Source organism: Patagioenas fasciata, chromosome 1, assembly GCF_037038585.1.
Source record: "Patagioenas fasciata isolate bPatFas1 chromosome 1, bPatFas1.hap1, whole genome shotgun sequence".
Lineage (NCBI taxonomy): Eukaryota > Metazoa > Chordata > Aves > Columbiformes > Columbidae > Patagioenas > Patagioenas fasciata.
This window is the reverse complement of record NC_092520.1, coordinates 47,193,930-47,338,108: the sequence shown is the minus strand read 5'-3', so window position 1 is coordinate 47,338,108 and position 144,179 is coordinate 47,193,930. Positions and strand designations below refer to the sequence as shown.

The following is a 144,179-nucleotide window of genomic DNA, read 5'->3' as shown; positions in this document are numbered from 1 at the left end:
GCCTTTAAAGAATAATGAAGATGTAATATAGCGTCTAAGAGTTTGGTTGTTTGTCGTAACTGGAGCTCCTATGCCTTGCCTAGGCATATGCTTGGGACTGCCATTAAATTCAGTGTGTGTGGTGGGAGCCTGTTGAAGGTACAAGGGTGTCCTGTCCATACAGAATCAGCTGCAGGACTGGAGACATGGACAATATCTGACATTTATTTGCAAAGGAAATAACTTTCTTGCCCTGAAAAACGCACACCCAAAGTTAAAAACATTTGTGATTTTTTACGTTGTTGTGTTACACCAATTTGTGAGTTAACTTCTTCCGCAGAGTTTGCAGACTCCTTCAACGGCAGTGCTGTTCCCAGTGAAGCACGCAGCGAGTAGTTAATCATTAATTCTTCATGGTTCATATTTGCTGTCTGCTTTACTGCATATAGTTTGATATAGTTCCTTCCAGTAGACTTAATGCTGTCATTAGGAGTCACATGCTGGATCTTTATCTGAACTATTATCACAGTCCAGACATACCATTACAGCCTTCTTTGTAAGCCAAAGTTATGGAGTTCAGAAAGGCTTAAAACTGAATAAATACTACGGTTTTTATGGTAATGGAACAGCTGCAGTGGCAGACTGACACATACACACACCCGGACTGAGCCTGTCTAGTTGCTGTAAACAGGTGCACCTAGAGGCTAAAGCTCTATTTTTTTTATCCACAACACTAATTTCATTGTCAAAGTCTAGCTTGACAATTGTGTGTGTGTTAGGATAATGTAAAGGAATCCAGACACATGTGGCAAACAAAATTCCTGGTTCTTGCAAATGGGATGAATTTTTAAATCGAAAGTGCAGTTATCATAAAACAGCCGTCCACTTGCAAAAAAAAAAAAAATCTTTTGTTATTACTGGAAATCATAAACTGTATTATATAGGGAGCCTGCCCTCAGAATAATAAAAATCACCACAAAATGGTGTGAATTATGGTACATAGTGTTTGTTCTAGGTACATTCTACAAAGATACAAACTTTTATTTTAAAATCCCAGACATTGTCTGGGATCAGATTCATATGTGCTTTGGAAGAACTCGTTTCTCACTGTGTTAAAGTGCACAAGTGGGAAGGCAGAGGCATTTGAAAACTTCAGCTGAAGTGCTTCAGATCAGATCAGTAGGCCTGTGGCTAACCTGTTCAACCACACTAAAAACACTTTCCTCCTCCTCGCTGTGCATTAGTCTGCTTATTTCTTGGAAGATAATCTCGAAGATTAGGATCAACAGTAAATAATTGCATTCAGCGTTACCATTTGCTGACACCTTCCACAGGGGATGCAGTGAATTTAACTTAACGTTGGATGAGTCATCTCTCACGCAAACGTTTTCTTCCTTCCAGCCACTTTTGGAGGGTCTGCTTAACAGGATGTGATGCCCCAAAAAGCCCAAGTGAAATCTGAATAGGTTACTGTGGAACCACCAAAAGCTCTTTGCATCAGTACAACACCTTCTATAGGCTAATAAACCCAGATGAGAAGCAAACGATACGAGCCTGAGTAGAGTCCTATGTTAATGCAGCTGTAATGCTTCCCATGACCCAGCAAGATTATCCAGGGCAGCTTCCAGTATCTCTGCATGACACTGAACTGTGCCATGCCAGCACACTCTCACCCATCGGCTTTTAAAAGGGCAGGTTTCCCTTGTTTCAGGTAATGAAGGGCTTTTCCTCATCCATGTGGAAAATCCTATGGACTAGAACAGAGATTAAGTCAATAAAGATGTATAGAAATAGTCTGTAGAAATTAATTTAGAATTAGATCCCTTCTGAAAGTATGTTATCCATCCAATAAAATTCAACACAGTATTACATCTCCGCTTTGTAAATTGATGAGTTGATTGAAAGGTGAATATTGTCTTTAAATTCCATATGGTTTTCCTCTGATGACTTGAAACAGTGCAGAAATAGTAATGTTTTTTTAGGTTTCATATTCTCCCAGTCAAACACTGAACCCAGAGTTTCCAGAGATAGTTTTTGTCACCCCTCTTTTATAGAGTATTTCTTGGCTTTAAAATTGACAGCTGTGATCTGAGCATTTATGGAGATGTCACAATCAGGCTTCCTCTGCTTGATATTTGGAAAAGTCATCTTAACTTGCCTTCAAGAAATTAAACTTTCCAGACAATTTCCACATAGCAGGACAAGTTATGGACTTGTAATGTCTCAAAATTGATTTAGAGATATCTCTAAGAGAATGCTCTTAATAATCTTCAACCAGAGGAGTTTTGCATAAAGTCTACTGGAGGGTGGCCAGCTGGGTTTGAACTTCCTTGTATATAAGTCTAAAAAGTTCCACACATTTTTCAGACACTAGTCTATCACACAGTGGTCTGCTCTCAGATTTGATAAAAGTTAGTTACCACATGTGCTCAGTATATGATCCAAAACAGGAAGCACAGCATCCGACGAAGTAGATGACAAAATGCCAGCAATGGATATCTGGAATACGCGTTCCTCAAAAATAAAAGATATTTTGCCATTGGGCAATAGTTCACAGAAATCAGCTGCAACTGTCTCCTTTCACTTGATGCTCTGCAATTCAGATATTTGAATTGTTCTGAGAGCCTTCTCCACACCCTGTGAAATTACTGAAGAAAATGATAGTGATTAATCTCTTCTTCTGCCAGTTTGCCAGTGAATGAAGAACATAATTTCCCTTTAACACTTCTTTAGTGTGCACTGCAGATTCACAAATTCAGTACAGACTGTAATTTGGGTTTATTTCAGACAAATTTTTAAAACGCATATGCTTATTTATCAATCTTTAAATGTTTTAGCTTTCCCCATAGCTCCTATCTCACAAGCCAAGATTACAATTTTGTGGTTTCTTCTGAGACTGACAAGGCCCAGCAGTTTTTGATGTTTTTCTGATGTCTTAAGTGGACGGCTCGATCCCTTGCTCTCTCCCTTTTAGGAGCTAACATTCTGATTAATATCATACAAGGGTCCTCTGGAAACACTTGGCCCTCCTGTGACTTTACTTCATCAGTGTTGTAAAAGATTCATCTGGTACTTTCCATTCTTGGTCTTGACAATATGATCTACATTAATACATTAATGTGTATACATTATATGCAATTTTTGTTTATACATAGCTACTGCCTAGATGTAATAGGAACAAAATCCCAGACTTTCAAGTGACAAGGAAAGTGAGGGGTTCAACTGTGGTTTTTGGAGATCCCAAGAGCCAGCTTGGGCTGTTTGCAAAGAGCAGGGTCCACACCAATCTGGAGTGCCTGAATGTATCTATTTTTAGTGTTTATTGTTCTCTGGTTGATTGGGGGGTTTTTTGTTTTGTTGTCGTTGGGGATTTTTGATTGTTTGTGGAGTTTTGGGGGGATTTTTGGTGAGGTTTTGGGGGAGGGGTTTGTTTGGTTTTTAATACAGAGGAATGTGACCATGTTCAATTCCTTCTTTTATTTTATCAACATTTTTCCCTTCGGTATTCTCTTGTCTCAATATTGCATTTTGGTAAGTATCAGTTGCTAGTTTTCTGTTATTTCTGGCACTTCACTTATTTTGATCCACTTTTCCCTACTTCTTTGACAACCCTTCTCCAGATCTTTTGTGTCCAAGTCTGTTAAGCGTGCAGACAACTATGATAATATAGCAATGGGAAAAGCAAGTTCAATATAGGACGACGCACATGCCCCAGTTCTTCTACAGATCAAGGTGTCCCTCACAGATTCTGGAATCATCAAACTGGCAGCAACATAAGCCTGGTCAAGGGAAAAGCAAACTCCTCACCGAAGGAGAGACTACATCGTACATTAAGATTCAGTTTTGAAGCAGGCTTTTTCAAATTGTTTTATTATTTTTCCCCGTTCTCTGCCTGCAAGATGAAGAAAAGAATAAGAAAATTTAAAGTAATTAAGCAGAACTACCAGAAAAGTTCCTGCCAATTTCCAGACTCTGGGTTTTCATCCCTATTTAATAAGTCAAACAGGCTCTGCTCAGAGGTTCAGCTACCAGCTTTAAATGATTACCCCAGAAACAGGGAACATTTGAAATAAATGGAACAGCTGTCTGTATCGCCTCAGCTATAAAAGAGACTGTATTTCAATAAAGAAACACAAATAATGAAGTATTTTCTTCAGCTCTGGTAGGAGGCAGTTGGGAGTTTTTCCCTTTCAGCCTGCTGGTTCCCCCTGGAGCTTAGAGAGCACCTGTTCTGAGGAGCTTCTGGGGCTAAATGGCTGGAAGGTGGATTTCCTTCTGAAACTGAACCAAAAGGCAGGGAGGATGCCAGTAAGGGAAGGCTCACTATTGTTGTTGTTTCAATTGTTTGAGGGCTTTTTTTGCTTCAAATAGAAGGGTGATTTCAGACAAATATTATGTGCTTGCTTAAGGCTTGTGATTTTTCTTTTTTTTTTTTTTTATTGTGATTTGTCATCATGCTTGTATTTTTTATATCTGTTTTTAAAAAGGACGGTCGAATAGTTTTTCTTCTATCAGACAGGGAGTAAGGAACAAACCTGAAGAGGGTTTTTTCCCTGACCCTCCTTTACACTGAGTTGTTTTGTATCATCTGACTTGTGACAATGCCTAGACCAATGCAAACACCTGTTTTCTGGGGAACTAAATATTACCATATAGCAGTTAGCTTTGCAGCCTGACACAGAGATGCATTGTCATTATTTTGACTTAAATTAAGCTTTCGCATTCGTAAGAAGAAATGTTTGGATTATTTATAGGCTGGCAGGAAGGATTAGAGAAAAAAAACTTTCTATCTCCTTTTTTTGGTTTCAGCTTTCTGCTTACCACTGACACAGAGAAAGCACGATACACCATAGCCTCTGCTGTAAATATAACAAGTGAAACTGGGACGTCCTCTGCTTCCATCCTCACTGAGTAAGGTGCAACCCAGCGTACAATTGACATCAGAGATGCACCTCTGGGAGCAGAGAGACTCCAATGAGGTTTGTGACTATGAGGTTTATGCAGTTCATTATGAATTTCCAAGATTGACTCCAAGATCATTATGAAATTCCAGATCCTGGGTGAGGAAGAACAGATGGCTATACTGTTTTAACAAAAAAAAAAAAAAACTTCTGGGTTTCCATCAAAAAAAAAAAAAAACACAAAAAAAACTCTTTCAAAACACGCAAGATTGTTTCATTAAAAAATAAAACTCATTTTCAAAACATATTAAAAGCGTTAACACAGTGCCTGCTGCCAGAAGAGCCCCACTGCAGTGCTGTTGAAGGAAGGAGGACAGCATCGTTATTTATGAGCGTCTGCACTCTCTCAGCCTTTCATGAAACCCTAATTTTATCTGGCAGCTCTTAAGAATCTCTGAGAAACTGGGTCCTCTGTTACCAATGCATCCATCTAAGTTCTGCACCTAAAGAGACATGGACACTTTTTCATAAATAAAGAAGTCCAAACTTTCTGACAGTACTATCACACTGTTGTTTTAGACCCTAAACCTTGAAGTTTTTCTCTCTGGGCAAACACCAACAAGAGCCCCTTTTTGCTCAACTTCCAACTGTAGCTTTGACAATAATTTTACTGAGAAAAGGATAAGGCCTCACTCATCTATTTTCACTGGAGGAAAAACAAGACAAAACAAAACAAACAAAACCCCTTTATTACTCTTTGACAGGAGTAGAGTTAAGCCTGAGGGGGTTATTTTTCTCCCATTAACTTTTTCTAACCTCATCCCTCCCTCATTTTCTTTCTCTGATTTACTCCCGAACACTTCATGCATATGTGTGCATGTGCCTGTGTGTCTGTGTGTGTAAGTGTACATGCACACTTATCCCTTGTATGGAAAAGAATCTATCTGTTCAGATAATTTGCTGATGTTTGCAACATGATACAGATAGTCCTTTTGACTTCAGCGTGAATAAACAGCCTTACCCCATAAAACAGGCCTTTTTCTCTCCCAAGAGCTTGTTCCAAGATTGCGGAATCCAGGCTAGCAAAGAACATCTGCAACAGTTAGTGGAAACCCTAAGAATTCTTGTGAATAAATAGATTGGAAACTAAGTTGGAAATTTCTCAGTGAGATATAAATTTTAAAAAATGAAATGTAGTTGAAGTACCCAGTTTCCCTGGGAGAATACAAGTCTAGCCAACCCAAGTCTAAATACATGTGGTAGTGATCAATGTATGCTGTTTCCAGTTTATCATCAAAAACAATCATAGCAAAATTATTGTCACTCAAATTTAGCTTCTAATACAGAAAAGTTACACTTTTTATCATAAATTTGATGGCAAACCTCCTTTATAATAAAGACATTAGAAAAAGATGGAACAATGCATTTTTTAAAACTTCCTCTCTATTTTTTTCCCTATTGCCGGATATAACCAAAATCCTAGATGAACACTACATATATATATATATATCAGTAAAAGCCACCAATTATGAGCAATAGAGATCAGGTAGATTTAAGGGCTGTAATTCAAGGTTTACATTAGTCTGCTTTTGAAAATATTCATGGTGGTAACTCTCTCCAGATCAGAATCAGTGAAAAACCTCTTTTCAAAGGCTGAGATCTCTTAACAATTTAGGCTTTCACTTTTATACTCCCTTTTTTCTTAGACGTGCCTTCTTCATTTCAGTTGCATGCTCACTCTCCCAGCTATTAACTTAACTCAGTCCCCTAGAGACCGTCTTCTGTTTTTTTGATGCTTACCACTGGCAGAGCATTATAAAGCAAAACATTTGGGTTATACAGATTATAAACTAATAGACAGAAGTTACCGGCTTCGTGGGAAATACTTCACTCTTATTAAAAAAAAAAAAAAAAAGAGGCAATATTTTTTGGCTTGATTTAGTATAGCTTTGGTACGTAGAATAAATTGTTTGCAGCTGGCTTAGCCATGCACATGCTCTGGGGGTGAGGAACACATGCGTGTTATCAATCCGTTATTTGTGCTGCAGTTCGTTACCACTTACGTGCTGGACAGCGACATCACTGTCTACCCAACATCTGAGGGTATGACATTAATGGCAAGAGATATCAAGCTGTTGGGAAGAAAGCAAAAGCTAGACTGTGGTCGGATTAACATTTGATTGCCTAAACAGTACAGCTTTGAAAGCATGGGAAAATCTGCCTAGTGAGCAAGCTGGATTTTTTTAAAAAACATAAAGCCTGCCAAGCTCTCAAACCTAAAGGGGGAAAAAAAAAAAAGGGCTTGTGGAGAACTTTAATTAAAGTAAATGAAGAAATCTCCCCTCCTTCTCCTGAAAAGAACTTAAATATGTATTTTAACTTTATGCTCATGCTGGCTCTTTTTCCCTACTCAAAAGAAAAGGTTAAAGGTTAAGCAAGAATTTTTCACAAAAGTTTTCAAGTCTTCAAGTCCCTATTTCCCCTTTTTTTGCTTATTATGGTGAGGAGGAAAAAACCTGTTCGAGTGAATACTGGCCCAAATTGTTCTCCAAGACCTAGTGTTTCTCATAAACATGCACATGTACCAAGTTCAATCTACTTTGGAGGCAATATGAAGTTTTCTCCTGCTCATTGCTGTATGGCTACAGACTGCTGAAGTGACTGTACTAAGGATGCCCTCTACTGAGTAAAAAAGGATAGAAGTCTAAATACAAGAGCTACAGAGGATCTTCACTAGCTAGTACAAGTAGTAGAAGACTGATTGTTTAGAGACATACAGAACACTGAGCTTTATTTCATTTTTCAGTTTGAGAACAGTTCTGACGAGACTGTGCACAGACTTGACCAGAGAATTATAGCTTACAGCTATATCAGTAAATTAAACTGGACAGGGGAATGTTACCGAACAATTTGTCTTGATCATCTGCACTGTTCAAATGCTAGAAGGGTCTCCACACTACTTTGCCCAACACCAGTTGGCAACTTCTCAAACAATTTCTGATCATGATTTGGCATCTGGCACAAATCAGTGTCTGTCCTGAGTAGGATGGAGTTGGTCACCTTGTTTTTGATGGCCAAGGCAGTTTAATACTATGGAAACACATTGCTCTGTTCTAGCTGGCATCTTGTCATCTATCAGTATAGGTGTAGCCTTAGAAAACAGGGATACAGGGAGCCTGATAAGATCATGTGCTTCTTGCAGTGGGGTAGATCATGCATGATAAATGCTTATTTCTCCTGATGGATGTTTGTCCATCCAGTTCTCAAAAACTTCCAGAGATAGAGATCCCATAATATCCGTTGGCTGCTCGTTTAATTGATACCCATACTTGTTTTTCTTCAAATCTAACCTAAATATACTTTACAGCAATATTAGACAGCTATAAATTTCCTAATACAGTGGATTAATGAAAGAATATCTTTCCTTTCTCTTTGCAACTACCATTTGATTATTTGGGGTGACAATAAATGGTATCAATCTTTTTTTCTTAAGATTAAAAATACTCAATTATTTGAGTGTGTCTTGTGGGTCATGGTTTGCAGATCATATATATATATATATGAGACGTTTAAGTCAACACATTGACAAGTAAGAGAGTATGAGAAAATTCAGTCAGTAAACTGACTCCCGCCTCTATTGTCAATGTAAAGATATACACAGCTCCCAAGGTTGAGTCATCTGATCCAGAACCAGCTAACAGAGGTACGATGAGTATGTTCTGAAGATACCTGTTTCCTTCCACTGACAATAGAATTAGTCAAGGTTTACCAACTCATACTGAAATGTCTTACAGAGAAGCGCCAAAACAAGAGCTGGAGAAGGAAGAGTGATCTATCATGGTTGTTTGTGAACATTTGCCAAGAAGTCTGTCAGCAAATCCTGACGCTTGAAAACTGTAACACCTGCGACATGTTCCTTTAATAGCTACCACAGGCCCAAACAGAACTGAATGGCTTCCTGACAATATGAATAATTTTGTTCTTGCTCATTTGCTTTCATGATCAATAGTTCTAGTGCAGTCAGCTAGCACATGGGCTGCAGACATTTATGGGAAAGCAGTAAATGCTCTGCATGCTGGGCAAGTGGATCTGATGACCACAGTATTTGTGTTCAGAGGAGTCTCCTGAGGGTAAAACAAACATTCTGTCTGAATGTGGTCTATATGATCTTACTACTATGCACAGGATGACATATATAGTGTATGGCACTACCAACCATTTATGAATGAACCCTTAGAAGTGACAGGCTTCATTTGAGCCCATTCTTAGAGGAGTATCCAAAATACATCCTCTGACATGTAATCATCCTCTTAGCTATGAATAAGGGACAGATATAACTAGTTTTGGCCATTGTAAGAGATCTCTTCCTGGACCCTGAATATCTTCTACAGTACTAACGAAAACATTTTTAATGGAAAACAAAGCATTTGGGTTTTTTGCCAGAAGGAATGCAATATTGGGAAAATTATTTTTCAAATTATGTTATCCACATGCATTATTTACCATGTTTTCTCCACCCTATCAAAAAGAAGGCCTGTTTTATTGCCAGTTTCTGTGTCAAAAGGAGTAGCCTACTCCTTCCTTTAATGTGGTAGGAGGGAGCCCACCAACGTTTTTTCACTCACACAATCTGGGCACCCTCCTGAATCCCCTCCCTTTTCAAGGGTCTTTGAGGTTTTCCCATGTCTTTTGATCCCAGAAGAGATGGAGCCAGACAGGCAAATGCTTCCCATCACTTGATGGCCTAGCCATTGTTATCTGAAATTCTTTGAAGCCCCGAACCTGAAGCTCTTATCTGTGCCATTGTCTCACCTTTCCTGTTAAGTTCTGCAGCCTTTCCTTTTACAGTTTCTTTTGACTTTACTGAGCATTCAGAGAGGCACCAGTACAAGAGAAAACAGAATTACACAGAGCCCCTGAAATATTGCACAGACAGTTTTCTAGCATTGCCACATAGGCAATTTCAGGACATGGAAAATCAGTGAGGTTTTTTTACATGCTTCAAGGGAGTCTGCCCACAACATCAGGAGAAAGTGATTTCTTGGTGACTATGACAAATGACTCAGGGTGCATTCTGGATGGCACTCCCTCATTTCATCCTCTTTTGATTGGAATGCGCATCTGGTAGCTGCAACACAGTGGTGTGAGACTGCAGGTCCACAGAGTCTGAGGCCTCCTCCCAGTACTGTCTCTGGTGACAAGGAGCCCTTAGATAAAGTTCAATCATTTTGAATTCTTTTTGTGGAGAGATATTCTGCAATCTAAATGCTGTATGTATAAAAACTGAAATTAAATCAATGTTGTGTTCTGACTTTGTGTGGATTTTCCTATATTGACATTCTGACCATGTGACAGAAATCTTTAGAGTTGCTTGAATAAAGTTAGTTACCTGGTGAGGCAGCAAGGAAGTGTCAAGATTTGGGTAGATATCTTGCACAGATTAGTCTCAGACTATTTTAAGTGGTGAGACCAGTGTCTCTTGCACACTCCTAGAATTAATGGAGAAAGAGGCTCTTCAAAAATGGTCTAGAAATCTTCTCTCTCTAACGTAACATTTTGCTGTAATGATAATAAAATAAATACAGGTAGGACAATATTTGCAGGCAGAGGTAGTATCTGTTATTTGATCAAATGATGTAAGTGGAAGAATTAAACGAGCCATTAGGAATAGAAACCTTTCTTCGGGTCAGAAAGAGAAGCAACAAAATCTTTGACATGTGGAATTGGAATTGAATAGTATATCCTTTGTTAAAAAATTTCCAAGGTCTATTAATACAAGTTTATGGTATGCAAAGGAGGGAGTTATCAAAACAAATTTTAATGAAAGGGAAGGCATCCTTAAGACAGAAAATCTAGTATCAGATAAAAGACGAAGGAGTGGTCATAATTGCTGATTTTTTTTTATTTTGTCCCAATAACTTCCAATTGTTTCTCAACACCTTAACATAATAATTAAAAAAAAAAAAAAAGGGCTTCTTACTATTCTTTTGTTGTACCAGCATTTTCCTAGTGAAAGCTGCAATCTCAGCTTTTTCTGGTTAGGACTGGAACATACACAGAGAAATAACAGTCATCTCAGAAAATAACTGAATGAATATTCATATTTTTGTTCAGTAGAATAACAAAAAAGACCAGAGAATAGGAAAGTGAGAATGGTTCCAAAAGAATGCAATAATCAAACTAAGATGTTTTTGCAAAACAGCCAAGCAAGCCTTTTTTGAAAGAAGATTTTTGGATCAATATAAAATAATTCAATTCCCAATGAAAGGTATTTATTATCTTCCTATCTGCTTTTTAACTTTTTTGTCTTTTTCTTGTTGTTTTGTGGTGGTGTTGTTTTTTTGTTGTGTTTTTTTGTTTGTTTGTTTGTTTTTAATTTAGGTCACCATTCTAAATGAAAATATCACTTCAAAATGAAAAGCCAAAAAGATTAATTCTAAATATGTTAAAAAATCCATTGGCAGTCCCCCGGTAGATTGATAGACTTGTACCACAGTCCAACATGATAACTATTATAGTCTGATTGTTTATCTTCTTTACATTTTATCTGTTTTAATCTCATATCAACGTATTTTACCATCTCTGTGAGATAGAAATGAGCTTTTATCCTCTGTTTCTGGAAACCTTTGCCTTAAAAAAGTCATGGTTTATGTGTAGATCTCTTTGAAATTATAGCCATGCATATAACTTGTTAAAAGTCTTTCAACTGAACTCTTTTTGGATGAAGACAGGTGATTAATCAAAAGTGAAACAATTCTCAGAAATGGGATGAGGCTGACAAGGTTGTGAAGAAGCACACGTGGGTTTCAGAATCTGCTGATTCTGAGAGTTTCCATCCAAAAAATTGAGTTTGTTCCTGTCATTTTGTTTGTCTTCCTGATAGGCTACCAGGCGGATTGTTGGAGAGCTGAGCCTAAGGGCTACTGGCTATTCATCAGCTCATATGGTAGGCAAATAAATTACATTGTTAAATAAATTATTCCCACAGAGTGATACCTATGACTACCACCACATGGTACAAATAGTCTTCTGGAAAAGACCGTGTCTACTTGTCATATGTCCCTAAGTTACTTCTAAGCCCCTTGAGTCTGCCTATGTCCCTGAAACACATCATGCTAAACACATGCTGACCAATAAGCCAGGACAATTTCTGGCGCTTAAGAGAAAATCTAGGATTACAATGCAGTGCATTATTTTGCAAAACTGTCCAAATGCCAGCAGAACATTCAATGCTTAGACAAGGAAGAGGGCAACAGAAGCATTACCTTAAATGACCTTTCTTATCTGGAGTATTTGTTTATGTCACAGCAAAACATGAGTAGATCATGAAAGCAAGTGGAATATCATTAATTTCAAGCTGGACAAGTGCATAGGCTAATACAAAGGGACAACAACACAAGCATTGTAAGAAAAGTCCAAGATGAAGAAATAAAACAGAGGAAACCCATGCATCTTTTGAAGGTGGGTTTTTATCCATAAAGAGAATTTATACAGTATATGTGAATACTGCATTTGGAAAGCAACACCATTCATTATGCTAAGAGAGGAGACTCTCACCTGTTCAACGTTAAAAATAAAGTAAAAGCCAAACATCATATGGTCAAACCTGAGTTTCTAGACTAGCCACTGTGAAGTTCCCTTTGTGCAAAATCAGAAGATTAATTTCTCTACAAATCAGACAGTGAGTAAAGGAGACCAAAAAAAAAAAAAAGAATCACTTTAGAGAGAAAAGATAGAGAGATAGATAGATAGATAGATAAATTGACTTACATAGACACAGAATTACAAATAGATGTAGAAAAAGAGAATAGGGTCTCTGCAAAGTAATTTTTTGAGAGATACCTTTGACATCAAATATTTTTCTACCTTTGGAGACATAACAGCATGTTTGCCTATATTAAACATAATTTTTTGGAAAAATAAGCCACCATCTGGCTTGTATTTGGTAACAAGTTTTGGAAGGAGACAGAGATATTCTTTAAAACATAATTAACATTTTGTAATTAACAAAATAGTCCATCAAATAAGAACAGCATTGGGGAAAGAAAATGGACTACAGGAAGATCAGGACCATCATGGCCTGCTTGACTGGTCGGAGAATGAATAGATGCAAGAGCGTGGCCATTACAATGCAAAGTTGGGAATGAGATACTACAAAAAGATTACTGAAAAGGAACAAAATCTAGTGCAGGAACCTCAATCCCTACTTGTCCACAGGTGCCTCCACAGGGTGTGATGAGTGCAGTTCCCAGGCAGTAAGACAGACAAAAGTGCAAGTCAGTAGTTTGTGCTTGTCCTACTAAATACTAAGCACTCGAAGACACAAATAGTTTTGTTTATGGTCTTACGTTATAAAAATGTATGTGACTTTACCTGATAAGGCCACAGGTAGCTGAAACTGCCATGGAAGTTTAAAGGGACACATAAAAAAAATCCCCCAAATAAAGACAGAAATATTGTTTTTCAGTCATACATGTGTGATTCAGAAATTTAGTACCTTAAAAATGTTAATGGCACAATAGACATCACTGAACAAAACTGCACTAGACCAGATTTTGCAGTCAGAGCATGCACCTATCAATCAGAAAATGAGAAAAACAGAAGAAAGAAAATATTTTCCTAACCTCAAATAAAAACAGTTGGAGGCAGCCCCGCTGAAAGCAATTGGCTCTACCTCTGCCACTAGACAAAAAAAGCACAGGAACTGATCTCTGATTTTTAAGCCACATGTCAAGGACTTGTATCCATGATGCTCATCTTGTGTCTTGTCAAATGGCGTGGCCATCAAGTAGCTGCTGGCCTTGATCTTCTCTGCCCACTGTGTTACTCCTTTAGCCCTGAGTCATGATGACTATTCTGAGTGCTTATTGTAGATTGAAGTGTCTAACTACTGAGGGCATTCTCACAATCACCAAAGTGGGGTGTTTACAGGATGATTTCAAGGGCATGTGGTGCATGTCCTGGGATGTGGTAGGAGGACACAGGAGTGTTTCTTTGTGTACAAAACCAGGTGGAATACTATGGCACATCTGTGGAGAGCAGAGGGTGCCAGACATTGTGCAGCCTTATCAGTAACATCTTTAGAACACCCTCTGGAGAGAACTATCACCCAAAACATGTAGGAGAATTGACTGGTAGAAAGAGTAGTGGATGTTGTTTACCTCAACTTCAGTAAGGCTTTTATACTGTATCTCTGAATATTCACATGCTTGACCAGTTGTCAATACTGGGGCAAATAACGCTCAGTCTCCTCATTAATGACCTCATATTGAGACAGAGCTCATCCTCAAAAAGTTTACAGCCTAAAAAAAAAAAGAAAAAATGGTGTGAAAGACACATCAAATGGGTATGCTACCATTCAGAGGGACTTTGACAGGCTGAAGAACTGCTCAGAAAATAATCTTATGAAGTTCTATAAAGGGAAATGGCCATGACACTTGACAAGACACAAGGTGAGCACCATGGATGCAAGTAAGTCATACATTGGGAGAGGATTAATCCCAGGCAACAGTACACAACAACTGTCTGGAAAGAAACTTTATTGAGTACCTCAGGGTCTTCATGGAGATCAAATTGACTATAAGCCAGCAACATGTGGAGCCAACACCAGTGGAGACAAAGAGTTTCCTGGGCTGCATCAGAAAGCATTGCCAGAAGGTTGAGTGAGGTGATCCTTCCTCCCTGCTCAGCACTGGTAAGGTTGCATCTGCAGTACTGTGTCCAGTTCTGGACTCACCAGTACAAGAAAGGTATGGACATGCTTGAGCTAGTCCAGCAAAGAGCCATGGAGATGATTAGGAATAGAAGCCTCTTTCATATGAATTCCTTCTGAGAGAGCTGGGATTCTTCAGCCTGGAGAAGAGAAACCTTGGAGTTGAGGGGGGAACTATATTATCAATGTGTATAAAAATATACATTGATATACTGATAAAGAAGAGGCAGAGTCTTCTCAATTGTGCCCAGTTATAACACAAGTGACAATGGGTACAGCTTAAAACACTTGACATTCCATCTGAAAGAAAAACAAAACAAAACAGAATGAAACTTTTTGCTGTCAAACACTGGAGCAAGTGGGCCAGAGAGGTTGTGGAGTTTCCTTGGAGGTATTCAGAACCTGACTGGACATGGTCCTGGACAACCTGCTCTAGGTAACCTACTTGAGCAGAGGGGGGGATGTTGACTAGATGATCTCAAGAGGTCCCTTCCAACCTAAACCACTCCATGATTCTGTGACACTTTGAAATGACCCAAAACCAGACAGAGAGTGAGCTAGCAGGTAGCTGTGTGGACAGTCAGGGGTTCAATAGAGGGTTCAGTGCTGCTTCTTAGCAATGTATGTGAACTAATTTTACAAATAACCTTTCTCCTTACTGAAGAAAGGAGGGACATAATTGTCAGTGAGCTAATTGCTCAGCAAGGCACCTAAAGAAAGCAGCTCCAACAAGTTCAGACAACTGTTCCCTCAGACATGACATAACTTGAACTAACTCAATTACAACTACCTAGGAAAGATTAAGACTGATGGGAAAACCATGCTACAGCACACAGCACATCAAGCCACATCTAAATGGCAGATGGATGTTTGCTCTAATGTTTCTTGGTCCTGCCATGGGACCTGCTGGACCTCACAGTAACTTTGCCACTGCTTGGGTAGGTTTCTCTTGCAAAATCTGTCTGTGGGAGATATAACCTACTTTGTGATTGTCTCTGACACTTTCCTTTCTATGAGGGTGATGGGAGGATAAAGCCATGCTAGGCAATGAGACCTGTACTATAGAAGCATCTGCTAAACCCTCCACATTCAGAAATCAAGAGTCCACGAGCAAACCGACCTGTAAGTCCTCCTTTTCACTCCATTTATCCACTCGTCTTCCATCTGCATTTCCCAATAAAGGATGATGAAAGTCCTCTGTTAACCTGGCTATTTGGTTTTTGCTTCCCATCCAGCCAGCAAATGTGTGCAAAGTCAAAAATCAGACATCCAGGAGGTGGCATTTTGTCCCAGAGGGGATCCAGAAGGGAAACTCTGGTTGTATATAAGTTTATTGAACTCTTAGTGACAATTTCTATTTTTGCGTTTCACTAGGTATAGCAACTGTGAGGGAATAGGCATTTATAACACAGTAGGTTCATCATTTCCACTGCTGGCAGAACAGCTTGCAAACCGTTTTCATTCAGGTGTGACCAATTCACTTTCACAGAACTTAAATGGTTCATTACTCTCCAGCTAGTGACTCTGAATTTTATTGATATGGCTGAACACTGTACTATTTAAACATGGACTATCTCTGACTAAATATGCAGTTAAAGCTTTCATACTGACTATTTTTTTTTAATGGGAACTGAATTGGAAGTTCCCAGGTTTCTTCTTATGACCCAAGATTCACAAACACAGTTTTTTCTTTTTTCTTCTTTTTTCCAGATCACAAAGTTTTCAGTGGTCTTAGAAGAAAAATAGAAATATCTTAATGAAAATACTAGGTAATACCTGTTATTTTGCCAGTCAAGGACTCACACTGTGGAGTTATTACACTGAGCAAGTTGAAAACACGCTTAAGAAGAGAAGTAATCTCTAATTATATTTGCCCATGCTGCTTGTAAGCAGACAATTAGTCTGATATTTCAAAGAGGTTAGAGAAATTAAAAAAAAAAAATGATCAAGGTAAACTTTCACACCTATTTTGATTTTTGTTTTTAAAATGAAATAATGGAAATTACAGCTCTTATAATTCTGAAGGAAGTTTTCTGGAAATAGGCGTGCAATTAGGTTGGATGAAACAGACCTTAGTTGCAAAGAAGAAAACTGATTTAAGCCTCCAAAATATAGCGGAGGATATTCATGAAGAGTTCACTGAATTCCGTGGTCTTAGCCCATCAGCATCAGAGTTAATCAATGCTACTACTATTTATTTTTTCAGTTATCATAGCATAGGACAGCAAATGCTCTATGTATTTTAGAGAGCAAGCACAACTAGGTAGTTATTAACCAGTGTTATTGTGTCTAAATCTGAGTCAAAGATAAACAAATGTGTTAGAAAATTCCATGTTGGAGCTGCTAGCATGTAGACTTTAGTATCAAGTGTAATAACCAATCTGTAACAGGAGAAACCATGAGTATGTATATTTTTAGAGCTATAGGAATGTTTTGAGTTCAGCCTGACTGGACTATATGAAAAATACTCTCAGAAAGGATGTTATTCAAGTTATTTATGAACTCATGGTGTTAATGATTTATTTTAGTCAGGCAGGTGAGATGCTGTATTTCAGGGCATAACAAACGAAATACTTAGTTTATGACACATTTTGTTCTCTTTCCAGCAAAGCTGCCTGGCTCTAAGAAATACTAAATTCTGCTTTTGAGAATTACATTTGTGAGTCTAATTTTTTGGGGGGTAAAGAAAGAAAATGAAAGGAAAGTTAAGTAAAAATCCTCATGACCATCTCTATTTTGTTTTTAATGTAAAAATATTATTCCTCACATCTCTGATTAGGAAAATATGTTTTGCACCTACTAACCAAAGTGAAAAAAAAGGCAAAGGGAACAGTTGGAAATTACATTTCTTGGTATGAATAATAAAATCAGAATACAGTCTTGTGTGAATAGTAAATGTTGAACAGGAAATTTTGAAGGCTCATTTCTGTTTTTTTGTATTAAACAATAAAAACAAATGAAATGTGGGTTTGTCGTTCTTAATTTATCTGATTTTCAGACAGTGCCTGAAAACCTGGTGCAAGACAGTGCAAGAATACCTGGTGAACACAGTAATCACAGTCAGCATTTTCTCACTGAGTTTCAAAGAATTTTGCAAACTAAATGCACCTCCCAGGTAGCATTTTCTGTTTCTTTGCTCACGGTTGAGAAATGTGAGTCAAAGCACTTCAGGTTGGGGTAGGGATTCAAAGTACTGCTTTAGTAAGCTGGAAAGCACTTTTTTCAGTTTTTTCTAACGTATTAAATAAGAAAAGCAGACATACAGTATAGAAGGAATGAAAAGCGTTATGATAAACAACAGTGAAGTGTATGGCATGCCCTGTACTTTAACATTGTTGTTGACACAGGACAATATAGGGGCTTGCAAAACCATTGATGAGAATTAATGCTAAAATTAATGTATATAATGTAAACCATTCTTAGTACAGGCTTAGAAACCACCTTCAGCAGTAGCTCTGTTTCTTGTATAACAGGAGTATGAGGGAAGCAGCCACTTTGTACTTGGGTCGTAGCTGCAAATTCATGAACAGGTCAAACAAAATATAAAATCTATCTATAGGGACTTATGGAACTTGATCAAGAACTTTACAATTTAGTCCTATTTGTTTTAGAAGAGGAAGGGTATTTCCTGATTCAAGAAAAATGGAAGTTGAAGGGAACATAATCCAATTTTCTTCCCAGCATGTCGTCACTCAACATTCTCTGAGAAGTCTTGATAACTCTCCAAGAAATCCATTTACTGCACATTTAGCTTCTGAACAAGATGATGGGTGATGGTAACTGGAGGAGTGGATGGGCCACCATCTGTGCCTGCTTAAGTGACAGAGGCACAGCCACTCTCACTGTATCAGATGACAAGGTTAGCCCCGAAATCATTTTGTGACGTGCTGGTAAAATCAGTGGCAGGCAGTTAATCTATGCCACGGTATTTCCTGGGAAAAGAGGGAAGCTGTAGGGTCACAAAGCCAGCAAGGACTGGATGACATGTGGCAGGGGGTGGCAGAGGAGCTAATCAAGTCCTGAAGGACCTTAATCTTCCGCATCCTCACCCCAGATACAGCAGCATCAGAAACAGTGGCTATTAATTTATGAGAGAGAGATCAATTGAGCAAATATTTTCATATATCCATGGGAAAGAGAAAACTGGGAAAAGACCTTTGATACCTTGCAATGCAGCTATTTTATTTTTTTTAATCTTCTGCTCTTTACTGGTATTTTCCCTTGGATGTTATTTCCGTTTTGGGGTATTCACCCCTTTGTGTACCCCTCCTCTCTGCCCCAAACATTACATCAAGGTCTCTAACAGATCCAAAAGACAGATTCAGAGGTACCAAGGGATATGTTAAATAAGTGTAGCCAAACTGCCCTATGAACCTTTGCAATTATGTGTTATATAATTGTTAGTTATACCCTCTTTGACACAAGGATTTGTAACTCTTAATTAACATAGTATTTTAATTTTCTGTCCTATAATCTTAGATGCAGGACAAGAACTACAAGGACTATGGATTTTAAAAATAAGTAATTGTTGATGTCTAAAGTTTTCAGTGAATGCATTATTTCCTTATCACATAAAGTCATTGCCCAGGAATATTGTGATTGAATTTGGAAGACCTGAAGCCTGTGTTCATCTGTGACTATTTCCCTTTCATCCTCTCTCCCTGCTACAGAATTAGTGGTTTGGGTCAGTTCTGAAGGTGTCACTTATCATTTTGAGTATCTTTGTGGGCTTCAGCCCTGCATGATGAGTGGCCCAGCCTATTCTCTAATTTGCTTTATGTGTTCATCCACTAATATCAAAGAAGCCTCAGTCACATTCACATCCCAGTTTGGTTTAGGTCTCAATGCTGTATCGTGACCAACATTTGGTGTTTGACGTAGATTTCCACTGTTTACCCTGGGAAATACTAATGAAATGCACAATTTTCTGACTAAGTTTTTGGTTTGTTTTGTTTTCTTTTTTTTTTTTTTTTTTTTTTTCTCATAAAGAGATAAAATGGATTAATCCAGTTGTGTGGTGCAAATGGAAAGGCCAATTCCTACAGTTCCTTCATCATTGTTGAAGTTTTGTGAATGTGTTGTTATTTAAGTGGTTTATTCTTTTAACACACAAATACATCACACATTTATTAATGGTTTGTCTGGTTTATGATAACAACACAGGCACAATGATTATCTTACTGTTGATATCAGCTACAGTAAATTCAATGGAATTGTGTTGCAGTTTGAGAGTATTTAAATCTTGAATGATATTTGTCACTTTTTAAAAATGTATTTATTCGTCTTTCTTGTGAATGAACCCTAGAATAGTGGGTTTTTTTTTTCAAAATTTATATTAATGTTCTTTATATCTCGCAAATAAAGGTAAACATTTATTTTCCATCGGGTAAGTCATAGACAGTAGGAAAGCCTGTAACTGTTCTTCCTGTGATGTTTTCTCTACTCAAACACCTACTGTTATAAAACTTTAGGAAAACATAAATTTCCCATAAAAATTCAACAAAATTGTGGAACAAAGCTGTGCTAGATCATACAAGAATTCCAGTTTTCTCAGTCCTATTGAAAATAGCTATAAAGCACATTTCCATTAATTTGTTAAAAGGCAAATATGATTTGTTCTCTCATGCTCTATTTGTAGTCGAACATTGCTAACAAAGCTGCTGGACACTGCTAACAAGTCGGCATGAAAGGTGTTTGCACACATTTTACCCTGTTGTTTTGAAAAGCTTTCCCTTTCAGAATATGCTTTAGAAGAGATTTTTAATATGTATAATTTAATAATAATTAGAAATTGATTGTTCCACAGAAGTATTTCTGTCAGTTGTCAAATTAATCACAAATAACTTTCCATATTGTTCTGCCACATTTCAGTAACTAAGTGGTTTGGAGCCGGAAAGTCATTCCAAAATTTTTTTCTTTTTTGTCTTTGTCCAAGGAACTGAATAAGGAATGGATTTCCACAGCCAGACCAGATGCAACCTTGAGCTGATCTCCTTCATTCTGGGGCTTATCCTTGCAAAGCCAAGTTGTGCACATCCAGGCATGGAGTGTAAGAGAAGGGAAGGAAACAGCTTGTCACCCTCCCTTTCCTTCTTCCAAACATGGTGCCACACTATTTATATGCATACCAAAACTCAACCAGACAGAGAAGTCTAGCATATGTGGACTAAGGCTTCTGCAGATCAGTGTAGTAGTTATTTAAACTCAGTCTTTCGTAAAGAAAAGTGTGATGTTCTCCATCTTGCACCTAGTACAGATCTGACATGATAGATCAACGATGAAAATGGTGAACGGAAAAATAGGATGGAGGGTTCGCTACAGTTCTTGCCATCTGGTGACATCTCATTGAAGGCACGAGATAAGAAACAAGAGAGATTATTGTGAACTTTCTTTATCCCGTAGTGTTGGGAGGATGTTTACTTCCACTTACCTGGTGGCTACAGATCAGAAACGTCTCATAATATGCCTCGAAGCAAACACACCTTTTTATGATGTTTTTGTCACCTCACCGTGGATTTATGTGCAGTCTCCATGGAGCCTGAGAAGCAAACGGATGTGAACAGTCTTGACCAACAGGTGAGCTAAACAAAGAAGATGCCAAAGCAGGAAGACAGCATTCCTCCCTATACAAATATACACACACCAAGGAACAGAGGAGAGAGGGGGGGCTGTGAAAGTCATGATGGAGAGTAGCAACTGGTTAAAGTTAAAAAAGAATAAACAAAGGGAATGAACAAGACTGCAAATGAGAAAAAGGGAAAGAGAGAAGAGAAGGGAAGGGAAGGAAAAAAGGTAACATTTCTGTTTTGGGAACTTTCTTCAGTACATTTTCTGTGCAGCTTTATAAACGTTGCAAAACTGGAGGGGAAAGGATCGACACCTACTACTCTGACCCCTGCTCCAAAAGCAATTTTTCTTGTTTATCAGCTGATAATCTAATGCAGAAGGGGTGCACACTGCAGTTAGCTGTGTCCAGGTAGGCTCCATTAAGAGCTCTAAGGGCTCCACATACTCTTTGGATGAAAGAAAGATGCTAAATGGCATTTCTGTTCTGTTGTCAGTTTTCTGTCAGTGTGCTAACCACCCAGCATCTCCCTTCTTCTGTCAACGTGCTAGACACTCAGCTAATCAGCAACACATGGGCAGTGTCATTATGTCAAATGAAAGTAATCATTGGTTTGATGAAATCACATTTTTCTATTCCTTTCTTTTTTTCCCAAGGGTCTTGGGCAGTATTTGAGTGTCTGTCCTCCTCAGATTGAACCCAAACTGCTTTAGATGACAGACAGACACCCATTTCCTAGCAACAGCAATCTGAGCATTTGCAGGTGAATAAAACCAGGAACCAAAGGAGCTTTCAACTAGGTAGTGAAGCTTAGTGGTTTCGTGAATTTAGATTCCTACAGGATTAACCAAAACTGGAAATTGAGTAGCTTTTAGGAACCTAAATCACAGCATAAGCAGAATTTTACAGATTAGATCTCTCTCAATATATTTATCATCTCATATTTTAAACAAAATGATTCAACCACCTACAGCAGCGGCCTGATTTCATTGTTCTTCCATCTTCTGTATCTCCTTAACAGTCTTCACCAGCTTTTGAGCTTAGAAACACCAATGAAAATGTCTAAATAAATATTCTACAGCTGCATATAGACACCAAAGTTAGATAGTTTGGGCCTACAACACCCTGTTAAAATGTAGCAAGTAAAATTATATTCCTTTTCCCATAATCGTGAACCAGCGATTATTCAAAGTCACATTTTGAATAGAGTTACTGTGAAACATTACTTCAGAACTAGACAACAACATTCACCTTATTTGACACATTTTAGTGCTGTTGCAATAGCTGATAACACGCAAGAGAGGGAGGGAGGGGACGAGGGGGAGAAAGACATGCCAGGGAATGAGCAGCAAGTGCTTGCACAAACCTTTCTTTCAGTTCAAGTATGTAAAGTGAGATAAATAGTCAAACTGCAGACATACTGTACACAGCAGGAGCCAAAAGCTGCTCCCTGGATTGGCAGTTTCAGAAGCCATCAGCACCGGATCCCCTCAGCAATTACCAGCTCGGAAATGTCCTTCCATTGATTGTGATGGACGTAAACCAGCTGCGTCTCAATAGCCAGAGAAGAGAGGGAGGAAGAGCCAGAATGCATGACACAAACGGCACCGAACAGTGGGACCAGCTGCAGCCTGCGGGTCACACTTCCATGTCAACAAAAAAATGTTATTTAATATTTGCCAAACACTGAAGTAATTCATCACAAGGTATAAGTGGATCTATAACGTCTGAGATCGCCCATTGAAGATTTAACTGGGCATATCACATTTCCAGTGCAGCAAGTGAAATGGGAAACAAAATAGCCTGAACCTCATACGTAAGGAGCTTATTCATTCTCTGCAGTAGCAGGGTTCCCATGCTGGTCAGTCTCAGCCGTGTAGGTCAGGAAACCCTCATGACAGAATATTTGTATTCATAAAGGACAGTGCTAAACAGGACAGTGACAACCTGTCAGAATTCAGCTGACGTGAGAGCCTGATGAAATGCATGCAGATGCCTTCATCTAATCTAGAGCCTGTATAGGACAAAATTACTGTGAATCACCAACCAAGAGAGGAAGAGCTTGATTATCATTTAAACACAGAGATAAACTGGCAACCGACAGTTTGCTGCTGGAGGGTGCCTCTAAAAATATCTGCTTTGCCCTGCAGATGTTCTTCAAATGGACACCAGGTTTCTTGCCTGTACGAGGGGCAGAGTCACAGCAAGTTGCCTACAATCACCTGCTCTACCTGCTTCACATCACGTCAAGTTTCTACAGTAGAACAAAGAAAGACTTTTAAAATATATAATTCAGAGGGAAGTCCCATGAGAACTTTATAGAGAGGAGAAATTATGCCACATATCCCAAAGCAGAGATAGAAATAAAAAAAGGCTGGAAATGGTTGTAATTTTTGCTTTATTGCATTTTAGCACATCTAACTCATTCTGTAGCTGTTTCAGTTTTATCTAAAAAGCTACTAAATATCAATTCAATTCAAAGAGTCAATCACCAATGGTTACAACTGACATTTCTGCTCCCTGACCTCTGTCTGCATCCCAGTTGGACTCCAGTACTGCTTGACATTGCCTCAGGTCGAGGGCAATGCTTAGGTAGTGACTATGAACCAAGACAGTTCTGACAGGGACAGCACTTCTGTCCCTTGTATTGTCCGTTTGGAAATGCCATTTCCTGCTGCAGGTATGAAGAGGCAGTAAGCTAGAAAGTTATATACTTTCCCATAGTTATTATGCTATAACTAACCCATAGAGATCTCCTACAATATAGTGTTTCACAGGATTTCCTCAATAATTGTTTTAGGACCTATCCAGGGCTGTTATGCAAAAGCAGTAAGTATGCCTCTAGAGAACTGAGTAATTGTAAGAGGTTTTAAATGACACAATTAAGTGTTTAAAATAATAAAACATAGTAATGACACTGAGTGATGAGAAAGTACAACAAGCAGTGTTCTCCTTCTTGCCACAACACTTTTCCTGGGACACCGCAGCAGTTATTATATGGGCTTTCTGGAGAAGCTTTCATAAAGCACAGCACTCAATTCCTCTTTTTCTTATTTTTGGTAGGTACCTTTGAGACACACATTTTCTGCTGCAACAAACACTAGACTCAAGCTTGTGCACAACCTTCTTCACTCACTGAGGGTGCAGGGGTTTTCTGCAGACCCAGCTCTCATTCAAGGCTGGGCTCCAATGAGTTTTTTTTACCCAGCTACCTGCCTTCTAATTCCTCCCATTCCACTTCTCTGTGCCATCTTCCACTCCTACTATCTTTCTGCAAAATTTCCTTCCCACCTACTAACCCTCATCTTTTCTACCTCAGCTTACTAGTTCCCCATTCCGTTTACCATCACTGAAGCATAACATCCCTTTCTTTAATCCTTTTTTTCCTAAATGTTCAATTTTTACTTGAACAGCCACGATGTAAATGAGACTTTAAAAGATTTTGAGATTCTCCAAGACACTGGAACTTTGACCTTGACAATTTTTTCATAGATGTATACTTCACAAGGTAGTGAATTCCACAGGTCATCATTCACAAGTCTTTAATTAACACACAAAATTAACAAACAGTATTATTTCACACAGTCAGTGTGGATTCTGAGGCTCCACTTTATACTTTCATTTCCCTCCCATCATTCCCCCATGCCAAAGTCAACAGTATTTTTGCTTGAAGCACTAAAGATGCATGACCCCACTTTTCTCCATGGGAACACTGATTAAATGCAGCACTTACATACCACAGCACCAGATCTTCCGTCAGGTTGCAGGGTGGGGTTCATGTGCCCTATTACAGGTATGTAAAACCTACATGGACAAGTCTGAATTCAGTAGACAGGATGAGGCATAACAAAAGTCAATATATAAACAAAACTTCCCATCTGACTCCAAAATATACTTTTTTTCCCACAAAGTTTCTTCAATAAATTTTAAAATTATCCACTTCTACTGAGATGACAGTTCAGTGCTGACAGTTTGAAAATCTGGTACAGCTTTTTCCTCTGTACAGATCCAGTCAGCACTGCTGGAAAAGCATTGCCAGAACCATTTGCTTAGAATGAAGATGGAGAAGGATGTGCCTGTTCTGATTTTCTTTTTCATTCTTTTTTATTTTTAAGAGCTCTCTCATTTTTCCAAGAGAAGTACCAAGGCTTGTCAATACACATCCATCTGAAACTGAAACCCAAACACCCAAGAACTGATGGACACACAACCAGCAACATTTCAAGTTCCCTTCTGATAAAATTCCATATTTCAACAGATTTTTTTAACAGTTAGTTTTGCACCGGAGTAAAGGAGAAGTGATGAGGAACATTCCCTGCTGTATTGTCAAATGAAAAAAAACTTAGCTAGCAATATGGCTAATTTTAATTCAATTTCACTTTTTTTTTTATTTCTTAGAAACAGTGAGCCTTGTCCTGCACCTCTGTACTACCCGTTATACTCAGCAACACCCTCTCAGGGTAATGTTGCTGTCTAGTTGTATTCAATAGAAGCAGAGAAAAATAGTGCCCCAGATGTAAGATATATGAGTTAATAAGCACAGGGATGAAGGAAAAAGCCTGACAAGAAACTTTCAAGTGATGTCAGCACAAAGACTCATCTCAGCATGATCCCAGAAAGAGAAACCACTGGGAAGAGAGAAAACTCCCTGTGTAATACGCAAGGTTTTGCTATAGCCAAAGCCTTCAGCGTGACAGACAGGAGCAGAGCAGGACTTTGCCCTGCCTGGAGGAGATGTGAACTTCTGATCATTAATAAGAAGAGGATGACTGACAGCTGATGAAATAAATTTCCTTTATCACAGCTGGTGGTCTCACAATTAGCAAAACTTAGGGCAATCACAGGACTTAAATCTTTTCCTTTCTAGGTTTTGTGGGTTTGTTGAGGTATTACTTTACATTAGTATATTACTCCAGCACTTTTCTGGCTGAAATGACTTTTCAGACTGTATGGTGAGGTCTCTGTCTTGCAAGGCAATCTGTGCAGTCAAACCAGAGAAGTTTGTGCACAGGTGAAGGGCTGTGCTGAGGATGGGGCTTCCCAGGATGAGGGTGTTTTCAGGCTGCCATGGTCACAGGGGACAGTGGAAGAAACCAGCTGCTGCCCAGGAAAGTGCCAGCTGAAAGAAGGGATTGACCTCTGAATTCACAAAGGTGAGAGGAGGTTTTTGTAATCAACAAGCAGAATGGAGAAGGGATTGATTTTTACACCCCTGACTTCTGAGAGTACAGCACAGCACCGCACAAAATCAGCAGCAGCTCCAGAAGAGGTAAGAAAGTCTGTTCTGGGAAAGCCAGTCCCAAGATTCAGGAATGTCTTCAGTATTCAAGGTTCCCTATGTGAAAAAAAAAATAAAAATCTCTAAGCTGATTTTGATTTGTCTTTTTTTAGAAAGACGAAAGGACAAACAGTGATGTGTCATCCTGAGTAATGCACACATTTCAACACTTCGAAATAATATGTAATATTATTTGTACTGCTTGCATTGGTGATGTGTACTTACAGCACCCAAATCACCTCAGAGACATACTGTGCTGCGCACACATGCCATAGAAGCCAGTGCTCCCCCGGCTCCGTCAACCCATGAAGGAGTTTCTAGTCAAAATAAACATGATAGACAAAAGGTGTGAAGAGAAACCACAAATACAGAGTTGAAATGTCCTTGTTTCAGGCAGAGGCTCAGCAGCAAGAGACGTGTTGATGCAAACTCAACTCAGACATACCCTGGCACAGCTCCATCAGGAGTTTTTCCCAGGTCTCAACCTAATACCAAAGTCAGGAAGCCAGGTCTTTTCTTCAAAACTGAGCAAACCTCTTTCTTTCCTTTGAAATATGGACTGGAAGGACTGCCCACTTCTATCCGATAACACAGTATTTAAGGCTCAGTTCTGGTTTTTGGGAAGTGGAGGAGAGCAGGAGGAAAGGGAAAGCAACCCTTGCCTTGCCTTCAACATGTTCATTTCATGCCACTGTCAAAAATCTGCACCACTGGAGACACAGGTGACCCAAACTCACTAGGCAGGTAGTTTGGATGTGCTCATTATTAGGAGATGTAGTGCACAAACACCTGTGTTTTCTCATGAATTCACACCACAGCCTGTCTGGTTTCTTGTCCCCACAAGAAAAAAAGGGGAATAAGAGACTTCCTTGTTCCACAGGGTGTTGTGAATACAAATCCATGAAAGAAAAAAGGTGCTTACATCCTGTATTTAGAGAATCGTCCTTCTGTCCTGCAAGCATTATTCTAACAAAAAGCGCCTGACTGTTACTGGATTTAAGATGGGCTTTTTTTAAAGTGTCAAAATGTGTGTACAAATACATTTTAGTAGAAAACTCAGCACACACTGCTCTTTAAAATGGACAGACCCTTCTCTGCCTTGAGTTTTTAAAACTTCCTCAAAAAACCAATAACCTGCCCTTCATCACCGCCGTCCCCGGACTCCTACCCAGAGCCTCCACTGTGTGTCTAACTAATCAAAGTGTTGTGTTATGATTACCATAGCGACTGCAATCCAACAGCTGCCATGACATTTCATCTTCTGCTGCTTTTAAAATGCTTTGTTTTTGCCAAGGAAAACTTTTCTCAATTATTTAATTTTTTTTACTACACGCTGTTCACTCCACTTACAAAATAAACATTTAGAAAAAAAATATCAGCGGAAACTGCCTTCGTTCTAACCACATATTTTGCTAATTGCTTTTATTCTCCTTTCAAGTAATTTTAAAAGGTTTCTGAGGCTGTACACTAAAAAGCTTATGCTTTTTTCTGCAGATAAACTGGTGATTGTGCACTACTCTGTAGGGCAACCACAGGTGGCCAGGAGCCATCTCCAGTCCCCAGGTGCAAAGGCAGGTGCCCAGCCTCCTTATGGGGAGACACCAACCACATCCTCACCCTCCTTGCCACCCAAATCCTGCTTTATCATTTTGCTGCTCACTCTCCCACCGATGCTCTCAGCTCCGTCAGTCACACGTACTTCCCATGGAGCTCTAAAACTGTCACCACTTCTCCTGGCTTTTGAGGAGGTGAGGAGATAAGACAGTAAAGAATATGACTAAACGTGCTTTTTTGCTCCTGCCCTTAAAGAGGGAAGGTTGTGCTTGGTGAAGTACCCGGCTGGTATGGAAGCCCCCAGGCAGAGTGTTGTGGTGTCAAGGAGGAGGCAGCAGTAGAGAGCCATGGTCCCTGGCTGGTGACACAACCATAGGGCCTAGCACCTGAAGTTGCTACGTTTCATGTACAGAAAGCACCATACAGACTTTAAGTAGGTACAGATGAGCTCTGCTAACTCATAATTAATTTAGCTGCCACTCATTTAACAAACAGCAAGCAGTTTTTAATTAGTTAAGCTGGTCACCTCCCTTATTTTCCAACAGAAGGGAAGGGCACGGCTTTCCTTTGAGCAGCCTGAGAGGTGTGAGAAAGCACCTTTTCTGCAACCTTTCAAAGCCCTTGCCCCCAAGATGCTTTCCCATCCTGGCCTGCACTCAAGCATGTCTCAGGGAGTCTGGTGCCAGGAAGGTGTGGGCTGGAGACATGCCGGGGCACAGAGATGTGTACATGACATATTGAAAAGAGATTGATTGAAAATCCCAGTAGTGTGTGTGTGTGCATGTTGAAGAGATTTTAACAATGGTAAGAACAAGGTTAAAACCCAAAGACATTCAGGCTGAGAAGGATTAGGGTCTAAAATGAAAGCATCTAACTACTTTTTAACACTTTTTCTTTAATTATCAGATATGACGACAAATTAAAATTAACAACCCTTATCTGAAAAGTACATATGTTTAACATGAGAGAGAAGGAAAACACCAGAAGCAGTCAGCTTCCTGTCTTATGCTTTTAAAATGTAGCTGATGGCTCACAGAACAGATCTCAAATATGTATATATATAATCCCCACAGCTAAAAGTCGTCTATTTTAAAAGACAAGTGTTTGCTCACATGAAGAACATTGTACACAAGCATTCAGTTTTTGTGATGCATATGGATTTCATCAACTTGTTTGCCAGGAATTTAGGAAAAACAAACTTTATTCATGTTCCTTAGAGAAACGAATTTAGTTCATGGTCTGTGCAAAAAGAAATACAGCTTGGGAACAAAAAAGCCCAGAGCATTCTGGAACTGAGAGATCATAGAGCCAAAATAATTGATCCACTTAATAGGTGAAATGAGTGACTTGCAATGGCATCTTCATCAACACTAGAAATACATGTTTTCAGCTTCAAAAGTGATTTCATGTCACATCCCATAAAGGGCCCCCAAACATGAAGTGCTTTCACAAGCTCCCCTGGAACCAGGCACTCCCGCAGCATTTGGAGCATTAACTCCAAGTCCTGGGTTCTCTTTTCTGCTCTTCCTTTGACCTGATTATCACTGAAATCTGCTTTTCTGGATGGTCCCTCAGTGTGACAGAGGTTGGATTGCATGTATTTTCTATGTTGGGCGGGGGATGGAAAAGAGAAACCACTCTCCAAACATAGGCCCAAACCCCCATCTTCTCAACCCCTTGCTCAGTCTCCTGATCTACTGCACAAGAACCACATCCCTTCTCTTCTGATCTCCCCCGGGCCCCAGGACTCCTGTTATTGTCATGTAGACATTGGCAAGCTTCAAGAGAAGACTTGAAGGTCTCCCACCTCCCCAGCCTTGCACTGGAGCATGGCATGCGAACATTTTCTGAAGTCATGGTAGAAATCACTGAGTTTCCTTGGCCACCTGGGTTTTCTTCTTCCCAGGCTGCAATTATCTGGGGAAGGTTGCCCACCTTGTACACTTGATTAAACATAAAATCTAAGAGCTTACCACTGTAATGATATAAGAAGAGGAAGGCTAACAAATGTTAGAAGAAAGAGTCCCTGAAAGAGCTGGAGAGAGCTGCCAGGATCAACTGATGCATGAGTTCACTTCCTATCTGTCCATCCTTTTGTGACACAGATCTTCAGGAGGTGCAAATGACTTGCTTTTCCAAACACGGGCACCTACTTCTACCTAAAAAGTACTTGAGATGCCCATTGTGCTATTCTGAAACTGTTCTTCTGTGTCTTTGAGAAGTTTATTTCCAGTATTTTTTTTTTTCAAGCTCATTAACTTTTCTGTTTCTTGCAATATTTTTAGGCAGAAAAAAATGAAGATCTGTCTCATTTGGTGTTTAGATGGAGAGAAAAAACTTCAGATGAGAACCTTTTCCACTCCAACTTAAAGATGGGGTGTACAATCCACTAGAAGCACATATGCATGGAGACCCATGTTTTGGGAGCTAAAGACAGATGAAATGAGATCTATGCCAAATCATCTTGCACCATGCCTTGGTGCATCAGTTTGTGTATATAGAATCTAGTTTTATAACCCTAGGTTTAGTTTTCAAGGATGATAAAAACCTATGGACCTCTACAAATTTATCAGTGTTTTTTTTTTTTTTCTGTATCATAAAGAACAGGAGGTTTCTGAAAGATGTGTTAACATACATTGCTACTGCAAACAGAAGCATTTATCTCCAATGACACTTGCTTTTAAAGTATATATAAATGCAGGAAATGCATGCTTCGATTCATTCTTAAAGCAAATAATTATGTAGATTAGTCTCTATACTGCCCAAATTTAAATAGCCAGCCTAAAACTAATACATTGCAAATCTTTATGGTTGTGGAAATATGATATGGTGTCTCATCAACTTTTAAAGGAAGCTGTATTACTCCTCTGCAAGAAGTTTGTTACATTGAATTAACATTACATTAGAATCCTTTCAGTAAGTCAAATGGCATTACTCACTCATATAGCATTCTTGGCAAGACTCAAAATACATTTGTAATACTTAGGAACTACGCGACAGAGCCAGACAGTGATCTGATGTTTAAAACAGGACTAGGCACCTTATTTCCAAATTGCAGTAGAGAAAGAGAAAAAAAAAAAACAAAACAATGTCATTAGTGCTTAGGCCTGAAGGCACCTACTTTTGGTACATATTTCTACATACCCCTGAATCCTGACCAGAGTACAGTAATTCAGCCTTTTCTTCCCTTATTACTGTGAGAAATAACTTGTGAAACCACAATTATTCTTCAAATGATGCTGAGAAAAACGTTCGTAGCTGATCTGTTCTTAGAAAATGGACCTGACGTATTTTAATGGTGCGTGTGGGATCTGCACAGCCTGGTGCTGGCAGGAAGGGAGGGACTGTCCCCTTCTGTCCTACGCTGGAAAGGCCTCTGCAGTGTTTCATCCGCCCCTTTCTCTGTTTGAGCAGCGCAAAGGAACCGAATCACATGAGCAAATCCATGGTTACCCCTATTCAGCATTCAGATGATGACACTTGGCTTTCCTTTCTCATGGCAACAACCACCCTTCAAACGCATTCAGCTCCTTGGCTGTCCATCTCTTGACGAGTCTTCAGGTGGCTCTTGGATACGTGCTAAGAAAGTGAAAAATACTGTGCGTCATGGGTTAATTTTTATGCTGATGATGGCTGTAGCTGTTTACTTTTTAAACAAATGCCTGATATGCACTGCAACTGGCTGACTGCACAGCCAAACGCAGACCACAGGAAATCTCTTTGACAGCCAGGAAGGCAGAATTGTTAACATGGGTCTGCATTACAGTAAAAAAATAATAAAAAAAAACAACTGTGAGATCTCGGGGAGAGAAGTTGATGCTACAAAAAAACCCACAAATGGCTGGCTTCTAAGAAGAGACATCTATTAATAGCACAGGCATAAATAACTCTTTCCATTTTAACGGAAGGATTATTGTGGCTTTTCACCGTTGTTTTTTTCAACAGAAGTAAAGAAGACTCTGTAACACCAAGCAAACAAACCAGTCTAATATAAAATTCTCGCTGGAGATAAGAAAGCACACCAGGTTATTTATTGCTATATTTGTATATTTTGTTTCAGTTCTCCTTTGATCTGTGTTAACACAGGCACTGAATCAACAGCTTAGGGTCACAATACGTACTACAATATTGAAAGCCAGTCATGTATAAGGGAATATTAAACTGTTCATTTAGAGTGAGTAAGAAGTTTCAATTAATGCAGTTCTCTGGGCTCTAGATCCATCCATACAGATAAAATGTTTACTGGCTTTTTCAGAAACAATTAGATAGAGAAGCTGTGTGTACTCCTGTTTTTCAAGGTATAAACATCTGCAGCAGAAACCGGGGTTGATTCTCCTTCCAGTTACAGTGGTGTAACAAGAGTTGCTTCACAGACGGCAGAGGAATTTCAGCAATAAATGAAAAAAGAATAAGGCTCATTGTGCTTTTAATTTTGTTTCATGTAGGCAAGAGGGGAGAAAATTGATTTTAGTCCCGGCCTTTTTTTTCTCATACATGTCACTGATGCATTTTCAACCCTTGGAGAATTGGTGAATGTGGGAATACAGGCTCTAATACAAAACACTTGGCCTGTTTTCAGTTCCTAACACATACTCCAGAGTTCATGTTATGGTTATCAGAAAGAATCTATGAAAAATGAAGCTGCACACAACTGCAGACCATCAGCGTGGCTTAACCCCGTCAGGCGGGGATGAAGCAGGAAGTGCTTTGTGACACTGACTGGCAGAAACACAAACTGATGAAGAAAACACGCGGCAGGAAAGAGGGTCTTAGACGGTGAGTTAGAACCGAGGACATTAACTACAACTATACTCTGCCAGGGCCAAGATCAGAGGAGCCCTGACATACTTGTTAAAGGTTTCATCAAAAGGATTAGTTCCAGCAGCTTTTTTTAACCTTTCCTACAACACAATTTACCCAAAGGTGGCCGAGGGCAACAGGGGCTGCCTTGTGAGATAACATTTTTAATTGTACAAATGCCATTCCTGATGTCATAATCCTGAGGTTAATGCAGTTGCAGGTCCTGAACAGATGTGCCGAAGGCTGCCCATTGCACAGAGAGGTGGCCATGCAGATGTAAAACAGATAAAATAGCCACAGTTCAGCCACAGATTAAGCAAGAGCCTGGGTGTTTTTCTACATTTCACCCACATACTTTTTCACTCTATTTAACATTCCTAGCCCCTACATAAAGCAAACAACAACAAAAATTATTCATACAATGTATTATCAAGGATCAACAGCCAAGTATAGTCCCTGCTTAATGGGACAATTCAGGGACTGGACACGGCGACCTGTGAATGAACAAAAGGAAAAGCAAAAGAGGAAGAAAGAACCCAGAAAACATTTGATACCACCATGTTGTATCTTGCACCTCATTGTACTTTGGCAGTACCGATTAATAAGGAAAAAGAGAACCTTGACATCTGTTATATTCAAATAGGTCTGCTAGATTTTAGCAGAGATCATATTTTCCACATGCGAAGAATTTGTCTAAGGGTTTGCAGATGACGTACTCTGTTCTTCCTTAAGAAAAAACATTTCTTAGAAGACATGTTCACACCACACAGTTCAAAGAGTAAATATTTCTTCACTTTTAAACAGAGAAAATATTTTGCTCCACATGCTGTCACCTATACCACCAGTTCCCAGGCGGGGAAGCACCCCTCATTGATGTGACTCAAGCATACGAAGGCTGCAGTTCTGTTAAGCAAATTAACTGAATCTAGGCAGGTTTTACATGGAGGCCAAAACGTGCAGCGTGCGACAGAGTAGTCCAGAGTCATTCACCTGGGGGTGGGAATGAATGAAAAGCTGAAGGCAGGGACACTGGAAAGGGGGAGAGCATTTTTAAGAAAAGGCGATTCCATTTGTGGGGTTACAATTTGAGTTGGGTGTCACTAGGAGGTGCACAAAGTTGGGTCACACTCATATAGGTTTCAGAAACATTGAGGAAAGTAAACAACTGGTCATTTTCCTGTTTTGTATGTCATTTGTGTTGCATACAAAAGAGGAGCTGCTCCTCTCAGGTGCAGCAATTGTGATCCAGTATCTTCTGCTCTCAGGCCTTGGTTATCAAGGGTAACTCCACGCATCACAAGTCTGGAGGGCATCTCACCATGGATCCACTTTTCTAATGGCCACAGTCTTGTATTGCACATCTAGAGGAGGAGGAGTTAAGAGATCAGGGGAGCAAATCTTTGATTATCAAGGACAGGGTTTGAATTTTGGACTTCTGTGTTATTAAATCCTCTCCTGAACTATTTCAGTTCTACGTACCAGTTGGACCTCACAATCTTAGGCCATGCCCAAACTTCAATAGTGTGGTACTATTGCAGTTTATCCCACGCTAAGTACATTGTACAGAACACATCTCTTTATACAAGTATGAATACACAGTCATTAGGGCTGCAATTGCCACACAAATCCTATCCTGAGCTGCCCTTCGTTGCTACGCCTTGCAGCGGCTGGTATTTGCAGAAGATATGTAAAAGACTGGTTACTCTTCCTAAATATTGGATAAGATGGGAATAAGGAGGGGAAGGATCATACAAGAAAAGGAGTGTTTAGCATGGTGGAGCCAAGTTATTCAACATGAAAACTGCTGGAATTGAGAGGGGAAGGGGTTATTTAAAATAGGAATTGGGGAAAAGTTGACAGGTGCTGGGGAGCACTCAGGTCAGATAAAGACATCTGCTAGAGATGTCAAGAGCACAAAGGTAACTCTGTGTCTGGGAGCAGAGGGTAGGATAAAGATGACAACTGAACAGGAAATGGGAAAGACTGGGACTGAAGAGGTACATCTCAGCAAAGAAACAGGGTGTCAGATGGCGGAGTAAAATACAGACAGACACACAAAAACTGTGAATACACACACTTGTGAGAAGCCTAAGGAAAAAAAAAAAAGGCAAAAAAGAAAAAAAGAAAAAAAGAAAAAAGAAAAAAGAAAAAAGAAACAGGTGCACTAGAATGGCTGGCACAGAGGGAGGATAACATAAAAGTGTTTAAAAGCATTTCTGAAATGCGATGAACTGGTAAATATTAAGGCAGAAATATCCTACCACTGGGCTTTATAAGTTAGCGAGAAGCTTTTGAGAGACTCTCTAGCTCCTATAGACACTATAGGTTTGACTCAAAATTGTTAGTTGACCTACAGACTGCATTACATAGGAGATCTAACAGAATGTTCATAATCATCCTCTGACTAAAATATCAAAATGAACCAATACAAAATAGAACAGATAGGCAGATCAGCTTGCACAGATGAAGCAATTTGTGTCAGCAATTCTGTGAGATTTTAGATCACTGAAAGCTGATCTTTTTCCTTTAACAAATGTGTGACTATATTTAGTCAGATTATGGTGAAGCATATTGCAACATACGCATTCATTCAAAGAAGTGAGTGAAAAAAGAGTTAAACTGCCAGACCCTTTATGGAATATAATTTCATTTAATACAAAAAACACAGAACCCTTCCAGTTAATTATGTGTTTGATCATCAATATCCTGTCTTTTGCAAGTAAATACTCCCACACAAGAAATTCAAATAGGGTACTTCTGAGTATAGAAGCTTTCAACTATTTTCAGTTTATTTATCTAGGTTATTCCACATGTTGGTGTTCATCTTTCTCATAACAGGACTTAAAAACAATCTGTTTGATGAGCTTTAATAAAAGGCAATAAACAGAGCTAACAATGTAAATTGAAAGTAAACACATAGGACCAGTAGCATCGTTATAACAAGTCAGGATTTATGAAACAACTCTCAGCAAAGACACTTGATTAGACTTTTATTCCAAAAACATTTTTACCTAGAGCATGTGTGAATTCAGACTCTGTCTCTAAACTAACAGTTTTTAAGAAAGGTGAGCACTGCTGGAATCTCTGCAAATAAATGTTTGTAAGGATGATTCATTTCCACCAAGTCTGTGGCAAAAGTCCCATTTATTGTAGTGGTACAGGACAAGGTTTCCACACCAAGCACTACTGAGGAGTCCCAGACATCTCAACCCAAAGGCAGGGGTTCCTCCTTTGTACAGGTGATTCTCCTTCTTTTCATTGCCTACATGGGCAAACCAACCATGCTCTTAAACTTAGATACTTCTGATGATTTCAGGTCCATATAGGCTCCAGGTTTTGAGTCTCTCAGGTTTTGAGTTTTGGGGACTAAACAAAAGGTCTAGAAAAGCTATGGGGTCAATCTCCTCTATGGTTAGAACTGGCACTACAAGTTATATAGAAATGTTCATAACTGAAGTAGCAAAACATAATCGAGTCACTTGCCTAAGGGTGGCATAGGCCCACCTGGTGGGACATGTTCATAGAATCATAGAACAGTTCAGGTTGGAAGGGACCTTCAAAGGTTATCTAGTCCAACCCTTCTGCAACAAGCAGGGACATCTTCAACCAGATGAGGTTGTGTTATTTGGGAACTGGAAGACATCTAGCCCCCACAGCTTTGATTTCATGGCAGGCAGCACAAGTTAACTCTGGTAAGGACTCAAAAGGTGACCCTGGGCTAAGTTCTGTCTGGACTTACAGAGCAGCTACCAGGACACTCCCCTTGCAGAATTGCCTCACTGCTGTTCTGTGTTGCTAAGGTCAAATTTGGATTTTCAAATTCTCTGTTTAGGTGCCATGTCACCTTGGAGGTATGCAGCTCATGGTTTCTAAAGTAAATTTTCTTTGATACCTAAGCATATTTCTCCTCAGCACACCCACAACAACATAAGTTTTGATGGTGTCAAGCGAGTTGGCACATAATTCACTTCTAAAGACAAACAATCCACAGATTACATACTCCTCTCCCTCCAAAGGCCAATCTAGGAGCTGGTTTTGTACTGTACCTTTCCACAACTCTACAGACAAAGTAGTCAGAGAAGTCTGAACCACAGGGACCAGCATCCCTCTGTGGGGGATTCATGGCCAAGAACCCTCTCTTGGATGTCAGCTGTTAAACCAGCCATTTGCCACAAGTGGCAGCCAAAAGAGGAAAGAAAGGCCTCGTATTTCTGACATTGTCAGACAATATTTGAACCCTGGCTCACATCTTCTGCTGTCCTTTATGAGAACAGATGCACTGAGGTAACCAGCTCCAGGAGTTGTGTCGTAGCTGTGACCCCAATTAGCAGTAGGCGTTTCTTTGAAACCTCAAAGTAGGTGTCTCACTTTCAGAAGTAGTGCGTGACACACACTATCTCGTAAGTATTTCCTAATAGACAGCTAAATTTTTCCACTCTGTACCAACTCCTGTGGATCTGCTTTCTGGCTCCTTCTCACCTCATGGTTTGATTTCACTAGTGGCAAAGGCACAGATTCCTTTAATGTAATGTCAGCAGTTTGAAAGATGAATGTGTGATCTAAGCTAGCCCTCTGGGCTCCCTCTACAGTAAGTGGAGAGGAACTGGCATTTCCAGATAGTGCCACATTGCTTACCACAACAGATCCATCTAAAATACCAGGTCGAATCCACTTTTTAAAGAAACTTCTAAAAGAAACAAGGAAAAATGAAATTGTGAAATGCAGTACCAGTTAGAAACGTTTCCCAGTTTCTACTCCACAATACTGGGAGGTTTTTGAAGGCTTTACCTAAATCCTCAAAACTGAGAGGTTATAAATCAGTCAGTCAGTTCCTGCGACTGTAGAAGCTGAATATAGGATTATCTTCCAACTCAAGGCTATATAAGGCTTTCCAGTCCCAAACAATGAATATCAGAAATGGCAAGAGCCTGTGCAACTCAGAGCCAAGCACGGACAATGTTTGAAGTCAAGCTAAAAATACAGCCCCTGTCCAGTTCCCAAACAAGGCAGGCAGTGACTGCAGATGGTTATCAGGATACAGTGGCAGGGATGCACAAACACGTGCACAGTGAGACACAACATTGTGCCAGCACTGCTTTCTCACGCTGCCTGCTACCTCCATTCAGTGCGTTTCCTGGAATTTCTTAAAAGTATTTGGTTTTTTTACATTCTTTCTGAAAGATATTTTACCAAGTTGGTAAATTCACATCAGGCAGGGCTTGGATGCCTGGCTTCCAAGTTTGTGTCATGTAACTCATTAATGCAAATGGTTTTTCAGCAGCCTTTGTTGAATAAGGTACTGTCCTCTCAGACTTTTGTTATTATCCTTGTATTCACACATTCTTAGCATGATGCAAAATTTTCCTCCAAATCCAGAGTCATCAGTTCAGCCATTCTCCAACACCATGCAAGACAACCTCCTGCTTTGAACAACTGCTTGCCACAGGAACAGTGGGAAGGAGACTTCAGTGCCCAGAGGTCAGTGTTCAGAAGCCCATTCTTTAACTTTGGAACACATCCATCCTTCTTCTACCGATATTTTTTCTTTATACAAACTAAACCAAAGTTTTTTTAACCTCTGATTGTCAAACCTCTAGTGGTAGATTTCCATGGCCTCCTAGTCTAGCTTATCGTTTAGTCACTCTTTATGTCAGAAAGACTTTTTTCCAAAATCTCACTTCATTTTTATGAAACTATTTTTTGTCCCTATGGACCTGAAAAGCAGATGATTCACCTTCTTATGGAGGTTAAATTTAAAAGTTATCATCACCCTTCCCTCTTCCACTGCATCTTCTTATGTTATGCTGGGAATCAGCAAACAGCTCTGGTAATTACAAACTGTCACATGTGTTAGAGGTAGAAGCACCATCCAGCTTTTAAAGAATTCCTATGTGTGGCTTCATGTTGTGGAATGTTTTGAGGAACCTTTGCAAGCTTCTCTGTATTAACCTGATCATTCTCTGGGTACCTGGACTTCCAGCTGGGAACTACCTTTTTTTGTTCATGGTGGGATTCAACTTGTATAGAAGTGTTGAACATCTAGTCAGCTAGTGTAGGGACATCACTTGGATTACTCTTGAACGACGGGAGAGAAGAATCCCTGGAGACCGATTCACTCCACCTATTTCAGACCTTTCCTCTTGAGTGGGATGACTCCACTCCTGACCATAGAGTAATCTTACAGGATGGGTTTAACCTTAACTCTAGCAACCAGCTCTGGGATCACAAACTGCATATTTATGTGTCTGATTCACCAAGAAAAATTGCGATTTCCAAGTACAGACTTTTCAGAAGACAGCTGTGTGGTGTTCTAGGATAGAAGCAATACAGTCTGATCCTATCCAAAGTGTGTTGGGACCCCATCCTGTTAAGGAATGTTTTTGCACAGTTTTGCAAACAGTACCTGAATACTGAGTACTGTAGCACTGGTGGAAATTCATGTGACCTGCATGGAAACAAAGAATTTGTCATGTGGAGTTACATTAAAAACTTAGATAAAAAATAGGGCTTGAAAAGCCAGAAGACAAACCTATTAATTGGGTGTGGCCTGATGGAGGCTGTAAGGTTAGAAAATGTTTGGCCATACTGGTGTATGGCTTGTTTTCCATAATTTAAAAAAAAGACCAATGAACCAAAAAGCAGAAGAGCTCCCTCAAAGTCCAGAAGGATGGTGATAGGTAGGACATTTTCCCTGCTGATGTTCAGATACGCTTCTTGGTACCGATTTAATTTACTGTGAAACTGCGCCTTAAATTGTCAGTCTGTCCCTGAATAAAGATTAGAGGATACGGTTTTGTAGAAGCACCAATAGCTTCTTTCTTTCTTTCTTTCATTCTTTCTTTTTTTTTTTCCTTTCTTTTTTCATCTTAGTATTGAATGCAGAGAGGAAAAGGCAGGCAGATGCATGTCATAAATAAACCCAAAGCGAACAAAGAACAGATCTCCCAAGGAACTTGCTGTCTCAGTACTTGGAGCACAATGAAATGAAGTAAGCATGGCCCTTCATAGAGGAAGTCCTTCACTTCCTCAAGATGTTCGAACATGCCAAAAAGGCAAAACAATTTCACAAGGCCAAAGTATATGGGTTTCTAATCCCATGAAAGTAGTATATGCTCTGTTGCAAATCCAGAGTAAACAGAGCTTTCCTTTAATGCAGGCACAGCACAGTTAAACCGCGGGTCTAATACCAACAGGGTTGTTATCACTTAGGAATTATTTTAGAAAGTGTCAGGTTTTATTTTGTGGGATTAAAGCAGAGATTAGAAAAATATATCTCAGTCTTTCCTTTTTCCTCCCTTAGCTAATTCAATGGATTATAACACAGAAAGACATTAATGTGCTTCAGACCTGGGGGGCAGCAATAGCACAAGCACAAGGAAAACTCGTAAGCATTTTAAAGCACTGTCTCCTTTAAAAGCTCTCACCTGTAGCAATTCATGTACTGTAAAAAAGCCCGGAAAACAACAGGAAAAATATGCAGAATGCACCATACACTGCAATGAAAGGTTGGTAGGCTCTGCTCTATTTACCCTACATTAAGCACAATTGTTTTACTTCCTTTTCAGCAAATCCCCTACAAAGAGAGCTCCAGGTGGGTGCAGCGTTAGGGATGTGGAGCAGAGCCAGACATCCCCTTGGTCCCTGGGCTGCTGCCGCTTGGCACCGGGGCTGCACACAGATGGCGAGGGGACGGCAGCTGGGGCAGGAGGGGGTCGGAGGGAGGAACCGCTCAGCTCTGGCCACAAATATTTACTGATAAGCATTGTCGGAGCGATGATGTCTAGGGACATAAGCAAGGAAGATTCTTGGAAGGAAACATCTTATTAGTTCTAACCAATATTACTAGGGGAAAAAAAGAAGACGAGCTGCTGTATCTGCAAGTTGTCTTTTTTTTCAGCAGTATCAGTGTGTCTAACAAAAGACATTGCCTCTCCCCACAGCTCTTGGTCCATATTGTCCTGATTTTGTTAAAAGCAAGACCAGTTTTCTTTCAGTGGATTTTCCTTTCAGCTAAGTTCTTCTAAGTGCCTTCTAAGTAACTACACTTTTCTGAATTTTTGCCTGCATGTCCAGACTGATAAAAGTGGCCAATGGAATGCTGAAGAAGCTCATGTTCAGATTTATTGCTATAACAACTAAGAATTCTGATAAAATTCCACATGTTCCATCGCAAGAGGGGCGTATTTGCAAGGAGGGGTGAGCAGGACAGGTGATTAAAACTGACCAGCTGAGCATTCCATCCCATCCATGTCATACACCCTATAAAAGAGGGAGATCATGAGGGTCTCGCTATCTTTGACCATGGCCAGCTTCTGAAGAGGACCTTGCCCGTCTGCCTGTGAACCCAGGCCTACTTTCAGGCCCTGCATCCCTGAATCCAATTCTGGTTTGCTGCGAAGTCCCGCCGAGGACTTCTGGGAGCCTGCCCTGCAGCTGCTGGAGTGATGCCAACTCCAAATTGGGGAAAGCTGCTCTACCCCAGGAAATTCAAGATTGGGTTTGTATATTTGTAAATTTTGTAAATATTTGTAAATTTGTAAATATTATTGTAAATAATACTATTTATTAGTAACATTAGTAAAGCCTTTTAAAACTGTTCCAACTTACAAAGTCTCTCTTCCTTCCTCCTTATCTTTCCTATGCAGGGAGGGTAAGGGGTTAACAGAGAGTATCTGCCATGGTTTATTGTCACCTTGCAGTTAAACCTTGATACACATATTTTCCAAGATCAGCATTTTCAGCTATTACATTTCTAATCCAGTCTTTCAGAAAGCTGATGGGAAATTAAAAATTTAGAAGCCACTGATCACAAGCCACAGGGAGAAGTAACTAAATAAATAAACAGGAAAACCATTATAACTCTAAGAATGGTCCTTGCCAGTTGCAAGATTTGGGCTTAGGCACATACCTGTTTTGACAGCTCTTGGTATTGGCATGTGCTGAGGAAGAGAAAAGGGAAGGAGGTGGTAACAGGAGTTCCTGGCTTACTCGGTGTCACAGCAATTGTGACAGACTGGAATGCAGGTGGAGCTGGATCCCTCTTCCAGCTATGGTGGAAGATGGCCAGTAAGGAGAGTAAGGATGTAGGGTGGCTGGTCCACAGCAAAGCCATGACTCCTCGAGGTGTAAGGTTGGCCCCAGAACTACAGGCAGCATCTGCCCTTGCTTATTTTCACTAGACTCATGTTCAGGCTTGTCACCACCTCCCACTTTTGGTCTTTTCCCTCTCTCACCTTCCCTCTGCACCCATTTCTGTGCTCTTCTGCACTTCTCTGCCCCACTGCAACACCAGCAATCCCTGCCCAGCTCTGTCTCCTCCTGGGTATGTTAGCTCCTGCTCCACACAGCTGAGACAAGCTGGGTCCATCCAGCACTCCTCCACCAGCATGGCAGCAAACTGTCCCCAAGGTACCACTGTTGTCACCAGGGGCCAGGGAAGGATGGCTTCTCATCTGCAGGGGATGGTTCCTCCCAGCCCCTGCCCCAGCTCCTGCTCTCCTGTTGACCTCCTTGTGCATCACCAGCAGCAGGATGCTGCAACCAGCAAAAGCAGACCTGTTGGCTGAAAACAGGTTAGACCACAGACACCTGCTTCCAACAGCAAGCTTTTCCCTACACAATCTGAATTTTCTCAAAGACGAAGGGTCTCTCACATCACAGGGAATGAGGAGCAGCTGCAGCGGAGAGCAAGAGAAGTGGGGGACTGCAGAAAGCAATTCATCCTTCTGAGCACAGGAGCAACACAAGAGGCAGGAACATGCTCCAGTTATGTAATATGCCCAGGGAGAAACTCAGGAACCATAACTTTCTGAAAAATCACATCTATAACTATGAATGTGACCCCTGTTTTCTCTTATTTGAACTCCCGCATCATCTTTCTCCCCATACATGCACATATCATCTTATGCATTGTCCCAGCTGAAATGACAGCATTTGCCCTACAAATGCCACAGAGAAAAGCTATGAATACTATTTTTGCTTTGAGCATGTTTTTATTTCTTCCAGTAGAATTTAAATGCTTTTTCTGCAATTAGCTTCCAAAGGGTTAATTTAAGATGCTTTAAAAAAAAAAATAATAAAAGCTTACAGCTCCTGAGATAGTATCAGCCCATTAAACATAGGTAAGAATATGAGAGGGAAAGAGAAGGGAACAGATATTATATATGTAAGGAAAATTAAAACTCAGGATGTTGGGCGTGGGGGGAATGTGCTTTGAAGTACAAAAGATCCATTGTTAATGTGGGACAAAACCTCCCCAGTATGGGACAGAGATAAAAAGGAGGGAGTTTCTTACAGATCAAGGTCAACCAAGATATATGAATAACATAAATGCTATTAATCTCGTACAGCATGAATCAGAGAATTGCAGCAGGGTATAGCTGTGTGGCGGAGTTCATGGCATGAGTGTTTTATGCACTTTGTATTAGATAATGAGTGTATTCATCACAGACTCCTACACATCATCCAAACTGGCAGAGAACGAGCTTTAAGGAGTTTGAGAGAACAAATCAAAGAGCTGGATCTAAAGCTCAGAAAGGTAATAGGGATGTTCAAATACTGCCCCAAGTTTAGATGTTTGCAGGCATCCATACAATCTGACTCTGCAGGAAATAGCGTGAGAAAGAAGCTCTTAGTTGGACAGCTTGCTGCTTATTATTTATGATGCTGCCTCTGTCATAACAGCCAATTTTACCAATTAGAAAAGCTGTAGAGCAATACAGGAAAAGACTACACAAGAAAAAATGTCTCTCTTTCATGCCTTTTTTTTTTCTGATTGTTATGGCTGCAAATTCAAAGACACAAAGAGAAACAATTTTCATCTTGGAGGGCTTAATCTAGACATTGTTGAAGCAATACGCTGAGCCATACTGGAGTCAAAAAGTACATAACCAGATGTAATTCTGATTTCACATGTTGCATTTCCACACATTATAGCCTCCTGAAATTCCAGAGACACATGTGTTCCACAGGAGAAGCTTAAGGGATAATTTATCTTGTGGAGGAAGGAAATGAAAATGTATACATATGTGTATATAATTTTGACAACAATCTGCAACCAGATTGCTTGCAGTGGTATGCACTTCCATTTATTTATTCCAAACAAACATTTTAACTCAATGACATGGATCTATGTAGCATGGTTTTCCTGATTGTTATGCTTTTCAGATTTTTGAAAGAAAATTGAAATACAATTGGAACCAAGCTAAAACTCCAAAACCAACTTATTCCTTCTCCCTGAGGTTAGCAGGGTTTTCTCAGCATGAATCTAGACTTGCATTCAATTCTACACTTTGGTGCCATGTAATCAGTGGAAAAGAGCAAGCCCCATAATGGGGCCAGCTCTCCACAATGAGCACATCTGAACTTTTAAAAAAGAGATTTTTGAAAGAAGGGTTGTAACACAGGAGCATCTAGAGCATACACTGCATTTGGAGCTATTCTGCACCTACTGTATAAACGTATATATATACATATATAAATACATACCCTGTGTGTGTGCATACGCACTACACATGCATGCGTATGTGTATTGCACATATACACACATACATAAATTACACATACATAAATTACACATACTATAAATTGCTTCTCTACCTGATCTTTAGGAAATATATTGTTTGAGCTCAGTGAAGGGAAGATGTAACAGGGGAGAGGGGAATAAAAAGAGAAGGAAGGGCTGGAATGGTTCAAGGTAAAGAGCCCCTCAGCAAACATCTGAGGAGTGTTCAAAGGCAATGCCAGTACTATGAACATGAAAAATACTGTCACTCCTTCAGCTGAATTACAAAATGAGCTTGAGAAGGACAGGAAGATCAATGGGAGATCAAAAGAAAAGCAGCAAATTTGTTTAAAAACTATCAGCACTATCATCAATTTGAGTAGAGAAAATCAGGCAAAAGCACAGAGCAAGATTCAGATGACTAAAATCTCCTTGTGGTTACCTATGTCTGAGTAGTTAAAACATCCCAAAAGCCCATACTGTCCAGCAGCACCTAAGCCTGAGGCTCCTACAGTCTCCCAGTGCCTCCCTGGAGAGTGTGAGAGATTTCAGAGCCCCTTGTACTGGGCACAGTTGTCTCCAGGAAGAGACACTCATCTTCCACATGGGCTCTGCAAGCTCTCGTTTCATGTCCTGCAGACCTTACCCGCACTACTGAATACAACAGGCCTAGGATGTCTAAATGCTCTTCCTCTTAACATAGGTGCTTGCTGCATCAGGGATCCCTTCTGGGAATTGCTCCGGTGCCCTACATGGATGATGTCACTGGAGAAGGTGTTTCAGGCTCATCTCGCCCACAAGTCTACCTAGAAAGTCCACATGGTTCAGAGAATCATTTTGCCACTGGACTTCCCTGCTGCCAGCGCCTGCTGATGGGGACAGGCCATCAAGAGCAGGAGTCAGAGGAGAAGCAGGAGCTGGAGGCAGAGGGAGCCCAACCCTATGGGTTCATCACCAGGTCATTAAGCTGAGCGGGGGAAATAAAAAATACCAGACCCAGCTTCCACAGCTTTCCAACCAATGCTTGTCTACAATAAGACCCATTCGCAGTCTCGTCCTGCTCCATGAAAATTTCTGGCTACACCAAACAGGTACCCTCAAGCAGCCATTGCTCATACATGGCTATGCTGCCCTAGTGAGGGGAAACTGAGGCAGCCTTTATTTCTGTAGAAGTGGAGGAACCATTGTGAGACAGGCACAAGAAACGGCACATATTCCCATGAAAAACTTAAGTGGGTCAGAGCATCTCTTCGCAGAAATGAAATACAATAGCATAGCATAGCACTATTTCCATTGGAAAGGACCTGCAAAGATCGTCTAGTTCAACTGCCTGACCACTTCAGGGCTGAATGAAAGTTTAAACATGTTGTTAAGGGCATTGTCCAAATGCCTCTTAAATACTGACAGGCTTGGGGAATCGACCACCTCCCTAGGAAGCCTGTTTCCGTGTTTGACTACCCTCTTGATGAAGAAATGCTTCCCAATGTCCAGTCTGAGCCACTCTTGATGCAGAGAATTAAAACAGAGGATTAAAATATGAACTCTTTACTTGGGACTGCAGCCCTACAAAGCTTGGAAGGCAATGGGAGAGGCTTCAATCTTCACCATACAGACACTCGGCCAGGGCGTAAGAATGACCAAAACCATGGTAATATTCATAGCCACATAGTTACGGAGTTCTGAACATAAAATTTAATGTTTCTTCATTCAGTTTATGCAGATGTGTAAGACCAAAAAAAAGCACCTCTCTCAGAGGCTTTTACCTCATAGTTAAATACAGTGGTGAAGTAGTTAACATAGTTATGTATCACTGTGTTGGCATGGGGTTTTTATCTTTTATTGGCACCGTTTTACCCCCGGAGACAATAGGAGATTGTTCTCGCTGTGTGTAAAAAGATCTTGTTCTGGCAAGTAGGGTTTTCCCAGTCAACAAGTTTAAAATCCATGGTAAGGGGGATGTGCAGTGTGTTGGGATCGGTCTGCTGAGCATTTCCTTGCAGCAGCAATCACTTCACCATTAATTACTCTTGGAGCTGCTGCAACACCGAGCCTCTGCTGCTGTCAAATGAGGTGGAGGGGAGACAGACAAACCCCCAACCCCCTACTATACTGTTGCTACAAAGAGAGGGGAAAAACCTGATTGATCTTCTCTAGACATAACCTATATGAAGAAGAGACTGGACAATGCCCTCAGACACATGATGTGAACTGTGAGGTTGTCATATGCAGGAATGGGAGCTGGACTCCGTGACCCTTGTGGGTCCCTTCCAACTCAGGACATTCTATGATTCTATGACTCTATGATTCTCTACCATAACAATCAGAAACTACTCAGTAAGAGAAAAATACATGTGCTTAGGAGTCAATTTGTTTACTAAAAAACATATAATCCATATGAAAACAAATGCTCTGATTCCTTGCTTTGGGTGTTTTGTGTGCACTAATATAAAAGATGTACAGGATTTCCTTCTTAATTCATATCTTCCTGGTTGTATAAATAGTGCAGTACATAATTACAGCAGTCAGAGGCTTTAGGGATAAGAAGATGTTTACATCAAGGATGTACATACAAGATTATGTGTGCATGGTAAATTTTTATCTCTATCTTTAAATAAATATTATGCTTCATCCACACCCAAAGTCTTGAAAGAAAGCTGTTTTAGTGTAAACAATGAACTTCCTGGCCAATCGCTGAATTATTTGATGACTTGCTGCTGAGAAATTCAGATTCTGTACTGTTGAATACACCTTGCAAATTTTGATTAGACAGATAATGCACCCTAGATTCATCCAGATATTGTAGTTTATTTGTAGTCGTACCATGGTGTTTGGCTGGCCTAGTGTTTCAGTTGTTCTCATTTGCAGAGGCTATAAAGTGATTTGGTTGTTAACAGACTTCTCAGCAATTAAAAATGTAGGCCAGACCGATGGCAGACTCTGCAGTGTATTTCATGAGCGCCCACAGTTCAACTCTCCTGCAAAACATGCTCTGGATCTCAGATTATACCGAAAAATAAAGTCTCTAGCTGTTAGAGCTGCAGTCAGATTTCAGTATGTGTACTAAGCCTAAGGAGGTGCAGCAATAGTTACAAACCCAACCAAACCCCCAGGCTCCACGGCAACACAAACCTCCCAGAAGGTCATAGCTGAGCTTCGATTCTATAGCCATGACTGTTTTCCAGATGCAATGAAATTCATCATCTTGCGGTAGAGAGAAAATGAAAAGCTATCTCCTTGCCCTGCAGGGATCAACCTGCAGCTGCATTTCCCTCACTGCCTTTTCTCTGTAAGGCCCAGCTTGCTATAGATGTGTCAATAAATTCTTGTTGTTTTTTTTTTTTTCATTTTACTTAAACCTTGGAAGTAAACCACTGAAAAAAAAATAAAAGACATTTTTTTCCAAAGTAAAATGGGACTTGAAGAGAGATGTCCTCATTGACATTAAACCAAACCGATCTTTTTCAGGTCAAACAAAATGTTTCCTTCCTAATCGTTTAAATGGCTGCACTTAGGCATCATTTGCAAAATAAAGGCAGTAGCGCTTTTATTCAAAGAATCATAGAATAGTCTGGGTTGGAAAGGACCTTCAAAGGGCATCTAGTCCAATGTCCCTGCAATGAGCAGGGACATCTTCAACTAGATCAGGTTGCTCAGAGTTCCATACAGCCTGGCCTGGAATTTCTCAAGCCCGTACGCAGGATTCGGGGGAAATGAGTTCAATCTCTGTTTTTCCCTACGAGGATGTGAGATCCTCAGCAGTCATTTCTTGGGAGAAGATCCTGCCCATCTTGACAAAGCAGACCTGCTCTGCCAAGCTCTCCTCCTGGAGCTGTTCCACCCCTTTGTGTAAAGTAATTACTTAAATATACATTGAACAAAGAGAGAAGGAAATTACTTTAAGATCTATCAGTTAGGGCACTTTACTGGGAGGTAAAGCAAACCAGTGAATAATGAATTAATTATGTTATTATTTCAGCGACCCAATACATTTTTACTGACAGAAAAAAAGTCATCATCAGAAATTTGCAAAAAACATCCTGCAGACACCCTGTCACTTGGGGGCACTGTTTTGGGAGGTCATGGTTCAAATCCCCTCTAGGTGAAATGAGAACTAAAGCCTCTCCAAGCAAAATTTGGGGGAAGTCAAGTTTGTTTGGTTTTTTTGTTTGTTGTTTTTTTTTTTTTCCCAGAAGTTTAAAAAGGCTCACATCTTACAATAATTGCAGCTAAAGCTACTTGAGCCAGCCCACATCTTTAATAAATTAATTAAACATAGGGCTGAACTGCAGAGTTTCCGAGCTAATTGTTTTAAAAGCATCCTCCTTGCTTAATTTGGAGGCTCTGGATGTTGGTGGCAGGATACCTCTGGGTCCTGCCCATGTCTGGTACGGCGCCTTCGCTTGCTGGTGCCACAACCCAGGAAGAGCCGGAGGCGCTGGCTGGGCAGACAGACTGCCTAAGAGCAACTTAGATACCACAAAAATCAATAATAAACTCCCACATTTCCTGATATACACGAAAGGAAGAAGACCGAGATGCCTGATGGTACCACATTACAGGCCCCAAGTGTTGCCAAAGAAGGACAACTGGAAAATGCAGCTTATTGAGCCAAGTGTCATCAGGAGTAATGGCCATGTCTGTCAAAGAACTTTATACCCATGATATTTTCACCTTCCCGCAACAGTTAAGCAAAGGGAAGGTGGCTGGCTGCAAAAGCTGAGTTATTGTGACAAAATGCATGTTATTGAAGGATTTAGACATTCCTGCTGCAGAAAGAGGTGACACAGTGCACTACGGAGAGCTCCTCGTCCCACTCCTCCTGGCCATGGAGAAGTTTCTCTCTGCCTTCTAGAGCCTGAAAACTTTGCCATCTGTTCTCACTTGAGGAAAATTCGCATTTTATCTTTTCCATTTGTTTTAAGCTGTTTTTAAACAGGAGAGGCTCAAAATACAGGCTGTGCAATAGCATATGATACAGTTAATTTCTCTCGCCATCTAATGTTAACAACATATGGAGACTGGCCTGAGCTGCCAAGGACATAAATCTATCCCTGCCTCCTGGTTTGTTCACTGAATCTCCATTTTTTATTACTGAACATTCCTCGACAGGGCTTCACCAAAACACCTGGTGGGGACCTTCCAGAGGAATGAATCTCACTGCGTAGGAGAGACTCCTCTTCCCCCCACCTCAGGAAACAAAAAAAATCTCTCATCAGTCTCCTTTCCACTAAATCCAGACTCCCATTTCCATGGATAAAGCACTTCCCATTAATAAAATTGATTCATGTTTGCAGTGCTGTACAAACACCTACAACGCTCCGGGTGTTTCTTGAACATTGTTTGACTTGTGGGTGACTTCAGAGCTCCAGACGGCAAGGGACATGAGCATCAGCTGGAGCCAAACCCACGGCGGGCAGGTATTGTGCAAGCTTCCTCACCATGTCGCCAGCTGACCTCACTCCTGACCTGCCAGTTTGCTGCTATTCCCTTCCCCTGCCAAACTATGCAGCGGTTTGGAGATGCACACAAACTACGGGGCTCTTTCCAACACGCTGAATTAACCAATGTTTGAACCCAGGTTTCAGGATGAAGATGTTTACACAATCCTCAAACTGCATTGCAACAAAAATTTGGCGGTTTAAGGCCACTTCTTCAAATGGATATCACTCTTGTACCTTTTATTAGTTACTGTAGAGAAATAGCGGGTGTAAAATTGGAAAGCAAATTGTAATGACAGTTTTTATAGAGTTGCAAATGGGCCTACACTGGAAAAGGAGTGGAACAGTGAATGATGCTGCAGACTGGAAATGGGCATTTTTCTTTCACTTTTTGAGTACAACTACTACAAGAAAAATGTGGATGTTTTCATCCTTCTCCCTGCATACAGCATTAAACTATGCATTTTTAGGTACTGTAGACATGAAAGATGTGCTCTGCTTGCAATCAACATGTGCCTCTGGTGTCTCACAAAGCGTGTGTATGAATGCTAAAAATGGAACAGGGTCGACGATGTGAAATTCACATCTGTCTCAGGTGGAACCAGATGCTAGCTGATTCTTGTTTATCCTCCTCTCTACATATCCCATCTCTTTATAACATATGTAATATACACATTTCATCTTCAGTGTAGTAGTACGAATATCTTCCAAGTTTGTCAGAGATGGAGGACTACACTGTCATCAGTACAGCCTAGGAACTCCTTTCTGTTCAAGTAAAAATCAAGTAACTAAATTTTACTTTTGACATTTTCTTTAAAAAGTCTTAGCTAACTGTCCGTGAGACAAATTCTGACTGGAGTTGTTCATAGAAGTGAGCTTGTGAATCTTTTCATAAAAAACATCTGGCTGCATAACCTCGAGCAATAATTCTGTTTTTCAGTATTTACTGGAATATCATACGATGAACTGGATTATTCATTAAAAACTTATTTTGCCATATTGTCTTGCATAGAATGAAGTCATCTGGGTTTCAAAGAACACGTAATGTTACATCTTAACAAAAGTGCCTGAAAAAGGTAAAATTAATTATTTTGATTTGGGTTTGGGGTTTTCTCCCCCAGTTCTTAATCCCCTTTTCAGGAATACGTTAAGCCTAAAGAATATCAACATGCAACAATATTATTTCAAGAAGGTGTCTTTGCATGGAGAAATTAATCCAAAGTTTCCTAAGTTTGGACAAAAAAACCCAGCCCTTGGAGCGGCAGGTGGAGGAGGAGGAAGCAGCAACGAGCACTGCTGTGCCACATCCAGACAGACCCTGGGATGTCTCCTTGCAAAGCATGACATGCCAGGCCCAAACCCATCGCTTTTTTGGTGCTCAGACGCACTACACCTTTCAAAAGGAGTGAAAGAAAGGACACTGTAAGCTGCAAATGCTATTTTATCACTATGTCAACAACCATGCAGGCCCCAGCATTTAGCAAGAGCTGTTTGCTTTAGGTGTGAGAAGTCTCTCCATGGCTGGGGCAGACGGTATGCACCACCATGTATTGATAGAGAAAGGTGCAAAAATGAGTATCCAGCTGCTGCATTTCAGATCTGGAAAACTCAGGTCAGGCTCTTGCTGCCTTGTTTGGGTCCCATGGAGAGGGCATGAAGAAGAGATGGTGGCCATGGTGTGGTGAGTACCGGGAGCCCCCTCCCGGTTTACGGTGTTTGCCAATGTGGAAAGGAGTCTCGCAAATAGGTCACTCATTAGAAGTTTATATAGCTGAACTCAGGAAGCCTCCACTCAGTAGAAAAATGGTAAAGACAGAAAAAAAAAAAAAAGAAAAGAAAAGGTTTTTATTGAACATTCTGGGAGGGCACAACCATTGAGTCTGAACACAAAGCCCAGGTGAACTGTTACACATCCAGCCTCTGAGAGAGAGACCAGTTATCATTTGCCCTTGTGTCAACAGCTCTGCAGTCCCTTCTGTACCTCTTTGCAGAAAGCCCAAAGGAGGAAAAGTTAACTACAATATTAAACGAGTCACATCTGCTGTGTCTTCTTTTTAACCAAAAACACTAATTGAGATTTCAAAAAAATCAGACTAAACCCCAGTTCTACAAAAGGGGCCTCTCTTCCTCTTAACTCCTCCTCTCATCGAAAGCAAGGGGACCACTTACGAACGCAAAGCAAAGATTATGTGCTAACATTGGCAGGATTTGAGGCCTTAAAAGCTTGTGAAACTATCCAAAACGTGGTCTCTCTGGCTGGGCAGGGTGAGTGTATTCGGTAACACACCTTCCTTTCATAATTGTTCAGACCCAGGGATATTTTCAGAGCTCGCTGCAACTCCCTTCCTTTGTACGGAAACCAGCCCGCCAGAAGATGGGCCGCGGAGCAGAGTCGGGAGCAGGGAGGCACTCCTGCGTCGCGCAGGATGGAAATTAAATATTAACATGCACCTTCTGTTACCTGCCTGGAAATCACACAGTCACAGCATTTTAACTTGTACAGCATTGGCAAGAGCAGGTTTGAGCTCTCAAGTGGTGGTAGATCCTCCCATTCCCCGGTGGCTGCAATTAAATGCTCCTCAAATCCTTCAGTTTATTGCACTATGTTTTGGATCACTTCTTATTTCATACAACAGACTGAAACATTCAGACTTAACCTTCGAGCTCACAAGAAAATCCTGCTCAGTTTGGAGTAACTAAATTGGTTTCCCAGAGCTGAGAGGGAATCTATGCAACTTCTCAGCCAGTTTAGAGGCTTCTTCTGTTCGAGCTTGCACCTAAGTAAATTTGTAGCATAATGAAAATAGGTTTTAAGGTTATGCTCACGTTGCTCAATGAAGGGGTCAGAAATCGAATGCAAGCACCAGAGCCCCGATCTTCTGCACTGCTAAACTGTTAAGTCATTCGCTGGCACTACTTTGGAGTGCTTCAGTGAAGCTCTCTCGCCATGACTTAACTTGGATGCAGTTCTGGCAAGAAGTCATTCCAGAGGAGGCTTCCAACAGGCAGCATGGCCAAGACTGAGCCAGGTTTGACTCTCCTCTGCTACTGTCTCGGTCCTCCAAACACTAACTTAGCAGCCTTGGAACCCTTGAGAGCTCCAAGATATCGCAGGCCATCTGCTTCACAATAGAAAAGTGACAGTCTGAAAAGCTGCAACACAGGTCACGTTTCAGGTGCTTTGAACTAAAACATAAATACAAAATGATGCATCTGTCTTAGGATCCAGCAACAGCCAAGGCCACACGGTGTGGACACACGCAGTGTGGATTCAGCCAGCCTGCTGCAGGTGTGCTGGGTCATGGTAGCATAGATGTAAGGCGGTCTCCATCATTGGTCTGGAGGCCAAGGATCCCGTTCTGCAGCTGACACATTTAATGGTGTCCTAAATGTCCCAGGTTCTCTCTGAAAACTGATTGAATCGTGACAGTGGCAAGTCCTCAAACCCTGTCTAGAAAGTGTTGTCTAGCCAGCGAGCAGCAGTCCTGCAGCAGGCATTGTTATTCTTCACGTCAAACCTCTAATTAAGACCCAGAACTGGTAGAGCTCTTGCTTTTGCTGTGGGAGGATTCCAGAATCAAACACGGCTGTAGGTGTCAGAGTGCTTGGGTAGCCTTTCGAAATCTCAAAATTACTAAAAATTAATTAAAATCCCCAAATGACAGCTGCAAATGCTGGTCACAGACCAGGTAAATGAGCCGGGAACATGACAAATTTTTACTAGCAGCTCACTGCACAGCAGTCAACACACCTTGCCAGCTCTAGCATGAAAACAGTCTCCACAAGCCATGACAAAACAGTGTCTGGACATGGAAATTCATTTCTCTGGTCTTTGCGAAGAATTTAGCTGCTCTAACCACAGCAATATACCAAAGTACTGGGAAAAGGAGTCCCACAGCTCAATGGCGTGTTTTGTGAAAAAAAATGTGACATCGCATACTTGCTTCATTATGTCCCCTCAATTCTTGGATCAGAATGGAGTGAACAGCTGATCCTTATTTGCTTGTGAAAGAAAGTCTGTAAGAAAACAGGATTTCACAAAGCCCAAACCATTCCATTCAAAACACCACAGACTGAAGTCTATTGCCAAATATGAGGCAGGATCCTGGAGGGACCCAGGGGACCGGCAGCCCTGGAAGTTGTGGTATCCTCTGCCACAGGACAGATGTGCCCGAAGGGCAGGAACACTGGAAGCTGGAGCACATTGCTCAACTGAATTTCAAAGAAAGAAAAGCAATTTTGCTATAAATGAGAAACTTTTCAGCAAGCCCCAGTGTGACCAAAAGCTTTTGTTTTCTTAAGAACCTGCACGGCACATTTTCTGAAAGGTACTGAAATGTGCATTTTGCAGTCCAAATACTTTTCATTGCTGATTCAGTTGGCTCTATTTCAAACATACAGCTTTGTATGGAAAAAAGCATAATTTGCCGATATATCTCTTGATCTGACTGCAGAGTAATCCATGGTCACTAGCTTACATTTGGTGACTAATCTTTTAGGCAAATGAAGTCAGATTACATGAGCCCTGCTGCAAGTGATCCAGGTACTTAAATCTACATTTAGCCTGAAAGAGGAATCACAGGAGAACACCCATGTACCCAGAGGAAGAGACCTCACAGAAATGGCAATTTTAGGAATGATTAAGAGAATTGACAGCATCCAGTGCTCTGAGCACTAAGATAAACAAGCTGGTATGAAATAGCAGAAGATCCACCACCTCTTTTCAGTGTTGGAAATGTGGGAAATTCATTAGAGACTGGACACTCTTTCCAAACCCTTTCTCCCCTTCGTCACTTGGCAGCTGAGCAGTTTCCAGGGCCGATCAGTAACTCCGAGACCCAGGTTATATCCCTTCTCATGCCAGAATTTGTCTGCCAGGAGGGAGCTTGGAGCTCCAGGGTGCTGTGGAAGGAGCCACTGAGCACATTGCTCATCAAAACTCAGCGGTGGTGGTGAATGAGGATCATGAAGCACTGGGACAAGTTGGCCGGGGAATTGCTGAGCTTTGGGGTTTTCAAGACCCAACTGACAAAGTCTTAAGCAATGTGGTCTGAATTCAGCACTTGCCAAGCTTTGAACAGAAGCTTGCACCTGATTACCTCCTGTGGTCCCTTCTAACCCAAATAACTGATTCTGCAGTGAGTGTGGAAACTACTGGTCCAAAGGAAAGCAAGTAAGAGGCTACCCAACCCTTTAACCCAGATACAACATTCAGATAGGAGCTGGATACTTGAGGAAGGAGATTTTTCTTTATGCTAAACATAGAAATAATCCTGACAGCATGAACTCAGCTTCAACTTGTATACTCAAACAATACACCTAAAGCTAGGTTCATAAATGAACTTAAATGTTACATACGCATCAGCCTGATACTCATTTCTCACTATGATGAAAAAAGATCTAGTTAATATGGATACTCAGGATGTGCTGAAGAACATGATGCTGATACTCAGCCAAAAGGCATAAGCTTGAGCCTGACCAAATTTGTTCTGAGTGGCAACCAGCCATGTCAGACCCAAGCTGACTCCACATCGAAATTTCTGCACAATATTTCCCAGCAGTCCCATATGCTAGAGAAACAGCCTAGGAAACCAAAGATGGCTCTGTATGCAGTGAGCTCAGTTGCAAAGGACTTGCTAGCTCAAGATCTTCTTGGAAGATTCTTCTTCACGGAACAGGCTGCCCTGGGAGGTGTTAAAAAGATGTGTAGATTTAGTGCTTAGGGACATGGTTCAGAGGTGGACTTGGCAGTGTTAGGTTAATGGTTGGACTCGATGATCTTAAAGGTCTTTTCCAACCAAAACGATTCTATGATTCTGTGATACTGGACACAGGGTGGCCATGATAACCTCTCTAAACTCAAACCTAAATCACGGCTCGTAGCAGTACAGATGAGCACAGATGAGCACAGAGCTGGCAGCCAAACACGACCAGCGCAGGTGTCAGCCGTGGCATCCACTGATTCACCAGGCAGAGGAGCTGCCTCTGGATTGCTGCAAGTTAACTGTATAGGGTAGTTCTCAGTCGAAGGGCAAAACAATTTGGTACTAATTAGGAGCATAAGTACTACTGGATTGCATTTTACGCATTTCACAACCCCCAAATCTGGGTTAAATCACACACGCTAGCTGTTTAATTGCTTTTGTAACACAGATGCTGTATAACTAGAAGCTCTAAAAAAGATGGGGAGCAGGACTGGCCTAAACACTGCACAAGTGTTAACACAGGCCTCAAAAAACAGAACAGGAAAAACCTGAGGAAATAAAGATGCAAAAATCACCATTATCCCTGCAATTTAGAGTTTAAGGCTGAGATGCAAAAGCAATCAATGGTCTGGTGAAACTTCTAAAGCAAACTGAAATAAAATCTCACTAGGTTTAAAAAAAAAAAACAAAAAAAAACCCAACAAACAACAAACCCACACACCATCTTTTCCCTTGATATGATAACATAAACGTATACTGTATGCACATACAATACAGGAAGTCACTTTATAGGTATGGAACACAGAGAGAAAATTATAGTACTTACAAATACCATGATGGGAAAGACTTTACAGAAGCTGCATGGAAATAACAACAAACAAGCAAAAAAAGCTTTGTGATAACATTTACTGTCAGTAAACTTAGGAATTACTTCTAAGTTATCTGATTTTTGAAAGCAAAAAGCAAATGAAGAAAAATATATCTCCCCATATTCTAAAATTATTTATTTTTACACTACACAGTCAACAAAGCTAAAGACCCTCTCAGATTATATGTCTTCAAGAAAACTGAGGAAGGCAAGGATTATGTATCTTGCATCGCACACACTTCTCAGAGTTATCGTATATGCCCAGTCTTAAGACCTGTATTCACTTCACTACATCCTGTTGAACAGTCTGATCAAGGAGGTAAAAAGAAAACCCCAATACTCTACTGTTTTTCTGAAAATGGCAAGTGCACAAACTTTTAAGTTAGTAGTTATCCCAGGACAGACACCTTCCTTGACTTACAAAAGAATGAATTTCCTTTGTAGGGAATTTTCAGGTAATGAATTGTATGTATGTTAAGTGTGGGAAGACTCAAAATACAAATTTAATTGTAAGAGCGCAATCAGAAGGACACTTTCTTCTGCTGAGTTTTGATTAATGCTGATGATTTGCAAGGCAAGACCTTGCAGAACTGCAATTAGTTTTGCATGACCGGCCATGATGAAAGTCAAAAAGCTGAAAGACTGATTTTTTTTAAATTATTATTTTTAGCTTTTGCTTTGTTTATTGGCTATGCCTTCTTGATCAATTTGATTTTTGATTCCTGATAATTCATTGCTCTTGAAAACTTCCTAAGTGATTTTCACATTCAGAGTTCAAAGAAGCATGATGTCCTAAGAACAACCACACTGAGTGACCCACCCTTTGAGAAGTGCAATATTCAACCTTTAGCTGTACACTTTACCAGAGGAAAAAAGACTTCATACACATTAAAAGTAAAAATTAAACAATATTAACTGCAAGTTTAAAAAAAAAAAAACACTCCAAAATGAAAAACTTAACACTTGAAATTTTTCATTCCCTGAAATAATGTATTACATTAGACACTATGAGAAAGAGCTGTTAGTGTTCTGGGCTATGTTCCTCCTACAGCTGTTGCTGTAACTGTATAAATAACATTTCTAGGAAGCAGTAGTTTCTCTGAAAAAAATGCAGATTTTGTGAGTAAAATGGTAATTCCAGTCACAGCGTTCAGTGCCCCCTTCATACTGGGTAGTTACAGAGAGGTCCACCCAAGCTCTGGAGCAAGTGTTCTTGAATGTATCACATCCAAAAGACTTCAAAAAACACATTGGGAGGGAACATGCCTTTTTCCACCCTAAATTGAACCTCGTGGAGCTACTATAGGAAGTGAAACAGTATGGAAGCTGGCCAGTGCAACAAGTTTTGTGACAAAATACAAATTTGACAACACTGATTTCTTTGTTGATGTAAACCTTGGTGTCGCAGGAGCTGACAGGGCCATGCATGCCACGCAGACCATATAAGCACAGCCAGGGCAGGGAAGGAGCTAGAGGCATCTCCCATGGGGTTGGCTGTGCTAACAACCGCTGGCCAAGCACCATCATAGCCAGCTGGGACCTCCTTCTCCCTGTCCAGCCGGGGGCGACTTCGCTATTCCAGTTGTCTCCAGGAAGAAAACCCAAGGGCCATTTTCACAGATGATGTAGGTGCGCAAAGCGGTTGGTCAGGAAGGGGGTGAGGACTGCACCCAAATGTGGTCCCATTGTTTTGCCAGAAATACCAGCTGCTGCAAACCCAGAGTTAAAGATTCAATCACTCCTCCTCCCCTCGTTTCTCTCCTTTCACAGTGAATCTTTGCTTAATACGCACCAACCTCAGCCTGAACCTGTGACATATCCAGCACAGGCTGCACAGCAGCACTCGCCATCCTCACGAGAGAGGATTCAGGTAGAGACTCAAGCCAAGCCATACGTAGCCTGCTGCGTCCAGCAATTGACGCCAGCTTTCAGTCAGGATTCGGAAATATTTAAGTCTCCTGAATATGTACACTTGAAGTTTTTTAACCACGGGATTATGCTGTGAGTGTTTCTTGTGTTTAACATATGCTCATGTTATGACGAACAGCAGCAGAACTGGAGTAAGTATTGCAATCCTATGGAAAAACAAAACAAAACTAAACACAACAACAAACAAAACCAACAAATCACAAAAAAAAAACCCAAAACAACAACAACACCCTAAACATTGACTCCTCAGGTGAAAAAAATAGCAGCACCTGAGAACTACAAAAAGACTAACACTACAACTGGCTGCTGATAATTATTTACAATGGAAATTCCTGGTTTTGCTTAACTGCAGTGTCAGAGTATCCTCAAAGTAACAGCTTTTAAGTGCGATCTGATTCACATTTCAGGTAGAAATAATAGTATTTGGGTTATCAATTTAAACTGAAGGAATGATTTCCATTGTTCTGTGTATACGAAGAAGTGAACTGGTAGGGCTGTCTTCAGAAGTTCCTTCTTCCAAAAGGTACAGATGTAAATTTGATCCATCATAAACAACTCAACATCCTTTAAGATGAAAATCCATTGTAAAGACTTCTTACAAAAGGTGAGAGAGACATGGTCAAATAGATCACTAATTAGAAGTGAGTTAGAGACTCAAAGAAGCGCAGACCAGCTAATTAATGGTCCCACAGGTGCTCATGCTACCAATTACAAGATAATTAGCACTGGCTTTATTCCAATAACACTTCCATCAGAAAAACTTGCAGATGACTAATGAAAAAAATACACCTGAGACTTCAGACTCCAGGAGCGATCTCTTGTCAGCTACATCCAGCAGCAGCAGAAGTTGACTGACCAGCAATGCTGCTGCAATTATATTAAACTACAAGCCTCAATTAATGAACACATGCAAGTGAAGTTTGCTTTGTAGTTATTTTACTAGGAAACAATTCACAGCAGCAGCAGTCTGTACATGCAGACTGGGGGACAAGATGCAGGAGAGCAGCTCTGCAGAGAGGGATCTGGGGGTTCTGGTCAATAGCAAGTTGAACATGAGCCAACAGTGTGCCCTGGCAGCCAAGAGGGCAACTGTGTCCCGGGTGCATCAAGCACAGCATTGCCAGCCAGGTGAGGGAGGTGATTGTCCCGCTTTGCTCTGCCCTGGTGCGGCCTCACCTGGAGCACTGTGTGCAGTTCTGGGTACCACAGGATAAAAAGGATATAAAGCTACTGGAGAGTGTCACTTGGCTTGTTCATCCTGGAGAAGAGGAGACTAAGAGGAGAACTCACCACGGTCTGCAGCTTCGCAAGGGGAGGAAGAGGGGCAGGTGCCGAACTCTTCTCTTTAGTGATCGGTGACAGAACCGAAGGGAATGTCAGGAAGATGTGCCAGGGGAGGTTTAGGTTGGATATTAGGAAAAGGTTCTTCACCCAGAGGGTGGTGCAGCACTGGAACAGGCTCCCAGGGAGGTGTCACAGCCCCAAGCCTGACAGTGTTCAAGAAGAGACTGGACAGACACCTCAGACACACGGTGTGAACTGTGGGGTTGTCACATGCTGGGACAGGAGTTGGACTTGATGATCCTTGTGGGTCCGTCCCAACTCAGGACATTCTATGATTCTACACGAAAGTCACAGGACTACACCAGCCTAGGAAATGAAGAAGGTCGGGCATATGTGCAGTCACGTATAATGCAAAATTAATGAACAACTTCTTGCATTACATCAAGGACACCCCCACAAACACAGTGGTTTTTTGACCCCAAGAAAATTTAAGCGTGAAGACTGCAAAAAGAGATGGAAAAACATGAGGATTACTGTAACCATACCTCAATATGAAAGAATCTAAACATTTTAAATGGTTTTTGTTTGGTTGGTTTTTAATATACACCTGTTTTACACTCAAAAAAAAAAGAACAATTGTTGGAGAGCTGATACGGTTTGCAATACTTTTGAGCCTTGTTGCTTGCAAGTTTCCTCATTTAGAAAATACACCACGGACAAAAATCCAGGAAAGATGACTTTTCTTTCATTTGGGAAGCATGGGCTGGGGGCGGAGGAGAGAAAGTAATTACACATCCAAAAAAAGTTTAAAGTTGATCATGCAGACATTTCAGGAGATAAAGGAAAATACATCTAAACCAAATTCTGCTGCTGTTTCAGGTCCACTTGCACAGGCAATGCTTGAAACAGGTGGATAGTCACATATTTTAAGCATTTTCAGTTGTCTGTCTGAAAGTCATGGATTTTAAAAAGCTGGCTTACCTGTAAGAAGGAGGATAGATGACAATAGAAACCACCATTGCAGGGAAGAAAAATCAAAACACACCAACAAAACACCACCTTAAAAATCGGTAGATGATTTATTTATCAACTGCAGCAGACATGCAGTAGGGCAGCCTTCTGCCTGTCTTCACTGGGTATGTAACAAGTGCACAGAGAAAGAAAAAGGGACATGGAAGTGGAAAGGATATGCCAAGCAGAGAAGATACTGATGGCAAGAGTATCCTCAGAATTATATACATAAAAAAAAAAAAAAAGGATCTTGGATGGTGGAAAAGAACAACATAGGACAAACAGTACACTGGACTCCACTGTTTATGGGTAGCTGTGCACATATACTGATCATGTTTTAGTATGATTAGAATTTTTTTGTTTTCCTTTCACAGAATCACAGAATGTCAGGGATTGGAAGGGACCTCAAGAGATCATCTAGTCCATTTCCTCCACCAGAGCAGGAACACCTAGATGAGGCTATACAGGAATGTGTCCAGGCGGGTTTCGAATGTCTCCAGAGGAGACTCCACAACCTCCCTGGGCAGCCTGTTCCAGTGTTCTGTCATCCTCAAAGCACAGAAGTTTCTTCTCATATTTAAATGGAATCTCCTGTGTTCCGGTTTGTATCCATTGCCCCTTGTCCTACCATTGGTTGTCACCGAGAAGAGCCTGGCTTCATCCTCATGACACTCACCCTTTACATATTTATAAACTTTAATGAGGTCACCCCTCAGTCTCCTCTTCTCCAACCTAAAGAGACCCAGCTCCCTCAGCCTTTCCTCATAAGGGAGATGCTCCACTGCCTTAATCATCTTTGTTGCCCTGCGCTGGACTCTCTCCAGCAGTTCCCTGTCCTTCTTGAACTGAGGGGCCCAGAACTGGACACAATATTCCAGATGCGGTCTCACCAGGGCAGAGTAGAGGGGAAGGAGAACCTCTCTCGACCTACTAACCACTCCTCTTCTAATACACCCCAGAATGCCATTAGTCTTCTTGGCCACAAGGGTCCAATGCTGGCTCATGGTTATCGTGCTGTCCACCAAGGACCCCTAGGTCCCTTTCGCCTACACTGCTCTCTAACAAGTCTTCAACTTATAGTGGAATCCGGGGTTGTTCCTACCCAGATGCAATGCTCTACACTTTTCCCTTGGGGAATGAAGAATGACTTCAAGGTCTTGGGAAGGATGGTGAAAGATTCAGGGGCTCAAGTGATCTTCTCTTCACTCCTTCCCTCTTCAAGTGACGATGTGGGGTGGAATGGGAAAATTCAATCTCTAAATGGTTGGCTCCAAGACTGGTGCTACAGGCAGGGCTTTGGATTTTTTGATAATAGCTGGTTTTATAAGACTCCAGTCCAGACAGTGTTATGCAGGAAAGGCTTATCTCGCAGAGGCAAAAGGATGCTGGGGCAGGAATTAGCTGGGCTCATTTGGAGAGCTTTAAACTAGGCTCGAAGGGGGATGGGGTTGTAGTTGGGCTTGCCCCAGTGGGGCAGCATTCTAAAACAGATGAGGACCGGGTGGCCTCCTGTGCCCCTAGGGAGAAATTGGTGTGCTCTGCTCGCTCCCTGAAATGCCTGTACACCAATGCGCGCAGCATGGGGAATAAGCAGGAGGAGTTAGAATCCTATGTTCGGTCGGGAGATTATGATCTGGTGGCAATTACAGAAACATGGTGGGACAGTTCACATGACTGGAATGTGGTCATGGATGGCTACGCCCTTTTCAGGAAAGACAGGCCAGCCAGGCGTGGTGGTGGAGTTGCTCTCTATGTGAGAGAGCAACTGCAATGTACTAAATTCTGCCCAGGAGTGGATGAGGAACGAGTTGAGAGTGTATGGGTCAGGATCAAGGGGCAGGCTGGCAGGGGTGATACTGTTGTAGGTGTCTATTACAGGCCACCAGATCAGACTAGAGGAAGTTGATGAGGCCTTCTATACGCAGCTGAGAGTGGCCTCACAGTCACAGGCCCTGGTTGTTGTGGGTGATTTTAACTTCCCTGATGTTTGCTGGAAGGACCATTCAGCCAGCCAGCCACAGTCCAGGAGGTTCCTCCAGTGCATTGATGATAACTTCCTCATGCAGATGGTGGAGGAGCCCACCAGGAGAGGTACACTGCTGGATCTCATCCTCACTAACAAAGAGGGTCTGGTCGAAGCAGTAAAGGTTGAGAGCTGCCTGGGTTGCAGTGACCACGAGATGGTGGAGTTCAGCATCTCGTGTGGCAGGAACAGAATAGCAAGTAGAATTGCAACCCTGGACTTTGGCAGGGCTAATTTTGGCCTTTTCAAGCAATTGCTGGGGGAAATCCCATGGGCAAGACTGCTTGAAGGAAAAGGGGCCCAAGAGAGCTGGATTGCATTCAGAGATTGCTTCTTCCATGCTCAGGATCAGAGCATCCCCACATGTAGGAAGTCGAGGAAGGGAGCCAGAAGGCCTGTGTGGTTGAATAGGGATCTGTTGGGTATGCTCAAGCAGAAGAGGCGAGTTTACAGGTCATGGAAGCAGGGACTGGCCACTTAGGAGGAATATAAGGCTGCTGTTAGAGGATGCAGGAAGGCAGCTAGGGTAGCCAAGGCCTCCTTAGAATTACAGCTGGCGAGAGGGGTCAAGGACAGCAAGAAGAACTTTTTCAAATACATAGCAGATAAAACTAATACCAGAGGCAATGTAGGCCCACTGATGAATGGGGTGGGTGTCCTGGTGGCAGAAGACACAGAGAAGGCAGAATTGCTGAATGCCTTCTTTGTCTCTGTCTACTCTACTGGAGGCTGTCCTGGGGAACCCTGTACCCCTGAGACCCCGGATGAAGCCAGGTTAATGGAGGAGTTTGCTTTAGTCAATGAGGACTGGGTTAGGGAACAATTAAATAGTCTGGACGTCCATAAATCCATGGGTCCAGATGGGATGCATCCGCGGGTGCTGAGGGAGCTGGCTGAAGTCATTGCTAGACCGCTATCCATCATTTTTGCCAAGTCTTGGGAAACGGGAGAGGTACCCGAGGATTGGAGGAAAGCAAATGTCACTCCAGTCTTTAAAAAGGGCAAGAAGGAGGACCCGGGTAATTATAGACCGGTCAGCCTCACCTCTGTCCCTGGGAAAGTAATGGAACAGCTTATCCTTGGTGTCATCTCAAGGCACATCAGGGATAAGAGGGTCATTAGGGGCAGTCAGCATGGCTTTACCAAGGGTAAGTCATGCTTGACCAACCTCATAGCCTTTTATGAGAATGTAACAAGGTGGATGGATGATGGCAGAGCGGTGGATGTGGTCTACCTTGACTTCAGTAAAGCCTTTGACACAGTCCCTCACAGCATCCTCACAGCTAAATTGAGGAGGTGTGGTCTAGACAATAGAGTAGTGAGGTGGGTTGCAAACTGGCTTAAAGAGAGAAGCCAGAGAGTGGTGGTCAATGGTGCGAAGTCCAGTTGGAGGCCAGTATCTAGTGGAGTGCCTCAGGGGTCTGTACTGGGGCCAATATTATTCAATATATTCATTAATGATTTAGACGAGGGAATTCAGTGTACCATCAGCAAGCTTGCTGATGACACTAAGCTGGGAGGAGTGGCTGACACGCCAGAAGGCTGTGCTGCCATCCAGCGGGACCTGGACAGGCTGGAGAGTTGGGTGGGGGATAACCTGATGGAATTTAACAAGGGAAAGTGTAGAGTCCTGCATCTGGGCAGGAACAATCCCAAGTTCCAGTACAGGTTGGGGAATGACTTATTAGAGAGCAGTGTAGGGGAGGGGTCCTGGTGGACAACAGGATGACCATGAGCCAGCACTGTGCCCTTGTGGCCAGGAAGGCCAATGGCATCCTGGGGTGTATTAGAAGGGGGGTGGTCGAGAGAGGTCCTCCTTCCCCTCTACTCCGCCCTGGTGAGACCCCATCTGGAATATTGTGTCCAGTTCTGGGCCCCTCAGTTCAAGAAGGACAGGGAACTGCTGGAGAGGGTCCAGCGTAAGGCAACAAAGATGATTAAGGGAGTGGAGCATCTCCCTTATGAAGAAAGGCTGAGGGAGCTGGGGCTCTTTAGTTTGGAGAAGAGGAGACTGAGGGGTGACCTTATTAATGTTTATAAATATATAAAGGGTGAGTGCCACGAGGATGGAGTCAGGCTCTTCTCAGTGGCAAACAATGATAGGACAAGGGGCAATGGGATCAAGCTGGAACACAAGAGGTTCCACTTAAATTTGAGAAAGAACTTCTTCTCAGTGAGGGTAACAGAGCACTGGAACAGGCTACCCAGGGAGGTTGTGGAGTCTCCTTCCCTGGAGACATTCAAAGCCCGCCTGGACACATTCCTGTGCGACCTCACCTAGGCGTTCCTGCTCCAGCAGGGGGATTGGACTAGATGATCTTTTGAGGTCCCTTCCAATCCCAAACATACTGTGATACTGTGATACTGTGATATTTCATTAAATTTTTCCCCGCCCAACTCTCCAGCCTGTCCAGGTCCCGCTGGATGGCAGCACAGCCTTCTGGCATGTCAGCCACTCCTCCCAGCTTGGTGTCATCAGCAAACTTGCTGATAGTGCACTCTATTCCCTTATCCAAATCATTGATGAATATATTGAATACTACAGGTCCCAGTACTAACCCTTGAGGCATTCCACTAGATACAGGCATCCAACTGGACTCTGCTCCATTGACCACAACTCTCTGGCTTCTTTCCTTCAGCAAATCTACAGTCCACACTGACTGAGTTTAACAGTGAGGATGCAGTGGGAGACGGTGTCAAATGCTTTATTTCTCCTTACTGAGAAATACCTATTTCCATACCAGAGATTATTCACCTTCTCTTCAGAAGTCCAAGAAGCAACAGTAGTTTGATGAGATTAACTTTTTGTTCAAGAATGCAAGCAACCACATGGGAGGGACTAATGTGGAGTACTGTGGGAAAACACTCAAAAATGGAAGAGATTAAAAGCTTTCTGATGTTTTGATAGCTGTGATAGCACATTAATAAATCCACTTTTCCTCACCTGTTGTCATCACTCAAGGGGAGGGAAGTAGACCCAGAAAGAGCAGGGTGTTGAAACCAGGTGAAAAGGTGTTGCAGGATGAGGACTGTGTCCATACTCTTGGTGAAACGGCAAAGTGAAAGCTTAGAGATAACCTCCTCTGCCAAAGAAGTCCAATTCCATCAGTCGTCTGCACTGAAAGTGCGACTGATGGATCATTTCTGAAATGCACTAGTAGTCACAGGATCCTTGAGCTGTATTCAAGATGTCCATCTCCTCATGGTGTCCACGTCAATAAAGGTAGATGACAAAACTAAAGAAAACACATTCATGCCAGCTGCTTGAATAAAATGGAATTTTCTCTCCCCACCTCTCCTCTCCCAGCTGTTTCTGCCCCCCAACTTCAAAGCCTTATTTGCATTCATACAAAATCTGTTTACAGTCAACCTCATTGCAATACTGGAGCTTCCCCCCTTCTCCCCCTGGACTAAAGACACAAAGCGAAGCTGGCCAGGTGTCTCCAAACCACAGAGCCAGCTGCTCCTAACCGAGCTCACAGGAAATAGCAAGGAAAATATGCAGCATTTGACACATCTGGAATAGATTGCAGAGTCTTTGAAAACAGTGTCCCAATTCCCTTCCTCCTGCTGATGAGATTTCAGGCTACCAAAATGCTGCATCAACTATAGAGGATTAGATAACATGTGTATGTTTTTAACCCTACATATTCTTTCTGTCCAAATGAGAACTTTTCAAAGCTAGTCCAGGAAAAAAAAGTATCTGTATGAAGATTTCTATAACAGTGGAGCAAACAGAAATAAATCCATCAGAAGACCACTACTTAATTTGGGAAAACTGATGCAGTTGGCAAATAGTACTAGTTGACATTGGTAAACATGGAAAATGAATCAATATTGCATTGTTTGTACAGTTGTATTAACTCCTTAAAAGAAATACAGTTTGTTGCCATAAAACATGATGAAAAAGAGAAGAGTAGAAAGGATTGGTTAGTAATCATTTTGCAAAGTAATTTGTCTATAATTCCATGTTGACACAAATATTGCAGTGTGCATTTTTCAATGTGAAGTACAAAAAAATGAAAAAGCATAAGTCTTAATTAGCAAAACAAAGCAATGTTTTATTATCCGCTTTTTTTTGTTTGCACAATGAATGCAAAAGAACACAGAAAGAAACAGATAAGTTAGAAGGAAATCCCAATCAGATATTGAATATAATACTTAATTTTATTCTTTCCATAAAAAGTTGGGAAGTGGAGGTGCCCCTAAAGTTTTAGTCACTTTCACTGTCTCTGAAAGATTAAGAAAATGAATAACATAACCAGCTTACGTAGGTATATTTTAAACATTCATTATAGATAAAAAACGGAATACAACACTAGCTTAAAACAACATAAACCTCACTGGTTTTAATGTTAGTAATAAAAAGGCAGAATTCTAATATAAAAAAGTAAAACTGGAGGAAAGTATTTGGGTTTTTTTTTTCCTCAAAGGTGCAACCAACAACCAACGTATTTTTGCAACTGAGATTCCAGTTGTACAAAGGACTGAGAGATGTATTCTCCTACTTGAGGAGCAGCATAGATTTCAAAAACTTTAAAGGAAACCACACATGCATAAACAGTAGACAGTACCCCTTAAAGAGATGATATTTATAAGAAAGTAATAGTATATCTTAAATGAACACTAGGAGAGGTGCAACACACATTTTCTACTTTCAGAGCTTTAAAAGTAAGGTGGTTTGTTTTGATTTTTTTTTTTTCCTTCACAGATTATATCCAAAATTACCTTACATTTAAATTACTTTATTCTTAGGAAATGGCAAAGTATGTATTCTAAACAAGCATTGCAGGATAGCTATATGAAGTTTTTTGAGAAACCCTCATTGTGGACGTTATATTTATACGGAACTCAAGACTTCTTAAACAGAGCCAATGTTATAACCCAGGGAATACACTTGCAATACTCTGTTTCAGGAACAGAGACGCACCTACGAGGATCCAACCGCATAACCAAGGACTAACGATGTCAGGTTGTCCATCCCTGTGAATGTGAACAAACTCCATCTTTTAATGGGATCATGCTTATGAATAAAGGACTTTAAGTCTCAAGCCCAAACCTGTTGATAATAATTAACGTGAGGAAAGTTAGGATGAACGCCTTTACCTCCAAAATTACATCTAATAGTAACTATACCCTTAATGGCCAATTAACAAAAAATACGTACGTAGCTCTAAGATTAAACAAAATTTAGACAATATGCTGTTACAAAATATATTCTGGCATATTTTCTAAGAAGCAATTCAAACAGTCATTTATGCAGAGTTATTTACAGGGGACTCAGAGTATCAGTTTTAAGTAAACCATTATATTGGTTTGAATTTGATAAAATATTGGTGAATACAAGTTTGTGACAACAAGGAACTTCGGGTTTTAGTAAACTTAACGTTCTATGCAATCATTAAATGAATTTAAATTATGTAAAAAAACCAAACCTGTCTGAACTGGATAATCTGAATCTTTTAATGCATTCCATTGTACCTGAAGTTCAGATCAACAACTCAGTGGTACATACACGCTGTGAAACAAGTTACCACTTAAATCTTTCAGATACAACAAGCACAGATTAACTGAGTCTGACTGTACCTAATCTATACTAACAGATGGTTTGTTCTTACTTCAATACTATCTTTTTCATAAGCACATATACAAATGTGCTAAAACAAAAGGCAGCAATTATAAATATTTACTAGAATGACCAGAACTGGCATTTGAGCATAAGCCATCCTGTCATTTGTTTTTGAAGCCGTATCTTCACTAATTCATCTTCTGGTTTTAGTAGTCTTCTATCAAATCGGAGTGTTACAGATCATCTGGAAGCTTCACACTGGGATGGGAAAGGAATGTCTGTTCAATGCAGCCTGGAGATAAAGAAAGAGTTGTACTTCAGTTCATCGCAGTGATTGACCAGAAGCAGTGTTGCTGACCGACATTAAACTGAGAAGCAACAAAGCAGCAGCCCTTTGCCCCCCATGTCAAGACAGCACAAAAATGAAAAAGAAAGCTTACTATTATTTTGTTATGATTTCAAAGAACGTCTGAGAGTATTTTGTAACTGTACAGGTAACATTTGTTGTTTATTAAAACTAATACCCACTGAGGAGGAAATTACCTGTCTATGCAAGAACAAGGACATTTAAGTGTGAGAGCAATTAATCTGAACGTCTTGTTTCAATACTTAAGATACTTAAAAAAAAAAATTTATGTGTCTAGCTCTCTAGTGGACCTTATCAGCCCCTACGACTCGGTGATGAAAGGAAAAATTCAAAACCACTGAACTCAGATAGGAAAACTCATTAACTCCAGTTAAGGCTGAATTAAATACCGTTTTGTCCCAAAGCAGAATTTTAGTTTCAGCAAAACAAAGACTCCCAGACCATATTATCATACACTCTCATTATTCCCTTCAAGCTACAGCTTTCAAATACCAATTAATCTTTAAAATTATTTTTTAAATATTGTTTTTACACTTTACTGTACTGACAGCTAACAGGTATTTTCAGTCTCATCTCTACAAATTTCAGTATTTCTGAAGAGGTTTCCATATTACTAAGAAAAAGAGAGATGTAATTACTGTAAAAAGGAAATGCTGCCATATAGATGCCAATTTGGGTTGGTTACTAGAAGGCAACATAGGCCTTAGTTATTTAACTTGCAGCATAATTTTGACAAAAACATAGCACATTACAAAGAAATATTATGTTACTGTTCTATTAGCAGATTTCTTCCATGATCAAGAACTATGTACTATAGCACCAATATTTATTAGCCTGTTTTAAATGAATATCACTGTCTTATATAATAGGAACCATTTTTTTGTAGGCAAATATTGTCTCAGTTTTTTTCATGCTTCAATAACGTGTTGTTGGTTACTTCATACTGGTCCCATGACTAACCTTTATTATAGCAAACACAGCTTCTCAGTTAAGCCAAAATACAGTATTTATGCTTTTTAAGTAAGCTGCAGAGTAATCAAAGTGCTGCAGTATTTATTTCTAGGCTTCGATTTATCTCATCATGCAGTTTAAGTAAAAAAAAGTTAATTGCAAATGGGGACCCCTGGTTTAAGTTACACAATGAAGTCTAATAGATCCACCTAATGGATAAAAAGTATATTAAAAGAGAGTGGATATGTGCCAGACTGATTAGTCAGCTACCTGAAGGATATACACAGCACATTGTTGCACACAGAATAATCATACTCTTACATGACTGTCTTCATCCAGTCATGTAAAGAGAGACAATATTCCTCTATTGTTCGCATGTCCAGACCCACGTCAATCAGGTTTAATATGTGGGCAGCTCAGTGCTTCCTAACGTGCTCCCAACAGGTTGACTGCTACAGCCAGGTGTCTAACACAAAGTACAGTATCCTGTCCGGGAGCAGATATTGCTTCTTGCTTAGGAAAGACAACAGGTTCCTCTTCTTTTTTTAATTTTACCAACACTAGCTCTAGGGAGTACTGGAGGCAATAACGATGCTCTATTTACCTTCAAATTTCATGACTTCAAGAGACTTCAGATGTAAGTCCACGTAGAAGATGTACAAAATTCATGACAGATGTTTAAAAACCATGTGACTTCTGTTTTGTGACAGAAGTTTGATTATTTATCTCTAAGTATTTAATTCTTCTCAGTTTTCCTGGGAGAGATAACCTTATCACTAAAATTTGCTTACCTTCAGTACAAAAAAAAAAATCTTGTTCTGTGAGCAGCTGCCATGCTTTCAGACATATTTCTGACTTTAAGATAATTAACAAAGCCTCGAAAGAACAGGAGGAGTCCTGAAAGTGTAGAAAATGCACAAAATTAAGTATATCAACCCAAGCAGACACTATCCCACATTATTTTTATTAACATATTTTTTAGAAATCTAGATTATATTCAAGACATCGATGTCTTTATGCATCATTCACAAATTCAAAATGAAGGTCTACTGCTTTTGTCTTGTGACATTAGGATGCAGCCTTATGGACGGCTTTTTAGAAATTTTACGTTCATTCTGGGTTCAACTATCAGTTGCTAAAGACTGCACGAAAGAACTTAAAAAGAAAAAAATAAAAAATGAATATATGCTCCACATTCTTTTCAAGTAGAATTCTTAAAATTAGTCACCAGTGTGTTAAAAGACTATTCAGAGCACAAAACATACCTTTGTAAATGTGTAAGAGAAATATATTTCAAGTCAAAAGAGGAAAAAAAAAGGCACAGACCGATCTACCAATAAGCCTATAATAAAATATAATAGATTATGGTTTGAGATTTAACCATCCAGGAAAATGAACCAGTCAAAGAGCAGGAAGAAAACAGATTCAAAGAAAACTACTCAACATGTGTTATGATTCTTTTTTTTTTTTGGCCAACTCCACATTTCGAATTAAGTATTTAAATTTAACTCCATTTGAAAGAATATTTTATCTCTTTTAAGAGGAACAAGAGATACAGAACAGTCACACAGAAGCTACAGTTGCAACAGTGGTAATCACTATCATGTTACCAATTCACTGGGCACCTGACCAAACCAACCCAGAAAAAGATATTATTGCATAGTGGACACAGCTCTTTGGTTCGTTTTCCTCTGCTAAGTAAACTTCAACAGATTAATCCATTTACGAGTTAGATCAGGAAGAATACAAGAGAGAAGAAACAATCTGCCCAAAGAGTTGGGAGGCTGAAATCCAAATTCCACATCCAGTGGAAACGTGAGACTAGAGAGCAACTATCCTGATTTAATGAATACATAGGTACCTTGAAGATATATGCTTATGGGAAGCACCTCCCTTATGAAGAAAGGCTGAGGGAGCTGGGTCTCTTTAGTTTGGAGAAGAGGAGACTGAGGGGTGACCTTATTAATGTTTATAAATATATAAAGGGTGAGTGCCAAGAGGATGGAGCCAGGCTCTTCTCAGTGGCAAACAATAATAGGACAAGGAGTAATGGGATCAAGTTGGAACACAAGAGGTTCCACTTAAATTTGAGAAAAAGCTTCTTCTCAGTGAGGGTAACAGAGCACTGGAACAGGCTGCCCAGGGAGGTTGTGGAGTCTCCTTCCCTGGAGACATTCAAAGCCCGCCTGGACACCTTCCTGTGTGACCTCACCTAGGCGTTCCTGCTCCAGCAGGGGGATTGGACAAGATGATCTTTCGAGGTCCCTTCCAATCCCTAACATACTGTGATACTGTGATACTGTTATGTGTATACATACACATACGTATTAAGATTCCAAAGGTTCAAACAAAAATCTAAGCTGAAGCATAACCAATTTAGCAAAAGATTTCATCATTTTCATCATCTTACATCCTAATAAACGATCTCCACAGTTACACTGATATTTTGCTATGTGATGCAGTTTTGCCACCTGCTCTCCACGTTGAGACTAATTATTTTTTATCCTACGCTCGTTTCTTCTCTAATTGCTTTTTACTTGTAAATTTTTATTTTATTTACTTTCTGCCTTTTTTTAAAAAAACAAAACAAAATGAAAACCTCCTTAGGACACCCCCCCCCCCAAAAAAAAAAAACCAAACAGAGAATGCTCTGCCAACCACTGGAACTTTGACCTAAGCCAGACACGTTTCTGTGATTAAGGTGAATTCTGCAAGGAGATGAAAGCACTAAGGTCTGGATCAAAAGCCTACTACAAAAGCTGCTACCCAGACATTCCCAGAGATGATGGTCCCATGTTCAACTGAAAAGCAGCTGAAACAGCAAAAGGTGGGCAGGCAGCTCTCAAGGTGCCTTTCTGAAAGCATACTTTCTGCATTACACATGTTGGAAAACCAGTCCAAGTTCAACCCATATTTTATATTTCTCTGTTTAGGGAAGAAAAATAAAATAAAACAAACCCAAAACACTTTCCATTGTGTTCCTCAAAATAAATATTGGCTAACATTTAAATTTAAAAATTTGAATTGTCTTTCTCCAATTTATTCACTGTACATGACAGCTCCTTGGAAGTAGACTTCACTTTCCCGTGAAGCGTGAGCAGATTTTTCCAGATGTTGAAAGAAGGGAGTAGAAACAGCTGGGTGAGCATCAGAAGAGAGAAGATGGCAAAAGGTGTGCTCAGGTATGTTCAAAGGACTATGCAAATGGAAGAATCCAACTTGGTTCTTTCACTTCTGAAGAGATGCAGGACATGCTCTCTTGCATGCTCTAACGGAAGAGTTATCCGAAACAATGAAATACAGATCTGCTTGGCATGGCTCCCAAGACTTGATAATGCTCCTCCACATCCTGCTCAGTAGCTCTGCTGGGTTAAATCCTTCTATGGTGTTCTAGAAATCTCAGTATATCCACGTTATCAGTTGGTGTATTTCATGCAAAAAGTTCATAAGACAAGGGAGCGTTGATGGCTGGATGCCTCACAGTGCCTTTTATAATATGTCTTGGAATGAATAAGCTTTGTGTGTTAACGTAAAACAAAACAAAAATCTTCAAACAGTTAAGGCTGAAAATAAGGTTTTCTTAAATCTAAGTGACCAAACTTCCGAACAAGCACTGCAGAAGACTAGTAAGAAAAGAACTACAAGTGCACAGCTTTTTCCATAGACATGGTGGGGGGAAATGTTAGGGGAAGAACATGCCATTTTCATCCTAGAGAAAAAAAGTGTCAAACCTCAACCTCAGGCACCGCAAGGGTTTCTTTTTTAATAAAGATTTATCTGGAGATGTTTGTACCTGTAAAGAGTCATTTTACTTTCTACTTAAAAACAATCACCTCCAACAGAATATAAAAGCATTCGAGGGACTGTTGCTGTGATGTGCTCCGCAGTTTCCATGTATCTCAAGTGCACAACAGTAAAACAAGTCAAGTATTAACAAGTCTGATGAATGTCCTCAAACCGTACTAAAAGGCAGATACGAGAAAATTTTAGGTAACATTTATTTCTTGCAAGATAAACAGCAACTCACAAACAGGATCTCAGTGATGTTTTTATCTTTTTAAAATGTACTCAACATTTCATTCTCACATTTGCTGTTTAGCCATTTGAGTCAATTGACTCAAAGGGAAGAGTGCCACCTACTGAACCAGCAATAGTTTACTACACTTCCAGAGAGAGAAAATGGATAGTAGCGTTCATTTCTGTAAAATAAAATAATTCCAGATTCCATATTCAAATTACCGAATCCACAGTAGGAAAAAAAAGGTATAGTGGCTGGGGTTTGGTATGTCCTAACTAAAAACAGACAGAAGAGCAGAATTTGATGTGCATAAGATTTTGAACATGGGCAGACCAATCTCTCAAGAGAAAGCTGAGATCATGGGAGCGCTGTGATCAGAGAGCATGAAGCTGTTCTCTTGTCTGACTGAGAAGCTACTGATGCAGTGTGCATTTCAAAGGACTAGAAAAAGGGCATTTTATGAACTTATGCACAAGACAGCAGGCTCCACCTTCCCAGGATCAGTCACATTTCTTAAAATTTAATGCTTGACATACATGTTTATACAGGTAAGTAAGTACTAGATATCACTCACTTTTCAGTAAGTTCTCTACATAAAGCTGTGGAGTTTCATTACACAGTTCTGCAGCCCTAGATCAGTAGAAGCAGCTTAAGAAGCAGAAACTAAAAGACTCAGGTATACATATAATTACATATGTAGAGCAAAGTTTTCTGAGCTGAAGGTTATTTGAATAGTCCGCAGTTCACACAATACCACCACTATGGTAACCAATAACCTCGCGAATACTACGGAAATAAAAACAACACAAAAATATCAGCAGCTAAAGAAAAACACATAGCTAAACATATTACAGAACTCTTATTTATGTGATTCATGTTTAAGTACTTCCACATCAAAACAGAAACGTTTTCAATTGCCACTTACCAAGTACAAGAAATATCCACCAAAGCCAGTACTGTCCATTGAAATATCCAGTAAAATAATCTGAAAACTGAAATTCATACAAGAGACTTAGCTACAGTAAGAGAGATGACTACAACACATTCAATACACTATGTGAATACAGAAAGCATAGAGGAAAAGGTAAATTTAAATAAAAGTGGTATTTTCAACTAAAATGCAAACCTGGTATTTGTGCAGCAGTTTAATATACAAATAACACTTCCAGCGTCAGTCTGTGGCAAAGTTATTTTAAAACCTCTAAAAAAAAAAGTGTCTGTGCATATATATAAAATTATACATATTAAAAAAACCCTTGTACCACTTGCCAGAATCCTCTGACATCTTCTGTTATAATGAGTCCCCACTTGACGATTTTCCCTTTTTCCACCCAATGCCTGCCATCCCAAACACATTACAGCAGCCTGCTGCTTTAGATATTAACACCAAAAGCCACATTAGTTTAATCTTATCAGACAGGGATGTTCTGCTGACCCCTCAAAAGAAGAGCTTTTGACCTTCTGTATACCCCCTACTGTTAATCGCTGCCAAGAATACCAGCCCCATAAAGACCCCCAACTCATTAAAGTCTTTTCATTTTCAAACCAGCATTCAGTTCCCAGCAGTGAGCTGAACGCAACTAAATGAACCTTGAAGTGGTATTTCAACTGTTCCTGTTAGTGACCATGGTAGACTGTTTTGTCCTCCCTGTGATGTGGGAGGCAGCTGGAGGGCAGCGTGCGATAGTGTTGGAGACAGGTATCTGTGCCTTTAGCAGACTCCAGACTGCATGCTTCACTGATAAAAAGGCTAATCAAATGTCTCCAAAATGCGCATCACAAGTAGGAACAGGGAGATGGGTGAACAGTTGCCAGAAAGAATAAAATAACCTGCTCGGTGGCTCTGCACACTTCTCATACACTTCCCGTCCTACTGCGAGGCAGTTTGTTTACTGCATCCTGCCACGGTGCTTCTCATTTGTCATTTGAGTAGTAGCAACCAAGAAATCACCTAATTCAGGCACATAATTCAGTTTACTCTTAAAAAAACAGAAGAGAGCATACTGTGCCACATATGCAACCAGATAAAATTCCAAAACATTTAAAGAACTGTAGATATAATAGCTGTTTTTTTCTTCAAGTAACTGTGCACTGAAATCCACATGTTTTCTCCAGAATAAAGCCAGACCACAAAAATTCTTTAAAGGTTTAGTCCTGTACTGTATTCATTTTTATGGGCAATCCAAGAAAAAAAAAAAAAAAAAAAAAATCAAGAAACAGAATTGCAAAGTTGAACTGAAAAACTGGTTCTTACAATATTCCTATATAAATACTAGCTTTTCTATGATTCAGTGGGGTAAGCATTTCATATTTTGACATGTCATTAAAATATCAAATGAATACTCAAGTTCCCAGGAAATTCACAACATTACTAATCCCAGCTCTCTTGAGAGTCAGCATTTTCAGTTCTCTAAACATATATACCAATCCACCTTTTACAACACTACAGTTGCATTTAACTGGGAAGATTTACTAAAACCAGCAATCAAGTACTGGCCTATGCGCACTACTCTCACACTTTCTTTAGGCAGAAGAATTCATAGCTGCAGAATTTCCCCCACAGCAAAATCATGCTTTTGTTCTTTTATTTTTCATTTTCCTCCCAGTAAAAACTGATATAGAGAGAGCATATGGGAACTAGGATTGTTTAGACACTGTAAAAGTTTTGTAACTACTGACCCTGAGTGAGAAAGGGCAGCACAAGCCTTCTGAAGAGCTTGAAACAAAGGAACAAAACAATGAAAACAAAACTGACGATATAACACCTTCCAAGCTTTCGGTTGTTGTCTCTATAAAGGGAGACAACAGAACATGACAGTCTTCACTATGAAGCAAAAACAGCCCTGAGGTCTTGGAATTGGTCAGCTCCAATATTTTAAAATTAGTAAAATATCACATACAGAAATTTAAATATAGCCTAGAACACAGTAATTCCTCACTGAAATTTGGCATATATTAATTTTTGTATTCATTATGAGCACATTTTCAGAGAGTAATAATAACAATGACACAATGAGCAATTCCACCCTCTATTCAGTACACCTCAATGGAAGCTGAAGGTATCCCCAATGCACGCATAGTTGAAAAAAATCATGTCTTCTCCCTCCCTTGAGACAAATTCCATCCCAGATCCTGAATTCCAACTAAGAATCACATCTAGTCCAGTAGAATTCCCCTGCCCTGGCAAAGCAAAGAAAAACCCACCCTCAATTGTAAGAAGAACGAAGGGCATGTCCAGGAAGGACCATGCAATCTCTCCTCTCTACAATCCCTGTATTACTGTGCCAAGACCAAATCAAGTTAAAGTTACTAGCACACACACATAACAAATTCAGAGCTGACAGGGCATAAAAGTTAACTAAGTTACCCAAGGTCTCTCTCGTCATTAGACAGGGTGAGATTTTAAATGTTATATCTTACAGTCGTGCAGAATTCAAGTTCAGAAAGAATCACTACATTTCATCCAGTATCCACTTAGCTAAGTAACTTTCACTTGACTAACATATCTTTCTGAAAAGCATCTAGTCTTGCAGTTAAAACATGAAGAAATTGACCATCTGAGATGGTAAAAATGTGACTAATTTCATGTACTGAATCAAGTCAAAACTGAATATATCTTACAGAGAATAAAAGAATCAAATACAAGGGAAAAAGGTTTTCTAATTTTTTTTTTCCCCCGGCCAACAGACTGAGCTATTTATAAACCTTTCATATAGGACACTATAATACCAGTGACATTTTAGGTACCAGTTCCATTTCTTCTTTATGTTTTAAAATATTTGTGCAAAAAATGAGTCATCTGCATTTATTCAGTGGAAAGACTATCATAAAATGCTATGTCAAGTAAAAATAGATTAAGCTTCATCCTTAGTAAGCATATATATAGCAAGTAAATTCTCGACTAAAGCAGAAGTTAGAGAAAATTCTAGGCACTTTGTTAAATACTGGAATTTACTCTACTAATTTTTAATTCCATTATTATATATCCTTGAATGAAATGTTATGGTTTGGTTCTACAAATAGCGTCTGTACAGTGTGAATCAAAAAAAAACCTACCCGTACAATAAGAATCCATTTGATCAGGGAGAGACCAAATCCACAGATTGCACCATACCTCCCAGCTATGGTATTTGTTATACAGAAGGATAAACAAAATCCAATCCAGTTGAAAATAAACGCCACTATAAAATAAAAGAAACAGTAGCTTCTGTTAATCTGTATAGCTAAGCAAACTGACTTAACATTAATTTCACTTTTAAAGTAATAAGGCCATGCTTACACAGTAATTCCCTTCCGGTAATTCAGGCTTTCAGAGACTGACTTTGAACCCAGACATTCCCCCAGTACAGTTACTTAATAACAAAGCAAATGGTAAAATAGTTGGAACCTACTACTTTAAACAAGAGAAAATTCCAACATAAAAGAAAGCATTACATTGCTACAGAAATCTAACCAGAGGACACTAGACATGAAGGGTAAATGTAAACAAAGGACTATAACGTACAAGACGTGGATTAAATCAAAGAAAAAAAAAAAAGACCTTGATAAACTTCAATAACCAAAATATAGTTATATGCACACATATGTGCATGTATCAAGTCTGCATATTCAGCTTTATCCAGTTTGGATCAAACACAATAAAAGTATCCACTCTTGCTCTGTAAACACAGTATAGAAATGAAGACAAGTTGAGAAGCTGATGTTTCATTGGTTATTGTCTTCAGGCATAAGATATAAGCAGCCTTGGAAGCTTTACATAGAAGCTTAAGAAATGGAGAAACAAAAAGGACACTGAGCTTAACTACCACTGTAACTTCAGTTAGCGCTTCTACAGAACTCCAGGTGGTTTTACAATTGAAAGTTTCATATCTATGTATGTACTTGGCAATCAACGGCATCATCTGTACTGACTTCAGTTTGGGTGCATTAGGTCAAAGTGAGGGAATCCCCAAGTCGGTGATGTCCCAGCTATGGGAGTGAGGGCAACTAAAAACCACCAAAGAGAAGAGCTGGGGCAGTTGGTGGAAGACAACAATATGGGAGTTCTGGAGAAGACAAGACAGTGGAAATTTGAAAACATGAGTGAAGCCCACAATAAACACATAGACCACTGAAGAGGCAAGGAGGAATGGAAGGGGGGGCAGAGGGGAATAAAATCCCTGCACACAAATCCTTAATATATTAAATCCCCAAACTTATGGAAAAAACAAACAAACAAACAAAACCCTACATCAAATTCAGACAATAAATCACTACAGAAAAAAAGTCTGTCTTTTCGGTAAATATTTGAACACTTTAGAGCAAAACATTAGGAGAAGAAAATTGGTCAATAGCCTTCTTAAACAAAAGTCAATTTGGGAGGATTATCTGTAATCACTTTTTTGTAATTTAAAACCTGGTTACAACTCCTCCAACAATCCACACGAAGACACAATGACTTGCCCACAAAAGCAAAATTAAAGTCATCAGTCAAACTGCAGTGGGACTCCATGAACTGTAAAGAAACTGAAGTTTCAAGAGAAGCTTTGGAAGACTTTCCATCAACACAGTCGTTTTGTACAAGTGAGAAAACATCTTGCTTGAGACAGAACCAGAGGTAACACACGGTGGCAATGAGAAAGCTTACTTTAACACCAATTACTACTCTTTTTGGGGGAAAAAAAACCCAAAACCACGACCTAATTAATAAAAAACAAACAAACAACAAAAAAGAAAACTAACAAACACAACCCACCAAACAAAAAAAACCCCAACATACAACCCACAACAAACAACTTCGAATAAATGCTGACCCAAATTGGTATATGCAGAGAAGAATGAAAAAAGAGCATTTCTATTACATAAGAAGTACAGAACAACATTGTGACCCTAACATTCACCTATCTTCCACACAGGAAAAGCATTTATATTTAGCAAGTTTGGATATGTTACTTTGAAAACAGGATTTCTCTTATTTTAAGCAAACTCTTCCAATTTCCCCAAACTTTTCTGAGTAACAGATTTCAGAAGGTAGTTCTTCAATGCATTCCTGCTCCTGTCTCAGCATAACAGTTTATTGCTCTCTCCATTTCTCCCCACTACTCAAGCTACAAAGGGTGACTGTGGCTCCCAAGATAGGCATGCTAAAGAGGACAGAAGATAGACATGTTTCTAATAGATTATGTGGACTAGAAGAATTCTCAGAATGCTTATAATTTATATCTATATATAAATAAGGATCTCTATAACATGTGAATTAATTTGTATATGCATTATAGAAATAAATTTCCCAATCGTAAATACAGGGGGAGGGAAAAATTAGTTCTTATCAAAGTTGAACACAGTAATAATTTTACCCTCCTTTCAATTTGATCTACAGGAACATTAAAAATAGGCTCTACAGTCACTGGATGAGTATTAGGTGGATATTTAACACCAGGTTGTTCGCTCAACTCCTGAAAGCAAAGGCATCATCAGCATGTTCCAGTGTTGTGCACAATAGCTTTTTCTCTTCAACTGGTGTGCTGTTCCATCAGGTTATTTAAGCAGACAATACAAGGGGGAAAGAAAAGGCATAAACCACATGAAAGCTATAAACTACGCAAGTTCACACATCCAAATAAAAGTGAACTATATACAGAAGAAAAATCTCACTATTTAAGTTTCTTCAGCATAACGAGGAATGTATTACCTCCATCTCTGTAAAACCTGGGCAACATGTTAGAGAGATCCTCCCAACATTGCCTTGGTGTTGCATCATTTTTAAAAAGTTAAGATGGGTAACAACAACGTCTAAGTGTTTTCAATATTTCCCATTGCTTCTCTCTGACCTCCTCAGTGTTCTGTTGGTACTCCTAGAACCCTATTCATTGTCTCATCCTTGTTACAAAATACACTATTTCCTTTCAGAAACATATCTCCAGGTTCTGAGTTGACTGTAACAAATGAGATTTTTATCTACATTCTGATTGTTTTTCTCTAGATCAAGATTAGCCTCATCTGCCTATCTGTATCTTTTTCCACTATGATTTCCACGTATATCCTCTGCTAGTCATGCAAGTTGTCTGAGCTTTGCAGCCAACACTGCATGTGGTCAGAGTTACTAATGTTATTTTCTGTATAATTTCTAATTACTGCAACACAAGTTGTCCATAATTTTCATCCCTATATTGCCACAGCACAAGTTTTTCCACCAAGCTGAGAGAGAAAATAAAATGATGAGGGGAGATACTAGTAAAAGGAAGCATCTACTATTTTCTCTAGATGTATTTATCACAGTATCACAGTATGTTTCGGATTGGAAGTGACCTCAAAAGATCATCTTGTCCAATCCCCCTGCTGGAGCAGGAATGCCTAGGTGAGGTCGCACAGGAACATGTCCAGGCGGGTTTCAAATGTCTCCAGAGAAGGAGACTCCACAACCTCCCTGGACAGCTTGTTCCAGTGCTCTGGCACCCTCACCGAGAAGAAGTTTTTTCTCAAATTTAAGTGGGACTTCTTGTGTTGCAGCTTGATCCCATTACCCCTTGTCCTATCATTGTTTGCCACTGAGAAGAGCCTGACTCCATCCTCATGGCACTCACCTTTTATATATTTATAAACATTAATAAGGTCACCCCTCAGTCTCCTCCAAACTAAAGAGACCCAGCTCCCTCAGCCTTTCCTCATAAGGGAGATGCTCCACTCCCTTAATCATCTTTGTTGCCCTACACTGGACCCTCTCCAGCAGTTCCCTGTCCTTCTTGAACTGAGGGGCCCAGAAATGGACACAATATTTACTTCCTTCTGTATCTACTAGAGACAACTAAGTCATTATGTGAGTTTCCGGCTTCAACAAATGCAATCCTCCACTTCTTGTCAGCATCTTGTCACTCACTTCCTGAAATGTAAATGACATTTCTCAGCAGTTAAGGAGATGACCTCATCCTTCATACCGCTTCAGCTTCCCATGACATTCTCATACAATGTTCCTGGGCTGGCAGTCATACACACTATCAGAAAGAAGAAAGCCATTCCTAAACATGAGACCAAGTTTAACAAGCTGCTACAACTACATCATGAATTTAATTTTTAAAAAGGCATTAACTTCTGTTTGCCCATCCTCTTCACACAGACACGTTCTGTGTTCATCTTCTCCCACTGCACAACTCACCACTCTGCAGCAAGAATTGTTCCCTACCCCAGAGATTGCCAGCTTCTGGATTCATACTTGAACCCAACTTTCAGTTATTGTCCTCTTTCCTTTAAAAATGCCAGACATTCACATGAAACTGACACTGACTGCACCACCATCATGATTTCAGCCTCTTTCCTCGCTACTTTAACGGCATACAGACAAGTGGGACTGACAAATCTAAGATTTTGGGGTTTTATACATTCCTGAAGTGACAACAAGAGGAAAAAGTAAGTCTATATTAATGTAATTCACAGAAAAAGCATATAATAAAGTTTTTTTTCCTCATGACAACACAACTCATAAGGAAAAACAGATAAGTTGCTTTTTGGGAGGAGAAGGATTGTACTAAAGGTCTTTTTTAATAAAAAGTCTTCTTGATATCCAATATAATGCTAACAACAACTACGTTTTATTTTTATTTCTCTTTACGGTTTGCAACGAGATAACTCCAGCTGAAATACAAAGCACAGGATGTTCTAGATTTTGTAGAAGTCTTAGAATCTGACATAGAAAAGGCTATCCGTCAGCTATTTCTAGACCCGAAGCTCTCTTCAGAGGGGCAGTGTTCAGCACTGGATCTTTCATATCTAAAACCGAACTTAGAAATCAAAAGTCTTTTATCTATCAGCAATTCTGAAGAAGCTGTAGTAAAATGAGTCAGCTTGGTTTTGACAGACAAGCTTGTATCCATTGCCATTCTTCATTCTCCAGTAACTACAGTGGCAAGGAAAAGATGATGTATGAAGCTGCACTTCAGCATCAACAATTTATTAATCCATGCTTGCTTTTTGTTAGTGTTCATTAAGCTGCAAAGTAATAATGACACCTTTCATTCTACTCCCACAATTTACAGCAAACACAGGAAACTTAGTTTTTCAAGTTAAGCAATCTTGTGCAATGGGGTTTTTTTTGTACATATTGCAATACATCAGAAGATGCAACAATAATGATAAGCATACTAGAACTAATCTGCTTTTTCCTCAGTTGTTCTTGCGCTTCACTTGCTGATCTATTTTACTTAGCTTTCCAAAGCTACACATTAATCACTTGTATTAAGTTTATATTCAGTATTATGGAAAAGAAGCCAGGAAAACTGGTGTGAAGACCTATGCTGGTTCCAAATTTTAACCATGGCTCAAGCTTGTGGTAAGATTCTAATGGCAACTATACACACAAAAAGCAGCCATGCTCAGTTACATCCTTTATTCTTCAATGTGTTTGTCCGATGAATTATTACTTTAATATACAGTAAACACCAAAGAGCTTAATGTTTCATACCTGGTCTAGGTTTACTAAGCATACCATAATAAATAATACTAGCCAAATTTTCATGCGCCACTAGAATTATTCTTCCCATTTCCGCATAGAATTTATACCACCCGTAAACTAGGACACATTTTTGCTCCTTCCTGAAGGGCTCACCTCAAGTCTGACAATGATCACTAGAAGCATTTGCTATCAACTTCAATAGACAATTTTACTTTTTTTTCTACTCAGTCATGAATGCTCAAAACCTTCCCTAGGCAATTTATTTCTACTGCTTCATTGCCCTTGTTGGCAAATTTTTCTTAATGCCCATCTGGAAGCTTCCTCATTCCAATTACTCAGTATTACATCCAACATGTATGGAGAAACCATGTAAATCAAATTCTTTCTGCATACAGAAAGAAGTCAGGCGATTGTGTATGAAGGTCAGCCAGGCTTCTCTGATAATCAGAGGGAAACAAGCGCTCCCAAAACAGTTCCTCTTGCATGACAAAGAGAAACCTGTGTAAGATTCATGATCTGGACATACAGGAGTCAGGTTTCTTGAATTTACACACAGGAATCCTCCCAGCAGAAAATTCAGACTGTGCTCACCCCTCCTCGGGAAGCGCACAAGCAAGGGCTGTGCTGCAACTCCACCTTCCAACTTCTGTCCTCTTGAAACCCCTAAATATATTACCTGGCTTGAATGTAGTTTATCAACTGTTTGAAGCATCTAGTAGCTTTGAAAATTGTATGAATGTTAATAGACAAAATTTTGGTATGTCTATTATGTGTTACATAAAACATCTGGGACAATATATGCATTTGCATTTTTCTACATTATGAGATTTTATTGGTGTGAGTTGTACACAGTGTTTATATTGCTCAGGTGTTGTTCAAAATGAACAAATCAGAACTTTATACAAGAACTTTCAGTTTGGCTGTATGATTGAACACTTCTCCATGTCTTCCTCCTTATTTACTCATATGTGAGGTTCAAATTAATATTCATTTTTCCTTGGCTGTAGGGACAACCCAAAACTTCCTTCCATGGTTTCAAAGAATCCAGATGAATTCTGCAATTCTTTCTGGGGCTGCTTGATATTTCTGAGGTACTCCATAAATACAAGAGATAATCATACAAGCCTCTTATTAATGCCCAGATTGATGAGGATAAGCCAATCAGACATGACTCAAAAGACTTCATTAGGCATGAAAACCGAGTCCTTTGGGTTATGACAGTTACTTGCTCTATCACCATTACAGCCATGTTCAAAATGGAAAGAAACCTCAGAAATGCCTCCTTTTTGCTGTGCATTTAAAAAAAAAAAAAAAAAATCACTCTGAGAAACTCAACTATTAACAACCTCTTCTGGCATTCTAAAAAGCTTATACTATGTATACTATGATGTGTAAGGCACAACTGACTTAAAAATACATACTAGAAAAAAATATATTAAGTGGTCTGGTAGCAAAATTTGTTACATTTCACATTCATTTCACTAATACATTCATTTATCTCAAAATCAGAAAGAGACAAACACCAGCCCTGACCACTAGAGAGCAGATTCTTCGCTAATCAGCATAGCCTCAGATTTCAAGAGCAACAACATTTTTTTTAAACATATGATTTTGCCACATATTAGAAATAAAATGAGTTGTTCTCTAAATTTTTTCCACTAATTTTCTGAATCAAGCACTAAAGCAAAAAACCCACCTGTTCATGCAAAGGACTTTTAGTCTGTTGACCGTGCTGTCTCATTCTATTTAGTTATGCTACACAGAACAGGACTTTACAACTTAGACGGGAAACAGGTTTGTAACTTGCATGCACCCAGCTCCTAAAGCTAACAAGAAATCCAAACAGATCTGGCCACCAGATGGCCTCAAGACAGCAATTTCATGCAACTTGAGCAGCTACCACTAGATGGTATTACAGCTACGTGTCACTAGTTGATTACAATACGCAGGTAAACTCAGTAAAAAGTTTGCTTTATTATACTTCAGTTGAATAAGATGAAATTTAAAAAGCTAAGTTCACTGTTTTTTATTAAAAAAAAAGTCTTCCTACAAAGGCTGTGCATAACAGCCACGGGAGGAGGCGGGAGAGCACACCTGGAACAAGCCACCCTTTCCATGCTCCTCTCACTAGAACACAATTCCTGACACTGTTAGGCATTTTAACTAAGTGAGGGAACCTATTCAAGGCTCTCTGTGATCTGTGTTCAAACATATCCGACCTTGAAAACAAAACCCAAAAGACAGCCATACTGTAAATTTCATTCTAATCCCTGCTCTCTTAAATCTACATGCATCATTTTTATGGAGGCTTTTATCTCCTTATTAGAGGGACAGGGATCTACAACGCACTATTTACAATCTATCACTATTAAGCTCATTTTTCATTTAGCTCTCCAATTTCCTTAAGAAAAACTACTGAAAAATAATATTACAGATCTATAAATGCTATGAGCATTGTGAGCTACTCATACCACGAACAGAAGCAACAAGCAAACCTCATCAATTTCCATATGTAACCAGTATCTGTAACAGCCAACACAGAGCCAGATTAAGCACACACTTGCACATGTGTCTTGCAATGTGCAAGCACTCATTTTACGCATTTTGTTCATAGGCGAGCAAAGTTAGCAGTAACAGTCTCAGAACAATCGAGAAAAATTATGATCTGCAGAGTATTTTTGTCAAATGTGTAAAAGCAGTGCTCTGTGTAGTCAGCCCCAGGAAAACACCTATTTGAAGAGAAAGTTGACAGTTTATCCAAGAAAATATCTACATTTTTGAAGATGCATACAAGGTTCTGGGCACACAGTTTTGGTCAATTGCATTTGAGTGTCCTCGGAGCCTTTCTGGAGCCTTTGATTCCAGTTCAGCTTCTGCACAGCAGGATTTTTACTACTACTGTGCTTCTACCTGCAAGCTAACAAGTCTGTTTTCAGCTGCGATTTTAAGGACTTGAAACATATTAGTGCCAACAATCCACTTGACCTTCAAGCACAGTGCTAATGAAGGCCAAAACCAGCAATCAAAAGCAAGATCAAGTTCACACAATACAGAACCTCAACAGGTTAAATACAAAAAAATGTAGCACATAACGAAAGGGAAAAAAGGGAAAAATAAAGATGAAGCCATAGGCCCATTTCCACCCCCCAGAATATATACCCTGCCTACAGTCAAGCCACAGAAAGAGGTCACACTACAAAACTCACTTTGTTATCCGATTTATGTATCTATATATTTGCTATGTAAGTTAGACACATAAATTTTTACCCTAAGATGCAAACACGACATTGTCCTAGTCCTTCCATGACAGTTCTGTTACCTGCATCTGTAACAGTTAAAGAGATTGTAAAAGATATGAAAGAGAACAGAACTAAGAAGAGATCTAGGTTGAAAGACATGGAGATTTCAGTGCATAAATCGATCAGCTTTCATCCTGATGAATGCTACAAAGAACAGCTACATTCACAACATCAACCTTCCATCCACAAGGGAAAATACCCTCAGAAATTAGGAAGAAATACACAACTGGGAAAACAGAAGTAGTTTCTTTCTATATATAACTTACAGTGGCTAAATCTACCTTTACTTAATGCAGTATGAACATTACAAGATAAGACATGTACAGCGCACACACATAGTACTTGAAGAAGTGCTATAATAGTGCTGGTTGCAATCAGACGTTACCTGAAGACAGTGTATTTTTATATGCTAGTGATCAGTTCAACCTGAAAATAAGCATTGCTGGATCTGTTCCAAAACTCCACCCACAGCTATTTAATTCGCTATGCTAACACCAGCAACTATTATATGGCACAAATTTTTTCTACTTAAGCATCGACTGCCATATTTTTGTGATCCAGCCTTTAATTCAAGTTGGTAGAAAATTACGAATTTCCTAACTCACAGTTAACAGTGCAGTTATGCCTCAAAACATTTACTATGATTTTGTTTTGTCCCCTTATCTGTGACAAATGCCACTGAAAAAAAGTGCAACGTATTTGCTACATTTGGAACAGGAATTGTTTATATCTGTATACATGTAAAAAAAAAAATCCATTCATTACAGTACATTAATGCAGTTTATCATATCTTTTATATTCCATAGAAAAAAGGTACAATTAAGATATACCTCAGTAGGTCTGGGGTACAAGATAACTTACTGAAAAATGCCAACATGAAGATGCCATCATTGCCCACTCTAAGCTGATCTGCATCACTGAAATCATCCCGTGGTGGATACTCTTCTTCCTGGATTTACAGGTTAGTGATAATTTAGTGAGAAGTTTATTTTAGAATAACTATCTGTAGGATTAAAGTATTGATTATGTTTCTAAAGCTAGAAGAAAATCGACATTTCTGTAACACATCCACATCAAGGAAGCTTAAAAGAAAAATAATTCATATCTATAAAACATGTCTTATTTGTTGCTTATATTGACAGAGCCCGAATTTAACTGAAAAGTTTCTGTAAAAGACAAGTATGCATTGCCTATTCATCTTAAAAGAAGCCAGAAGTTATTTCAGATGAGTACTTCAACAATCAAAACCAACAGGAATCTCTTTTCTTCCTGTAACTATCTTGATAAACAGTCAAGCTATTGAATATTTTTTTGAAATCATTATATAGTATGTTCTATTTTCTTCCTGACAGAAAAGTCTTCTAATGTTTCCCAAAATACAGAATAAATTTTTAGAACAAGGTTAGTACCTTAAAATAAATTGCTGATGCAACAGCACTGCACTAACCAATTTGTCTGTCCTATAACCAACCCACTGCAAAACAAATGCAAAGCAAAGAAAACCTCTGGGGACACCAGAGGGCGCGAGCACATTAGAAGTGTTTAAAAGTCTTGTAAACTCAAAAAGCACAGGTCTCCAAGTCAAACAAAAGTAAACATTGATGTCAGTAAAAACAACCTGAAAATTTCTCCCATCGTGTCAAAATACTAGATCTTAAGATACTGGAAGTATGAGTTTGTTTAGTTTCTCAGTACTTGATTTTCAACAAAACTTGGCAGATCTTATAGCTGCAGCTCTGTGCACAAATAAAACATCACTGCAACTGTGGACTTGGAAATGAAAAAAAATCACGATGATTGCACTTTCTAAATAGAGCCTGATGAAAACTGCAAAGCCAGTTAAACGCACCATTTTTATACTTAAAGGAATAACATCATGAGAATGAAGGATAATGCAAGTTAAATAATGCTGCACCAAATGCTATTTTGTATATTAAGTTCATAACTAGAAGGGCATTAAAAACAGTCACAGTGATCTAAAGCTCTGTCATGTGATTGACATGTTTGCCTTTGTCAACATGGTAAAATATATACCAGGGCATAGAGATTAGGGTTAAAAATGTGGTAGATTGAACTGTATCAACTCAAGGCAGCCAGCTTAACCCTTTATAACCTGGCCATGAATTTCCAGCTGTGCTCTTTATTTCAGATTAATTAACCAAGTCTCTGTGCCAGTTAATTTTAAAAACACTTTTATTCACATAGACAATTCCAAGGAAAGCACAAAAACCTACTTGAACAACAATCTTAAGGGGCTATAATTCAACTCCACATAATTTCAGATGTACCTAAATCGTCATGTTAAGTGGCTACGAAAGTATTAGTTTATTTTGCTCAACTTTGCTGCAACTACAAGACTGGTGGGGAGCAGGCAAGGAAAGGCTGAAAATGCATTAAAGAGCTACATTTCAGTGTGCTTATCTCTGAGAAGCAGGCCACAAAAGTTCCTTTTTCAAGTCAGGGCAAGATAAAACATTTTGAATTTTGATTTCAGAAGCTCTATAAAACCCTATATAAAATAATTGTTGGGCTTCTTTTAAACTGTCTGCTAACTACTGTACTTCATACTGTCATTTCCAAATCAATTAGTGAATTATGCTCTGTGTAAAATGTCGCTCCAGAAAATCTTGCTCAACTATAACAGCAAGTTGAGCAGGTTTCTCTATAGGCACAAGCTTCGCTAAGACTTATGTGAGCTCAATATTTGCAAGTAGGCACTGCTGTAATAAGTGCAAACAAGTTCTAATTTATCACATTTAATATGAAAAGGGAATAATATTAAACCAAGTTCTATTTGCTGTCTCAAAAAACTGGCATACGAAAATTTTCCGAATGTTTAAGAAGTGAAATAGTTTCCTGAGGTTAAATCATGTTCAGCCTAGATCCACATCATTTATTATTATGCGTTTTATGATCAGTCCTGCAGACAGAAGACACAAACTGGCCACAGCTCAAGCCCCACTAATATTTGCTCTTCCACAGCGCTCTCACTTGATCTAGTTGGTGCCAACAGCCCCAGTCCTTCTTCAAAATATAATTGTTTGCCACCATTCATTGAGGAATGAAAAGGGACAATGTGGAATTATTGTTGTCTCTGCTGAAGCTTAGAAATAAATGTGATTTCATAGTAACACTTCTATTAGACAGTGACATCTTTATAAATGATAATGATTTTTTCAGTTATTTTTAATGATAAGAACATCGTTTAACACCACACACAAATCCATGAAATATATAATATTGTTTCAGTTTTTCGTATTGATTTTTGACAAAGTTACCCATGTTAAGGGTCACAGACAATACTTCTTGTTTACTAATAAACATGCTGAGATCTGTATAAGCAGAAAGCTTACTGATTCTATGACCAGAGAAACAACTGAACAGGAAGACATGCTACCAACATAAATGGCATGTCACACCGAGCAATTTCTCTAAGCTAAAGCACTTCACAACATCTACTGAAGTTGAACCTATTAACTCCTCTGAAACTACAGTACTTGCTGTAGTAGTCTGAAAAAAAGCAGACTGGTTTTCCCCCCAGGTGCCTTTTACCTTCCTGCAAATTGAAACCTAGCATACAGTCACACAACCACCTTTAATATCAAGTAAATACCCAGAGTTTTCAGGAAACCCTTGGATATCTAAACTGATATACTCTTCTCAATGCAGTGGATTTAGAGAGAAAAACTTCTGAGGAAAGGGTCAAATTACTTATTAAACCCCAAAATTATACCTTCAGCATACAAAACAATATGGAGAGGTTAATGGAGGGGGGGGGAAGGCACAATGGACCCCAGAAGCATTTGTTTGCCATCAGGAAAATTCATAGTTAAAGTCTAAACTAGAGAGAACTATACCATACCTCTGGACGACTGAGGAATATTTCATCAAACAGACTCCTAGACTCCCTAAACTGGGCGTGCTAAGCATGTAAAAACAGAAAAACATAAGACAAATGCAACTGAAAAGCATTAAGTAAAAGCCATTCATTGCAACATACAAACAAGTCATTTAACTGTTAGCAATATTTTCTCCATTTAAATTCAGCTTTCAAAACTGACCTTGAGAATTTGAAAAGGAAAATATCCAAACCCAGGGTAACTAATGCTATCGCTACTGCTGACATCAGGCTGATATAATTTTTTTTGATATATCGAGTTAATCTGGTAGCATTTGAAAGAAATAAATGTTTATACACAATCTATTTTTGTAAGACAAGCTAACAAAGAACTACAAAAACAAGTACTGAAATTTGCAGTAAACGTTAAGTTTAGATGTGTAATCTGTGTATGCATGGCCTAGGATGAGTCTTGAATGTGATCACACTAATGTTTTTTGTAAGATCCCTAGGTGATTCAGGGGGAAAAAAAGTGAAAGCTGTTCATTAAATGTACTGCCTTTTTATACCAATTTCATCTCTTTTGCTGAATGTGTGAGTTTGTAGCCTTCTTCACTGCGTGCTTTGGACTATACAACGAAAACAATTATCAGCTTCATTTTCCAGCTTTTCACATTATTGTAGTGAAGGGGCAATACATCCTCATTTTAAAAGGAAGAAACTAGAGGCACAGATCATAGAAAAGTTCACATTAATACAAGTACTAATTTCATAAGGCTGAATACAAAAACTGGGAAAACTACGTTATATTGTTTGTGTGTGTTTTGCAAAGCGCGTAATACTCAAGTCAAACACTGTCCACAGCTGCCACTGCCTGTGATCTCCAAGACAGTGAAAGTTCGAAAACCATTAACTACATACCAACAGTGTGAAGCTGAAGTCACTCATCTGTTCCTCCACTAGCATTCAGAGCTAAGGATCAAAATCCTTCCCCTCAAGATGAAAAACCACCACTCTAACCATAACATGACCTTTTTTACTTAATCCAGTCATCTGTCAGATTAAGACAGTTTTAGTCGACCCTGGTCTAAGTCCATAAGAGGTATTAAATACGGCAGGGATATTGTGGCAGTATCACATAGTAAGGTATGCATAAAAATGCACTGGCACATAATTTTAGTATCATCTACAAAACTGGAACTCAACTTCAGCATTTCCTACTTTTTCTCTAAGTCTCAACTTTGGAACCTTACTGTTTCTTTAATATAGCTTGTGTGTGTGTGCATGCATGTGCCTAAAAAAAGAAAAAATAAGTAACCAAAAACCAGAAGCAAACTGAGCAGAAATTCTATGAAAATTTGAGATCTGTAGCAAAAAGCTTTTAAGTACACTGTGGAGAGTTCTGTTAGTAACTTAGTACTGCTGTATGTCTACAATTTTTTAGCCAGTCTCTGCTTTGAGGGAATGATGGTGTGTTCCTACTGATTTTCATAAGCGGAATTTTTGTGGTGTCGGCACCTAGTTCTTGAACGTCAAGTTCTACTGTACATTTTGGAAAAGCAGACTTTGTAAAGGTTTATTTCTTACTTTGTCACCATTATCCTGTTCTCCTACGTCTTAACTCCAAATTCCTTCTCCCTCCTCTTTTCTCACACACCAGCTCCTTTCCCAGTACCACATTCTGCCCACACTTGGGTTCCTTTCTCCATGAATCCCAGTTTAACCTTCTCCTCCTGTTTCTCACTTAAATCTCTCTGTATTCCTTTCACACTACTGCTCTCCATTCACCCTTGCCTCTTCTCATTTCAATTTAGACCCATCCTCTCTGATTCCTCCCTGCCTGTGTTCATTTCGAGGCAGTTACCTCCTTACCCAACCAAAACCAGACTTCTCTTCCCACAACGCGTAAGCTTCAGAGGCTCAGAGTCGTCATCCTTATTCACCTCTCACTTGATGCCCTTGCAGTTGAATCAAATTGCTTTCCCCTTCCCTTCTAACCAAAGGCCAAGAATAGCAAAGTTACATCAGAGCACATCAGAAATTCCTACTTCTCAGTTCCAGTGTTTTCACCAAAACTAGTCAAGAGCAGCCATAAGGTGTATCTGCTTTTAGTCCTGTAACCCTGCTCTGATACACAACATTCAAAAATATTCTGTGGCAATGGCAAACCTGCAGTCTCATCCTCAGAGTTATGAGCAGTCTAAACTTGTTCATGCAAAACAAGCTCCACACATTTACTAAATTAAAACTGTATGTACTAACTGTGGAAACTCATTTTTCAAAGGTTGTAATTTGGCCAAAACCAGAATTTCTGTGGAAGGGTAAAAGATGTTTCTGACACAGTGACCTGACCGTGTGAGAAAGAATTCTCCAAAGTTAAAACAGTTTAAAATGTCAAGACAAAAAACACTACTTTTTTTGTTTTCCGGTCAAGGAAGATTGCTTATATGTCTGAAACTTTTGCCTCATAGGGTTCTAGACATACATAGCTAAAAGCAACAAGAATCTTGCAAGAGAGTTGCATGTGTCCTGTCTGAAATGTCACAGAACTAGTAATGGTAACCTGGAAGTTAGGGTTCAGGTTCCATGTAAATATAAAGGTTTATAATTTCAGACTGAGGATTTAATTCAGACCAGTATTTCAGCAAAGGTTTTATTTATATGACAAGCAGTCAGGACAAAAATACACAGAATCCACGCTCCCATTACAGCGGTTAATAGGCTGTGACCGGAGATCAGCACCTCACAACAGAAACTTGGCAAGTTCCCATGCAAATGTCCCCAGTACCCTACTGCATTTAGTCCAACAGATTTGTGCGACACCTTCACTGGCGATGTTACACAAACCCACTTTAACCTTAAAACAAGTGGTGTGCGCTGTGATTGCTGCACAACAGCCAAGGAAGGAACAGCCTCCCACTGGGTGAGCAGAAGTTGTTGGGTTTTTTTTCCAGTCACAAGCACACTGCAGCCAAATGCAACCACATTTGATCACAAGGTGGAGATTTTTAGTTAAAGCACTGGAAGAGTAATTTGGGTATAGTATATTACGGAGAATACTACCAAATGGCAGTATTTCCACAGTCCAAAACTTGAAAGAAAAAAAAGGAAGAACTTTGCCTACAAAACTAACATTTAACACTAATTGCAGATATCAGTTTTCTATTTTGAAGACGGTATTGTTTATGATGTTAATTCTAACAAAACTGTAAACACTGAACATACACCTACTACTTAATTTACTGTTTACCATGACTCTTGGTGTGTTGGGTTTTTTTATTGTTTTAAGTACTAGTATTAACATGAAGAAAACAAACAGGGACCTTTCCTTTAAAAAAAAAAATCTGCATGATTTGGGGTTTTGCCCCTTCCAGATTGTTTGAATTCTCCTTCCTCTCTAAAGGTCTACTTTATCATTTTTTTTTTTTTTTAACCATCTGAAACACTAAATATCAACAGTAACTCTACAAAGTAACTTTAGTAGTGGATACCTAATTGAAAGATGACAAAATACTGGATAAACTATTAACAGGGCAAAATTTGGCTTTTATAGTTCTTTAGACAGCAGCTATACCTCAGAAAAGACCGAACATTCTACATTTTCCATAATACTTTACATCTTACTTAAACTATCTACAAAAACCTAAGCATGCAAAATATTTAAATCACCAGCCCACTGTTGTTTTAACAAATAGACCATAATATGGGCCCAATTGTTATAAATAATTAGATTATCCTAACATTTTTCAATAAATGGAAATAAAGTAGAACTATATCACTTACTCGTTGGGCAACTTCTGCTGCAGCAGCTGCCATTGCTGCAGCTTTGGCCTTCTCTGCTTCATCGTAAGTAGGAAGAGAGGTAGCTACACTGTATGGAGGTGGTACAGGATAAAATTCATTGTGTGTTTCTGTTCAAAATAAAGAGGTTATGCATTTTTAAGCCAGAAATATGTCCAGAATAATAAATTTTACATGCACATAACCATTGAGCTATAAGGCATTTTTTTCAACAGAGGCTGAAATTGGTATTTGTATTTCAAGCTCTTTTAAGTTTTTATAAAAACCCTTTCTTTTTATAACATAAAAAGTGAACAGCTTGATGGTGCTTTTAGTTGCTACTTGAGGCAGAAAACCAAGATATTGCAGGGAGCCAAAAAACTTATGAACAAAAAAACTGTATTTGCTGAGTTACATCCCTAGGTATTCCAACCAAAGGCTTTTCATCAAAAAACATGCACAGAAACATCTTAATTGATATTGATAAATAAAAGTTTGGTTTTTTAAGTCCAGTAATAATCATGCTGTATTTGTAAGAGCATGGCCTTGTTGCTAACTCTAGTTGTTCTGCAAAAAACAGTTTTTCCAAGATTTCAGTTTCACCACATTCTTTTAAAAATGTCCCTTCTATTACAACGGACCACAGACTTCATTCTCATACATTGAAATAATAAAATACCATGACATAGAATAGAATTATTAACAACATGAGTAAAAACTATTTAAAATACACCTTGAATTTCCTCCTACAGTCAGCAGCAGTTTGTAACAAGATTGCTTACATGGTAAAAGATCTGTCAGCACAGGTCACATGGTAAAAGATTTGTCAGCACACTGACACAAAGAAGTTATATATAGGGATAATCCTGCCTAGCTACGTATTATACTTGCAAACACTGTCTCAAGGAACAGGGACAGGAAATTTTCTTCGTGTTGATTAAAGGAGCGAACGGGTTGGAGGTTACTTCTAAAATATTTATTTGGCATATGTGAAACACAAATCCAAGCAGCTTTGCTTAAACAGACTTTGATGTTGCTTGTTGTTAAGTCTCCCATATCACAAAGAAAAATCACAACTTCATGAAAAAGGGAGCAGTGAATAAATGGAGCAAAAGACCCCTGCAATTCATTTTCCACAAGAAGTTTTATCGAGAGTCTTTAAAGCAAAATTAATCTTTTCATGGTAATATTTTAACCAAACAATGGAACACACTCAGGAAGCTTGAGTTTTGACAAATCAGAGTTTTGTGACTGGTGGGTGGTTGGGCTGTTGTTTTGTTTTGTTTTTCCCATGGAGGCAGTGAAAATTGCTAATGTGGTGTAATAATGGAGCACTACTCATAGATGTAGATTAAATGTTGAATGGAGCTACATGCAGACTTAAATAAAACCTATTACATTAATTAATGAATATCCATTTAGTCTAGTAATTTGGAACAATCAGCACCATTTAAACGTGTGCTTCTTTTGAACAAACCAGACAATGGGCTGTGCATAAAAGCATAGCTTTTTACTGCAATTGCGTGCACAGGGTAAAAAAAAACAGAAAAACAGGAAACAACACAACACAGCAGCATCGTACCGCTTCAAACCAAGTGCTGATTCATACACACGCCTCCCTGACAAGCTGCTGTGCAAGAATAAATACCTGAGGGTGCAGCTGCTTCTACAGCTATGCTACAGTACGGTGGAGGGGACACGTCTGCTTCAGACGAGGCTGCGGGCTGGGGAGGCTGAGGGGTCTCTGGAGGCGCAGAGGGCTGCTCAGCTGCCGAAGGTTCCGGAGGGTCATCCTCATTGTGAAGCTTAGAAGAAAAACACACACAATTCAGATGCGCTCAAGGGAATACTTTCCATGGCAACCTAGTCCTGCCAGATCTACCTTCAAAAGAAAGATTACTTTTTAACAAAACAAAACATTATTTACAAAAGAACATGTGATACTTTGAGTAGACCAGTTATATCCTTTTAAGCAAACAGTTAATTTTAACTGTGTTGTTTTTTTTTTGCCCCGCCTGAAATGGATTCATTCTCATCAGTGATGTTTACAGAGTCTTAAAAATCTGGCTTTTAAAATGTTTACTACATGGGAAAATGCTGACTATAAAATACTTTCTACTATACTACTATATTTTAACAGTACCACACTTTTTTTTTCCTTAAATACATTCACAAAATGTATTAACACATTTTCAAATACAACAGGTAAGCAACACTACCTCTTACTTTATTCATCTAAAATAAAGAACAATACACATTTCTGTTTTTATAACGGAGATTTTTATACTCTTGCATCTTGTCAGAGAGCTTCTTCACTCAAATTCTGAGACTTTTCAAAACTTTCTGCTTTTCTTTACAACCTGGAAAGAATCCTTTCCCTACAAGACTAACTTGGTGGTTTGTTTGGTTGTTTAAAATGCAGTTTTAAAAGGACACATCCGGCTAAGCATATACAGAAGTAAGGATCTGGATAAGCAAGAATGTGCTGTCAATATCCTGAAGACACACAGAGATCCACAGCAGCTCACTGGTCAAAGAGCACATTACTGCTCAAAATCTGCTTTGTTATTACCAAGGAAATTTATTTTGTGTCTTACATAATACATGCTTTCTTGAAAGTTACCTTCCCGCAAATTATCTGTAATTTAATAACAGCTATAAACAATGGAGGTAATGTGAGGATCGGAAAAGAACATGCACATGAGACTTCCTGCCTTCAAAGTCTTAGTGAGGAAGTTATAGAATCATTTCAGCTAGAAGAGATCCTCAGGATCATTGAGTCCAACCATAACCTAACCTAACTCTAGCACTAAACCATGTCCCTAAGAATCTCATCTAAACACCCTTTAAACACCCCCAGGCATGGTGATTCCACCACTTCCCTGGGCAGCCTGTTCAATGCCTGACAACCCCTTCTGTGAAGATTTTTTTTCACAATATCTAATCTCAACCTCTCCTGGCACAACTTGAGGCCATTTCCTCTTGTCCTATCACTTGCTACTTGGGAGAAAAGACCAACACCCTCCATGTTACAACCTCCTTTCAGGCAGTTGTAGACCAAGTCTACGATTCAGTTGTAGTCATTCATTTGTTATAGCATTCAACTGAAGTCATTCGATTGTTATAGCAACTGCAATTAGGAAACAGAAAAATCCATCCTAAGAGTTCCATACAAAAGAGTCCCGTTATGCTCTTTAGTGCATTCAAAAGGTCTTTATTTTGTAGGACTCACACTCAGGGATAAGGATTTCTATTTATCCTATTTTCTACTATATAGACCTTTCAGAAATTCTGAAAGCCATCAAGGTCATCTTAATGCTGCAACTTAAAGAAATATCGTAAGCATCCTTAGAGAATACCCCCTCATAAAAAACACCAGACGTGGATTCAGCAGCTTGAGTAACTACAGCTGTAAGAAGAAACAAGTTGTTCCATGAACAGAAACCAGCTTTTGTTAGTTAATGTTCTTCAAGTGCCCTGTCTCCTACTCTCACTTTAAGGCAGTAACTTCAGCTTCTCTCTGGGGGCTCCACTGGAGTAAAAACCAAACCAAACCAATAAAACCCACAACTGCAGCAGAACTTGCTCCAGCAAGCTGCACATTTTGCCAATGCCAGCAGGGCAGACAGAGGTGGTTATATCATCTTCTCTTGTAGTAACTCTGCCTTGTCTTCACCAGGCACTGATTCTCTTCTGTGGAGCCAACCGTTTTCTTGAAACCAGTAGGAATCCAACTACCTTTGAGCCTCCCTCTTCCTGTTTAATTTTGGCTTATACTTGCTGGTAAATTTAGAAGTTATTTTTGGAGACAGAGGAAGAAGAGGCTTGACACTCTGCATAGTTTCATTGCCATAGAAACCAAGCTAAAAACACTCAGAAGCGAACAGAAAACGTCTGTTTCGAGGCATTACTTACATGATGTACGTACATGTTACCTGAAACAGCATTTAACATTAAAAGGATAAAAATCATATCTAAATTTGACTTTTTTTTTTTCCCCAATAGCAAGATTATTTTACCCACTTTTTTTGAATTTAAGGACTAAAGAGAACTCCCAGTTCATCATCCCAGCCACCTCCCAAGCCCCCAGTGAACCACTACATAGCAGCAAGTTGTACAGCTGCTTTTGCCAAGATTATGGTCAAAACAATTGCCAAGACCTCTAAAGTTACAGACAACCGTTAATTACTACCTTTCCTGCTCCCCTACCCCAACATTTTAAAAGCAGGACACAAAGACTATTCTGTTCACACCTCAGTCTGTATGCAGGGTATCTGGCTATAGAAAGCTTTACAATTAAAAAAAAGAAAACAGTTCTTTACTAGACATATTATTCTTAAACTTCTTACACAAGTATTTCAATTCCTGCTTTTATAGGCTTCAAACTACAGTACATTACAGGCTCAGGAGTCATAATGCTTATTGTTCAAAGAAATAAGCCATGTCAGGACACTTAGCATTCAAAGTTTGGTTAAGGAGCATTCACTCTTCTGACACCAATGACTCAAAATCTCATGGTGACTAATAGTGCACGGTACAGGAAAAAATGTTAGTTTCTTTCATATGAATTTTACCCTACACAATCTTCAGTGTATTTCCCAGAAAAGCTCTATAAAACAATGAATTCACTATTTCATTTCTGAAGAGGCTAAAAATCAATGTCAGACCTGTCAGCATCAAAATATTGCTGAAAACACAGCTACTTCTATTTTATAATTTTTTTAAATTATGAATTATTTCTTTAAAGAAGTACTGCATCTCCTCCTGTAATTTATTTCCTTAAGTTTGTTATTTCATTTGTGTAATTATTTCCAAAGTAATCAGACGCAACGCCTGATATCAGCTAACACCCTACAAAGAAGATGAACCACAAGAAAGCACGTAGTACAGAAGCCTCTACTGGGCAGACTGATGTGGGTGCTTTTACCCTTCAAGCTTTTAAAAATAAAAACTTAAAAGTGGGAGAAAGATCTCATTCTTTACTTACACTTTGCATTTACGTGCAGATAGCAACTTTGTCTGACCTAGAGAAGTTTGCTTTCTTGGAAGAATAGAGTTTGCTTCGTTTGTGATGAACTGGCTTATTGTACAAGAGTGGCAATATAGGCAAGTTATTAAAATATGCTATTTTAAAAAAAAAAAAAGGGAAAAAGGATATAATAAGATGTCTTCTGTCACCTGCACCATACATTCACAAGATTAAAATGATGTTTTCTGATAAACAACATTAAAGTAGCACACGCAGCTCTGGTCATATTCATAGAGTAACATGCAAACAGCACTATTTCTGTTACCTGATTTTATGCACATTTCAAAAGCTGTTGTTACCCCATTTCAGAAAATATCATTTACAGAGATCAGTACATTATAAAATTATTGCAACATAATTAACTTCAACAGCATATTGCAAACATTTTAAAATAAGACCTTCTTTATAAAAATACATGCTATTTATATTGTTTCTTTAATGTAGCATAAAATTATGCAGAAGATACTCCCATACAGGGGAAAACAAACACACAAAAACCCCAGTCAGCCTTCTTTTCCTCTTTCCTTTTATACCTTTGTTACCATCTCATCTTAACAAAGACTGACTTTTAGATCAGCTTTTGCATAAGTTTTCGTAGTGATGGTTCCGCCTAGGGCACCACAGAGCTGCACAGAATTCTCACTAATATTGTAATTTATGAGCGCTTTTAATGTATCCTCCTTTCTAGCCTTCCGAATGATATTACATTTTTGAAGAAGCCGGCTCCTCTGGTTCTGACCTGACCCCAACCAATTCATGGGCTATTTCAAATGTCATTAAAAGGAACACAATGCTTAGAAACTTTCTAATGTTGGACCTAATATTATGCTTTAAGTGACAGTGTTGAGACAACTAAGTAGACCATGTGAGTTCAACCTCTGTATGTTAAACCAGTCAGATGTGCGCTTCCTGGACAAAAATCACTCAGCAGCAGAGCTTCATCATCTTCACTTTGCATAAGTTAACACTTGGTCTTCTAGAGTCTGTTTTTCACACTATGCCAAAAAGTCAACCAAAAATATCCACTTATTACAGTTTCTAGTGCTGTAGGAAAGGGCATGAAAGACTCAAGACTACCTGTGTGGTGCACCAAAAAGTATTCCAGCATTTCTGCACTAGATTCATTACATCTTCCATACTGGTACACAAGTATTTATTCCACTGAAATTCTACCACAGTAAATATTAGAGGTGTAAGCAACACCAGGTTAAAAAGAAAACTGCTGTCATCCCTTCTTTATCTTACACCTGGTATATTAGTTTGCTGAGAAATTCAAAGGTCTTTTATATCTGCCTACTGCTAGTGATTCGTAAATTTGTACTAAACTGCTCCCTACAAATGAGACTCATGCTTAAAAGCAGAATTCTCTACATAAAATCCATTTAATTTGAATGCATTACAAGCTGTGTATTAAATGTCTGGTTTGTAACCACACTTTGCATTGGTTTTTTCAGCTTTAGTAGTCTAAAAATAAGTTTACTCATCTGTAAACAGCTCAGCATTAAACTTGAGATTTTCAAGCAAAAAAAAAAAAAAAAAAAAAGGAAATTTTGAAATAAAATGTAATTCTGATCCTGTTGTAAAAATACTTCATGCTGGAGACAGCTTTGACCTCTGTTTCCCCATCTCTGTTGTTCCTGAATGACACATAATAGTCTCACAGCTCATGCTATCGACTATTACATTTTTATTTTTAGAAAAACCCATAAAACCTATACCATTAACCCATAAATGCCATTCAAGTGCTAAAATCAATCAGCCTTAATTTATGTCACTAGAAGCCACTGACCAATCACAACAAAAAACAATGACCTGTAATTACACTTAGATAAGAATTATAAGAGTGGACAAGCGACATAAATCCTTCTGCAAAATAAGTATTTTAATTTTCTTGTTTACTGGGGGAAAAAAAAAACCCACACATATCCACAATGGCCTTTGAAAGAAATGTGTCACAATTTTGTGAAATACATTATTGAGAAAAAAAACAAAACAAAACAAAACACAACACTTGTTTTAACATACTAGCTTTCTCCTCAGTATCAGTTTTTATAAACTAACAATGGGGTAGCTTACAACATCGTGGCTTTTTCTTCTAATTCCTGTTGTAACACCAACCTACCAGAAACCCACACAGATCAGATGATCAACTTCCCTGCATGCAGGCAGGCAGCTATGTGCAGTTCCACATCAAACACACTCTCCTGAAAGACACAGTCCTGACCACAGCCAAAACACTCCAGAGAAACACCATCTTCTAGAGGCTGGGGAGCCATCAGACTAATAAATACTCTACTAAAATACTAAGCAATTAAGCTTATAATGCACATCAGTACATTCCAGTAAAACACAAAAAATCTGGCAACTTTGAGCTACTTTTTACTTTAATGTATATACAGAGTGATGAAATTTGATCAGAATTCCTGACTGCACAGACAGATCCACATCACTTTTTTTTCCTACCATCCCATCACTTGCCAAGCATCAACCATCACATATGCAGATCTAGCAAGAGCCTTTCATGACAGTGGAGAAGGTTTGGAATTTTTTTTTTATTGATGCATCTCGGCACAAAGTTTTCAACAGCAGTCAAGATGTTAGAAGGTCAGAGGTGTCAAATCTGCTCCAGAAGCAGGAAAGCAGAACACAAGTCCACTGCTGCCATTCCACAGCTGTGCAGAAATACCAAGTGTGTGTGCTAAATAAGGCTTAGGTACCATGGAAACCCACAACCTCTGGAGGCAAAGTTCTACCAAAAAGAATCCAAAGAGATATATACTGAATGCTGTTGAGAAATGTGTTGCAACAGACTGGCGTTTCTGCTGAAGTAAGACTCCTCATGTGAAAATAAGGTGATCCTTAGCAGTTGAAAGTGGTTTACATGCACTTCACTTAAGTGATAGTTAAATCATGTTAAGTCAGTTATTTTAAACTAGGGATTGTGTTAACCTATTGGATTTTTCAAGGTTTTTTTTCAAGTCTGTTTTGTGTGGTATTTTTCAAGAAGCTTACAAGCATGTCAGGGAAAAGAAAAAAAAAAAGCCACACCACAATGGTAATTAGGACTTTGTGACAGATAAAAAAAATTACATATATATATACAAAACGTGTGTGTAGACAGAGATATATCTCTCCATCCCAATGGCTACTTTACATATAACATTCCACTTGCTCTTTCAGTTTTCACAGATTATAATCCAGATTTAAACAACTAATTACATATTTAACAGTGTAACATACAGATTTGCATTCATTCCTTATGGCTTCTAAGAGCTATTAGTAAAGGACAGTAACATATCATGTGCCAATTTGAGAACTCTTTTAGGAAAGTAAATATTCTGAGACTAATACTACTAGAAGTGTAGAATTATCTTAGAAATACATTAATTTCTCTTCACTTGTTTTTTAGGTTTCTGCTATGCTGAAGAGTTATTCAGAAATAATTCTGAATACTGAAATTTTGGTATGATCCAAATAGATATATGCTTCATATTTATTATAAAATTATAAATTGGGCGTAATTTCCAGGACTCTTTTCCTACAGTTGTAGGAATTAATTGTGAAATTGTCAACAGAAACCTGACGTGTCGGATACTAATAAAGATTATGGGTGGGACCAGCATTTTTCAAATCTTCAAGCATGAGTTTGAAAATATTTCTAGATAAAGAAGTTAGTAAAAACCTACTCTAAAGCTTGTACACAACGAGGTGTTGTAACTCTGAGTTACTCTAGAACTTAGAAGTTAATAAAAAGATTACCATGTAGCTTTCTGTCAAATGGCAACTCAAGAACAGCTTGAAGAACTGGTTTAAATTCCATAAACAAGTACAAAATGAGGCTCTCCTCATTGAAGATTCTGTAGGTAGGAGTGTATAAAACAGATCCATTAGTACATTACAGAGACCAGCAGTCAGTCTGAGAAGTATTCAGTCTTCAACACAATCATCAGGAGATACATAGAAATCACACAATCCTTAGTCATTTATTTGCCATCCTTTTTCCTCTGACTCCACCAACATTCACAGCTGCTATATTATGCCTCGTAAAGTGCACATCTCTGTCTATTTCATCTGCGTCTGTTACAGATTTGATGTGCATGAATTTGTGTTCCTAAATCCACTACTACTATCTGCCTCCATGATCCTGTGTATTAACAAACTGCGTATGTTCATTTCTCCTTGTGTTGTTTCTGTTCCAATATTTAAACAACTTCAGTGAGTGCTCTTTGGTTTTAATATTGCGCAATTTGGTGACTAGTAGCTCTGCAACTGCTTTGTCCACTGCCTTGGTGACTTTGCAAGTGTTCATCACTCCCAACTGCCACCACCCATTTGAGAGGTCACTTTAAAGCAGCCTGCTTCCCTATACCTTCTGTAGCTCCTCTGCGCTCCTCTTGTGAGAGATCAGAACTGCAAACAGTACCCAACAGCCCAGAAGGTCCCAGGTGTCATAAAATGATGCTTCCTGTTCATTCTCACTGTTTTCCCTGATGATGGACAATGTTTCATCAGGATTTGTTGGCAGCTGCCACTAAGCAACAGGTTCAGCGAACCATTAGTGACAGCTCCAACTGCAAGTCGAAAGGTCATGTCTTTACTTAAGAGCAGCTTTATAGATTCAGTACAGAAAGTAGATCCTCGTCACTCTAAAGTCAAGTCACATTACAAAACATGGAAACTGTAGATGTAGAGAGAATAGGAAAGTCTGTAAAATCAGGAAATGGACAGGGCTGTCACCAAGAGCAAACTCAGCACTCAACAGTTAGTTCCAGTTTCCATTTTAGCCTACATTCATCTGGGCTGAAAAATTCAACGTTGGTTGAAAAAGCTGAATATTTCTCCAAATATATTATGCATGTTTCACTCAAAGGCCCAAATACAGTAGGAAGGATCATGCACAAAGCTTGCTAACGAAGACAATGCAGGAAGATGCTAGAAATGGGAAATTCATTTTACAAGGGGAAGGATAAAGAAAAAGAAGAGTATCTTCCTAGAGAAGTATTATGGTAACTGAGCTGCGGAAGGAACATATAGTTTCACCTTGAGTCCCTGATTTGAGAGGAGTAGGAGAAAAAGGACTTGAGTTTATGTCTCCTATATCACAGGTAAGCAAGTGTCCTTGCAAATTCTGCAGAAGTCTAAGAAAAATTTCAAATGTGTCAACTTTATTGCAAACACAGAGGTTTTATCGCTTATGTATTTCAATAAAGCTAGCCATGCAGAACAGTTTCCTGTTCATCAATACAGATAAGCTCAAAATGAAGTCATTCATTAAATGAAATATAAATCAGAGGATATTATTATTCAATGAAAACAAATTCATTAGCGGGTCAATCGTGCCCAACTTTTACATCATAACTCATTTTCTTAGTACCTGGAAATGCTGTAGTCGAGATACTCAATTTAGAGAGGACGTTTTAGAGAGGCAGACGTTTCAACAGCTTCTAAAACCCACGCACATACACCGCCAGATGAACACATTTTTTGTACATTGCACACAGAAGAACAGGCTCTACAGAAAAGATTCTCATTTTGATTTGTGGTCTTCTTCCTCTTTCATCCACTACAGGACGCACAGCTTTGTGTTTAGTAGCAAGCACAAACACAACTCACACAACAGCAACAAACATTAAAGCCCATGTCTTTAAAGAATGCATGTTTATGTCTCAACAGATAGTAATGAGTTTTTTCAACCCTACTGTTAGAGTTAGAGAGTGCTAACTAAGCACTTTAAAGCAAACCTATGGAATAAGTGGTCAAAAGGAAATTCTCTGGACCTCTCAGTTGCTGGAGGGATGATGCACACATCTGGAAGCAAGCACTTTCCAGGAGGCTGCTTGATTATAAGGCAGCTAAGCAAAACCAGAAGTACAAAAAAGCAGCAGCCCAGGAAGCTCATCTCTTTGGAGGAGAGCAGAAGATGACCAAACCAGTTCTACCTCTAAACCATAGGGAGTATTTAAGAAAAAAAAAAGTAGCAGACATTGAGGTACATCAGAAAGGAACACGGACCGCATTGCTCATCATCAGCACTGCAGGGCTCTAGCGGCCTGCTTGTTTGTTTGAAGTACACACTCTCATTCTAGACGTTGAAACAGGTTTATAAGAGCGAATGGCTTGTGTACGTCTGTTTCCTAATCATTTATTCTATGAATCTAATGAGAGTCAATTTGGTGACCATGACTCTGTAGTTTCAATTAAGAGACTTAATGCTTCAGAACATTCCTTAAAAATACTTTAAGCAGCATTTCCTTTATATTCTGAAATATGACAATTGAGACAAAATACCATGATCAAAATGACACCGCCCTCAGCGTCACCGATGACTCTCATACCAATTGTCTCATGCTTTATCAAAGGCATCACTCAGAGGTGACAAATGTTAACTACACCAACCATTACCAAAGTAATGCTTAAACTTGAGCTTGTGCTACTTTACAAACGAAAAAAAAAAGAAACCAAATGAAACAAAAAACATCCACAAACAAAAAACCTCTTTATTTTCTGTAATAAGGAGATAATTGACACTGTAAGCATCCTCTTGTCGCTAACTTTTCCTCAAGGCAGCTGTACATAACATTTTCAGATTAATCAGGGAAAAGCAAAAACATGTTCAATTATTCAAACAATAGATACTGCTTTACCAAGGACATGATTCTGACCTCTCTTACAGCAATAATCAGTAAGCATTAATAGGATTACTGTGAAAAGGTAAAATATTGTTCAAAGCTAAAATGGACAAATTATGTTTGTGAATCTGTTAAGTCACCATACAATAGTTGAGACCAAGATTATTATTCTATTTTTTTACTGGAAAACCATGTCTTACAAGAAGGAAGATGACAAATTTCTGCCAAGCACCTTGAACAGTAACTCGAGAAAAAGAAAAATGGGATTATAATCAGAAATAAAGTAGCATACAGGCTATTGACCAGATTTTGTTGTGTCTATACTGAAGTTTGGAGGCTTGTTTTCTAAATTATTTTTTCCATTCCAAACACAGTTGGAGGACACACAGCCAGGGATGGGGTTGGGGGATTACTTAATATCTAATGTGTTGGCTATAGAGTGACAAGAAGTGAATTAGACTATAGCACTTTTAGGCTAATCTTAGCCTAGGATAATGGAAAGGATGTTTAAGTGGAACAGTTGAATGTTAAAATGGAAATTATCTTCCACTTTCACTGTCAATCTCAAAGCTGTAAGGCACCCACATCCTGACATGTGCTGTGAGCCTCGCCTGTGCAAGTCTGAAATGACTTCAGCACAAAACAGAAGTTGGTCATTTTCAATAAAAACACAGCTGGTGAAGGGGGTGCCCATGTTACTAAAATCAGCCGGCTGTGACAGTGCTTGTCCAGGAAGCAGGAGAGCTAAGCCTGAGGCAGCCTAAACCCACAGTCTGGACTGTGCAACAGCTCTGTTTCAGTAAGAAAGAGTTGGTAATGCCTCTCCAACCTAACAAGTTGCAAATTTTTGCTTTTTTTTTGCTTTTTTTTTTTTTTTTTTTGTATTCATGATATTTAGCAATTACTTTTCTTCTCTATTTGAAAATGGCTTACAACTAACGTGGGTGTATTGGTATGCTCCCATTTGTTCATTCTTCTTTCAAAAACACCTGAAGTCTAGAACAAAGTTTGAGGCTATGAAACTCAACACAACATTAAAATCTATGACTGTAAACTGAGCAGCGATGCCTCACAATGTTAGGTGTGATGACATGACCAGTTCCCCTATCTTCCCTTTTTGTCAACTCTGTCACTGGGAAGAAACTTTCAAAATAAACTTACGATTAGCCATTTGTCAGAAGTTTTTCATCTTCTTTTCCCCATCTAGATGACTGCTACTGAAATTTTGTATTAATGTACCTCTTGAATTCTTAAATTAATGTGATGTGGTTCCTACCACATTTTTCAGATACAAACAAGCTGAGAGTGCTTAGGGTTTCTCTTTTTTTGAAGTAGCATGAAAAGAACATCTAGCTTGGCCACATCACAGCTGACTTTGACTAACCCTGTTATTTGAAAGCATTTTTTCATGTTACTGAACTTTTGCCTTTTTTAATAGGATTACAAGACTTACTAGATGTGGCATGAAAGCATGACACAGCCTGAAGCTGTCCTTTCACATTACATGATTTAGTGTCACTGTACAGATCAGGTACGCAATTCTTCTGGCTTTGTAAGTCTTTCAAGAACCTAAAAAACCCCAAGTTTCACAAGATAAGCTCAGCCACACCAACAGCTTGCTGCCACCAGCCAAGACAGTCCTGTTCCTCCCTTCTCCTCCTGCACTACACTCCTGCAGCCTCAACCAAGGCCTTTGGAGAAAAAAACAAGCGGAAGAACCCAGGTAAGCCGTGCTTTTTACTGCTCATTTTGTTTTGTTCAGTATGGCAAAACTGGTGCCCTATATAACTAAACCAATTTGTGTGCAGAGCTGATAAAAACTACCTTATGTCCCTCTGTGCCCATGTCAAGAAGAAAACTGCCCACATGCCACAACAACCTGTGCCCACACAAAGAATCAGAACTGTAACCACAGTTATTTCTTTTGCACTAGTGACCCAGCGTTTCTTCCTGAGAAACAGATGCAGAGCTGGGTGTTATACCTGTGACCCTCCAAAAAAGCGATCAAAAAACCAAACACTGATGACAACACACAAAGTTACACCACCCTGCTTCGTATTTACAATGGGGAATAGACAGAAAGGGCTGTACCTGTCTAATACCCCATCACCTTGATTTGGGAGGAACACACAAAGAGTGATGAAGTTTATCTCCTTGTTCATATGAAACACGAAAAGTACTTGAAAACTTAAATAAAAAGTGAAAAAAAATGTAAAATTTATTACTTTTTAAGCATTAACAGCATCACTAGTGTATCTGCAAACATACCTCATGTATAATATTTCTTCTTTATTTGTGGCAGGATTCTTCATAAAAATAAGGAAAATTGTTTATAAAAATATTAAACCTATTTTCAAGAAAAAAAACCACTATGCTTAACTGCCAAATTTGTCAAAGGTAAAATGTTAGAGAAATAAATTCAGAATGTGAAATGTTTATTATAAAATTCAAAAAGAGCAATTCAGATGCAAGGACAACCTATTCTTTGAAGGTGTCATTTACCTCATTTCAGCAGATCCTCATTTGCCCTTCTAAACTATTAAAGGTCTACGCTAGGTATTTAATGTGCAAAAAGCCAGCGCACTGAAAAATGTTCTCTTCAATAATTAAGAGGTTCATATCACTAAAATTATCAGTGTAGCTGTCACAGTCAAGCAATAGTAAAGCTTAACACTTTATGCATTTCTACTCAATACTTTTCAATACTATAAACATAGGCCCCTAAATGCACCATTTTATCTTCCAGTTATGACATCACCACCAGATCTGGGGAAAGCAACAGAACTTCCCTAAGGTGAGCTAGCTCATTCTGTTGAGTAACATCAATTACATAAGACTTCTCCAAAGACAATAAATAATATAGCAAATACACTAGATACAAGCTAGGGGTCTTAGATCAAATGTATATAATAAACAACAATCGGGTTTATTTATCTGCCAGTCACTATTAGGCTCAGTCCCGTGGAAAAAAAAGGAAGGAGGAAGAGATTTTTCTTTGTGCGTATTTCCTGTGTAGGCTGACTTTCATGTTTTTGAGATCTACAAAGACAGCCTGACTTTGATTATGGCGTTTAACTAGCTAACACTGTGACAATAAACAGTCAATGACAATGGAGTTAAGAGACACAGAAAATTAAGCCTTATCTAATTGTAAAACTACTTATAACATGTATATTCATACAAGATCCACACTTATTCTAAAAATTTCTTTATTCCTGTGTAGTGCTGCACAACAGCAGACTGCTGTCTCAGAGTCGTGCATCACTTAACGACCCCACCAAACCCGGGTGCTACAGCAGCACAGCAAGTTCAGTGACACCTAAACTGCTTTTGGCTCAGTCGGTGCCAGCTTGCTACCTCCCCATTTTACCACTCTGACCACCCCATACATCAAAGACGGATGACTACCTGACCCCAGACTGATAACCTGAAGCTTTAATGAAGAAAGACTAAGGGAAGCGGTGAGATTATTATAACTCTAAGCAGTTCAGCATTTAAGTCCTGCAGCTTTCAATGGAATTTGTGTGGCTAAATTCACTCTCATGCACATGAAGTCTTTTTGCAGGGGTCATCTTTTGGATTTCACTAAAGCCTTCAATACAGTCTGTCACAGTATCCTTCTGGACGAGATGTCCAGCGTTCACCTGGATAAACACACAATGCAGTGGGTGAGCAACTGGCTGACAGGTCGGGCCCAAAGGGTTCTAGTAAATGTGGTTATGTCGGGCTGGAAACCAGTCACTAGTGGGCTTCCGCAAGGATCCATCTTAGGGACAGCACTCTTCGATGTCTTTATAAATAACCTAGAAACAGCACTTGAAGAATACTAAGTTAGTTCACTGATGACACTAAATTGGGAGGAGCTGTTGACAGTCTCAAAGGCAGAGAGGCCCTGCAGGGGAATCTAGACAAATTGGAGAACTAGGTAATCACCAATCGCATGAAGTTCAACAAGGGCAAGTGCCTGATTTTGCATCTGGGACACGGCAACCCTGGCTGTACATATAGACTGGGGGACGAGATGCAGGAGGACAGCTCTGTAGAGAGGGATCTGGGGGTTCTGGTCAACAGCAAGTTGAACATGAGCTAACAGTGTGCCCTGGCAGCCAAGAGGGCCACCCATGTCCTGGGTGCATCAAGCACAGCACTGCCAGCCAGGCGAAGAAGGTGATTGTCCCGCTCTGCTCTACATTGGTGTGGCCTCACCTGGAGCACTCTGTGCAGTTCTGGGTGCCACAGGATAAAAAAAGATATCAAGCGACTGGAGAGTGTCCAGAAGAGGGCCATGACATTGGTGAAGCATTTGGAAAGGAAGCCGTATGAGGAGCGGCTGAAGTCACTTCCTTTGTTCAGCCTGGAGAAGAGGAGACTAAGAGGAGACTACATGGCAGCTACAGCTTCCTCACAAGGGGAGGAGGAGGGGCAGGTGCCAAACTCTTCTCTTTAGTGACCAATGACAGAACCTGAGGGAATGTCAGGAAGATGTGCCAGGGGAGGTTTAGGTTGGATATTAGGAAAAGGTTCTTCCCCCAGAGGGTGCTAGAGCACTGGAACAGGCTCCCGAGGGAGGTGTCACAGCCCCAAGCCTGACAGTGTTCAAGAAGAGACTGGACAAGCCCGCAGACACACGGTGTGAACTGTGGGGTTGTCACATGCCGGGACAGGAGTTGGACTCGATGATCCTTGTGGGTCCCTTCCATTCAGTGTTTCTATGAAGCTTTCCCTCATGACTCAATTATCTGGAAAATCGCATTTCACAGAAAAAAAGAAAAAAAAAAAAAAAAAAAGGCTATCCCAAGCTTTAATACTTAGTTGCTGACTCAATTTTATGCCACTATATTTCTTCTGCTTTGTTTCAGTATAGATTCACAAATCATCATTCAAATCACTTTTTCTGCAAACAAGCTGAACTAGGAGCAGACATTTCAGACAATATAGTAATGCAAAAACTGAGGTGAGATGACAAAGAACTAGAAGGTTAAAAGAATCCGAAGAATGATCACTAAAGAATTTTTATTATAATTTTCCCAAACCTGACACCACAGTCCCCTTATCCAACAACAAGCAGAATAGGGGAAGAAAGAGATAAAAATACAACAATAACAGAACAACACAGCTGAACTGACTATACCTGTAATGAATGGATAATTTAAGACATGTTTACCAAGAGGATTGCAGCACGCAAGTGACTCAGGAAAGAAAAAAAAAAAAAGGGAAGTAAAGCAAGACAACAAGGTTGGCTAATTTACTTCAGATGTCATATTTCTGCAGGGAAGCATGACAGATTCCTATCCATCAATTAGCTGTCTTTTTGCCCTATGAGGACAGGATGAAACAGGACGGGCAGAAAGCAACACAAGCCACGCACGCCCGCGGCAGACAGTTACGTAATGCCCATGCACCGCCCGCTCTTTGCTCACAGCACTCACTTTGCTGCATTTCCAAGTACGAGCTTTTTAACAGTTGCCTGGTTTGAACATTTTTAAACTGCTTTTTAAATAGAATGCAGAGGCACAAGGAAGAATAAGCTGTGGAATGAAGCTTCAGTGCTATTTCTAACAGAGATTAAAAACAAGAGAAGCTGAGGGTTAGCTTCATCATCAGGCATTTCTGTTTCATAATAAGTCACAAAATTGGCTTGTGCTAAAGCTCAAAACTGAATTGTCTGCCATTCTTAAAGTCTTTTAGTTTAACTTACTTGAAGTAACCACAAATAAAAAAAGGCAGCAGTGAGACAGCTCCTTCAAATTCACTGAAGTGCTACTGTCACTGCCAGGCACAGATTTGCAAGTTGGTAATTCTTTTTGTACATGTGCTTATAATTTTTTCTATTTCAAAGAGAACTTGCCCTGAATAGAGCAAAATAGATCAGTTAGAAGTAAAGGCAGAATCAGTACAACAGGGGGTGGGAAAAAAAAAAACAAAAACAAAAACTGTTTGCTATTATTCCTGAAAAAAAAAACAAAAAACAAAAAACAAAAAAAACCCATACCATAAGCATAACTGAACTGGTCAAATTTCATAAGCTTAGCACTAGGGATTGGGATGTTCACAAAACTAATGCGATATAAACCACTGTAAGTAGTATTTTTATTCTCTATTTTGTCCTTAAAAATTAGGACACAACCATAAAATCTGCCATAATCTATTGCTTAGTACCTTTTACAGCCATTATGTAAGCAAATACATCATAACACTCAAGATCACATGCCTGAATAATCAGGTGCTAATTAAGTGTATCTGCAATTGCCTTGCTCCTTCCATTCTCTGACCCAACACAGTAAGTAAATAACATTACAGAAATCTCAATGTCTAGCAGTCCGATATAACACAGGAAAGATAAAACACCACAATCTCTCCTATGGAAAAACAATCAGTAAGGTCATATTTTAAACTCTGGAGTACATCAGCGATTAAGATAGCCCTTTCATTGTGACTTACAACAAATTCAGTGGAACTTAATGTGCTGTAACTGCGATATGTTCAGAGAACACTTCCATAGCAAAATTCAATGACACAAATTGACCACAAAATTTAATATACATGACTAACTGACTAGGCCAAGTCCTGCTGTAGGATATTAAGATTAGCCCTTTTGGAAGGCCCCACCAAAGAGCGTTTACCAAAAGTTGGGGACCACCACCATTGTTAGAAGCTCATAAACAAATGTAACATAAAAACATTACAAATTACTTCTTCATTCCATCTTACCATGTTTCTTCAACTCCTTTGAGTAATGGAATTAAAAATTCCCTTTGATTTGTCTGAAGTTTAATAGCACATACTTTTATGGCCTTTTAAAACATACCCGGGTTACTTCAGGCCTTGCCAGCATTTTAGTTCTCCGTTGCTATGAAGGAAGAGCGACTTCAGGACCCTCTGCTGATTCTAAGTTATGGAGATGTGGTGCAGGAAGAGAAGGGGGCTATAAAGCCCTGACCCATAAAGCACTTGGCGACCCACTAGCATCATAAAGGCATACGTCACTCTTGACAAGTCACAGGGTTCTAGGTGCGTGCATCAGCTATATGACAATCCCAGTATATCATCACCCAAGATCACAAAGAAGCTTTGCACACTGTAAAACTATCAAAATAAATATTCCAAACCTATTACAAGGGGTTTGCTTTTATTTTTTTTTAGATCATAACCTAGGAACAACCTGAATTAAAGCATTTAGTTCTACATAGGTACAGAAGTCAATGTGGTTACTTCTGTGGACTATTTTTTTTCGCTGCTCAAGCTGTAAAACACGAACAGTAAGATAACTAATTCAAGATTTAACCAAAAGATTGTAGTAGAAATTTGAATTACAGAGAGTAGCAATGACTTCAGAATTTTATAGTATAACCTTACATACTCAGCCAAGCCATGAAATACAACGGAACTAAAGGATAACACTGAAACTATTGAAGAGGTTGACTGCACCTAAGTCATTTTTGCAACCAGTATTTAGAAAAGCTTATATATTTTCAGTATAATCAACGTGAAGCTCATGATTGCAAGATTAATGTAAGTGACGTGAAACTAATGACTGTGAGAAACAAGAAGTACAATCCATTTGGGCAGGAGGAAAATCTTTGCATCCCAAATGATTATTTCTTGTAATGAAGTTCAGGAAGGAAAGAAGGGACCTTTAAATCAGACTCGATGAACTGCAAAGTGTTGAAGACTGTTTGTTACCAAATGTGCTGGTGCGTGTGTATATACACACAGAGGCCTTACTGAAGGTCAGTCTTCTGCACTTTACAGTCCCCTGCATCTAATCTTCAGTAAGCCAACATACACGTGTGGGTGTGTATACACACACCGGCTCAAAGTTGACAACACGCACACACATTACACTTTATTCCCGTGCTAGACAGCTATCGGCCAGTAAAAGTAACACGGTTTTGGAGCAGAAACGCCGCTTCACTCCCAGGCACGTACTACTCAGAGGTAACCAACCCTGCCCCTTCCCCAGCTCTGCAGCGAGGCGGGACTGAACCGCCCTCCCGCTTCGCCTGCGCTCCCTGGAGAGGCCGCCGCCCCCTCACCGCCGGGGGACGCGCTCGGGAAAACCCGCCGGGCGCCACCGCCCCCAGACCGCGACCAAGCGCCGAAAGGGAGCCGGAGGGAGGGGACGGGGGGCGGGCAAAAGCGATTTCCCATGCAGGCCGGCCAGCCACCCCTTCAGGGCTACGGGCCGGGGGGGGGGGTGGTGCAGCTGCTGGCGGGGCCGCTCCGCCCAGGCAAGGCCCGGCTGTCAGAGCTCCGCCGCCGCCGGGCCAGGGGAGGGGACGGAGCCCCGCTGGGTCCCGCACCGACACTGGGGAAACACCAGGGGGTCCCTGCCAGACCGAGCCGAGACCCGAAGGGTGTGGGGGAAGGACCCCCCGGTCGCCCCCTCCCCCGCCCCATCGCCCCGACCTGAGGCGCAGAGAGGAGGAGAGCGGGGCCTCGCCGGGGAGGCTGCACTCACCACGCGGTAGCGGTTGGCGGGCTGGTGGTGATCCATCCTGGCCGCCCGCGGACTCGCAGTGCCGCGGCCCGCAACTCCTGTGACCGCCCCGCGTCGCTCGGCCCTTCCCCCGACCGGAGCCACCGCCCCGGCCCCGCTGCCGCTGCCACCGCCCCCCGCCCACCCTAGCGGCGGAGCCGGCGCAGGCCCCACCCCCTCTGCGCCCCGCCCCCGGCAGGCCGGCGCCGGTAGGGCGGGGCGTGAGGAGTCACCGCCCCCTCTCAGTGACGCACCACCGTGCGCGTGCGGCGCCGCGCGTGCCCCCGCCGCCGCACACCCCGACACCGGCGGGTGCGCATGCACATGCGCGTAGCCGTTGTCGGGCGCGCCGCGGCCGTTGGGAGCGGGTGAGGCGGCGGGCGCCATGTTCGTTTGCAGCCTGTGGGCTTGCGGTGTTGCCGGCTCCAGCTGCCAAGCGCCGTCCTCTCCCGCCTGCATCGCTCCTCTCCCCATGTTTCCGTCGGGGTTGCTGCACCCATAGTCTACTCGGCAGTGTGCTGCCTGAGGGCGTCGCCAACTCTGCCGCTGCTGGAGGCGCTGCGGGCTGCTGGTTTGTGACAGTCCACAAGGCCGAGGGCTGTTACAGGCCCTGGCCGTGCTGAAGGCCTGCGCATTGTGCTGCGCTGAGCCAGCTGGCCGTGCTGGCAGCCGACCTCAGCCACTTCCCGGGGGGTGTACGTGGTACCCAGCTGACAACAGGGCATCTGCACCTCAGCTCTTGCCCTACCCTTTGTAGTTCTATTCTGTGAAGCTGTAGCTACCAAACCCATCCCTTGCTTAGATACCTATCTCCACAGAGTGAGGAAAAAGTAAGATATAGTACAGAAGACATTTTTGGGTCCTGATGGATGATCTCAAATATGCCTCTACCTAAAGTAAGTCATGAGCCCATTTGCCCTCTGTTCCTTTGAAGGCCAAGTACCTTCCTCTGACAAGAAAACATGAGTTTCCTTTTCCTCCTAAGAGAGTGCTTATATGACCTCCTGGGGTAAAAATGGTAAAAAACACCTTCACCCACAGTGGCACATCAGATGAGGATGACTCATTCGTAGATTCCCAAACTGTCAGAGATGTAGCTGTGGTATGAAACCATTTCAAAATAGCTGCAGATGCAGCTCTTAACTGCAGTGCAGAGGAGCATTTGTGTACCAGAATATAGCTGATCTGCAAGGTAAACGCTCTCACAGAAGCAGCTTCTTGCTGTTGCTAATGGCTTGCACACAGAACTTTATCCTGCAGCCTTTATCCAGACTGCTGGTACAGAGGCTGACCTGGGCAGCAGGGTCAGTGTTTTCGTCCAGGCAGTCATTACTGATAAGCTGGGTGGGGACTTGGGAGAGCACAGTTAGGTCCTAGTATGTGTGTGTAGGAGGGCAGAGAAGCAGAGAGTGAGCTTGGGGTTTTGTTTCTAGATGGGGGTGGAAGTGAAGATATATGGGATTATGAAGAAGGAGGAGGTGGAAGCATGAGGTTTTTTGTTTGTGCCTGGGATTTGCTTGCAGACCATATCAGCCTGATGCAGCACTTACTAGAACTACCCAAACAAAACAAGTTTGGGCCTTCTCTATTGTTTGTTGCCTTTGTTAGGTTCCCTCATACAAGAACTCCGTTGCATATCAGAAGCCCAAGCAGTTAGGAAACAAAGTTGGCAGAGAAATATAGGCTAGAAATGGATTAATGTTAGTATTTTCCTAACAGGATTTCCTCCTTTTTCCCCTTTGCCTCTATACATAATGAAAGTTTCTATGTTGCATTATGCTGTATTGAAAGGAACGGTTATTAGTAAAGGCCATATTGAGTTAAGAATAGTTTGTACGGAGTACTGCACTGTGCTTCAGTTACCAAATAGAAGGAAAATCTATTAATTATATTACCGTATTTAATGGGAAATGGAACTTGGACGATTCATGTAATACGTTTAACTTCTAGTGTCCTCTATATTGTTACAAACAGGTTCCCCCAAAGTAAACTGTTTCTGAAGTGTTGCATGTAACATCTCAGCCCAGGAAGAGGTAAAAAAAAAAGTGTTTCCTAATATTCAGACGGGACTTCCTATGTGTTTCATTTTGTGCCAATTGCCTCTGGTCTTGTCATTGGGCACCACTGAGAAGAGCCTGGCTCCATCCTCTTTGCACCCTCCCTGCATATATTTGTATACATTGATGAGATCCCTTCCCAAGCCTTCATTGCTCCAGGCTGAACAATCCGAAGTCTCAGAGACTTTCCTCACAGATGTTCCAGTCACTTCATCATCTTGGTGGCCCATTGATTCTCTCCAGTATGTCCATGTCTCTCCTGTTCAGAATATATATTGAATGTGAGAAATGTGTATTTCAGAACTATTAGAACTTTATTACTTAGATGAACAGATCATGTTGACTAAAACACTTTAATACCAGTTTTAATATTTACCTTTTCAGTTTGACCATCTTAAACCTTAAGGGCCTGCAGTGACAGTAATAGCACTGTTTTCTGGATCCTGTAGTAAATTGTTGTAAAAGATCTGTAAGGAAACATAAAGAGTGTTTTAAATAGCATGTAAACAAAATAGCATCAAAATGGCATTTAAAAGAAAGTATTGCTTCAGATTCATTATAGGAAAGAAGAAACCTAATGGCTGTTAGTCAGCAAGTTTACAACAGTTTAAACTTTGCTCCACCATGAAAACAAGCCAAGGAAAAAATCTTCTTGGTAGTGAATAGCTGTTGCAAGCTCAGTTCTCGGAAAAGTTGACTTGAAGGATGCGATCTAAATTCAGATGAATCTGAATGTAATCGCACAAAGGCAAGCTGAACAAGTCTGTTAGCAATTTTAAACTCATTTTTCATTCGTTATTCAGTCAATGGCCAGCAAATAAGAAAGCACCATATTAAACTTTACACTTCTTCACCTGTATAAGTCTATTCAAATTTTTAAGGTTTCTGATAATAGGTAGGTTTCAGAACTAGATTAATTTTATCTTCAAAAACACGCGTAAAACCAATACTGCAGATTTATATTACAATTTCTTACTGTCCTATTGTGATTGCTGTACAATATAACAAATTTAGAATAACTGTACATTTCTATCAAAAAAAGGAAGAATGAATGCAAAGGCTGACAGCATTTCTTGCAGATGACAGAGGAGGTTCTGACAGGGAGTAAGATGGGTCTGCCAAGTCCCACCTCTTAGCAGAGGTGCATGTACTTTGAGAGAAGTCAGTTGAAGAATCAGAGGAGTAAACGTGTCAGTTTGAAGTTGTTCTCTTTAGAGCTGTTTTCTCTTTTTAAAATCTATGAGTTTATCACTACTTTTTGGAAAATGCCTTGGAATAAAATATAGTAATTTAATTATTTGTGTGTAACAAACACCAGTGATGAATGCTACTGGGGGGTGGGAGGGTGGCTGGAAATACTGGATTAATTACAATTCTTAAAAAATGCATATGGTATAGTTTTTCAGTGTTTTTTCAGATCTAGATCTGATGTTAAGAAAATAGTCTGGATAGAGCTCATTGTGCTGTTATAGAAATAAACAATATTTTTTAAAAATCCCCATATGGCTTTGAAGTTTCCTCTCGACAAACAAGGTTGTATGGAATGTGCAGAAGTCAGGCACAGTCGATAAAACTGATGACAGTGAAGCAGAAATACAGAATAAAAGAATGTAAATTTATGCCAAATTATGAAGGAATATGGAAAATATGTGAGAAAATACCTCCAGTTAGAAAACAAAGAATGAAAAAACCAAACCCAAACCCTTGATATCTGTTGAGAAAAATGGAGGAAATGGAAAAAAATAGAGATGGCAATATGCTTTGTGCAGTGAAAGTCAATACATACAGATTCTGCAAGAAAAAATCCATTGCTATTAAGTTCTATTTGGACAAGACATTTCCACTCTGATCTTGGCAATACTTGTATTTTTTGTATTATCAGTAAGAGATGATTAAGTAGACAATACTCCTAGTGTGTATTTAGGAAGTAGTTTATTCAAATATTTGTTCAGCCATTAATCTGAAAGCTACTCTTAAAAAAATAGTTCTCAGTCTTCTGTAAATGATGTGAATATTGTATATAATTTGAAACACTTCTGAGTGAAATTATGTAACAATAAGTATGCCAAAAATCTAAACAGTAGAGGCCTGGATGTTATCTGAAAATAATTTTGTTGAAACAGCTAGAAGAGGAAAGGCCAAGTAATAGATAGACAAGTAACTCCATGTTCTTGTAGTGCCAATATTGCTTTGAAATATTAACTGCAATGCATTTCTGTTCTACAGGAACAAAGAGAAGCTGAGTACATATTCATGGTAAGTTACTGCTAGGTCAGTAAATCTAGTGTATTGGCATTTCTCCTAACACTTATAACACAATATAAAAATCTGTTTGAAAAACTATAAAGAGAAAATGATCTTTCAGTATCAAGATGATGCTGATCATTCAAATTAGATGTCCTGTGACTCACTCTCCTGCACAGTACCGATAATGGTTTTGTTTTAAATAACTTTCAGTCTGTTCATCATTATGTATGTTTTCCATATATAGCTCTTGAGCAGGCTTTATGCCCAGTTCAATTTTTGTCAGTATAAAATCAAGCTCTGCAGAAATGATAAACTTCTTGGATTAGGAACCAGTCTTTTATTCTGTATTTGTAATACAACTGCATTAAAAACCACACAGTGCTGCACTATTACAGCAGCTCCCTGTAATGCTGGCTTAGTCTGCTTTGAACAGAAGTCAGAATATAAACAAAAATGTAATATTACCATGCCATTAACCACCATATCATCAACCAAACCCAGCCAGCTGCAATGCTAACTCAGCCTAAATTCTTTCTAAGGCCCCGTGCCTCATGTTTCCTGTTGAGTAAGCATTCTGCATCTTGCAAAACCCTTCAGACGACTTTTAGAGGATTTCCGATGTGCCTAATTTTTCATCTGTTAGCTAGACAGATGAGTTTAGATGGCAGTTAAAACTGCCTGAATGTGACCCCTTACCTCAACAGGCAACTTGTCAAACATGGAGAAAAATGTTATTTTTCACTGGGACTAGTGTGTTAACAGTCAAACAACATGTGTCTCGCTGTCAAGATACACTGTACTCATTTTAGCTAAATAGAAATAGTCACCCGAATTTTATCCAGACACACCTCAGGAACTACACAAACGTAGTCACAAGTGTGGTTAAAATTGTTCAAGTCTTTTCCATCCTCTTGTTTTCAAAAGCATATAGCTTTCTGGAAAAAATGCCTAGTTTGCTGAATCTAAGTAGAACAACATCTGAGCTGACCTAGGACTGCAGTGGCAGAAAGTAAAAATTAATTTTGAGAAATAATCTTCTGTGACAATTTTCACTGAAGGCAGCTTTTGTTCAGTTGTGGTGCATGTATATAGCTTCAGGCATGATATTTCAGCATTTATATAATTTTTGAGGCAAAAAAAATACAGTTCTGTGCTGGAGTATTTTAAATGCTGCTGGGAATGTACCAAAGTGCTCTAAACTCAGCAGTTCAGTAAGGGTTTAATCCTGCACATGGTTATGTCAGTGTAGCTAAACGAAAGGAGGAACACTTATCTTGAAATATTTGTCAGCTGTGTTGTCCAGACTTATTCCACTACAGAGCAGTTAGCTCACCTAAATGTTGATGTTTCTGTTACAGATGTCTGCATCAGATCTAGATAGCTGGATGTTGTTGTTGTTGTTTTGTTTTGTTTTTGTTTGTTTGTTTTGGTTTTTGTTTGTTTGTTTGCTTTATAGTGAGTGGAGAACAACAGGCATTTTCATTGCACAGTTCATCTAATTCTAAGATAAATGTCCCTGTGCCTGTCACTGGGCACCACTGAAAAGCATCTGGCAACCTTTTCTTTATTCTCTCCTTTCAGGTGTTTATATACATAGATGGGAACCCCCTGAGCCTTCTCTTCTCCATGCTAAACAATCCCAGCTTTCTCAGCCTGGAGAAACCAAAAAGGAAGGGTTCTCTGCTGGGCCTGATACTTAAAAGCAAGGAAGAACTGGTCAGGGATATGAAAGCTGGAGACAGCCTTGGCTGCAGTGACTGTGGGACCGCTGGAGTCACAGGGTCCAGGAGGATCCAGAGGATCCCAGAGGAGTATCCAAGGAAGAGGAAGCACAGCAAAAAGCAGGACCACAACCCTGCTTATCAAGAGAGCAGACTTCAACCTCTTCGGAGATCTGCTTGGCAGAATCCCATGGGTTATTACCTTGGAAAGAAGAGGGGTCCAGGAGAACTGGTTGATATTCTAAGTGCACCTCCTCTAAACTCAAGAAAGATCTGTCCTGACAGGTAGGATATCAAAGACACTGAGAGGCCTGCATGGCTGAGCAAGGAGCTCCTAAAGTAATTGAGACATAAAAGGGAAATGGACAAGATGTGGAAGCAGGAACAAGTGATTCATGGGGTGCACAGAGTGAATCTTTGATAAAGGTATGTTTTTCAGAAAAATAGCAGAAGGTACTTCATCTTAGTGTTGTAGCTCTTTTTTTTAACAATAGGATATCTCAGTTGATTAGCCCTTTCTGGCTGGAAAGTTGAGGAAAAGGCCACTTAAAGGGCTAACTTTGCTCATCACAGAACAAGGGGGATAAGACGAAAGAGGGAAAAAATATTCAATAAGTTAATTTGAGGCATAGCAGACTGGTCTCCTGTACTTCTGAAACAGTACTCACATGCTAGACAGGTGAAAAGCTTGTGGGCATCAACCACTATGCTAGTTCTGCAATGTGGCCATAACAGGAAAAAAAAAAAAAACAACACACAACTCTTTGCCCATCTTAAGAAAGAAGAATGAGTGACCACAGCATGTTCCAGCCATGAGCCTATAACTTTGTAAGTACATTTGGTAAGAATTAAGTGAGCTTATTTCCTTGTCATTTGGAATACACTACTGTGAGAGCTTCCAGAAGTGCCCAATCACTGCTACTAAGCTGTTTGCACTTATAAATATAATAATAGGCAAGATAGTGGGATTTGAAAATGGGAGCCTCTGTAAAATCTGCAAGCAATATTAAGTTTCAGAAAGAAAAGAAGACACAAGACAGGAAGAGGAACAGCTGAAAAATTATTTGCAAGAACCTTCAGAAACTTAGAAACCAACAGGTGTGAGAAACCATATTGCTGGCTGATACTTGGAGAGAATTTGTTTGGAACTAAGAAATAGTTCTTTGCTCCGTGTACTTAAGGATCTAAGACTCCTTTCCTAGATCCTGTTGCCATTGACTGTATCCCAGCTCCATCTGAAGGACAGACTCAGGTATGCATCATACCAAATTTCCTAGCCTTTGATACATACCATTCCAAGTTTCAACAGAAATGAAGCCCAGAATTGCAGGCTGAATGGGACTTAGAGCATTTTCCGGCATTTTTTTCTGATATTCACAACTGGAGATAAAGATCTGGGTTTGCGCAGGAATCGCAGCAAAAGTGAATCTACTTGTGGCAGGTATACTGACAAGTCAGCAAGTACTACAGGAATATGACTGAAACACAGGTGTCAACAGGCAACACAGAATGTTGCTTAACTCAACACACAATTGTCTACTTGGAAGGACATGCTGGTCTTGACTATTTTGACTTTGAGGCAAATGTCCCAGTCATGAAGGAAGCATTGTATTTATTGGGCTCCTTCGGACAGCATCAGAGTTATGAGTGGTGATAGAAAAGCTGGTTCCAAATGTGTAATGTACCAGTTGTTCTGACATATGAGCTCCCACAGAGGTAAAGTATATGTAGATAAGACCATGGTATTTGCATTTCAAAACAGTCTTACCAAGCATATGCTTTTCAGAATGTCTTTTAGAAATGTTATTTGATCTTAGCATTATCAGAACTAGGTAAAGAAAATGTTAATAATTCACTCTCCTTGAAGATCAAGGAATGCATTACCAGGATTCAAAACACATTCAGAACACACAGGCAGGACTGGGCTCTTCAGTGGCAATATCTGTTACAGGGTGAGCTGCATGGCTCTCTGGACTCTTCAGCCTTACAGCCCAGCACATACAGTGCTGCCATTACAAGTAGCAGGCTTCAGGCTCTGAGTTAAGCTGACAAAATAGGCCTTAGGACATGTCAGGATTCACCTGGACTTGTCTTGACCTATCTGGAGGTTGAGTTTAGTTTGTTTCGCTGTAACAGCAGGTGACTGTCACCTGATTTGTTTCAGCCTTTGGTTGGCTTTGTACAGTTGAATGGTGTAAGGCTTATTGCAATATACATTTTTATAAGAAGTACATACAACATGTAATTTTTCTTCTTATAGTGATCTACTTATGATGCTAGAATAAAATGCAGTGTAGAGAAGTAGAGGCATAGGATGATAACTGAAGCCTTGAAAGTGTAGGCACAGGATGATAACAGAGGCCCCTGGGTCATAAGCAACTCAGCGGTAGTCAGTTACTGGTCATCGAAGGAATGCAACCTTGGGAACTGGGTAAAACAATTTAGGAGTAACAAAAAGAGCAAAGAATGGGCATTTGGTATATATAAAACATATCATACATAGTAGATTTGTGTGTAATATGGAATTGTGAACCAAAGAATAAGGAGCAAGTGGACTGTGTTAGCAAGTACGTAATGACACTAAGCGGGGGCAGGAGTAAGGAGTAAGAAACCAGGAACACCAACATTGTATTTCCAGAAAAGAGGAGGAAGAGCCCACCAACATTATAACTCTTCCATGGATGGCTCACCATGATATCCTCCTCTCAAGACAAAAGACATCAGTCTTGTGATGTGATCTCTTTGTCACCAGAATGACAGTGGAAGGGTGAGCATAATACTAGAGAAAGGGACAATTACTATGAAGTTTAGGTATTTTGGTTTTCACTGTGTCAAAATTGGCATGAGCTTGAATGTCTGGATAATTTGAACTATAATTTTTAGTATCTTTCTACTCAGCTTAATAATAAATCTTTGATTACACTGTCAAGACTTTAATTAGACTAGCAGTAAATGCCCATTTTGCACAAAACGTGTGACCTACATAAACTGCACAAGTTGTAGTGCACCATATTGGCAGGGACAACCTAAGCTGTAATTTAAATGTGGCAAATTAGTAACATATTTGTAGAGAATGTGCGCAGCCTAGACTCATGAAATTTAGTGCAACTATTTACTGTATTAATTTTATTTCCACTAACTGTAATGGGAGCTTGGGCATCTAGCTATACCCTGCGTGCCTTCTAAAAGCTACAGGGTATGTATTTTGGCATTCTTATCACATAACTGAAAAGATCTCAGATAAATGCAAGAAGGATTTGTTTTTCTGCTACCAAGGGATTAGCAATGAATGGATGGATGCTGAATAGAAAGGACAGAGTCATAGAACCAGGTAGGTTAGAAGGGAGATGCAAAGGTCAGTTAGTCCAGTTCTCTGCTCAGAGCAGGCCCAGTTAGATCGGGTTACTCAGGCCTTGCCCAGTTAGATTTTGAGTATCTCCAAGGATGGAGAATCTGTTCCAGCTGGAGTCCACATTCACTCCAGTTTCTCAGTTGCTAGTGAGAAGGGCTTCTCTGCTAACTTTGGACAAGGCTTAATGAAGTATTGAGGAAATCGATGTATAATCATGCTAGCACTGTCAAATGTGTCATGTGTTGTTGACTGGTGTCAGGGAGAGGATGCTGGTCTAAATGTTTGTGGGGTTTTATTTGTTTGTTTGTTTGTCTAACTCAGTATAGCTATACTGCTTTAATACAACTTCAGTTTTCTTCCTTCTTCACCACTTTTGAAGACACAGTCATAACTCTGAGCAAGCACTCAGAAAGAGGAAAGCCTCCCTCACATAAACCCCCTAATGTATTTTTTAGAAAAAGAAGCCAATGGACACAAAAAAATTTGGAATCCTACCAAGGCATGAATATTTATAGCACCAGATGTTTGAATGAACTAAAAGAGCCTTAACTCGATCTGAACCAGATGCCAGAGCTAAGAGAGGGGAAAAGACAGCTTTTCAAGCTTTTTTCTGAATCAGAGAAACAAAAGTACCATTGAAGTAGGAGAGATATATTTTTTTGTAATGGGAGCCTCAGGATTTGTCATGGAATTAGCCTCTACTAATTCTGAGAACGTTACTTATCACCAGGGTAGAGATAACTGATACAAAGTTCAGATTTAGCAAAGGAAAAAGCAGTACGGATCTTTGCTGTAACTTGTTGCTCTGCTGTTTCTAAACATTATACCTGACATTTATTACTGAAAAATGTAATGATTCATGTGTCAAGAGAGTTACAGTGAATCAGTCATTATTCAGGAAATCAGTGCTTGTATCCTCTTTTAGGATAAAGAGGCTGATACCACATTCTCTTATACAACTTTTGTCCAAATCTAGCTGGCAAATTAATATATCCAATAGATCAAGTTGCTAGTTCATTGCACTGTTAGTACTGCTGCCACTGAAGGCGAGTAATTATATTTAGTGCCTGTGTTTGTAAACTCTCTTAAAATCGGTTTCTGTGATCATCACATCACCATCATGCTATAAAAGCTCTTAAATGTGAAAAACTGAGATAAAATACCTACACCAGAAAAAGAAAATAATGTCTATGCAAAACCAAATGATTAGGGCATAAATATAAATGAGTCAGAGTCTGTTGATGGCTCAAATACTGAGTGACTGTCTGTCTTACTTCCCAACAGCATGAACAGGAAAAGTAAACCCACTAAGTGGTGACTAGGCTTCTTTCATTCCTTGCATTTTCAGTACAGAAGTCTGGCAACATTTAGGACACAAGCACAATCCCAACAGGCTTTGCTAACTAGAACATGTCTTAAGTATGTGCACTATGTACACCACAGCTGAAATATTCATAGGCAAGTGCTCAAACTTGGTTCTTCGGAAAAATAAACTACTGTATGTTGACTTTGTATTGAATTTCATGCAGGTTTCATGATTCTAAATACCTGCCTCCAAATGTGTGATTGATTTCTACCCACAATAACCAAGAAAAGATGCAGAACCCCAGCTGCTCTCTGGTGTTCTCACAAAATGAAGCAAGCAAAAGTGAATGTTACAATTGCTTATGATTTTTGAATGGTCCCTCCATGACTCAGTATGTCCTGTAGACTGCAAAATCTTGACATGACTTTCTCTTATTGCTTCAAAGTGCAAGGTGTAATCTAATTTTCTCTCAGACAGACAGACAATGATACAGTCCAGTTTCCCTTTGTGAGAGCAAAACACAAGAGGCATCTGATGTGCAGCACTGCAGCACCAGGTATCTCATAAATAGAGTTGGAATGGATGCAAAAGGCATAAATAGAAGGTTTTTGTTGTTTTATGAAAGTGAATAAAGTTAGTTTTCTAAGGCCATAGGAGGCTCTTAAATGTCTGTCTCGATTTTAAGACAGCTAAACACACACATAGTCAGCAGCAATGAGAGTTTAAGGGTAGCTCTGAATTGCAGGTACATGTAGTGGAATTGCTGTTGCTGTAATCTTTGCTATAGAAAATTCATAAAGGCACAGGAATGAACTCTTCCCAAAGGACCATTTCCTTCCTGTAAATTTCTATGGAACAAAAGCAGATTTCCTGCAAAAGCTCTCATTCACCTCAACAAGGGCAGAATTTGGTACTTGAAAAGGAAAATGGATAAAAAGGTTAGTTAGCAGCTAACTGTAAGGGGAAATATGTTTTCCCTGGCTACTGCAGAAGAGCTACTACATTGTCTGGCATTCCCCAGAAACAGCATCCTTGTCTGCACAGAGTCTGGATTAAAGCTCTTGCGTCACGTTTTATTAGAGGGAGGCATGAATGCTAAAAATGTACCAAAGTACACATTACTATTTGATTTTTTAAAAAATACCACTGTGTCTAAAGCTAAAGAACAAATACAATTTTGTATTTTCCTATATCTTGGTACAATAACATGTTAATTCAGCCAAGTATGAATAATTAATTCAGTGAATCACTACCATTTCTTTTTAAACAAGCCTAGAATAAGATAATAGTGCCTTTTGCAACAACAGTTAGTACTTCAGTAGTAGAATTTCCTAAGGTTAAAATAAACATCTTTGAACTGTAAGGGCCAGATACTTTGAATGTCCCTAACTGTTTTGATATGCCCAAAGGCATGAAGCAGCTATAAAAACAGGATTTGTAAATCCCCCTGAAATGAATTCTCAGGTGTCATCAAGCTGCTATATTTTTCCAAAACTTTTTTTTTTAAGTAATTATTTTCTGGAATAGAGGAGATATCCCATAGATCAGAACACAGACCACTGGAATTTGAAAAAAAAAAAAAATATAGCCATAAGACACTATTAATTTATGACAGTTATTAGACTTGCCCCAGTTCATGGGAAAGTAAAGCTAGATTACTGCAATTACTTCCTTTTATTATTTCCTTTCACATTATAGTTGTCCTACGCAGCTTACCAAATCAATTGGAAATGCTAGATTAAACAAATGAACAAAAAAGCAAACAAACAAAGAAACAAAACACACAAAAACCCCCAAACAAAACAACAACAAAACCACCACGCTTTTTCCCTCAAATGCTCTAGGATACTCAAGGCATCCTAATAGGGCTGGCAGAACCTAGGGGATGGCTCAGCTTTTTGAGGTGTCAGATTGCATCTGAGAAACCTGATGGCCTTTGAAATAGTAACTGAAAGTTGAGGCAACTGAACCAATCTTTTGCATCTTTTCTAAGTCTCTTCCTTCTCCCTACCCAGTTCAGGAAGCCCACATGGCAGCCTCTTACGAAATGGAAAAGGACCTCACAGTAGCAATTCATTTTTTTTTAATTGATAAAATTATCTTTCTGAGATGCCTTTTTTTGTTAAAGTTCTCAACTACTAAAAATGGACAGACTGAATTAAATTGTTACAGAAACAAATGATTAGCAAAATGAAACAACAGGCTGACAACAAAGGCCCAGCAGATGAGTAAAACCGTATAGATCCATAACTTTTTCCATTAACACTCTGCTATTACAAAAGGTGCCCAGACAAATGATGGGTCATTTTAAATTATACAGCTGTTACATAAAGGAGGAAATGTGTGTAGGGAGAGATAATACCCTAAAAAGAGATTATTGTGCTTGCCTTTTTCCCAGTTCTAGCAGTTATCTTATAGATTAAAATCTCCCACAAGTCTTGCCTCGTTTCTGTTCTTGAACTATGAGTAAAATCACGGAACTACTTCCACACATATTTTAGAAATCAAGTAAATGGTAAACCTTAGAAGAGCTAGAGCAAGAGATCAAGAATACCAAGAACAGCCAGAACCTGAGCTTTCAGATTCCCTTTCCTAGGCATTATCTGTCTCTGTTGAAAAATACCTTTTTTTCCTAGGGTTTCTTGTATAAGAAAATTTGCTCCTATAATATTCCTTCTTGGAATCTGACTGGTTTCCAATCAAGTATTGATGAAAAGTAAAAACTATGGACAATAATTACACTAGTCTAATAGCCTGTACCTCTCAACCATTTCATATTTAATGAATATTTTTAGCTTGCATTACTCTTATTGACCTCTTTCCATATTGGACATGGAGAATTTATAGATATGCTTTACATATGCAAAATCGTAGGTTCAGAACATACTCTGAAAAATTGTGATGCTAGGCCACTTAGCTTTTGTCTGTCAGAATACTAATAAGGGAAGTTTTGGACATGAGCCAGCAATGTGCACTTGGAGCCCAGAAGGCAAATCATATCCTGGGCTGCATCAAAAGGAGCATGGCCAGCAGGTCAAGGGGGGTGATTCTGCCCCTCTGCTCCAGTGGGACCCCACCTGGAGCCCTGCATCCAGCTCTGGAGCCCTCAGCACAGGAAAGACATGGACCTGTTGGAGAGGGTCCAGAGGAGGCCACCAAGATGATCAGAGGGATGGAACAGCTCTGCTGTGAGGACAGGCTGAGAGAGGTGGGGCTGTTCAGCCTGGAGAAGGCTCCAGGGAGACCTTATTGCGGCCTTTCACTACTTAGAAGGAGCCTATAAGAAAGATGGGGACAGACTTTTTAGCGGGGCCTGTTGCAATAGAACTTGGAGTGATGGTTTCAAACCAAAGGAGGGGAGATTTGGGATAGGCATGAGGAAGAGATTTTTTACAGTGAGGGTGGTGAAGGTTGCCCAGAGAGGTGGTAGATGCCCCATCCCTGGAGACATTCCAGGCCAGGCTGGATGGGGCTCTGAACAACCTAGTCTAGTTGACAATGTCCCTGCTCATTGCAGGGGGTTGGACTAGATGACTTTTAAAGGTCCCTTTCAACCCAAACTGTTCTATGATTCTATGAACTGAGATGCTATAAAGCACTGAAAGGCAGCCAAAAAAACCCAAACCTTGGCACAATGAAGAATGGACAAAAATATCTGAGTTGCTTATAAAATACAGAGTTTTGGAGGAATTCAAATAAAGATGGGGTATCAGCTATTATTAATGAAACAGGCTTCTGGATTTTAAAACTCTGAATGTTAGGACTGATCTTGATGCAAACAAGAAGGCCATCAATATGGCAACAAGAATGATATGAACAGGGTTTTGAGAAGGATGGAAGAGAAAAACTGAGAACTGATGTGCCTCAAAGATCATATGTCTTTGGAACCAGAATCTCTGAAAAATATGATAAGGCAGAAGAAAGGCCAGGGACAGCCTGGGCCTCTGGATCATATAAAATGTCCCACTTCCTCAGGGTATGTGATGAAGGAACTCGACCCCCCCATAACCAAATCAGCAGTTGTTTGGTATGGGCTCCAAAGGAGGTAAAGGCCTGAGCCGTAGCCAGACCAAGAGCTCTTTTTAGGAAACTCATGAGGAGGCAAAACAGCACTGTGAACACCAACCAGTTGTGGGTGCAAGTAAGTAGTCTTGTGCAGACCTTTCCCACTGTGTGCAAATCAAAAGATTGTCATGGTGTCTCTACCATTAATTCCATCTTCATTACATTATCCCAAAATCAAAGAAAATTAGGCCAGAAGAGCATGAGATTTAGAGTAAAAGTACCCTGTCGGATCAAATATTTTCCATTTGTCACAGACTCAAGAAAAACATGGAAAATACTATTAAATATATTGATTTTATCTAATGTGAAAAAGAGCACATCATGGCATTCTGTAAAATAGCCTCGAGTTTTGATGAAAAATTTGGCATCTGAGAACATTTTAAGGTTTTCAGCTTGGCACTGAAAAATGTACTATATAGATAGAGAAGGAAACCTCTCTTCAGTGTTGTATTAGCTTATGAGTACTCTGGGATATACTCCATCTTCTTTAAAGGCACTACTGAAGAAGTGGTTTAACTGAAGGTAAATTTTTCAGAATACCATAACTACAAAGAGTTCTACCATCTTTTTAGATATGCTAATAATTTGGTAATGATAAGAGATACATAATATGTAGAAAAAATAATTATTGGATTAGGAAAGAGGAATTTAAGATCAACAAACAAATTATATTAGCCACCAGCCTGTGGACATAAATACCAGTAAGGTAAAACAATTTAAATACCCACAAGCATTACGTGAGAATTATTTGAGGATAGAGTAAATTAAGGCCTGGGTGCACAGACAGAATGGTTATAATTACTCTTCAGATAATTTTATCTCCAAAAATTAATTGTGAAAGACTGTCTTTTATATAAAAGATTCTTAAAAGTTTTGTTTTCCATGGATGAAACATGTGAGTATGAAAGACAATTCAATATATTATAAAATAAAGTACCAGTTTATGTTTGGGTTAGTGAATATATTTTTTTCATTACAGGAACATAATTCTCATTTGAATTTTCCATCCCTTCTTCCAGAATATCTTGAAATAGTAAATAGGTTGAAAGGGAGGGACACATTAAAGGGTCGTTTTTATAGGAAACAGGCTGATGTTTTCACGTTCTCTACACATTTTTCCACTATGTGTGTTTAAAGGATCATCACCCTGCAATGACTGCTGGAGAATCTCTGTTCTTTAACAGAACTGAAAATTTGAGACAGTCCCACCAAACAAAAAACAAATAGAAGTGTGTGATGCAATGCTATACAATACTAATACAACTTTTTCTTACTAAAGCAATCCAAGGATTAATGAACATCAAAATACTTAAGCACAAGTTATCCCTTTGATATTTTCATGGTTCATTAAAGCCAAAAGAAGCTGTGCACTTCAAGGAGTGAAATCTGAGCAATGGGGTTTCTCCCCTCTTTGAGCATCTAACATAATGATTTATTTTACATATTTGCAGCCTGAAAGTTGTTAGTTCATCAACTAGTTTTTAGGCACAATCTGCTTGAAAATGCAGTGCTGTAAAATAGAGAGTAAAGAAGTATAAGCAAACCAAGTCAAGTCATTTGTGTTGCTATTTTTGTCACAGCTGCTTGCTGCTGATAACCTAAGTCTTTCTGAGTGCATAAATTATGTACAAATGGGCAATGGAAGGAGCATTTTTGGGCATTTACTGAGCAGCCAGAGGAGGGGAAAGCCAATAAAGTGCTCAGAGGGAAGGATACAGCTGGCACATCTCCTGGCCATCAACTTTCCTCCTGCATTAAGGAAGAACTCTTCGCGCTGTACTTGTTCAGTTATTCAGGCCAACATCTTTTCAAAAATACGTCTATAATTAGGTCCTCAAGCCATACATTCAACTTAAGCAATTGGATTTTCTGAATTGTCAGGCATCTGGAAATTTCCACGTCATCTGGCTGGTCTATATTAAGAAATTGAATGTACCAAGGACTGTTCTCTGGCACTAAAGGCGATTGCCACGGAGCAGCCACCACCCCCATACCCATGCAACTAGGCTCTCCAGAACAGGGTGGCCTGGCCTAAACTGCCTGTTGGGAATGGTCTCTTACCGATGCTATTACCCAAACCATGCCTGGGAACTGTGAGAAAGCTGGGCAAAGCCCAGACTTTGCCAAGGGATCATACTTGCAGTTTAATGATAGAAGACATTAAATTACAGTGCCTGAGGATTCTCCCCAGCCTTTTTAAATTGCTAGCACAGATATGGCTAGTAAGCAGTCCTAGGTCATCAGGATTTCTAAAGACAAGGCCTCCTTTTAATTTTTTAAATGATTTTTAAAATTTTATTTTATTTTACTGTACTGTTTCTACTGCTCCCATTTGGAAAAAAGATTAGCCTAACCCACTTGTTTACTAATATCAGTGAGAAAGGATCTTCCATTACATCTTTCCCACTAGACTAGGATGTTCTTTCCAGCTTTTCACCATCTGACTTTCTTAAATGTGGGATTATTCATGTGAAAGTTAGTACTTTGGAGATTCAGTCCTGTTCCTTGTACTGTATTTTTTAGGCAGCCAGACTGTGATCCTCTTGCTTGTATTAAGCAATATTTTACTCTGAGTAGTTCACTGGCATCAGTGTGATTGCTTCTAGTGGAAGTAAATAACAATGGTGAAAAACACTAGTATATGTAGTTCTTGGGAGTCACTCCCCACTGTATTTTCCATGGGTTTATGATTTTTTCTGGTCTCTGTCACACAGCAGTTTATACATGGAGCCTTTCACAACATAGTAAATCAATACATGAAAAGAAAAATAGGTCACGGTGCTGGTTTAGAAGTTAAAAATTAAAGATGTCCATGGTAAGGCTAAAGCTATATAGAAATGAAGAAAGGTCAGCCAAGTACTTTCATCTCTTCATGCCTATTTAAGCTTTCTGGCAAAGATAAACATACAGTTACTTGGTTCAAAAGACAAAATGTTGTGAACTTTCGAAAGACAACTCTTATAAAGTTACCTTTGTGAACTGCTTGTTTTTACTGGTAAGCAAAAACATATCCTTAGTTCATCAATTATCTTAAGACAACGACGAGCACCAGTGGGTAGCATGAGATGTGCTGATGGGGGCTGTGTCAGGTGAGGACAGAAGGACTAGTCAGAAGAGAGCTGCCATCAGGATTATATGAAAGGAAACTTAGGGACAGAAAGATCTGTAGTTTTAATGGGTGTTAAGGAGTTGGGTCAGGGTCTAATCACATGTTTTAAGAAAACAGTACTCTTGCAGACCTCAGGTGATTGTTTTGAGATTGCTTCTTTCTGGTGTTTAGAAAGTGTGAGTAAGAGAACAGCGGCCTACCTGTATTTAAGTCTACCGTGCTACAGTATGTTATAGAAAGTGGCAAAGATGACATGTCTAATTCTCCTGTAACTGACAATTATAACCTGAAAGTTGACTCGAATGGAGTTTGATCATTTTAATGTGAAATTTAATTTAAAGGTTTTCTTATCCATTTGGATGAAGCTTACAAAAATCATAAAAAGAGCCGTTATTCCTCCTGATTTGCTATTAAAAAAAAAAAAGTATATTTTGCCAGAGCTATCTACTTCTTCTGGTATCAATTTAAGCAGGGAATTATCTACACATGAGATCTTGAAACTGTGTTTTTCAATTCTAAAGTACTGTAAAAGAGAGGAGCCAAATGGAAGCAAAAGCTAAGATTAAGGCATCAGTTTCCTCTGTAAGTAGAAATACACTGCTCACTATTGAGGGGAGAACAAGCCTTAGGATCCCTCAGACAAAGGAAAAAAAATCGTAACAGAACTTTGAGGAGAAGCTTTTAAGCATCTGGTACAATTACTAGAGTGGCTGCCTGTTGTGCTTACATCTCCAGTTGAGCTACCTCAATACTCCAGCTGTGCAAACGCAGGTAGAAAAAAGAGTTGGAAAATATTTAGTATATTTTTCTGTGTTCTCCAGAGAGGCTTTTAGTCTTTTTTTTTTTCCTTTTTCTCCCTGAGATGACATGGTAAAATTCATACTTTTATTATGCCAGTGAAGTAACCAGAACTAAACCAGAGATTATTTTTCCCCCAGCATATAAATACCTAATGTTTAAAATGAAAAACTTCCTTATAGACTGTACCATGGTCAATCAGACTAATGAGGATATTTCATACATAGAATAACTACTGAAATCTTGATTCTTTTTTTTTTTTCTCCAAAAAGTCTTCATGTTCAGGCTGTGCAAAGGGCTGCACATTGATTTTGAGACTCCAAACACCATTTAAGACTCTGTAATATTCAAAATGTGTGTGTGACATCAGTGTCATAATTACAAAAGGAGTAATACCTGGCAAAGTAGAGGCATTACAAATCGGTGCATAAAATGGTTGCGTGTGCTCATATACCCACAATATTAATTTTCTTAATTCCAAAATGGAATATGTTATTTGGACATGAATAAAGATAACAGAAGACTGAGCGTATAGTATTGGTGGTAAATTCTGACAGGTTTTTTTTTCTGTGAATGTCTACTGGAAATACGTTGTAAGACTACAGTTGTAAGAAAAATGTAAAGGAGGAAGAGAAGTCTTTTAATCCTAAATGGATAATTATAACAGTAGCAGCATGAAAAAAAATAAACCTAGGCTAGCGAGATCTGTTCTAGAGCCAATATTTGACAGAAAAATTCTGGAGACGTAACGGTAATTAATTTTGCTGAGTGATAAATATGGTTCCTACAAAGAACCTCTTCTGCAGTGGTCTTCAGGCAAATAACTGAAGCATGTTAGTACAGAAACACTCCTGTGTACAGCAGATGTTCCAATGAAGACCTTGCAACAGTGGTAACATTAATCTCACCAAGTAACAATAACAAAAAAGACAATTTCGAATAGTGTTTGCTTTCTATGTCAGATCTATTACATAATACAGAAGACCTTCTGACGTATGATAAAGCATGGGCAGAGAGTGAAGCAGGTAAGAGGGAAGTTGGTAAAATATAGCTCAAATGTTCTTTCAGGTAATTCTGCATCAAGACTTATACTGCTTAGGTTTCCACATGCGTAAAATTTACATGGGAATGGTACTATTTATGCCATTTCAAGATGTCTGAAATGTTAGAACATATATAAGTGTTTTCAAGACTGAAGACCAAAAAATTGGACAACTCGACTCTTGAAGGAGAGCATTTTCACGAAGTGAAGAAGGAAAGGAACATTATTTAGATGGGTATCTGAGGCATAATTTTATCTGCTCAGTTGTCAGACTTGGGCTTGTGTTTTAAAACAGTTATTTCCTAGCTTTATATTTCTGTCCTTTTCTTAATTATAAAAAGAATGGGTCCTAGCAAACAACTATTCCTTGCAACCTAATCCAGGGTAAAATACACACTCATTCTAGAGGTACACATGTGAGTCAAGTAGCATCCCAACCCTAAGGAGAGCTGCACATGTCTTAAAAGGTGCTGAGGGTTTTCAGTTTCCATTGGCAGTAGGACAGTGTGTGTAACTAGTGTTTAAAGCAACGTGAGTACTCAAACTAGCTAAATCTGAGACATGTAGTAGGACTACTTGTATTCTGGAAGTTAAACACTCACTTAATTTCTACAAAGTCACAGAGGTCACATCTTTTCATCCAATATTTTTCATTTAATCCATATTGTATACACCAACAAAAGTTATTTGAGTGGATATGATTTTTTACCAGTTTTGTTATTTAGGAGGTATCTTCCTTAGCAAAATAGATGCAAATCAGTCTCTATGTTAGAGTTTTCTGTAATAGTCTAGTACAAAATTAATCTGTCAATATGTACAAAGTTTACAGTTTGCAGTAATTATGGAAACAAAATGTACATGTCTATGGATGAGATGCCAAAAATAAAAGAATGGTGATCAGTCCTTTTTTCTGTCCTCAGAAATCTTAACTTTGCACCCTGTTGTGAATTAGCAATGCAAACAAACTTCAAAAGGAAACACACATTCCCAAGGCTCAATCACACGTATGCCTTGAGGTGCGAATGTTTGAAGACAAAATACACCATGTAGAAGCAAGAATTGTGTCAGGAACACCTACTCTTTCAAATGTAGTATCACAGTATTGCTTTGAATTAGTATGAGCAAAGATGTTGTTGCTTGAATCACAAAGAAAAAAGGAACTAAGATGTAAAGTGACAGAACAAAAACAGCATAGAGTGTCTTGGTATAATGAATATACATCAAAACCAAGCCAAAGGTCATAAAGCACAGAACACTAACAAGACATGAAAAACCATAGAATAATTTTGGTTGGAAGAGACCCTCAAGATCAAGTCCATCCATTAACCTAACACTGGCACTAAACCGTGTCCATCAGAACCTCATCTAAATGCCTTTTAAACACCTCCAGGGATGGTGACTCCACCACTTCCATGGGCAGCCTGTTCCAATGCCTGACAACCCTTTCTGTGAATAATTTTTTCCTAACATCCAATCTCAACGTCCCCTGGCACAACTTGAGGCCATTTCCTCTTGTCCTATCACTTGCTGCTTGGGAGAGAAGACCAACACCCATCACACTACATGTTTATAATTAAGCTAAAGACATAATTTTGAAAAGTCTAGAAATGAGGCTGATATCCTGATGTACTTAATTGTATTGTTTGTTGCCAACACATTATTAGTAACATAAATAAGCATGGCAATGTTTTTTATGTTTATATATACAGCTACAGAACATATATAGAAACAGATTATGTCAGGGTTACTGTTACACTGGTGAAAGGGGCAAGATGCTGTGGTAGCATGAATATTATTTCTGTAGATTATTTACAAATTACTTGACAAAAGGTGTTTTTGAACAATTCAATCTAAAAATCAGAATGTGTTCCTTTGCCACAAATCAAAGTCCCAGCAGAAGCACCTAAACAAGCTATTTATAATTTGCCGTTGTCAAGACAAGCTAGTAATAGGCTTAATAGCAGCTGGACCATTTCCTGAGGAACAGGAAGAGCTGGCCCTGTGGTTTCTTCAGGAAGAAGCTACAGGTTCATGGTAGAAACAGCACAGGGCAAAGGGCACAGCCCTGTGCAAGGTGTAAGGGGTCAGAGAAGAGAATCAAGAAAAAAAACAGTCATAATGAACAGAGAGAGGGGAAAATCCATATTATACATATTTATTAGTTTGGTATTAATGAGGTTTTGTATTGAAAAAAAAAAAAATAGGGACTTGAATCCAGATTTCAGGTATCTTTCGAGGCAAGTTTTACAACAGCTGTAGAATCATAGAATAGTTTGGGTTGAAAGTGACCTTCAAAGGTCATCTAGTCCAACCCCCTGCGATGACTAGGGACATTGTCAGCTAGATCAGGTTGCTCAGAGTCCCGTCCAGCCTGGCCTGGAATGTCTCCAGGGATTGGGCATCTACCACCTCTCTGGGCAACCTGGGACAGTGTTTTACTGCCTGCATTGTAAAAAAAATCTTCCTCGATGTCCACCTTGGATCTCTCTTAGTTTTAAAACCCTCACCCCTTGTCCTATTGCAACAGACCCTGCTAAAAATTCTGTCCCAATCTTTCTCATAGGCCCCTTTTAAGTAGTGAAAGGCTGCAATAAGGTCTCCCCAGAGCCTTCTCTTCTCCAGGCTGAACAACCCCAACTCTCTCAGCCTGTCCTTACAGGAGAGGTATTCCAGCCCTCTCATCATTTTTGTGGCTTCCTCTGGCCCCTCTCCAACAGGTCCATGTCTATGACGTTGTACAGAAATAACTTCTTCCTTTCTCTCCCTGGTATCCAACCGGGCCTTTCAGGGAGCACAAACACCCAGAGTAGGATCCACCTGACCTAATTTTGGACACCTAACATGTTGATAATTAGATCTGAGTTAGCTGTCTGGACTGTCTTCATAGTGAAGAAACATGCAGTTGTATGGCACCATTCCTCTGAATTAAGGTAAATACTCATAATAAATAGGTCAAATTAATCACTTCCTAGAAATGTTGTTAATCTTAAAGGGAGCCCAAGGTGCACAGGATAATTCAGGCTGGAAGGTCCCAATCTATATCACCGACAGAGGGTCTTCCTTTGCAGAGGTAGGATTTTGCATTTGTTCCTGTTGAGTTTAACAAAGTTCCTGCCAGTCCGTTTTTGGTTTTGTTTTTCCAATCTGTCTAGATCCCTCTGGATGGAAGCCCTGTATTTCAGCTTATCTACTGGTCCCCCCAGTTTGGTATGATCTGCTAACTTTCTGGAAGTGCACTGTATCACCTCCTCCAGGTCACTGATAAGGATGTCAAACAGTATAGGTCACAGCATAGATCTCATAGATCTTTATTGTTACTGGCCTCCAAGTAGAACTGCCCTCTGACCCTGTCATCCAACCAGTTCTTTACTCATCTGGCTGTTCACCCATCTGGATCATAGTGTCCTAACAAACAGACAATAAGATTATGAGACAGTATCAAAGCCTTCTTAAAGTCAAGACAAGTGCTATCCCGTGCTCTTCCCTTATTCATAAGCCCAGCCACCTTATCACAGATGGCAATCAGGTGGCTCAGGCGTGACTTGCCTGTGGTAAATCCATGTTGACTCTTCCAAACATCTTCTCCACATTCATGTGCCATGAGTTTGTTCCCAGAGGACTCATTCCATGTTTTTTCCTGGGGACTTAAATGAGGCTGACTGGCCTATAGTTGCCCACATCATCCTTTCAGACTCTTTTGAAGATGGGTGCAACCTTTGCCTTCCTCCAGTTATCAGAGATCTTCCCTGATCTCAATAACTTTAAAATACGATAGAAAGCAGCCTTGCAAGGACATCAGCCAGCTCTCTCAGCACTCAATCACAGAATCACAGAATCATAGAATGTTAGGGATTGGAAGGGACCCCCAAAGATCATCTAGTCCAATCCCCTGCTGGAGCAGGAACACCTCATCTATGAGGTTACACAGGAAGGTGTCCAGGCGGGTTTTGAATGTCTCCAAAGAAGGAGACTCCACAACCTCCCTGGGCAGCCTGTTCCAGTGCTCTGTCACCTTCACCGTGAAGAAGTTTCTTGTCATATTTAAGTGAAACCTCCAGTGTTCCAGTTTGCACCCACTGCCCCTTGTCCAATCATTGGTTGTCACTGAGAAGAGCCTGGCTCCACCCTCCTGACACTCACTCTTAACATATTTATAAACACTAATGATGTAGCCTTGCAAGTTACATGGACTTGTTTAGCATGAGTCCTCTGATCTAATCCCTGACTTCATCCTCAACCACAGCTGGTTGCTTCTCTCCTCCTTGAACCCTGTCTCTAAGCACAGGGGCCTGGGATATTTTTTTTAACTGCTTCTAACTTCTTATGAACCAAACAACTCTCCCTCGTCATTCAACACTCTTCTTAAAATACATTTTATATATATATATATTTTTTTTTTCCCCCCAATATGACCTTGTGCTTACTGCTTTGTGTATGCCTCAGATTATTATAAGTAACTAATGTTTTGGATAATATTTGAGTAGGAACATGGCTACTTTCTATATGTTTGTAAAAAGACAAATACACATTTGAGGCTCAATAAATAACAGGAGTATGACCTTTACCAACTAGGAAAATGCCAAAATTATGGTGAAAAAGGGCCAAGTGTAGACAGTATATCTGGCCAACAACTTTTTTATTGTCTATCTACATGAAAGTATGTTCTCTTCCTGCTCATTATCTTTTAGAAGAACAGTTATCCAATATATATTGAATTATTTTGGCTACATATGTATTGGGCTGTATATAGACCAATATAGTCTTGGGTTTTACCCTTGAGAAAATCAATAGAAAATTTCTGCAGGTTTTTGTAGTGTGTTAAATCCTAAGATGCTTCTACTTTGATTTCATGTACTGAAATGATTAGTGTGTGCGTGTGGAGATTAACTGTGCTCTACTGAAGTTACAGTTTAGTTAGCTTTATAACTTTTGCCAAAGAACAATTAGATTATCTCTTCCAAAGTCCATTTGTGCCCTTAGCTAAGGCTGCCCACCAACTCCAAATATGAACTGACTTTAATGGGACTGTACATGAACTAATTTAACCCAGTTAAATCTGACTGGGCTTCAGAGCAAGCCGGTATTTTCCTTGCACGGGACAGCTGGGAGCTCCTCAGTCAGGGAGCTGGGTCTTCCTCCTGCCCCCTCACAATCTGACACAGCTTCTCTCTGCGGGCTTCCCACACTCCCCTACCCTCTTTGAGTAAATAGTGAGGAGCACTGATTTTTAAACCAACAAAATTATAATAACTGTTGATAGGAATCAAATTCTAGAGCTGAAAGAGATATCTGTCTGTGTCTTATGTCTATGCTTTCATGGCAAACAAATCTAAAGGAATTATCTCTGTAGAAATCCTGTTGTAACCTGTAACTGTGAACTGCATTATTATCAGTATTTTTTATCCACGCTATTATCCTCATCAGTGTTTTTAAAACTTCTGATATTATTTCTATGCATGAGTTTTGCCAAAATTATCTGAATATCAAAATAGTTTATAACAATTTCTTTCTGATTACAGATAAATATGGAAACATAAAAAGGGTTATAGGAGGCCAATAAATTATTATTTATAAAATGTTTTCATGTTTCTGACTCCATGACCTAAATATAAAATGTCACCAATTATTTTGAATGATTTTTTGGGACCTTTGCCTGAGTTATATATGTGCTTGGTTTTGAGAAAATGCTACAATCAGAAAATACTAAGCAATCATCCTCTGAAAATGTGCCCTTTGCAGGTATATCAGGCAGAAAGTTAAAAACTAGATACTCAAAACCACAGGTGGGTGTTTGAAAACATAAGTATAGAAGAAATCCAGTTCCTGTTGAAATTCTTCGTAAAACTGATCGTCTTCTTTGGGGACAGTATTTTGCAAGTTCTTAATATAATAGTTGTTCAACAAACAAGATTTTTTTTTTTTTTTAAATAAGGCATAACAGTAAGGATTTAACTGGCAGAAAAGTTTCCCTTGAACATTTTCTATGCATCATACTTCCTCCATTCAAAGCTTTGTTCTTTGGTTTGTTTACATCTTCTTCATTAAACTAATCCACATGTGCCTTAGTGTATTTATAGGAAATATCATTCCCTCATGGATACCTTTTGCTGATGACAGTAATTTCTATTTTTAGTTGAACAACATATTTACTGAGCGCCGGTGCAAGTGTTTAGTTTCAGATTTGTAACACAGTCAAGGTTTCTTGAGCCAACAGCTTTATGGACGTATTACTATGACAACAAAGATGTCAAGTACTTGTGTACACACTGCGATTATTCTTACATTTCCAATATTTATATAGCTAAAATTCTGCCAGCTTCACTCCTCAGAATGTGCATAGGGGTTTTTGTGGGTTTGTTTTCTGGTTTGGTTCGGTTTGGTTTGGGTTTTTTTTTAGTTAACCCCTGAGCAAATATATGTCTAGATTTAATAAAAAATAATAAAAACAACAACAAAACCCACATATCAATATCCAGTTCTTTTTGCAAAACCTGACAGAGATTTCTTTTAGTTTAATTTCATTGCAAGCTAGCCATTACTATGCCCAAAACATGGCTATTAATATAAATCCCTCTACAGAGCAGAAGAATCTCTGTCACTGGAACCATCTTTCATGAGTATTTTGGAAGAGCCCTCTAGTGGGAAAAGAGGAGAGTTTTTGGAAGAGTTTTTTTTCCATCACACCACTGGAATACATGACTTGCCTCTGCTGCAATATGTGGAGAGGAAAGAAAAAAGGGGAATTTTGCTGGAATAAGAAGTTAGATGCAAAAAAAAAAATCACTGTAGATCAGGCCAGGTCAAAGTCATTTATGGAACTGTTCAACATGTGATTGTCATCTTCTGTTGACGCAAAACAAAACAAAAAAAGCAACCAGTTTTTTCTGCCCCACTTGCCTGAATGCATCAGATTGCCCACTCCTGTGCCTGTGGAAGGTGGTTCTTAAAAAGTGACCTGCTGTCATGGACCCCTGACTCCTCAAAAGCAGTTTCCTGGGGGACACTGTGGACTAGTTCCCTGAGTTGCTTAATGTTTGGTCTCTCAAAATCCAGGTTAGCAACTCTGCTGCCCTCTATCTCATTACACCAACAATTTTTAAACACAACCATTTGTGATCACTGTGGCCCAGACACCTGCCTACCTTCGCATCTCCTACAACTCCTTGGCTATACGCAAACAGCAGATACTATCTGTTGGGTAGAAAAGCAGCCATGGGGAGATATGGTGAACTACGGGGTGACCCACCTTGTTGTCTGTGTGCTGTCCAAGTGAGAAGCCAGCCTCCTGCTCCATGAGTGCCTGGGAAAGAGAGTCTGTGGCCACAAATGACAGAGCTGGCCATGAGGACAGCCACCAGTCTTCACTCAGGCATTGCCTGACTTGTGTGTGTTGTCCTTGTGATGCTGTTAATGCCCTTTGTACACAGATGTGCCCTATCTGCCCATTGAAACTCAAGGGCCATTTTCTTCAAGAGCAGTATGTAGGCTTTGGACAGCCTCACCTCGTGGTGCTTCTTACTTTGCTAATGAAGAACAAGTTTATATCCTTGGGTTTTCATTTAGAAACCTATCACTTAACAAGTCCTATTTTAACACAGTGTCATCTCAAATAATATAACATTGGTAGGAAACCTCCAGAAGAAGTCTAGTGTTCTCTGTACCTCAGAATGTGGTAGCCAGCAGCTCTGTAACTACAGATGTCCACAACTGAAACAGTCGTGGCTTTTTAGTATGGTAACAGAGGCTTACATGTTTTCTTAGAAGGCACAAAGAATACTTTTGTTTTTAATTTTCATTAGGCTAGAAAAACAATCATTGGTGTAACAGGAGGTTTAGATTGGATATTAGGAAAAAATTCCTCACGAAAAGGATTGTCAGGCATTAGAACAGGCTGCCCAGGGAAGTGGTGGAGTCACCATCCCTGAAGGTGTTTAAAAGGTGTTTAGACGAGGTTCTTAGGGACATGGTTTAATGCTAGAGTTAGGTTATGGTTGGACTTGATGACACTGAGGGTCTCTTCCATCTGAAATGATTCTGTGATTCTATGATGTCATGCTGTTAATTACATATAAATAAACATATATATAGAAAGCATATTTTCCTCATCATAAAGAATGCTAAAACAATGAGCAACTCTGAAAAGAAAGGTAAATAAGGCCCCCAGGCATGAAAAATGAAGCTTCAAAGGTGACAGGTGAAAGAACTGTATGTCCTTATGTCACAGAAGAGCCTGTGATTAACCCATGTTATGGACACTGTGACATCAAGGGTAGTCAAGGCCAATTTAGATAACTGCTTTCTGGATCAGTCTTCTTGATGACCTGGATGTTTCAACTCTTACAAAGCTGCAGAATCAACAAGAATAAATACTGAAATGGCTCTATTTGCTACAGAATGACTAGAATAAATATGGAAGTGGCAAACACCTCCAGGTCCTAATCTGTCACAGAGGCACCCCAAAGTCAATTTGGGCAGGCAGTGAGCACCAGAATTTATTCTAACCAGAACCATTTAGCAGAAAACCAACTAGAAACAGGGTCTATCCAAAATTATTCAGCACTCTGACAACATTGTAAAACACAGTTCAGATATGGTTTAGGTGTTCAATTATTATATTACACAGCTGACTCAAACTCAAGGGATCAGATCCCAAAACTCTAGAGTGATGATTCAAAATGCGCATCTTCCCACTCTTACCAAGTGAGGACTCTCAGGGGTACCCAGATCGCTTACCAGGTTGGCAACATGTCTCAGTTCCTCAGGAATGTTCCTTAGATGGCCATTCTAAGGAGGAGAGTCTTCAGTTGCATACCTGCTACTCCAACAAAGACCAACTCGTTGGGGGCTTCCAGTATGCTCCATTTATACACTAGCTGAATCTGAGTAGTGGTCATTTATGGTAGTGGTCCAGAAATTTTTCTCAGCCGAGGTGTTTCATTCATCTGTCGACCAAGGGGGTGGGTTCATGACCATAGTGGTCAACCAGCCTAGAAGTTTCTGTTGCTTTTGTGGGGGTAGGGATGGGAGGAGTGCATCTGGCACATAATCAGGACCTTTGTCCTACTGTGGATGGTGGGTGGGATTCTGAGCAACATTTAACCTGCCTTTTTCGACTCCTCCTTCCCATCAGGCCCTTGGCATGCATTGTGCTTCAAGGCAAAGCATCAGCACTTTATTCCGCATGAGCAAGGCAACATCACGGTCAGGACCCACGCACAAGTCTGGAGCTTCTTGTCACTCAGCAGCTGAGCACTGGGCCAATGGAAAGGCAGAAAAGATCAATAGCATAGCAAGATAATAGAAATATTAACCAGTGGCCTTCTGGACAAAACATAGTGATTTTCTTGTAGTAACATATGCATTTCTTTCCTTGTCAAGAACTTTTCTGGGATACAGGTATCTCCTCAGGTTTCCTACAAAAAACTAAACAAAGCTCCTGGGAGAAAGAAAAGGCTTATACAAATGCAACTGTTGCATGACCTTTTTGTCACCTTGAACAGTGAAATACAGAGAAATAGAGGTAAAACAAAGAGGAAAGGAAGAAAAAGGGAAAGAACTCATCGAAATACTGAGACTGAACAGCTATACATTCGACACTCTATTTCCATAAAGAAATAGTAGGACATTTAAGAAATAGATACATATGAAGAAATGCTAAGAACTGCATCCAGTGCATACAATGTATTCCAACAAAGGCAAGGGGAATAGGCACGTATCGGTGATTCAGTCCAATTACAAATAAATCACTCTGTTAGCACTCAGAACTGAGATGGCTTTGTTTGCAGATGGCTGAGATGCCTAATGGAATTTAAATAATATTCTATTTATAAAGTGTCCCAATATACATTGGGACATCCATGGTATTGAAAAGAGAAAGGGGGACCACTATGTATTCCAACATTTTAGCAGAGACTCTAAATCTGTATAAAGCACTAGCAAATAAGACAGCTGAGTGTAAAATCACACCATCAGCTCTGATGACTAACTGAAGACCAAATGCTGATCTGCAGTTCTCAGCTAACCACAGAGGCAGGTAAATGAATGGCAGGGATGTTTCTCCCTTTTGAGTGCATAGGGATATTTTTGTTTGTTTTCAAAAATGATTTGAGGATTATTTTTCTTTTTCTGAAACCCCTTTGTTTTGCCACAGTGCAGAGCTCATAGCAGTCAGGAGTGTAATTACTTAGTGATTGCTGAGGGTATCGAGTGAGGCTTTGCCCATGAAGAAAAGATGGCATTGCCTCTGAAACACCAGACACCAGCTAGGAGGGCTGCACCCGAATTTTCATGCTCTTCTGACTCCTGCACAGTCACTGTGAGACCTGCAGATCAGCCACGCAATTCCTTTTCCCTTTTGTGGCTGGCACTGGTATTTTCCCTTCTGAAAGGAAGTCGACACCATTAGACATCATGCAGCGCTCAAGTATCAATACAACAGAGCATTTGGAGCTTTTGGAGAAGCTGCTTTCAAAACTCCAGAAATGGAATGGAATGGAACACGCCGTCCAGCATGTCCCTTCCAGATGATACACACCACCATGTGCAACAT

The 144,179-nt window shown here is 39.7% G+C and overlaps 1 protein-coding gene and 1 long non-coding RNA gene across 3 annotated transcripts; both read right to left on the bottom strand.

The window, feature by feature from the left end:
* Positions 1-66,590: 66,590 nt before the first annotated feature.
* On the bottom strand, positions 66,591-114,065 carry NDFIP2 (Nedd4 family interacting protein 2). 2 transcript variants are annotated; one of them, XM_065855676.2, is made up of 9 exons: positions 113,916-114,065; positions 95,445-95,601; positions 93,800-93,927; positions 90,041-90,100; positions 87,040-87,127; positions 77,512-77,636; positions 74,381-74,447; positions 70,229-70,334; positions 66,591-68,411 (listed from the first exon to the last, which is right to left on the bottom strand). In XM_065855676.2, the coding sequence occupies exons 1-8, from the start codon at positions 113,949-113,951 to the stop codon at positions 70,231-70,233; spliced, it is 765 nt and encodes a 254-aa protein (XP_065711748.1). In that variant the 5' UTR covers positions 113,952-114,065; the 3' UTR covers positions 66,591-68,411; positions 70,229-70,230. The 2 variants fall into 2 exon arrangements, with proteins under 2 accessions (XP_065711748.1, XP_065712533.1); XM_065856461.2 differs by lacking the exon at positions 90,041-90,100.
* A 1,829-nt stretch (positions 114,066-115,894) lies between these two features.
* On the bottom strand, positions 115,895-142,578 carry LOC139826983 (uncharacterized). The gene is made up of 3 exons (XR_011737151.1): positions 142,364-142,578; positions 116,367-116,457; positions 115,895-116,249 (listed from the first exon to the last, which is right to left on the bottom strand). It is a non-coding gene; the product is annotated as an uncharacterized lncRNA (long non-coding RNA).
* Between the last annotated feature and the right edge of the window lie 1,601 nt (positions 142,579-144,179).

Excerpts from the sequence above, each read along its gene's own strand:
- NDFIP2 (XM_065855676.2), bottom strand. The coding sequence starts at position 113,951 with ATGGATCACCACCAGCCCGCCAACCGCTACCGCGTG. Across the intron at positions 77,637-87,039 it reads CTTCATGTTGGCATTTTTCA|TGGCGTTTATTTTCAACTGG; the intron begins GTAAGTTATCTT and ends TTTATTTTATAG. Across the intron at positions 74,448-77,511 it reads AATGGATTCTTATTGTACGG|TTTTCAGATTATTTTACTGG; the intron begins GTAGGTTTTTTT and ends TATGAATTTCAG.